The 143,496-nt window shown below is 48.2% G+C and overlaps 2 protein-coding genes across 9 annotated transcripts; one reads left to right on the top strand and one right to left on the bottom strand.

The window, feature by feature from the left end:
- Nucleotides 1–16,862: 16,862 nt before the first annotated feature.
- LRRC32 (leucine rich repeat containing 32) lies at nt 16,863–31,226 on the top strand. The gene is made up of 2 exons (XM_063127884.1): nt 16,863–16,949; nt 28,819–31,226. The coding sequence occupies exons 1-2, from the start codon at nt 16,863–16,865 to the stop codon at nt 30,742–30,744; spliced, it is 2,013 nt and encodes a 670-aa protein (XP_062983954.1). The 3' UTR covers nt 30,745–31,226.
- Nucleotides 31,227–67,650: 36,424 nt separating this feature from the next.
- On the bottom strand, nt 67,651–141,296 carry EMSY (EMSY transcriptional repressor, BRCA2 interacting). Of its 8 annotated transcripts, none has more exons than XM_063127226.1 (22): nt 141,217–141,296; nt 133,755–133,863; nt 131,588–131,687; nt 128,731–128,805; nt 127,035–127,216; nt 125,794–125,946; nt 122,498–122,757; nt 120,513–120,789; nt 115,821–116,090; nt 112,565–112,714; nt 111,441–111,614; nt 109,298–109,333; nt 107,761–107,897; nt 104,962–105,159; nt 102,930–103,122; nt 98,990–99,154; nt 94,597–94,752; nt 86,626–86,685; nt 83,186–83,340; nt 81,342–81,905; nt 72,397–72,912; nt 67,651–69,457 (listed from the first exon to the last, which is right to left on the bottom strand). In XM_063127226.1, exons 2-22 carry the CDS (start codon nt 133,822–133,824, stop codon nt 69,266–69,268), a joined length of 4,083 nt encoding a protein of 1,360 aa, XP_062983296.1. In that variant the 5' UTR covers nt 133,825–133,863; nt 141,217–141,296; the 3' UTR covers nt 67,651–69,265. The 8 variants fall into 8 exon arrangements, with proteins under 8 accessions (XP_062983296.1, XP_062983295.1, XP_062983297.1 ...); XM_063127225.1 differs by having other exon boundaries at nt 67,652–69,457; nt 81,333–81,905; XM_063127227.1 differs by having other exon boundaries at nt 67,652–69,457; nt 81,333–81,905; nt 104,962–105,135.
- Nucleotides 141,297–143,496: the final 2,200 nt, after the last annotated feature.

Genomic DNA, 143,496 nt, shown 5'->3' with positions numbered 1-143,496 from the left:
GATGATCAGGGGTCTGGAAACAAAGCCCTATGAAGAGAGACTGAAAGAACTGGGCCTGTTTAGCCTGGAGAAGAGAAGATTGAGGGGAGACATGAGAGCACTCTTCAAATACTTAAAAGGTTGTCACACAAAGGAGGGCCAGGATCTCTTCTCGATCCTCCCAGAGTGCAGGACACGGAATAACGGGCTCAAGTTACGGGAAGTCAGATTCCAGCTGGACATCAGGAAAAACTTCCTGACTGTTCGAGCAGTACGACAATGGAATCAGTTACGTAGGGAGGTTGTGGGCTCTCTTCCACACTAGAGGCATTCAAGAGGTAGCTGGACAACCATCTGTCAGGGATGCTTTAGGGTGGATTCCTGCATTGAGCAGGGGGTTGGACTCGATGGCCTTGTAGGCCCCTTCCAACTCTGCTATTCTATGATTCTATGACATCTGATACTGAACATCATTGCCTTCAAAGAGAAAGATATTCTAAGAATGAAAGGACGTTCCTGTCCCTTTTCACCACACCAGTGGAGGCTGGTGGCTCCGATGTCAGTGGGGTGGTGAATCCATTCTGGATTTCAATCAGAACCAGTCAAACTCTAAAAGAGCTGTCCAAGGTGTGGAGCACCTTGGTTAGCTCCTTTAGAGTTCTGACTGGTATCAACTGAAACCCGGAGCAGATTCACCATCCCACTGATATCAGAGCCCCCAGCCTCTACTGCACACACACACACACACACACACACCATGCAGAAATGCACATACACACAGTCAGGGAAGAATCCAGGAGACTTGGAGAATCCAGAAATTAATTTTGAACCAGTGGAGGCTGGTGGCTCTGATGTCAGTGGGGCAGTGCTATCCAAGGCTCCTTCCCCCACCCATCTAGCTATGCTGCTTTGGGGTGCGGGGTGGGGGAGGCTGCAGAAGCTTGAGGATCGCTTGTATCCTGTCTCTCCATTCTCCCTCCTTCCTGCCCCTGAAATGCCCCCTTCCCCCCCCCCACTCTGAGGTCACGTTCTCAAGGCTGCCAGCATGGTTCTTTTTGCCCCAGATGCAGAGGGGGGAGGGGGGCCAATCAGATCTCCAATTCCCCCCTTTGAGGTTGGAGCGTTGTCTCCGACCTCAGATTGGGAATCCGAAGAATCCTATAGCCCCTCAGATGTTGTATACGGGCCATAGGATTTCTCCCTTCAACAGCGAAAACCAATTCAATAAGTTACTAGGCCTGATGAAGATAGCTGACATAAATGCCCCATCTTATGCCATTAAATCCCTGGGAGTAGAGGACAGTTTTAACCTGGCGCTGCAACGAAGACCGTGTTGGCGGCAGGTGGGCCTCAGTGGCGAGATCATTCAATAATCGGGGGCCACCACGGAGAAGGCCCCGTCTCTTGGGGGCCACCTTCCAAGCCCACCTTGGAGGAGACACTCGGAGGAAGGGCTCAGATGTAGATTGCAGCATCTGGGTAGGTTCACATCCGGAGAGGTACCGTGACTGCGTCAGAGATTGACACCTCGAGCCGTACACCTTGAGAAATTGATTAGGGTGCTTCTAACACTTCCAAGCTGAAGGCATCGTACAGCTATTCTGCCTTTTCTTCCTTCATGGATTTTCTGCAGTAAGAGAAAAGGCAGAAGCAGCAGTGGAGAAATAGGGGAGAGCTTTAGTGGAAGATGAATTCTAGACCCCCCCCTCTCCCCACCCCCAGTAAAATTCCACGGTTGAGACATTGCGATGGTATGGAGAGAAATAACAAAGACCTCTCATCTGGAAGCACCCTAAATCTTTATAGTTTCACAAGACTCTTTGGTGTTTATTTTTTCCTACAATAGACTAAACTGTTGACTCTTGTGGAATTAATTTCTTCATTTTTTTTTTTTACAAAAAATGACAACAACACAGAGACAGAGAGAGACAGAGAGAGACATTTTGACCCGTTAAATTTCCTTTCTTCCTATGTCGCGTGGGCAAATGCACACACCTTCGTGGCTTTTCCGTCCCACCTTTGGACGTTTGCGCCAGCTCTGAAAAACAGCAGGCTGCCACATTCCGGAAAAAAATGAAAAAGGAAGAAAGAAAACCCCGAATGAGCGAAGCCCACAATGCTGAGAGATGAACGCATCTCGACCTAGACGTGCACATCTGTAGGGCAGGCGAGCCCTGCCTCGCCGACTCGGAGCGGAAAGATTTGCGTCGGGGCAGAACTCTGCGAAAGGGACTTTCAGAGTGGCATGCCTACAGTGCTCGCATGTGTCAGTGCGAGAGAAGAAGTCCACCATCACCCACACAGAGAAACTCCAGGAAAGCAGCCAGAAAAAAAAAGATGCGTTTTTGGAACCCAGCGAGAGCGCAAGAGGAACACGGACACATTTGCAAACCGTTCCTGGAGCATCGATGCTCACGTGCTCTGGGGGGAGCTTGGATTCTCGGATTGAGGTCAGGATGCTTGCTGAAGAATCCGGTCAATCTATGTGGAGTATCTCTGCTCTCACCCACACCCCTCCTTTGGTGACTTAACTTTTCTTCTCTCTCTCTCTCTCTCTGTCTGGCTGTCTGTCTCTGTTTCTGTATCTCTGTCAGCTTGAGCACAGCAGGACGCTGGTGAATTCCACCCCCTGCCCCAGGAAACTCTCTTTCAGCTTTCACTGGTGGAGCATCTCTGAGACAGAAGAGGACAAACCTGAAACCTGCCACCTTTGTCACAGCACTAGGTGGGTACAGGAGGGGATTTATTTTTGAGGGCGCAGGGGTAACGGAGAGGGGAAGGAAATGTAAGCAGATGTTTCTCTGGTTATTATTTTTTAAAGAAGAAGAAAAAAGGCAATCTGTTAGGATTCCTGGACTTGGATTGGGGAGTCTTATAGCACAGAGTAAAAGAAACATCTGCTGTTCCTTCTTTTCCAAAACAAAAGTAAAAATTCCTTGAAGCTAAACTGAAGCGAAATTTGGAAACAACCCCCCACCCCCAATCACCGCCAGTGGAACAGTTAAACACATGCTTAATGCTGCGTTTTTTGTACGCTGCAGCCTTCCCTGGCTGGGGATGATGGGATATGCTGCCCAACACATCTGGAGAATACCTGGCTGGGGAAAGCTGACCTGGAGAGTGGTGTCCAACAGGACTTACTTTGGAGTAAACATGCTTAGGAAATGGGCATGGGTTACAATCCTGTGCACGCTGTTTACCTGGGAGAAATCCTCACTGAAGACAGTGGGACTTGAGTCTGAGTAAATATGCATAAGATGACACCGTCAGGGTTGGCAAATCTGGCCAGATCACATCCCGTGGGATGTGATAGAGAACAGACTAAAATCTAAACCTGATTCCAAACAAAATTGAGTGGAACGTGATTAGAACAACTCAGCTCTTACAGGTAAGTTTTATACAGAAAGCTATTCCACATAGGACATGGCAGGAAACTTGAGTTAGGCTGGGAGCGGATGGGAGTTGTAGTCTGGTGCATCTGGAGAACATCAGCTTGGATTGAACATCAGCTATGTTCTGTGTCTGTGCCTCCAGTATCAGAGGCAGGAAGGCTATATCCATGGGTTGCTGGGGAACATGGGCAGGAGGGTGCTGTTGCACCATGTCCTGCTTGTTGGTCCCTGGCCGATGGCTGGTTGGCCCTTGTGTGAACAGAGTGCTGGACTAAATGGACCCTTGGTCTGATCCAGCAGGGCTCTTCTGATGTTCCTAATGCTATCGAACGGACCACCTCACTTGTTATGCATGTGTCTGGTTATTAAGATTTACCAGAGAGAAACTCTTGAGGTCATTTTTTCCCACAGAGATCTGTTGACTGGGCAGGTAGGAAAGAGATTCGTCCTGGCTCACTCAATCTAGGCTGGTGGCTCTGATGTCAGTGGGGCCGTGAATCCGCTCCAGCTTTCAGTCAGAACTCTACAGGAGCTAGATTTCTGCTTCCTTTAGCATTCTGGCTGGTTCTGACTGCAACTCGGGGTGGATTCACGGCCCCACTGACATGGGAGCTGCCAGAATTTGCATGTCTCATTCCCAAACAGTGGAATGTGTTTCCCCACGAACTATGATTAAATCCATTCATCTGGCTTTTAGAAAAGTTATGAGGGCACGTCTTTGTAATTTAGCATGTCCAATTACCTAGTTTTAATGTTTTACTGTTTTTGACGTTCTTGGTTTTCTTGTTTTCATGTCTTCTGTGTACTGCCTTGATCGCTTTTTAGCAATAGGGGGGAAGTCAGTCTCTAAATGTTAATAATAATAAATAAACAAATATGGCCAAATCTCCAACTTCTGTTATGTCATTATGATCTCATCATGGTAATGTGTGGTGTAGTGGCTGAGGTGTTGGATTGGGAGCCCGGAGATCTGGGTTCTAGTCCCCACTAGGCCATGGAGACCCACTGGGTGACTTTGGGCCAGTCACACTCTCAGCCTGACCTACCTCACAGGGTTGTTGTTGTGAGGATAACATGGGGGGGAGGAGGATTACGTACGCCGCCTTGGGTTCCTTGGAGGAAAAATGGCGGGATATAAATGCAATAATAAAAATAAACGATGCTCTATTCCTCTTGCGCATTTATACCTCATAGGACGTTTGTTGCAGTATTTTGGATAGTGTGGAATAAAAACCCGGAAACAACACTAGGAAAGCGATATATGGACTGTGGGCTATATCTACACTACCGCTTTAGAGAGGTATTGAAGTACACTGATAACTGTGGAGGCACAGGACACATTCCATATACTGCTCCCATGGTGTTATTCCTTGCTTTTTATTCCACATTTGTAACGATTTGACACAAGGGGTAGATCTGGCCAGTGACATTTGTTGCGGTGTTTTGGATAATGTGGAACAAAAAGCAGAAAACAACACTATGATAGCAGGAATGTATAATGTGCCCCAACAGTCATCAATGCACTCGAATACTGCTATAAAGCAGTAGTGTGGATTGATTCTATGTCATATTCTAAATAATAATAATAATAATAATAATAATAATAATAATAATAATAACAACAACAACATTTCTTATCCACCTCTCCATCCTAATCAAGGCGGGGAACAGCAGTAAGTATAAAATACATAAAATATTGATTAAAAACATAGTATACATGATTAAAACTTCCTAAAAAACATACTAAAAACATACTAAATGCATCCTAAAATGTTTCAATGTATACTGGACTCACCTTAAGTGCAAACCTACAGTGTATAAGGTGTGGCGAAGCCCTGAGCTTTGAGCTCTCTGCTGTCTTTTCATCAATTGCATAATGCAAACCCCACTTTTCATTAAGGCTGCACCAATGCTCTATGCACTTAGAAGCATAGAATCATAGAATAGCAGAGTTGGAAGGGGCCTACAAGGCCATCGAGTCCAACCCCCTGCTCAGTGCAGGAATCCACCCTAAAGCTTCCCTTGAACTCAATGGGACTTACTCCCATGTAGACACACAGGGGTTCCCCTTGAATTCAATGGGACTTACTCCTGCGTAGACCCATAAGGGATTGCACTGTAAGTCAATCATGTTTGGTTGATTGTGCAGATGGTTTTTATTGTATCTTATTATACATTTATGATTTTAGAATCATGGTTTTTCAAGCTGCTTATGAGGTGTAACGTGTTTTATACAGCTTGACAGCTGCACTGGGCTCTTTGTAAGGAATAGGCAGGATGTAAATCAAAGATATATCTCTATAGATATAGACAGATATATCAAACAAATAAAATCATGCAATTTCCCAGGGCAGCTCTGGAAATATTGGTAAAAGAGTGATGTGGGACGTTTCTCAATAGGAACATGGGTCATTCAGTGCAATTGATTGGTAGTAGACTGAGAAGAGACCAGTGGAGGCTGGTGGCTCCGATGTCAGTGGGGTGGTGAACCTGCTCCAGGTTTCAGTCAGAACCAGCCAGAACTCTAAAGGTGCTTCTGAACCTTGGGCAGAATAGAGTTCTGTTTGAAACCCAGAGCGGATTCACCACCCCACGGACATTGGAGCTACCGAATTCTGGGCTCCACAATTCAAGAAGGACACAGACAAGCTGGAGCGTGTTCAGAGCCCTATCAACAGAGACTGAAAGAACTGGGCCTGTTTAGCCTGGAGAAGAGAAGATGGAGGGGAGACATGAGAGCACTCTTCAAATGCTTGAAAGGTTGTCACACAGAGGAGGGCCAGGATCTCTTCTCGATCCTCCCAGAGTGCAGGACACGGAATAACGGGCTGAAGTTAAAGGAAGCCAGATTCCGGCTGGACATCAGGAAAAACTTTCTGACTGTTAGAGTAGTATGACAATGGAATCAGTGACCTAGGGAGGTTGTGGGCTCTCCCACACTGGAGGCCTTCAAGAGGCAGCTGGACCACCATCTGTCAGGGATGCTTTAAGGTGGATTCCTGCATTGAGCAGGGGGTTGGACTCGATGGCCTTGTAGGCCCCTTCCAACTCTGCTATTCTATGATTCTATGATTCTATGAAAAGCCCTGTTCATTCATTTCCCTGAACTCACGAGGGCTTAAGGTGGTGAGACAGTCAGGGCTGTGCCCACTGGCTCTGCCTCCTACGTCTTGGGGCACGCTGACATGCCCCCTTCACTTTAGTCCTTGCCATGCTGAATTAGCGAGGCTTGAAAGGGAGTTCTATTCACTCTTATGCTCCTGGTGGTTCCACATAGACCTATTAGAGTCCACCAGGGGAAAAGCCTTCAGCGTGGTATTGGTTACTGTGGGAAGCGCAGGGCCGGCCCTATCATTAGGCATAGTGAGGCAACCACCTCAGGCGGCAGATGCTAGGAGGCAGCAGGAGTAGTGCCCCAGCCATTCCATTCTCTGAGGACGACAAAGCTGTGTGTTCCTAAATCCACTCAACTAGCCTGCTTCCCTCAGGTCTGCTGGAGGACTCCATCCTGTTGCCAGTGTTGATTCAAGGGCCAGTCCAGTTGGGTTCTGTACCTGGAATAGACGGGGCGCCATCTTGTCCTTTGTCTCAGTCAGCACAATGTCTTGGGCTGACCCTGGGGAACTGAGATGTTGGACGAAAGAATGAAAGAAAAACATGTCGCTTTAAAACACACATTTAAAGTAATGTATGTTCAGTCCAGAGTAATTTTGTGTTGCTTGAATTTGGGTGTGTGTGTGTGTGTGTGTGTGTGTTTTATTTTCTGGGGTGAGCAGAAGCCCATGATGCTCACTGCAATGTAGGGTGACCATATGGAAAGGAGGACAGGGCTCCTGCATCTTTAACAGCTGTATAGAAAAAGGAATTTCAGCAGGTGTCATCTGTATGCATGCAGCACCTGGTGAAATTCCCTCTTCATCACAATTATTATTTTTGTGAACCGCCCAGAGAGCTCCAGCTATTGGGCGGTATAGAAATGTAATAAATAAATAAATAAATGAATTATTATTATTATTATTTATTTATATAGCACCATCAACAGTTAAAGCTGCAGGAACTATATTAGAGTAACCAGATATAAAAGAGGGCAGGGCTACTGCAGCTTTAACTGTTGTGAGGAAGAGGGAATTTCACCAGGTGCTGCATGCCTTACAAATGACACCTGCTCTTTTCTATACAACTGATACAGGAGCCTTGTCCTCTTTTCCATGGGGTCACCCTACTACAATGCAACAAAGCCAAAAAACAGGCCGGAAGTTGCAGCACCCAGGAGAACTCTAGCGAGGAATTTCTATGCTACTTATCCAGACTCCACCCTTTCCTACAAAATGGAAGCCTTAAAGGCCTCTGGCCCGTATCCCAGCACAACTCCGTCTCGGCAAGAGCTCGTGTCTGGCATGCTCCTGTCATTGGTGCATCAGCTCCACAGAATGTGGGGCTCTTATAGAAAAGGGTGCTGGTCTGATTAAAGTTGCAGGAGCCTTGCCCTCTTGACCAGATGCCAAAAAGGGCAGGGCTCCTGCAACTTTAACTGTCGTGATGAAGACTTGTGATCCCACCAGGGGCTGCATGCATACAAATGACACCTACTGAAATTCCCTTTTCTACACAACTGTTAAAGATGCAGGAGCCCTGTCGTCCTTTCCATATGGTCACCCTAGGCATGATGGGAGAAATGCCCCATCCAGCCCAGGACACGCACAAACTCTCTTTGTATCTGAAGCTTGTGTATTGTGCAGGTTTCCCTTTCAAGGCTACAGAGAAATGTGTGTGTCAGTAGCTCATCTGTCCTTAGTTATGCATCCCTAAAAAGGGAATATTAATATCTGCAGGGCCGTTGCAGGAATTAGATTCTTACCATCATGCATCCTGTAAATTGTGCTACAAAAAAACAAGTGATAAGTAGGGTATGCTAGTGATTAAACAATTTTTAGTTGATTAACTGTCTGCCTTTAATTGATAAATTAATGGATTACATTTCAATATACTCGAAATATCACTAGGTGAATTGCAGTCTTCACTCAGCAGATTAATCAAGCAAAGCTTTGGTTAATTAATTAGCTGGGCACATTTTAAGTGCTGCTAGTTGAGGGAACGCACTTCCTGACACCCCGAGACTCCTTTGGCTCTGAAGGACAATGCAAACATCTAACGCGCTCTTTCTTTGTAACAACAAGCAGTAGATTTTGTTTATTAAAATATTTCTCATCCCAGATTTCCTTAAAATTCTTAGATGGGGAGACGGGACAGAAAGTTGCCTACACTGAGGGTTTGTTAACATGTATTTAAATGTAATTGATTAATTAATTAATTGAAAGGCAAATGGTTAATTAATTAAAAGGCACAATTATTTAATTGCTTGGCAGCAGTATAGCTATTTTCATATGTTTTCTTCTTATACAGTAAAGCAGTCTTATATGGCAGGGTCCAGAAAAATCCCAAATTCTGTTTTGGGCAGAATTCTAGAACAAACTTCTATATAACATTATTTTATCTTTGTTGTCATTCATTGGCTACTTATGTTGGAATTTATGGCCACAAGTGACTTATAGATATAGGCGACTGTGACGTTACACATCTGTCCATAGTCAGTTTATGGGCCTCAGGTAGGCCGCAAACCTTTTTGCAGCAAATGGTTACTGAGCCTGTTTAAACTGTGGTTATGTAGCTGCCATGGTTTGGAATGGTTCATATGACATGCTAAGTCATGGCTCGCATGACATGCTAAGCCATAATGTTTACCTGAAAACGCTTAACCATCATGGTTTAGTGTGTTGTCTGAACAGGGCCTATGTTTACAACTGTGGCCCCATTCAGAAGACACCTTAACCATGGCTTTAACCATGGTGGTTAAGCCAGAAAGCTGGGCTGTGTTCAGAAGACACCTTAAACCATGGCTTTAACCACGGTGAATAAAGCAAGAAGCGTTATTCACCATGGTTAAAGCCAAGATTTAAGGTGTCTGGGCCCATAGTCTTCTTTTTATAGATCTATGGTTTGCTAAGTACCTAGGCTGAGTAGGTGGATTTGCAGATGTGAGCTGATTGGCTGAGAGGACGAGAAGGAGGGGGAAAGTGGGTGGGTAGTATAAAAAGTGGGTGCTGTGCCTATAGGTGGCAGACAGGGGCCGTTTCTACACCAGCCCGAAAATCAGGGCTGGTCACCGCCGGGTCCCTGTGTGTCCAAATGATGCATAGGGACTCCCAAGAGGAAGGAGGGACGAGAACGGGTTTTCCCAGGGATAAGTACTCCCTGGGAAAATCCAATTCTTCCCGCGGTCTCGGGATCATCCCAAGACTGCAGGAGGTGTGGCTTCCCGTTGGGGTTTCTTCCCTCCTCCCTGCAAGTAGCGAGGATCAGTACAGGGAAGGAACCGGGCCGGGAGGAAGCAGGGGTGGGGTCTTTGTTTTTTAACTTACATTTAGTTGGAGCACATTTTTTTAAAAAAAAAGGCGGACGCAACACCATCCTTCGTCCCGGGATGTCGCATCCACATGTGGACTAAGGCGAGGATCTCGCGATCAGGACAGAGATTTGATGCAATATGGTTTAGAATGGAGACAGGGATTTGTTGAGATTGGGTTTAGATCAGTTAGGATTTTAGGACTAAGAGAGAGAGAGAGCGCCTTTTAAAAGTTACTTGTTCATTATTCAACAACTTATTATTGTAATTAATAAAGCTTTCTTTGTTGATAAAATCCTACGCCTTCTACTCGGGGCTGCGTAAAGGGGAGGTATTAAAGGAAGAATCATAGAATCATAGAATAGCAGAGTTGGAAGGGGCCTACAAGGCCATCGAGTCCAACCCCCTGCTCAATGCAGGAATCCACCCTAAACAGGGTGACCATATGACCGGATTTGCCCGAATTTGTCTGGGTTTTTGATGGCAAATCCGGGAGGGGGAGGGAAAATCCGGATATTTTTTTCCCAAAGAGCAGCTCTAATGGGAATTAACAAAAATGCTTATAACTCCATCATTTTTTTAAGATAAAGACATGAAACTTGGCACAATGGTAGCTCTTAGGAAGGGCTTTAGTCGTACCAAATTTGAAACAGATCCGTTCATCCATTGATTTTTTAGGAATTTTTTTAAAAATTGAGGTTTTAAAATTACTCAGTAGAATGCACTATTGAACAGCGATGAAGTGTGTCCAGCTGAGATCTCCCATGGATGTCACTCTTTCTTACGGGGCACGTTCAGAAGACACCTTAAACCATGGCTTCAACCACGGTGGTTAAGACAGAAAGCCAGGCTATATTCAGAAGACACCTTAAACCATGGCTTTAACCATGGTGAATAAGGCTTTTTGCTTTATTCACTGTGGTTAAAGCCATGGTTTAAGGTGTTTTCTGAACACAGCCCGGCTTTCTGGCTTAACCACCGTGGTTAAAGCCATGGTGTCTTCTGAATGGGGCCACAGTTTTAAACATAGGCCCTGTTCGGACAACACACTAAACCATGATAGTTAAGCGTTTTCAGGTAAACATTATGGCTTAACGTGTCATGTGAACCATTCCAAACTATGGCAGCTACATAACCACGGTTTAAACAGGCACTTAGGGCCTTCCTAGACCTGCCGGCTTACGCCGGCAGGGAGGCAGGGCCGAGGCACGCTAACGTTAGCACGCCTCCCCCACGCTTCCAGACGGCGGAGCCGCAGGGAGGACGCAAGCCCTGCGGCATCCACCATTTTTTTGTTGTTGTTGTTTAAAGGGGCCATGGGTGGCCCGAAGACTCCTGGAAGGTAAGGGTGTTTTTTAAAAAAAAACGGGGGGGGGGCGGGGAAGGATGGCAGGGTGGGTGGCAAGGGGGGCGGCGGGGGGCAGCCTGAGGACGGAGCTGGGGGAAAAGCGCGCCATAATTGACTTAGCTTATGGCGCGCTAGACCAGGCCTGCCGCCGGATTCCCCTGTGCGTCATCTGGACGCACAGCAGGGAAACCGGGTTGGAAGGCGCGCTAAGGCCTGGTCTAGCAAGGCCCTTACTGCAAAAGGGTTTGCGGCCTAACCATGGCTAACCATGAGGCCCATAAACTCACTATGGACAGATGGTTTAAGGTGTCTTCTGAACACAGCCTGGCTTTCTGGCTTAACCACCATGGTTAAAACCATGGTTTAAGGTGTCTTCTGAACAGGGCCAATCTGTTACAGGACTATTTAGAGCAAGGGTGAGTTATGCTCCTCTAGATACGATTGCACTACAACTCCTATCATCTCTTGCCATTGCCGTACTTCCTAGGACTGATAGGAGTTGGAACTACTGCCTATCCCAGCCCGTTGGTATGTAGTCTGTTTTTATGCTTTTAAATTTTGTATATTGGTTTTTAAATGTTCAGTGTTTTTAACCTTAGTAAACCGCCCAGAGAGCTTTGGCTATGGGGCGGTATATAAATGTAAATAATAATAATAATAATAATAATAATAATAATAATAATAATAATAATCAAATAATAATTAACAATAAATAATAATAATAAATGTAAATAATAATAATAATGACAACAATGACGATTTTAACTGGAAAGCTGCAGACCACCGTGCCACCCTCATTGGACAAAGTGGTTTTGTGTACTTAGGGTGACAATTTACGAAACACAGACAGAATGGATTTTACACAATCCGTACATCCTTTCCCTGGGAGTAAGGCCCGTTAAAAACAATGGGACTTACTTTTGAGCTGATATGTATAGGATTGTACTCTTAACTGATTTGTCATGGTTTTTACTTATTTTGCTTGTTTTTGTTTGCCTTTAAAATTGTATTAAAGGGGGATCTGATGCTACAGTTAGCTGTAAATGACCACCTTTTGTTTTGATGATGATGATGATGATGATGATGACAACAGCAAGCATAAAACACATAAAATACTGATGAAAAACATGGTATACACTGTTTAAAAACATCCTAAAAAGCATCCTAAAAACATACTAAAAATATCCTAAAATTCTACTGGATAGACCTGCCGGAAGAGCTCAGTTTTTAATATTGTGTTATTGATGGGCAGTTAACCACCTTGGATCCATTTCTGTTTGTTGGTTTCATTTTTAAGTCAGCATTGCCCTTTATCGATGCATCCCATTATTTTGCCCCACCATCCGTTTTTGCAGGATTTTGAAGCACTGCAAAACCTACAAAACCTGTTCGACCAGACGTAGCAGTGAGATGGGGAGAGGGGCGAATGAGTGTACACGTTCTAAGCAAGGAGAGTGCTCTGTCATACTTTTGCAACAACATCCTGCAAAAGTTATCGCCTCTCTCCAGTCTTGATGTTGAGTGATTTAAGAGCAAGTCGTCCCTCCCCCCGGCCCCCGGCCCCCACCTTACCCTGATCCTTTGAGGTTTCTTGCCATTCATACTTTGGCTGCTTTGAAAAGATCTTGGGGAATGTGTTTAGCAGACACAGAAAACTTAAAGCAAACACGCACACTGACTGATCTCTTCTGAGTCAAACAACAATGCTGATAAGTTAACCGTCCATCCCCCAATAGCATAGTTCCTGATCAGGAAAAATCATTTCTTTCTTTCTTTCTTTCTTTCTTTCTTTCTTTCTTTCTTTCTTTCTTTCATTCATTCATTCATTCATTTATTTATTACATTTTTACACCGCCCAATAGCCGAAGCTCCCTGGGCGGTTCACAAAAATTAAAACCATAATAAAACAACCAACAGGTTAAAAGCACAATTACAAAATACAGTATAAAAAGTACAACCAGGATAAAACTACGCAGCAGAATTGATATAAGATTAAAATACAGAGTTAAAACAGTAAAATTTGAATTTAAGTTAAAATGAAGTGTTAAAATACTGAGAGAATAAAAAGGTCTTCAGCTGGCGACGAAAGGAATACAGTGTAGGCGCCAGGCGGACCTCTCTGGGGGGCTCATTCCACAGCCGGGGTGCCACAGCGGAGAAGGCCCTGCTCCTAGTAGCCACCTGCCTCACTTGCTTTGGCAGGGGCTCACGGAGAAGGACCCCTGAGGATGATCTTAAGGTCCGGGCAGGTATTTATTTATTTATTTATTTATTTATTTATTGCATTTTTATACCGCCCAATAGCCAAAGCTCTTGGGCGAAGGTACATATGGGAGGAGGCGTTCCTTCAAATAACCTGGCCCCAAACCGTTTAAGGCTTTAAATGTCAATACCAGCACTTTGAATCGGGCCCAGACCTGGACTGGCAGCCAATGAAGTTTCTTCCTAGTAGTTGCCAGAAACCTGCCCTTAACCAAAGGCCCTGCTTATTTTGCATAATTCATTTCAGTGATGCTATTAACGGGGTCGGGGTGGGAGCAATGGATTATATGAAGCACCAAGTCCCTGCTCCTTGACCCCCGGAAATCCAGTGTTCAGACCCACTCGGCTTTTCATATTTCATTAGCCACACATGGTTTTGAGGGTCAATATGGCCTAGTGGGTAGAACAAGGGTAGGCATCGGGTGCCTTCCAGATGTTTTGGACTACAGCTCCCATAAACCCCAAACAGCACAGATAATGGTCAAGAATTACCAGCCTATGGGAGGTGTAGTCCAAAATACCTGGTGGGTGTGATATTTTCCTAACCCTAGTAAAGGGAGCAAAGGTAGAGCCATGTGGGTCACATTGAACTCTTGGGTGGAGGACAGGGATGGAATTTGTTAAAAATGCAATAGATACAACCCCCCCCCCCACACACACACACATTTCAAGGTTATTTTAAGAACTAGGTGGAGAAAAGAGAGGGAAAAGCACCGCAAATCAACTGCAGAAAGAGAGACCCACTCTGGTGCTAGTGGAAAAGCATTTATCTTTAATAAACTCTTCTTCAGTACACTCACCGAAGAAGAGTTGATTAAAGAAAAGATTTTTCTCTTTCTGCATTTATTTTAAGAACTACACTTTTCTTTTCTTTTCTTTCTTTTACACAAGATGGAAACGTAGGGTGAAGTTTGCCCTCTAAGGGCAGGCCACGTTTGGTTTCCCCACTCAGAGTGTGAACCTGGCCATACAGCTTGAGATACACAGATGTACATACCAGCAAGCTGAATGCTAGATCTGTAAGGGAACAATCCTCAGGGCCGGTGCTACCGTAGAGGCCACTCAGGCGGCCGCCTAGAGCGCCAAGCTAAGAGGGGCACCGGGCACAGCGCAGCACTCATGCGCGTTGGCTGTGAGCCGGCCTGACCCGAGGATTCAGCTGGGCCTGGGCGGGCGAGATGGCACCCCGCGCCCGCCCAGCTGAAGCAAAGCCAGGGATGCTGGGGTGGGGTGGCTCCACGTTTGGACTTCCGGAACGTGCGTGGAAGAGAGAGAGAGAGAGAGAGAGAGAGAGAGAGAGAGAGAGAGAGAGAGAGAGAGAGAGAGAATGTATGGGTGCATGGGGTGCATGGGGTCTTTGAGACTTTGAGTGAATGCATGTGTTCACGCGTGTGTTTGTTTGGAGTGAGTGATGCTGAGTGTGTGTGTGTGCACGCGCGTGTGAGTTGGGGGGGATGATTTGGAGTTGACATTCCTATTAAATAATGCATTTTAGACCCCTAGACGTTCCTTTCCAATTTGTTTGCTATAATTGGCACGACGCATTTCTTGCACTTGAAAATAAATTTAGCAGTTTCAAGTTTTGTGCTTCTTATTTTTTTTCCAGGAAACATCTGTTCTTAAAAATCAAAGCTGGCATTTTTTGGGGTGTGTGTGTGTGTGTGTGTGTGAAAGTAGCTCACCTTGCCTAGGGCGCAAAATAGTCTGGCACCGGCCCTGACAATCCTTTGCATATTTAGATAGAAAAACACATCCTACAACATGCTGGGAGCCATAGGACTTTTTTCTGTCTGAACATTTATTTTTATTTATTAATTATTTTATTTATTTATTATTGCATTTATATCCCGCCTTTTTTCCTGAAAGGAACCCAAGGCGGCGTGCATAATTCTCCTCCTCTCCACTTTATCTTCACAACCACAACCCTGTGAGGTGGGTTGGGCTGAGAGCCTGTGACTGGCCCAAAGTCACCCAGTGGGGACTAGAACCCGGATCTCCCGACTCCCAGTCTGACACTCTAGCCACTACACCACACTGGCTCTCCGCTGTTTTTCCTCCAAAGAACCCAAGGTGGCATACATAATCCTCCTCCTCTCCATTTCAGCCTCACAACAACAACCCTGTGAGGTAGGTTAAGTCTGTGACTGGCCCAAAGTCACCCAGTGGGTTTCCATGGCCGAGCGGGGACTAGAACCCGGATCTCCTGACTCCCAGTCCGACACTTTAGCCACTACACCACACTGGCATAAGATTGGACCCTAGTTGCTTCTCATGCCAAGATCAGTCGTCAGTTTCACTCAATCTTCCCCAACCTTGCTGATGCTCTCCAGATGTTTTGGACTACCTATTTTTCCTGACCACTGGCTCTGCTGGTTGGGGCTGATGGGAGTTGAAGTCCAAAATATTTGGAAGACACCAAGTTGGGGAGTTCTGGTCCAACCCAATCACTCCCATATCTGGAAGGATATATACCTTTTTAAAAATATATATAGCAGACTTCTGTACATATGCACTTATAATAAACCCTGACATATATTTTTAAGAAGAAGCTGCATAGCTATTCCAGAGATTGGACATATCTTATTTATTTATTTAATAAAACATAATAAAACAACCAACAGGTTAAAAGCACAAATACAAAATACAGTATAAAAAGCACAACCAGGATAAAAACCACGCAGCAAAATTGATATAAAATTAAAATACAGAGTTAAAACAGTAAAATTTAAATTTAAGTTAAAATTAAGTGTTAAAATACTGAGAGAATAAAAAGGTCTTCAGCTGGTGACGAAAGGAGTACAGTGTAAATGCCAGGCGGACCTCTCTGGGGAGCTCATTCCACAGCCGGGGTGCCACAGCAGAGAAGGCCCTGCTCCTAGTAGCCACCTGCCTCACTTCCTTTGGCAGGGGCTCACGGAGAAGGGCCCCTGTAGATGATCTTAAGGTCCGGGCAGGTACATATGGGAGGAGGCGTTCCTTCAAATAACCTGGCCCCAGACCGTTTAGGGCTTTAAATGTCAATACCAGCACTTTGAATCGGGCCCGGACCTGGACTGGCAGCCAATGAAGTTGCAAAAGGACTGGCAAATCTTGCAAAACTGAGCCCATCAGAGCTATCTGGCTTCCTCCCAGGTTGTACTGGACCATGTTGAAAACCTGGAGAGCCATTTCTTCTGTTCCCAGAGCTCAGCCAGGATAGAAAAAAGGCTAATATTTGTCGGCTACAGGCAGGACCATCAAAGCACCTCTGCCTTTCGTAACATGCTACAATTGCCTTCATTTTCGGATTCTCAGTTTAATGAGGTCTGAGTCCAGGACCAGTTTCTGCATTCGGATGTTGAAATTGCAGAATTGTGGAATACGCAGAAGCATGCATTTATACCTACCCAGGGGCCTGTCTCTGAATGCTGCCTGTTGACCCCGTGATGGACTGGTTCGACCTCTTCACTCTGATTCCTTTCTCCCTTCCTGCAGAGCCATGAAATTCCACCTCTTACTCTTCTTGGCGGTGCTGAACGGCGGCATCTCTACCTACCGGCCCATGGAAGTGTCGCCCTGTGAAATGGTAAGAGCTTTGGCGCAGGACAACATTCATTCATTCATTCATCAATCAATCAATCAATCAATCAATCAAGGCAGGCTTGCTGAAAACTCTCCCTGTTTGCTCCTTTTCTGCATTCACCATTGCCTTTTGACAGGTTAGTGCCAGGACCCATCCATCTGGAGGCCCTCTTGAACGGAGGCCTCCAGCTCATTCTCTTGGTCCCACCGCCATGCCATCTTTCAAACTAAAAAGGTAACAACATGCTGGTTTTCTAGGGGCAGGGAGTCTTTCCTTCCTTGTGGGCAGGGGAGCCTCCAACATTACACCACCCATGGTCACCACCTGCACCCAGTCCAGTGCAGTCCAGGAAATGGTCCAGTCCAGGAAAAGCGGCACCCGCTAGATTCTGTGTTGAGCGTATGAACTGGCCTTTCACAGAGCAAGGTCTTCTGCCGTTCCCACCCAGGGACCTCTGATTTTCCTGCCTTCCTCCTGTCTGCCATCATCTCCCAGACTTGGCTCTCCTAAACTACCAACAAATTCATAGAATCATAGAACAGCAGTGTTGGAAGGGGCCTACATGGCCATCGAGTCCAACCCCCTGCTCAATTCAGGAATCTACCCTAAAGCATCCCTGACAGATGGCTGTCCAGCTGCCTCTTGAAGGCCTGTAGTGTGGGAGAGCCCACAACGTCCCTAGGTCACTGGTTTCATTGTCATACTGCTCTAACAGTCAGGAAGTTTTTCCTGATGTCCAGCTGGAATCTGGCTTCCTTTAACTTGAGCCCGTTATTCCGTGTCCTGCACTCTGGGAGGATCGAGAAGAGTTCCTGGCCCTCCTCTGTGTGACAACCTTTCAAGGATTTGAAGAGTGCTATCACATCTCCCCTCAATCTTCTCTTCTCCAAGCTTTAGGCCCCTTGGTGGGTTACCAAGTCTCATTCTGGACTGAGTGACTCTAAACGCCTTTTTGCAGGAATAAACGGAAGGGCGAAAGCCAAGAACCCAGTTTCCTCACTCCCTCTCTTCTTGATTAGGGTGCTCTGGGAGGCCATTGGGAGGTCAGGAGATTCAAGTTTCCTTAAGCTGGGTTGTCTCTGAGCCAGAGAGGCAGCAGCTGTAACATGAAGCAAGGAGGCTTAACCGTCTCCACTAGCTGTTCTTGAAATCCCATCAATGGTCCCCCGTTACCCTTCTTGCGCGGAGGACCGTCCTGGTGGATTGTGGCCCCATGTTGATTAGCGAGCAAATGGGCGCAGAGCATTGTCTTCCGTCAGCCCTGCTTAGCACGCTACCCCTCTCTCTGGCATTCTTGCCTTTTCTTCCCCCACATTTGACAGGGAATCCACATGGTGCCATGGCCAACTGGCCACGTTCCAGTATTTTCCGTCTTCTCCTTTGTTTCTTTCGGAGCAGATTTATAGCAATTTGGGGGAGGAGGAATACAGTATCGGTGCCAATTTATGGACAGGCATCGCCGCCGAGGCTTTTTAAGAGCCATGAATCCACAGCGTCCTGTTTGCGGGTTCGTTGTACTTTTATTTTTATTTATTTATTTATTTAGAATATTTTTATCCCGCACCTCAGCCGAAAAGGCTCTCGGAGCGGCTTACAATTGATCAGTAAAGAAGACAGTCCCTGCCCTTAGGGTTTCATCCTAAAAAAAAAGACATGACACACGAGGAAAAGGGGATGGGGAGGGAAGAGGGAGAATTGTATTGTATTGTTTGTTGGTTTACTTATTTATTTATTTATTTATTTATTACACTTATATACCGCCCCCAGAGCCAGAGCTCTCTGGGTGGTTTACAGAAATTCTAAAATGGAGATAAAAATAAGTATACAAAATTTAAAATTTTAAAACACAGAACATACACACATAAAACATTAAAAACCGTTTTAAAAAATAAACATGTGGGTGATTAAGATGTGCTGCCATATGCCTGGGCAAAGAGGAAAGTCTTAACCTGGCACCGGAAAGATAGCGGCGTTGGCGCCAGGCGAGCCTCATCGGGGAGATCATTCCATAGTCTGGGGGCCACCACCGAAAAGGCCCTGTCCCTCGTTGCCACACTCCGAGCCTCTCTCGGAGTAGGCACCCGGGGGAGGACCTTAGATGTTGAACGTAGTGACCGGGTATATTCACGTTGGGAGAGGCGTTCCGTCAGGCATGGTGGTCCCAAGCCGTGTAAGGCTTTATAGGTCAAAACCAGCACCTTGAATTGGGCTCAGAAGCGGACCAGAGCAGGTGTTATATGGTCGAACCTTCTGGTTCCCGAAATCAATCCGGCCGCTGCATTTTGCACGAGCTGCAGCTTCCGAACCGTCTTCAAAGGCAGCCCTACGCAGAGTGCGTTGCAGTAATCTAACTTGGAGGTTACCAGAGCATGGACGACTGAAGCCAGGTTATCCCTGTGCTGATAGGGGCGTAGCTGGGCCACCAACCGGAGTTTGTTGTATCGTTTCCTGTAGTGGTCTTTCACTATCAAAGAAAGACAATCATGGAAGAAGACGCCAAGAATTTCACAGACAGACACACACACATCAGAACTGAAGCTGATGAAATAAGGGGGCAACTCATCGTTAGTCCTTCAGCTAGTTCTCCATGGCACCTCCATATGAATTCATTTTCCTGCTCCTTGTGGAAAAACAACGCCTCCTCGGCGCTAAAGGGCCTGAGAGTGGAAGCAACTGAGATTTGTGTGTGTGCCTGCTTTCCCAGTCAGCGAGCCAAATCGCTCTTGGATCGGCTGTTTGGACGTGGGCGCTCTCTTGTCTGGCCTGCGAACGACACACCGTTCATCTGGAGACGGACGCACACAGCTTGCATTACTCACAGCCACGAGTGAGCTGGACGTTGCTCAGCCTCTTCGTCTTCCGAACGGCTTCCGCCCACTTTTGCTCGCTCTGAACGGCCCGGCTTTGCAGCGGATGTTTCGGCGAGGATTTTCCCCAAGCACCGTCCTTCTGGTGAACTCTCGCTCGGTTCACAGGGGCAAGGATTCGTGCGGCCCAGTCATGTTCCTCTCTCCTCATCCATTCTAAAAGAACCACTTGGGGAACCCGAGGAGGCTGTTGACAGATTCCAGGGGATGCCGTTCCACCTGGTGAAATTCCCTCTTCATCACAGCAGTTAAAGCTGCAGGAGCCCTGCCCCCTTTTGTATCTGATCACTCTAGTATAACTCCTGTAGCTGTAACTGTTGTGATGAAGAGTGAATTTCACCAGGGCCGGATCTACACTATTGCTTTAAAGTGCTTTATAACAGTTTTATAAACTGTTTCGGCGAGGATTTTCCCCAAGCACCGTCCTACTTGGCTCAGCAATACTACAAATGAGAAGGATCTTGGAATTGTTGTAGATCACAAGCTGAATATGAGCCAACAGTGCGATATGGCTGCAAGAAAGGCAAATGCTATTTGGGGCTGCATTAATAGAAGTATAGCTTCCAAATCACGTGAGGTACTGGTTCCTCTCTATTCGGCCCTGGTTAGGCCTCATCTAGAGTATTGCGTCCAGTTCTGGGCTCCACAATTCAAGAAGGACGCAGACAAGCTGGAGCGTGTTCAGAGGAGGGCAACCAGGATGATCAGGGGTCTGGAAACAAAGCCCTATGAAGAGAGGCTGAAAGAACTGTTTAGCCTGGAGAAGAGAAGATTGAGGGGAGACATGAGAGCACTCTTCAAATACTTAAAAGGTTGTCACACAGAGGAGGGCCAGGATCTCTTCTCGATCCTCCCAGAGTGCAGGACACAGAATAACGGGCCCAAGTTAAAGGAAGCCAGATTCCAGCTGGACATCAGGAAAAACTTCCTGACTGTTAGAGCAGTACGACAATGGAACCAGTTAACTAGGGAGGATGTGCGCTCTCCCACACTAGAGGCCTTCAAGAGGCAGCAGGACAACCATCTGTCAAGTATGCTGTAGGGTGGATTCCTGCAGTGAGCAGGGGGTTGGACTCGATGGCCTTAGGCCCCTTCCAACTCTGCTATTCTATGATTCTATGATTTCTTTGTCAAAGGTGAACGTTTATTGAATACTCTGTCATAAGTATCATAAGCTCCAGCAGAGGCCTAGTGGCTGAGGGGTGCGGCTCTCGGCAGAGAGATTCCTTTTTGCTCCTGCTGCCGTGTTCAACGGTGTTCTCCCAGGGGCAGCAGTTCTTCAGTGCAGTGGCAGAGGCGCTGGAGAGCACCAAAGAACCATTGCCACTGCATCTAGATCCCCCTCTGGATCCCTACTCAATTGCCCGCTTAATTCGGCACTTATTACTCAAGATATTAGGGTGTGCCTGGACACACCAGGCACACCCCTTGCGCATGCCTATGACCATGAGGACTGCAACTAAGCAAGAGCGTCTGCTTACGAATCCCCCCCAAAAAGAAGAGATGCTTTACCCAAATAAGAGGATACCAATTTCCATAAAATTTACACATGCTAATTTATAGGTATAGATGGAAACTTCGAAAGTATTATGATCCGGGTTCTAGTCCCTGCTCAGCCATGGAAGCTTACTGGGTGACTTCGGGCCAGTTACAGTCTCTCAGTCCAACCTACCTCACAGGGTTGTTGTTGTTGTGAGGATACGAAAATGGAGAGGAGGCGGGTTATGCATGCCCCCTTGGGTTTCTTGAAGGAAAAAAATGTAATAAATAAAGAAATAAAATGATGTTTGCCCTGTCCTGGACGGGGTTGCACTCTCCCTAAAGGATCGGGTCCGTAGTTTGGGGGTGCTCTTGGATCCAGAACTGTCACTTGAGACACAGGTGAACTCAGTGGCAAAGAGCACCTTTTATCAGCTTAGGCTGATATACCAGCTGTGCCCTTATCTGGACAGAGATAGCCTAGCTACAGTTATCCATGCTCTGAAAACCTCTCGTTTGGATTACTGCAATGCGTTATATGTGGGGCTGCCTTTGAAAACGGTCCAGAAACTTCAACTGGTACAAAACAGGGCAGTACGGTTACTAACAGGGACTGGCCGGCGAGACCACATCACACCAGTCCTTTTCCAGCTTCATTGGCTGCCGGTCCAGGTCCGGGCCCGATTCAAAGTGCTGGTATTAATATTTAAAGCCCTAAATGGCTTGGGGCCAGGCTATCTGAAGGAACGACTCCTCCCATATGTACCTGCCTGGACCCGAAGGTCATCCTCAGGGGTCCTTCTCCGCGAGCCCCTGCCAAAGGAAGTGAGGCAGGTGGCTACCAGGAGCAGGGCCTTCTCTGCTGTGGCACCCCGGCTGTGGAATGAGCTCCCTAAGGAGGTTCGCTTGGCACCTACATTACATGCTTTTAGAAGCCAGGTGAAGACCTTTTTATTCTCCCAGCATTTTAACAGTCTATAAATAAATTTTAACTTGGCGTTTTAAATTTGTAGTTTTGCATTGCTGCTGTTTTTATCCGGTTGAGCTTTTATACTGTATTTTATAGTATGGTTTTATACTGTTGTTTTATACTTTGAATGGTTTTAATTTTTGTGAACCGCCCAGAGAGCTCCGGCTATTGGGCGGTATAGAAATGTAATAAATCAATAAATCAATCAATAAATAAAAATAAAATAAGCCAGGTGCTCGGAGAAAGTGGGTGATGGTGACGTTGCTGGTTTGCACGTCCCTACTGCCACCAAACCGAAGAACGTGGTGAGTTGAAGAAGAATTAATCCCACTGGTTCTCTTGCCTGTTTCTATGAGAGTCCATCTGAAGACCACATATCCTGTTTCCTTTTGCATTCTTTCTTATTCCTTATGGGAATACCCTGAATAGAGTGGAGCCGCTGAGCCAAAAAGAAAAGGAGCTATATTAGATTCGTAAGAGCCAAAGGGAAGAGGAAGAGAGGCCCAGAAAACGTGGAAGACGTTCAAAGGAATGTCTGGGCAGGAGGAGAATCAAGAGGGTGAAAAAGACCCCCACCCCACCCCCAATGAGGAATGCTGCAGTCTGCAGATGCTTCATTTGGGAATTATTATGGGTCGGGGGCTCATTAAGGCCTCAAATAAGTAGTGCATGCAACAAGGAAAAAACGAGCCCAAAATTCATCATGTTGCTGTGCCGTTCTGCAATCAGCTGGCGTTGATTGATTTAGAACCTTCATCTCTGGGAGTCTTGCATTTCTTGATTCACATAAATTCGGGGGGTGGGGATTTTGTGCCCTCTCCTCTTTCTCTCACAACAGCACTACAAGCCGGGCAGGCTGGCCATGTGTCCTAATTTACCGAGGACCGTCCTCTCTTTGAAGGTGTTCTTTTGTTTGAAGGGCAGTGCCCAATTCTAGTCTGGTTTATAGATAAATCACCCATAGAAAGGACAACAAGCCAGGGCCTCCAAGATGCCTCAAGACGCCAGGGCCTCCAAGATGCCCCAAGACGCCGGGGCCTCCAAGATGCCCCAAGACGCCGGGGCCTCCAAGATGCCTCAAGACGCCAGGGCTTCCAAGATGCCTCAAGACGCCAGGGCCTCCAAGATGCCCCAAGACGCCAGGGCCTCCAAGATGCCTCAAGACGCCAGAGCCTCCAAGATGCCTCAAGACGCCAGGGCCCCCAAGATGCCTCAAGACGCCAGGGCCCCCAAGATGCCTCAAGACGCCGGGGCCTCCAAGATGCCTCAAGACGCCAGGGCCCCCAAGATGCCTCAAGACGCCAGGGCCCCCAAGATGCCTCAAGACGCCAGGGCCTCCAAGATGCCTCAAGACGCCAGGGCCTCCAAGATACCTCAAGACGCCAGGGCCTCCAAGATGCCTCAAGACGCCAGGGCCTCCAAGATGCCTCAAGACGCCAGGGCCTCCAAGATGCCTCAAGACGCCAGGGCTTCCAAGATGCCTCAAGACGCCAGGGCTTCCAAGATGCCTCAAGACGCCAGGGCCCCCAAGATGCCTCAAGACGCCAGGGCCCCCAAGATGCCTCAAGACGCCAGGGCCCCCAAGATGCCTCAAGACGCCAGGGCCTCCAAGATGCCTCAAGACGCCAGGGCCCCCAAGATGCCTCAAGACGCCAGGGCCCCCAAGATGCCTCAAGACGCCAGCGCCCCCAAGATGCCTCAAGACGCCAGGGCCCCCAAGATGCCTCAAGACGCCAGGGCCTCCAAGATGCCTCAAGACGCCAGGGCTTCCAAGATGCCTCAAGATGCCAGGGCCCCCAAGATGCCTCAAGACGCCAGGGCCCCCAAGATGCCCCAAGACGCCGGGGCCTCCAAGATGCCCCAAGACGCCGGGGCCTCCAAGATGCCCCAAGACGCCGGGGCCTCCAAGATGCCCCAAGACTCCGGGGCCTCCAAGATGCCCCAAGACGCCGGGGCCTCCAAGATGCCCCAAGACGCCAGGGCCTCCAAGATGCCACAAGACGCCAGGGCCTCCAAGATGCCTCAAGACGCCAGGGCCTCCAAGATGCCTCAAGGCGCCAGGGCCTCCAAGATTTATTTATTTATTTATTTATTTATTTATTACATTTTTATACCGCCCAATAGCCGAAGCTCTCTGGGCGGTTCACAAAAATTAAAACCATCATAAAACAACCAACAAGTTAAAAATACAAATACAAAATACAATATAAAAAGCACAACCAGGATAAAACCACGCAGCAAAATTGATATAAGGTTAAAATACAGAGTTAAAACAGTATAATTTAAATTTAAGTTAAAATTAAATGTTAAAATACTGAGTGAATAAAAAGGTCTTCAGCTGGCGACGAAAGGAATACAGTGTAGGCGCCAGGCGGACCTCTCTGGGGAGCTCATTCCACAACCGGGGTGCCACAGCGGAGAAAGCCCTCCTCCTAGTAGCCACCTGCCTCACTTCCTTTGGCAGGGGCTCACGGAGAAGGGCCCCTGTAGATGATCTTAAGGTCCGGGTAGGTACATATGGGAGGAGGCGTTCCTTCAAATAACCTGGCCCCAAACCGTTTAGGGCTTTAAATGTCAATACCAGCACTTTGAATCGGGCCCGGACCTGGACTGGCAGCCAGTGAAGTTGTAAAAGGACTGGCGTAATGTGATCTCGCCAGCCAGTCCCTGTTAGTAAACGGGCTGCCCTGTTTTGTACCAGCTGAAGCTTCCGGACCGTTTTCAAAGGCAGCCCCACGTATAACGCATTGCAGTAATCCAAACGAGAGGTTTTCAAAGCATGGATAACTGTAGCTAGGCTATCACTGTCCAGATAAGGGCGCAGTTGGTATATCAGCCTAAGCTGATAAAAGGTGCTCTTTGCCACTGAGTTCACCTGTGCCTCAAGTGACAGTTCTGGATCGAAAAGCACCCCCAAACTATGGACCTGATCCTTTAGGGAGAGTGCAACCCCGTCCAGGACAGGGCAAACATCACCTCGCCGGACAAATGAACCACCCGCTAACAGTACCTCCGTCTTGTCTGGATTGAGTCTCAGTTTGTTAGCCCTCATCCAGTCCATTACCGTGCCCAGGCACTGGTTCAGAACAGCCACTGCCTCACCTAGGTTTGATGAAAAGGAAAGGTAGAGCTGGGTGTCATCCGCATATTGATGACACCTCAGTCCACATCTCCGGATAACCTCCCCCAGTGGCTTCATGTATATGTTAAACAGCATAGGGGATAAAAATAGAGCCCTGCGGAACCCCATGGCTTAGGAGCCACGGCACAGAGCAATAATCCCCCAGCACCACCTTCTGGAATCGGCCATCCAAGTAGGATGCCCCAAGACGCCAGGGCCTCCAAGATGCCTCAAGACGCCAGGGCTTCCAAGATGCCTCAAGACGCCAGGGCTTCCAAGATGCCTCAAGACGCCAGGGCCTCCAAGATGCCCCAAGACGCCAGGGCCTCCAAGATGCCTCAAGACGCCAGGGCTTCCAAGATGCCTCAAGACGCCAGGGCTTCCAAGATGCCCCAAGACGCCAGGGCCTCCAAGATGCCTCAAGGCGCCAGGGCCTCCAAGATGCCTCAAGGCGCCAGGGCCTCCAAGATGCCCCAAGACGCCAGGGCCTCCAAGATGCCCCAAGACGCCGGGGCCTCCAAGATGCCCCAAGACGCCGGGGCCTCCAAGATGCCCCAAGACGCCGGGGCCTCCAAGATGCCCCAAGACGCCGGGGCCTCCAAGATGCCTCAAGACGCCAGGGCTTCCAAGATGCCCCAAGATGCTGGGGCCTCCAAGATGCCCCAAGACGCCAGGGCCTCCAAGATGCCTCAAGACGCCAGGGCCTCCAAGATGCCCCTCTACAGTTACCTGGGCACGGTGGAGGCTGGTGACTCCGAGGTCAGTGGGGTGGTGAACCTGCTCCGGGTTTCAGTCAGAATGCTAAAGGAGCTATGCAAGTTGAAAGCACCTTGGATAGCTCCTTTAAAGTTCTGACTGGTTCTGGCTGAAAACCAAAGCGGATTCACCGCCCCACTGACATTGGAACCACCAGCCTTCGCCATCTGGAGAACAGACTGAGCACGCAAACAGGTCATGTGGTACCTGTCTTCACTGTCATGGGATTCATTCATCACATTTCTATACTGTCCAACTGCCAAAACTCTCTGGGCAGTTTACAAAGATTAAAACCATGAAAATATAAGTATAATCAGATAATATAGAACTCTTCGCATACAAAAATCTAAAACAATTTTGCATAATCAACAATGAAAACCCCAGGATCCGTTAAAAATCTTCTGATATGCTGCCAAATGCCTGGAAGTAGAGGCAAGTCTTCTCCTGGCCCCAGAAAGCTGAGAATGTTGGTGCCAGGCAGACCTCACTGGGGAGAGCGTTCCGTAATCAGGGGGCTACTACCGAGAAGTCCCTCTTCCCTTGATGCCATCCTCCAAACCTACCTCGGAGGTGGACTTAGAGAATGATATCAGATGATGAGCATAGTGTATGGGTAGGTTTATACCAGGGGAGAAGCATTGTTTTTCTATTTGGCTGATACGCCAGCTGCGCCCCTTCCTAGAGTCGGAAGACCTAAAGACGGTCGTGCACACACTGGTAACTTCGAGGCTCGACTTCTGCAATGCGCTCTACATAGGGCTACCTTTGTGCCTAGTCCAGAAACTTCAACCAGTTCAAAATATGGCAGCCAGGTTGGTCACTGGTACACCTAGGGGGGACCACATCACACCAGTCTTAAAATCTCTTCACTGGCTGCCAATTAGTTTCCGGACGAAGTACAAAGTGTTGGTTATCACCTTGAAAGCCCTACATGGCTGGGGTCCAGGCTACATCGCCTTCTCCCATACAATCCGCCCCACACACTCAGGTCCTCTGGGAAGAATTTACTCCAGCCAACAAAAACAAGGCTGACAACTATTACGGAGAGGACCTTTTCCTCCGCCGCTCCCAGATTATGGAATGACCTGCCGGGAGAGATTAGTCAACTTAACTATTTGAAGGAACGCCTCCTCCCATATGTGCCTGCCCGGACCTTAAGATCATCTACAGGGGCCCTTCTCCGTGAGGCCCTGCCAAAGGAAGTGAGGCAGGTGGCTACTAGGAGGAGGGCCTTCTCTGCTGTGGCATCCCGGCTGTGGAACGAGCTCCCCAGAGAGGTCCGCCTGGCGCCTACACTGTACTCTTTTCGTCGCCAACTGAAGACCTTTATATTCTCTCAGTATTTTAACACTTAATTTTAACTTAAATTTAAACTCTGCTGTTTTAATCTCACATTTTAACCTATATCAATTTTTGCGGTGTGGTTTTATCCTGGTCGTGCTTTTTATATTGTATTTTGTATTTGTGTTTTTAAATTGTTGGTTGTTTTATTCTGCTCTTCATGGTTTTAATTTTTGTGAACTGCCCAGAGAGCTTCGGCTATTGGGCGGTATAGAAATGAAAGAAAGAAAGAAAGAAAGACGTAAAGACTGATCTCTTCCGGCAGGCCTACCCAGTTGAATTTTAAGATGCTTTTTTTTTAATGGTGTGCTGCTTTTAATGATGCACTGGTTTTAAATGTTTGAATTAGTTGCATGTATTTTATGGTGTTTTTATTTGTGTTGTACCCCGCCTCGATCCAGAGGGAGAGGCGGGTAACAAATAAATACATTATTATTATTATTATTATTATTATTATTATTATTATTATTTAAATCACAGCAATTATTTCTACATTTTCAGCTATATGTATAAATTAACCTATGCAAATGTTATGCATATCAGTGATTCGTAAGCGGCCACCCTAAACCCAGTTTATGTCAAGGAAGAACCTGGAAGAGTGGAGCGGCTGTGCGCGTTCCTCATGGGTTCACCTCCCCTCATGGGCTGCAGGGACTGTGGGCATCTAAGCTAGCCTCCCCCCCCACCCTAGTTTTCAACTGCTGCTTCCATGGTAGTGGTGGCATGGCTGCAACGAAGACGCTAAAACTCAGCAGTAGAGCATGTGGGTTGCATGCAGGAGGTTCCAGGGTCAGCTTCCTGCTAGCAGCCAGGCTATCTGAAGGAACGCCTCCTCCCATAAATACCTGCCTGGACCCTAAGGTCATCCTCAGGGGTCCTTCTCCGTGAGCCCCTGCCCAAGGAAGTAAGGTTGGTGGCGACCAGGAGCAGGGCCTTCTCTGCTGTGGCACCCCGGCTGTGGAATGAGCTCCCTAAGGAGGTTCGCCTGGCACCTTCACTATAGTCTTTTAGACACCAGGTGAAGACCTTTTTATTCTCCTAGTATTTTAACAGTTTATAAATTGATTTAAACCTTTGCTGTTTTAAATGTGTATTTTGCATTCGTATTTCCGCACGGCTGCTGATTTTATCCTGGTTGTGCTTTGATATTGTATTTTATATTATGGTTTTATGCTGTTGTATTATACTTTGAATGGTTTTTAATTTTGGTGAACCACCCAGGGAGCTTCGGCAATTGGGCGGTATAGAAATGCTATAAATAAATAAATAAATGGCTCTTCTGCAATCAGTCAAATGTCATAACCATGACTCTCTCTCTCCCTCTCTCCTTCCCTTTAGAGGAACATGGAGGCGTTGTGTCACAGCAAAGACCTTCACCAGATACCTCCAGCACTTCATCCAAGCGTAGATAAAATTAACCTTTCCAGAAACAAGCTTCAGAACATCACGGAGCACCCCCTGACCTTCTACACCTCCCTCCGACACTTGGATTTAAGCTCCAACCGTATCGACTTCATCAAGCCCGAGATCTTTGCAGGTATGAGGAGTCTGGAGGAACTCAATTTAGCCAACAACCAACTCTATCGCTTGGCTCAGGAGGACCGGTGGATTGGGCTACTCCCGCGTGTCAGGACACTAGACCTGTCTCGCAACCAACTCTATAACAGGATGGCCGAGCATTTCCTCCACGAAGCGCCATCCCTTCAGTATCTGTCATTGGCAGAGAACAGCATTCTAGAAATATCACGAAGGACATTTCAGGGTTCTCCAGGTCTGGTCGAGGTGAACTTGCACAACAATATGATCATGGAGATAGAGGAAGGAGCCTTTGAGGCTCTGTTGCATCTCTCCACGCTCAATCTCTCCAGGAACTCACTCACTTGCATCGTTGGTTTCAACCTGAAGCAGCTGCAGTTTCTGGACCTCAGCCGAAACAGCATTGAGAGTTTCCATTCCGTTCAAACCAAGGAAGAGTTCAACCTGGTTTGGCTGGACTTGAGTGAGAACAAGATGCTTCGGTTCCCAGTTCTTCCCCAAGTAAACAAGCTAGCCTATTTGAATTTAACGAAGAATATCCTGCAGTTTGTTATGGTGGAATCTCCTAACGCTGATGTGGAATATGGCTGGCAGGATGGACCTCTTAATCTTCTGGGTGAAGATCCAAAAAGCAGTGCAAGTGCTCCCTCCCTGCCTGGGCTGTTCCATCTGGACCTCAGCCATAATGAGATCAAATCCATCCCGAGCGCCTTCTTTGCTTCCATGTCAGCCCTTCAGTTTCTTAACCTCAGCAAAAATTGCCTCCAGACGTTCGCAGCAAGTTCCGAGCTGAAGTCGCTGGCCATTCTCGACATCAGTTCTAACTCTTTGCGGAATCTGGAATTGGATGCAGACGCCCTGGTCAAGTTGCAGGAGTTCTACCTCCAAGACAATCGCCTCCAAGAGCTAAGGTCAGATCTCTTTGCAAGCCTCCCACGTATCTGGCTGCTGAACCTCCGAAGTAACAACCTCAGTCTATGCAGCTCAGGGCTAGCCCGACAGAGGCTTGCGGCTGAGGCAAGCGGCTGCGTCTCCTTCATTGGCCTTCCGGAACTCCGGCATTTGTATCTGTCAGACAACAAGTTGAAGAACCTCCCGATGTACGGTTTCTACAGAACTCAGCTTCTGACCTTGGATCTCTCAATGAACTGGGGGCTTCACGTGGAGGACAAATCGTTCTCGGGTTTAGAACAGTCTCTGGAACATTTGGATCTACATGGCAATGGCATGACGACACTCGACGTCAACTTCCCTCTCTTCTCTCAACTCAAATATCTCAACCTCTCGGACAATCAGCTCAGCTGGTTGCCGGCTTGGTCAGAGGACTGCTGTGCATTGGAAGTTCTGGACCTGCAGAACAACAGCTTCAGCAGTCTGAAAAACAGCAAGATCCCAGCTCTGGAAAACAAATTACGGAACCTATACCTGGCTGGGAACCCCCTCACTTGCTGTGGGAACATGTGGCTCTCTCACATGATCCACAAAGCCACAGTGGAGATCCCCAATTTAGACCGCGTCAGATGCCAGCGGGCCAAGAGTTTTGGATACGGTGAAGAAGAAATGAGTGTTAGCAACATCAAGCCGGAAGACTGCGAGAAAGAGGACCTGAAGAAGATGAGCGTGCTGATTTTGCTAGCAGCGGTTCTGGCTCTCTCTATGATTGTCATCGGACTGGGTGTGTTTTGTTGCTATCGCAGGAACGTTTTTGGACGTCACTATAAGGCATAGACTGTGGGCCTGTTCCTAGGTGCGTTTACATCATTCACCCAGTCGCCACCAGATGACTTACAGCCACTGAAGAGCACTTGAGGTGACATGGACGTCCAGGCTTGTTCACATGTGCAAGTCCTCACTTGATGAGCAAGTTCGTGAGAAAGAACCCCAAGAATTTCGCTCGGGGCTCCTCAGCTTATGAAGATAAACCCAGTAGGGTCTACCCCGGGGTTTCCCAAACCTTTGACAGCTGGGCTGCTGTTGTTGTTTTAGCTGGATTGAAATGGAAGGCACACTGTTCATTTTGACTCAAAACCTACATTTTCCTCAATCAGCTTCCAGAATAGTTGGGGGGGGGCATTTTCCTTGCAACTCCAAGATACCCTAGTTAACATTGCCTTCTGGCTCCCTGTCCTCCAGGATACGCTAGTTAACGTTGCCTCCTGGCTTCCTGTCCTCCAGGATACCCTTGTTAACTTGTCTCCTAGCTCCCTGTCCTCCAGAATACCCTTGTTAACGTTGCCTCCTGGCTCCCTGTCCTCCAGAATACCCTTGCTAACGTTGCCTCCTGGCTTCCTGTCCTCCAGGATATCCTTGTTAACTTGTCTCCTGGCTTCCTGTCCTCCAGGATACCCTTGTTAACTTTTCTCCTGGCTCCCTGTCCTCCAGGATACGCTAGTTAATGTTGTCTCCTGGCTTCCTGTCCTCCAGGATACGCTAGTTAATGTTGCCTCCTGGCTTCCTGTCCTCCAGGATACACTTGTTAACTTGTCTCCTGGCTCCCTGTCCTCCAGGATACCCTTGTTAATGTTACCTCCTGGCTCCCTGTCCTCCAGGATACCCTTGTTAACGTTGCCTCCTGGCTCCCTATCCTCTAGGATAGCCTTGTTAACTTGTCTCCTGGCTTCCTGTCCTCCAGGATACCCTTGTTAACTTGTCTCCTGGCTCCCTGTCCTCCAGGATACCCTTGTTAATGTTACCTCCTGGCTCCCTGTCCTCCAGGATACCCTTGTTAACGTTGCCTCCTGGCTCCCTGTCCTCTAGGATAGCCTTGTTAACTTGTCTCCTGGCTTCCTGTCCTCCAGGATACCCTTGTTAATGTTGCCTCCTGGCTCCCTGTCCTCTAGGATACACTTGTTAACGTTGCCTCCTGGCTTCCTGTCCTCCAGGATAGCCTTCTTAACTTGTCTCCTGGCTTCCTGTCCTCCAGGATACCCTAGTTAACGTTGCCTCCTGGCTTCCTGTCCTCCAGGATACCCTAGTTAACGTTGCCTCCTGGCTTCCTGTCCTCCAGGATACCCTTGTTAACTTGTCTCCTAGCTCCCTGTCCTCCAGAATACCCTTGTTAACGTTGCCTCCTGGCTTCCTGTCCTCCAGGATACCCTTGTTAACTTTTCTCCTGGCTCCCTGTCCTCCAGGATACCCTTCTTAATGTTGACTCCTGGCTTCCTGTCCACCAGGATACCTAGTTAACGTTGCCTTCTGGCTTTCTATCCTCCTCTTTGCCCATTCAGATAGGACTGGGTAGGTGTCTTCTGAGCTATGATTATGCTTCTGTGATTCTCCTGGACCCTGTAATGCAGGCTTTACAGGAAACCCCTGTTCACCGTTATCCCCTTCCTTGAGATGCTGACACTGCCAATATATTGGCAGAGAGGAGGGATCAAGGCTGCATGCCTCGCCTTGCACTAGGGGGTGGGGCTGAAAACCAGCGGGTGCACTGATCAGGCTGGCTTAAGCTTTCCAGGCCCATTACAACCTTGCTCACAATACTCCGGTGTGTCCTCCAGAACAGAGTTGGGGAATCCCCCAGTCTATCCCATAGTGGCCAATCCTCTGGGTAAGAACTCTTGGTAGCTCAGTGGTAGAGCACGTACTTTGCATGCAAAAAGGCCACAGGTTTGATCCCCAGCAGGACTGGAAAACTTCTGCCTGAATCCCCGGAGAGCTGCTGCCAGTCAGTGTCAACAATGCAGGGTTAGATGGGTCAAAGGTCTGAGTTCCTGTGTTCCTCCCCATCTGCTACCCTTGTAAAGCTTCCGCCTGCTAGTCCTGGCACCAAAAATCTTCTAAGTCAGCCTTTCCCGACCTGGCATTCTCCAAATGTTTTGGACTACAATTCCCAGCATTCTTGAACATTGTGTCTGGGGCTGATGGGAGGGGACGCTCCTAGCATGACCAATAAAAAAGCATTGTGGCACCGATCCCATCTTTTGCACTTGAACAAGGGCTTTATGTTTTTCTGGTAGGAAAAGGGATGGATACAGCAGTGGGAAAACGCAGGAGGGTAGCAAAGGGAAGATAATGATGTCTGGATCTCTTGTAAAATCCAATGCAGAACAGTTGCACAACAAAAGCCTCATCTGGAAGCATCTTTGTCGCAGCAAACACAACAAGGAGTCTTCTGGCTAGAGATGGAAGAGAAATACGTTTGGTTTGCAATTGAGGGGTTGGAGGGTGCTGTTACACTCATGTCCTGCTTGTGGCATCCTGCTTAACAGCTGGCTGGCCACTGTGTGAACATTAGGGTGACCCTGTGGAAAGGAGGACCGGGCTCCTGTATCTTTAACAGTTGTATTGAAAGGGGAATTTCAGAAAGTGTCATTTGTATGCATGCAGCCCCTGGTGAAATGCCCTCTTCATCACAACAGTTAAAACTGCAGGAATCCTGCCCTATTAACCAGATACAAAAGAGGGCAGGGCTCTTGCAGCTTTAACTGTTATGATGAAGAGGGAATTTCACCAGGTGCTCCATGCATACAAATGACACCTGTTGAAATGCATTCTATTTATTTATTTATTTTATTATATTTATATACCGCCCCACAGCCGAAGCTCTCTGGGCGGTTTACAACATTAAAAATAGTAAACATTAAAAGTATGCAATTGTTAAAGATACAGGAGCCCTCTCCTGTATAGGTACAGGAGCCCTCTCCTGCAGTTAAGACTGCAGGAGTCCTGCCCTATTGACCAGATACAAAAGAAGGCAGGGCTCTTGCAGCTTTAACTGTTATGATGAAGAGGGGATTTCACCAGGTGCTCCATGCATACAAATGACACCTGCTGAAATGCACTCTATGCAATTGTTAAAGATATAGGAGCCCTCTTCTACTTTTTATATGGTCACCCTAGTGAACAGTGCAGGACTAGATGGAGGGTGACCATATGGAAAGGAGAACAGGGCTCCTGTATCTTTAACAGTTGTACAGGGAATTTCAGCAGCTGTCATTGTTATGCATGCAGCACCTGGTGAAATCCCCTCTTCATCACAACAGTTAAAGCTGCAGGAGCCCTGCCGTCTTTTGTATCTGGTTACTCTAGTATAGCTAGTGCAATTTTAACTGTTGTGATGAAGAGGGAATTTTACCAGGTGCTGCGTGCATACAAATAACACCTGCTGAAATTCCCTTCTCTACACAACTGTTAAAGATACAGGAGCCCGGTCCTCCTTTCCATAGGGTCACCCTAATTTGGTCTGATCCAGCAAACTCTGTGAGGTAAGCGAGGCTGAGAAAAAGTAACTAGCCCAAAGAAACCCGGTTCTACCATGTTCAAATTCAATCTCCCATCCACTCATTTATGGATCAAGCCAACAAAAAGAAATCTTGCATTTTTCTCAGCTGTTCCTTTAAGCAAAGTAAGTTTCTATCCCTTAAGATTACAAAGAGAAATTTGAATGTGTTTGGCAAACGCCTAATGCGGAGCAGATACTATGAAGGAGGCCTGATGCATTACAGGTGGATTTGTGACCTACCTCACAGGGCTGTTGTGAAGGCCAGCACAATAAAGATGGTAACGCACTTTGTCAATGATTAAAATGTGCAGGGTAAATGGGCGGACATTGTGCCATGGTGATGAATCCAGGGCCGTTTTCAAGGGTGCTGAATTTTGAACCACACTGTGTAAAGATTATAGAATCATAGAATAGCAGAGTTGGAAGGTGCCTACAAGGCCATCTAGTCCAACCCCTGCTCAATGCAGGAATAAACCCTAAAGCATCCCTGACAGATGATAGTCCAGCTGCCTCTTGAAGGCCTCTAGTGTGGGAGAGCCCACAACCTCCCTAGGTAACTGATTCCACTGTCGTACTGCTCTAACAGTCAGGAAGTTTTTCCTGATGTCCAGCTGGAATCTGGCTTCCTTTAACTTGAGCCCGTTATTCTGTGTCCTGCACTCTGGGAGGATTGAGAAGAGATCCTGGCCCTCCTCTGTGTGACAACCTTTTAAGGATTTGGGGGAGTGCTCTCATGCCTCCCCTCAATCTTCTCTTCTCCAGGCTAAACATGCCCAGTTCTTTCAGTCTCTCTTCATAGGGCTTTGATGCTTAAAGGAATTTGCTGCAGCCGCCGCCAAACATCAGCCCTTCAAAGTTCCACAGGATCTGAACTAAGCGTTTGTCCAGATGTGCAGCAAAAACAAAGTAATTATCAAGTAATTAGAACTGTCTCTCCAACGAAGCAAAAACGTAGCACGAATGGAGATGCAGAACTTATCTTCCGCCTGTGCCAGAGTCGCGTAATATTTAGGATTGGTGCCCCGCTATTATTTCTCTGCGAACAGGATGCAGACGGATGAGGAAATGGCATATGGTATGAATTGTTCTTTTGGAAACAAGGACAACAGCGGACAAAAATGTTCTTGTTGCAATTAAAGGAAAAACTGCCAGACTGTTTCCGCCTTCTAATAACAACACTTAGCATTTTAGAGTATTCAGAGCACAACACATGCTGTAACTTGATCATTTTTACAACACCCATACAAAACAGGCCAGTATTACTGCCCCCGTTTTGCAGATGAGAGGACTGAGATTTACCTAACATCCCGGCCTAGGGCCTTCACGGCAGAAGAAAGTTTTGAAGATGGGCTTCCTTGTTCATAGCTCACTTGCTTAAAGGCTACAATTCTAAGGGTTCCTCGCCTTTTCGGGCTTCAGAAAATGACTGATGTGGTGGACATAACCCATCATAGGACGCTGATTTCACAGAAGGAAAATTGGTGAAGCTGTGAGATTGGGCCCATTCAGAAGACACCTTAAACCATGGCTTGAACCATGGTGGTTAAGCCAGAAAGCCAGGCTGTGTTCAGGAATCACCTTACACCATGGCTTTAACCACAGTGAATAAAGCAAAAAGCCTTGTTCACCGTGGTTAAAGCCGTGGTTTAAGGTGTCTTCTGAACACAGCTGGCTTTCTGGCTTGTCCACTGTGGTTAAAGCCATGGTTTACGGTGTCTTCTAAACGGGCCATAGATAGCTGAGTACAAGGCACATAAATGCTCCTTTATACCAAAACAAAATAATAGAATCCTTGCACATAGAAAACAAGCATGTTAGAAAGAAGGTTCCGGGTTGTCTCCCTGACATACTAGTTTTCCGTGTGCAGGGAGAGAAGCCTGTATGGAGAAACAACCCATCATATGATTTCCCACCTGCAGTGCTACAACCCTGATGCAGGTTTACGTTGCAATCTTAAACCCATTAAGTCATATTGAACCAAATAAGACTTAAGTTGAAGTAGACCTGTATAGGATTGCGTTTCACAAAGCTGGTTCTTACAGCCTTAAATATCTTGAACCTCCCCTTAATCTACAGTCTTGGGGTTGCGGTGGACAGCTCAATGAACATGTTAACCCAGGCCTAATCTACACCAAGCAGGATATAACACTATGAAAGTGGTATATAAAAAGCAGGAGCCACACCAAGCAGGATATAGTGGTATGAAAATGATACATGGTATGCATCAATGGGCCCCAATAGTTGTCAGTGCACTTCAATACCGCTATAAAGTAGTAGTGTGGCTCCTGCCTCTTATATACTGCTTTCATACCGCTTTCATAGTGCAATATCCTACTTGGTGTGGATCAGGCCCCAGTATGCAGCTGCTGTGAAAAAGGGAAATTCCATGGTAGGCATAATTTTAAAAGGAATTGAAAATAAAACTGTCACTATCATACTGCCCTTACACAACTCTCTGGTGTGAGCACAATTGGAATACTGTGTATCGTTCTAGTCACTGCACCTAAAAAAAAAGGTTATTGTAGAATTGGGAAAAGAGGAGAAAATAGCTACTAAAATTATCAAGGGGGGTGGAACAACTCCCCTCTGAGCAAAGGTTACAACACCTGGGATGGTTTAGCTTAGAGAAAAGGCGAGTGGAGGAGGATTATGTACACCAGCTTGGGTTCCTCGGAGGGGGAAAAGGTGGGATTTAAATGCACGGTGTGGAGAATCATAGAACAGGAGAGTTGGAAGGGGCCTATAAGGCCATTAAGTCCAACCCCCTAGATATCCGTGCACAGGATTTGAGACAAAACCTTTTGATTGATTGATTTACCCATCAGGGTTCACTACAAACTCACAGGGGTTCCATTATGTTCTGAAAGTGGACAGGGAGACATTTTTCTCCCTCTCTCATAATACTAGAACCCAGTGGGGTCATCCCAAGAAGCTGATTGGTGGAAGATTCAGGACAGATGAAAGGAAATACTTCTTCACACAGCGCATGGTTAAACCACGGATTGATGGCCGCCATTTTGAATGGCTTGAAAAGGGGGTTGGATAAATTCCTGGTGGAGAAGGCTATCCATGGCTACTAGCCCTTGTAGCTGTGTGCTTCCTCCAGTAATCAGATGCTGCATGGCTGTGTGCACCAGTTGCTGGGGAACATGGGCGGGAGGGTGCTGCTGTCTTCATGCCCTGCTTGTGTGTTTCATGTCTTGCCAGCATCTCCTCTGGCCGGTGGGGGATAAGGCAACTGCTATGTAAGACACCCTTTGGGACTTTGTCATCAGCTCTTAGATGCTAAAGTCTGATAGATTGCTTGCTGAAACCACCCCGGAGTCAGACAGGAAATCTAAGCATTCCTGGAAGCAGCGATGAGGGCATTGAATAAATTCAAAACAGACGGCGGCAAAGAGTGTGGGTTCCAGCGAGGACCCAGCTGAGTATGTGCAATTCCCCCACCTCCCCCCTGATACAAACCCTGTTGGTGGGCTCCAGGGCAGAAGTTGAATGGGCTGGTTTGAATTGATTTAGATGCCGTGTCGGTTCCAAAGGGATCATACGTTAGGAAAGAAGCAGCTGTGCCTTGAGTGATAGATGTCACTATTTGCCTCACAAGGTTCACAGCCTAAGAGCCGAGCAACACATGAGAACCCCAGATGTGTGCATCTGGATTGGAGCGCCGGTTCCACCACTGCATCCCTGTAGAACAGCCTTCCTCAATCTGGGGCGCTCTAGATGTGTTGGACTACAACTCCCAGAATGCCCCAGCCAGCTGGCTGGGGCATTCTGGGAGATGCAGTCCAACACATCTGGAGCGCCCCAGGTTGAGGAAGGCTGCTGTAGAAGGAGGCGATGAAAAGTGGAGTAGCCATAGGTGCAAGGCAGTGCTGAATCCTTCTCCACACCCATTTTCCCCAACCCAGGGAGAAGGAGTTTGGAGGAAAACAGCTGAAGAAGGAGAGGTCCTTGCCATCTGCCCATGCTTGGCTTAATATCCTTCCCTTCCCTTCACTGCATGAAAAGATTGAATATCCTCCCCTGCCCCCAAATTGAATGCTCCTAACAAATTGGGGTGGGTGGGAACCTGGGTACTTACCTTCCCCTCTCACCCTAAATCCAGTAAAATCAATCATTCTATCAGTTGCTGCTACTGGAATTCGCCAGCAACTCCCATCAGGAATTTTCTTGCAGAAATCGGTATTCCAGCTCCTCTATCTCAAAACACCCACCTCCAGGGCTGGCCCTACCATTAAAGTAGAGTGATGCAGTTGCCTCAGGCAGCAAATTCTGGGAGGTAGCGGTACGATGTTGAAGAGACCTGTGTGCCCACATGGCCTGCGAAGTTAGCTCGCTGTCTTCGGGTGTGGTGGAGGATGCTGTCCCATCACCAATGTCGAAGACGGAGTCATCCACTAGCCTCGTCAGGTTTTGTAGATGGAACGGGGAGGGTGCCATTTTGTTCTTCGCCTCAGGACTGGCTCTGACCACCGTTGTGTAAAATGCAGTGTTGTGGCTGGGGGTTGAGGGAGCAGGTTGACAACAAAGTTGTTTACAACAAATGCACACACTAAGACACAGGGCCAGTGCTACCATAGCGGCCACTCCAGCCGAAGTGGGCTTCCAGCCGAAGTGAAGCCAAGATGCTGGAGTGGGCGGGCGGCTTCGGAATGGCGTGCCCAGAAGTCGCTCTCCCAGAGCAGCTTCCGGCCAGGCGTGCCACCCTGGCTTTGCTTCGGCTGGGTGGGCGCGCAGCTGAAGCGAATCCATAACGTGGGGGGGGGGCTTTGGAACGGCCGCCTGGAAGTCGCTCTCCCAGTGCGGCTTCCGGCCGGGCGCATTGTTCCGAAGCCGCCCACCCCACCCAGCATCCTGGCTTTGCTTCGGCTGGGTGGGCAAGATGGCGCCCTGCACCCAGGTACGCTGGGGTGGGGTGGGGGTTGGGGGTGAAAGCAGCTCACCTGCCTAGGGCGCAAAATAGTCTGGCACCGGCCCTGCTGAGACACACATATTTGGTTATCTAAAGATGAGGGATGAAGTGCAAAGTTGAGCAGGGCTGTCACGGTTTAGAACATGGGAGAACTGTTCAGCGTACGGCTGATTCACCAGCGCTCCCCCACCCGGAACAGGAGAGAGTGAGTCGCACCAGAGCAGGAGGCCTTGCGTGTGACGCGATTATTCGGTATTAATTTTAAGTCAAACACAAATTCCCCCAAGTTTTATATGTCTATGAATCACAGTGAAATGTGTTAAGGAGGATCCCCAGCCCTCTCAGAGGGTTACAACTGCCAGAATTCCTGGGGATTAAAATGCCGTTCCGCAGAAAGAAAATCACATAGCACAGGCCTCTTCAGTTTGTAGTAGTTTAGAAAAGCCAGCGGGAAGGGAGGGGGGCTTGTATTGCGACATAGAAGATTAGCCCAGCAGGGAGAAGGCTAGGCTAGGTTCTATCCCTGACTTGCTAGGTTTCTGCATGCAGGGAGTTTTGCCATGACATGGGGGGAGACTCTCAACCATTCAATCCTCAACCTGTATTCTCAAGTACTATTAGCCTGGAGGAGGAGGTACAACTTTGTTTTCTGAATGTGCCGACTGGCCCTTAGCTATAATCCCTCTCTCAAAATATTAGAATATTAGAAAGATTCATACCCTCATGGAGGATGGATCTGTCAAATCATTCCCTCTATTTCCAACACTCGAGGGTGAGTGTGCCGATGTTTATGTGGCCAAAATGGCACCACCCATGCCCAAAGAGGGAGGTGTTGGCAGGGTTGGGGAAACCTACAACTTGCAGAATTACAAAACTCACAAAAGTTACCCAAAAAATACAATACAAAAGGTGCTGGACCGGTCCCTGGAGGCTGTAATGGGCTGGATGAGGGCTAATAAACTGAAGCTGAATCCTGATAAGATGGAAGCTCTGTGGATTGGTGGTTCCCGAGTCCGGGAATTGGGTGAGCGGCCTGTTCTGGATGGGGTTGCACTCCCTCTGAAGGAGCAGGTGCATAGCTTGGGAGTACTCCTAGACCCATCATTGTCACTGGAGGCCCAGGTGGACTCTGTGGCACGGAGTACTTGGGGTCAGCTTCGGCTGATCCACCAGCTATGGCATTTCCTGCACAGGGACAACCTAGCCACAGTAGTCCATGCTCTGGTAACTTCCCGATTAGACTACTGCAATGCACTCTACATGGGGCTGCCCTTGAAGACGACTCAGAAGTTGCAGCTAGTGCAAAATGCAGCAGCTAGACTACTCACTGGAGCATACTATAAAGACCATATAACACTGGCCTTAAAAGAATTGCATTGGCTGCCTATACACTTCCGGTCGGAATTCAAGGTGCTGGCAATGACATTTAAAGCCCTAAACAGCTGGGGACCTTGATACTTGAGCGAGTGCCTCTCTCCCTATAGATGCCTGCCTGAGATTTGAGATCTGTTGGAGGAGCCCTTTTCCACATCCCACCAGCACAAGACATACATTACAGTGGGACATGAGACGGGGCTTTCTCTGTTGTGGCACCCCGGTTACAGAATACCCTCCCCTTGGAGGCCTGACTGGTGATGATACCGGCTTCATTTCAGCACAAAGTTAAAAGATGGCTCTTTATCAAAGCCTTTGCAGGCAAAATTCTCCTGGTCACACATAGTTTTAATTATTTTGAATTTTTTTAAAAAAATTACTTTTTAAAAAACTTCTACTGGTTTTAATTTGTTAACGATTTAATACGTTTTTAGCTGTGTAAATTATTTATTTTTATATTGTTCTGATTTTATCTGCCTGAGATCCCAACAATAATAGGGTGGGATACGGATGTTTTACTTAATAAATAATAAAATCTAGTGGGGGAGAAAAACGTACAAGGGATGAACTCCAAAACAGCCCGAATGGGGACTGAGGATGCTGAGTGATTGTTGTGGGGGAGGAGGGGAGTGATAGAAAATTGGGGGTGAAGGAAAATGGAATGGTATAGCCTGATGGAGGACATGGCTGGCCATTTGGAGTGATGGACAGGAGCACTCCACGGTACAACATTTTGTTGCAGGCCCTACTTAGCCACAAGTGGCCATGATAGTTCAATTGAACCTGCATCTTCAGAAGGAGCATATCAATGGGGGTGAACATGGCTTTTTTCCCCTCTAGATAAGCTGTAGAAAAACAAAAATATAGCTCTCAAGTTAGGGTGACCATAAGGAAAGGAGGACAGGGCTCCTGCATCTTTAACAGTTGTATATAAAAGGGAATTTCTATACAATTTCCATCATTGGGCAAAAGGCGGGATACTAATAATAATAATAATAATAATAATAATAATAATAATAATAATAATAATTTCAGCAGGTGTCATTTGTATGCATGCAACTCCTGCTGAATTCCCTCCTCATCACAACAGTTAAAGCTGCAGGAGCTATACTAGAGTGGCCAGATACAAGAGGGCAGGGCTCCTGCAGCTTTAACTGTTGTGATGAGGAGGGCATTTCACCAGGTGCTGCATGCCTACAAATGACACCTGCTGAAATTCCCTTTTCTATACAACCCTTAAAGATACAGGAGCCCTGTCCTCTTTTCCATATGGCCACCCTATCTCAAGTAGATTTGAAGGAGACAGAAAACCGTGTAGCAGAATAACAGAGGCAGCGCCTGCCGCTCGCAGATGTGGGTTCATGCAAGCCACCTCAACCTGGTGCTCTCCAAAGGTGTTGGACTGCAACTCCATGTTCCCCAGCCAGGCCAACACCTCTGGAGAGCACCAGGTTGGGGACATCTGCGAACTGCGCACTGGAGACATGGAGGGATTCCCCCTCTCAGCCTGGTACGCAACGTCAGAGAAGCGGTCTGGAAAGACATGAAAGGGAAAGGTGAAGATGAGGCACATGAGACGCACACACACCTGAGTCATCGGCGGTAGGAGGCCTGACAGGAAACGGAACCGTGGGGGCACTCAAGGGGAGGGGAAGCCACATGAAGACCTTTGGTTTCATGAGGAAATGCCAACTAGACCCTTGAAGAAGGAAGCAAAACAGAATTACGGAACCTTCTGAGATGCGTTTGTGCGTGTAGCTTTTATCACTCCACACAGAGGAGAGAAGTAGATATAGGATGTGCCAGTGCAACCGTGTGGGGGCGGCGTGAGGGAATGTCGAACGAGCGAGGTGGAAGCAGCCCAGGAAATCATAGAATCATAGAATAGCAGAGTTGGAAGGGGCCTACAAGGCCATCGAGTCCAACCCCCTGCTCAATGCAGGAATCCACCCTAAAGCATCCCTGACAGATGGTTGTCCAGCTGCCTCTTGAAGGCCTCTAGTGTAGGAGAGCCCACAACCTCCCTAGATAACTGATTCCATTGTCGTACTGCTCTAACAGTCGGGAAGTTTTTCCTGATGTTCAGCTGGAATCCGGCTTCCTTTAACTTGAGCCCGTTATTCCGTGTCCTGCACTCTGGGAGGATCAAGAAGAGATCCTGTCCCTCCTCTGTGTGACAACCTTTTAAGGATTTGAAGAGTGCTATCATGTCTCCCCTCAATCTTCTCTTCTCCAGGCTAAACATGCTCAGTTCTTTCAGTCTCTCTTCATAGGGCTTTGTTTCCAGACCCCTGATCATCCTGGTTGCCCTCCTCTGTTGGTCCCTGAGGTAGGAATCAAAGTGCCCCCCTTGGTAGGGTGACGGAAAGGAGGACAGGTCTCCTGTATCTTTAACAGTTGTATAGAAAGGGGAATTTGTATGCATGCAGCACCTGGTGAAATTCCCTCCTCATCACAACAGTTAGCGCTGCAGGAGCTATACTAGAGTGGCCAGATGCAAAAGAGGGCAGGGCTCCTGCAGCTTTAACTGTGATGAGGGCATTTCACCAGGTGCTGCATGCATACAAATGACATTTGCTGAACTTCCCTTTTCTATAAACTCTTAAAGGTACAGGAGCCCTGTCTTCCTTTCCATAGGTCACCCTACCCTTGTAAGCCTCCTGATTTTATTTTGTTCCCTCTCCTCTACCCAGGGCCAGGCAAAGCTGGTAATAGGCCCGGGTCAGATGGGAAATGTAGGCCTCATTTCAAACTGCTCATTAAGTATTTTTTAATCAGTTCTAAATACATATGATTTATAAACGATTTATAAAAAAGGTAATGGCAAGCACTTTTATTCAAGATGTATATAAGACATCACTTCTTCACTTCTCTGTCTAGCCTCGTGTGGCGCAGAGTGGTAAAGCAGCAGTTACTGCAGCCGAAACTCTCCCCAGGGCCTGAGTTCGATCCCAGCGGAAGCTGGTTCTCAGGCAGCCAGCTCAGGTCGACTCAGCCTTCCATCCTCCCGAGTTCGGTAAATGAGTACCCAGCTAGCTGGGGGAAAGGTAAGCGCGACTGGGGAAGGCAATGGCAAACCATCCCACTACAAAGTCTGCCAAGAAAACTTCAGCAAAAGCAGGCGTCCCTCTAGGAGTCAACAATGACTCAAGTGCTTGCACGAGAGGTTCCTTTCCTTTCCTTTTCTTCACATTCAGAAATGCTTTACGTGCTTTTCTTCGGGCAAATTCATCATCAAGAACAGAAAAATCAAGAAACTTTGCCCAGGGGGACCCGGAGTAGCCCCCCTCAAAATCATAGGCCCATGCCAACTGCCCTCCCCCTCTGCCCAGCCCTGCCTCTACCCCCACCGCCCAGTATTCCCAGTTACGAGTGCTGTTATATACAGGGTTTCAGAGTGGGCGTTGAGGGAAACACACAAGATGTCAAATATAGAACCTGGCAAATTGGTAACATTCATTCAGGACTTTAAAAATCCATCAAGAGACAAGTGTAAAAGTCCCCCTTCAGACTTGACTTTCCCCGGTGACAAAAATTGCATCTCACCAAAATCTCACCCAAATGGAAACGTTAAATTTTGCTGAATGTTACATTTCTCAAAAAAAAGGAGCAATGGATGCGGCTGGTTGCCAACGTATTTCGGCGTCTCTGAATCACCTTGAGCTCACGTCTTCTGTGGGACTGGAATGCACAGGCACGCACACACACCCCATAGGCGATTGAGTAATAGGAACCATACGAGTCTGTCCCATTGGATGTGGGGAGAGGGGACAGTTTCACAAGAAAAGGAAACATCCTGGCAAATGAGAGGTCTGCCTGAACTTCTGAATCGGGAGGCATGCCAGTGTAAACCTTGTTCGCCTGTTTGAACTAGCGGTCTCAGGCGATGCCCTTGCACGTTAATCAACCCAGGAGGGGGGCTGGAACCTTGTTTTGGTCTAGTGCGGAGGCACTCGTTCCTGTGGCTAGCTTGAGTGCAAGTATTTCGGCCTCCAGGGATTTTTTTTAAAAAAGAAAAAGACAAAAGCTGCCCTTAACAGCCCGCAGCAGAGAGGGGGCTGCTGAATCACAACGTGAGCTTCCAGGAAAGTTTACGAGGGCCTTGGGTGTGCACTGCAGCTTGTTTTACGGTTCCATGTCTGTGTTGCAAACAACTGTGGCTTGAACTCAGAGACCTTTCAGCTTTATAAGGAGTAATGGCGTGCAGTGCCGGCTCCAGGTTTCATAGAATCATAGACTAGTGGAGTTGGAAGGGGCCTCTAAGGCCATCAAGTCCAACCCCCTGCTCGATGCAGGAATCCACCTTAAAGCATCCCTGACAGAGGGTTGTCCAGCTGCCTCTTGAAGGTCCCTAGAGTGGGAGAGCCTACCACCTCCCTAGGTAACTGGTTCCACTGTGGTACTGCTCTAACAGTCAGGACGTTTTTCCTGATGTCCAGCCGGAATCTGGCTTCCTGTAACTTGAGCCCGTTATTCCGTGTCCTACATTCTGGGATGAACGAGAAGAGATCCTGGCCCTCCTCTGTGTGATGTCCTTTTAAGTCCTTGAAGTGTGCTATCATGACTCTCCTCAGTCATCCCTTCTCCAAGTTAGACAGGCCCAGTTCTTTCAGTCTCTCTTCATAGGGCTTTGTTTCTAGACCTCTGATCATCCTGGTTGCCCTCCTCTGAACACGCTCCAGCTTGTCTGCGTCCTTCTTGAATTGTGGAGCCCCGAACTGGATGCAGTACTCGAGATGAGGCCTAACCAGTGCTGAATAGAGAGGAACCAGTACCTCATGATATTTGGAAGCTATACTTCTATTAATGCAGACCAAAATAGCATTTACATTTTTTGCAGCCATATCACACTGTTGGCTCATATTCAGCTTGCGATCTACAATTCCAAGATCTTTCTCACTTGTAGTATTGCTGAGCCAAGTATCCTCCATCTTGTAACTGTGCATTTGGTTTCTTTTTTCATAGAATCATAGAATAATAGAGTTGGAAGAGGCCTATAAGGCCATCGAGTCCAACCCCCTGCTCAATGCAGGAATCTACCTTAAAGCATCCCTGACAGATGGTTGTCCAGCTGCCTCTTGAAGGCCTCTAGGGTGGGAGAGCCCACCACCTCCCTAGGTCATCAGTTCCATTGTCTACTTCTCTAACAGTCAGGAAGTTTTTCCTGATGTCCAGCTGGAATCTGGCTTCCTGTAACTTGAGCCCGTTATAGGGCCAGGATCTCTTCTCGATCCTCCCAGAGTGCAGGACACGGAATAATGGGCTCAAGTTAAAGGAAGCCAAATTGCAGCTGGACATCAGGAAAAACTTCCTGACTGTTAGAGCAGTACGACAATGGAACCAGTTACCTAGGGAGGTCGTGGGCTCTTCCACACTTGAGGCCTTCAAGAGGCAGCTGGACAACCATCTGTCAAGGATGCTTTAGGGTGGATTCCTGCATTGAGCAGGGGGTTGGACTCAATGGCCTTGTAGGCCCCTTCCAACTCTGCTATTCTATGATTCCATGATTCTATTCTGTGTCCTGCACTCTAGGTGTAGAAGTTGGCATTTATCCCTATTAAATTTCGTTCCGTGCCTATCAAGATCACTTTGAAGTTTCTGGGGGCCCTTGCAGAAGACACCGTCCATGGGCCCCTTCCTTCAATGAGTCCACCTTCTTCCCACCACTGTCACCAGCTGCTCTCGCTCCTCCTCCTCTTCCTCATCATTACTATCACTTGCTTGCTCACTTTCAAGAGCCAGTGAGCAAGCAAGCAGCAGCATGTAGTGATGGCCACCAATGTGGAGGGCTTTAAAATGGGGTTGGATAAATTCATAGAATCATAGAATCAAAGAGTTGGAAGGGGCCTACAAGGCCATCGAGCCCAACCCCCTGCTCAATGCAAGAATCCACCCTAAAGGAGAAAGCTATCCATGCCTACTAGTCCTGATAAGAACATAAGAAGAGCCATGTTGTGTCAGACAAGGGTCCATCTAGTCCTGCAGTATGTTCACACAGTAGCCAACCAGCTAGTGGTGATGTGCTACCTCCAGTATCAGAGGTACATCAGTTGCTGGGGAACATGAGCAGGAAGGTGCTGTTGTTGCACTCATGTCCTGCTTGTGGGCTTCCTGTGGGCAACTGGTTGGCGACTGTGTGAGCAGAGTTCTGGACTAGATGGACCCTTGGTCTGATCCAGCAGGAATCTTCTTATGGTCTTACCTCCTGCTCCTCCTTCTCACCACCACTGGGCCAGAGCGAGAGCCAGGAGAAGAAGTATATTGTAATGGTGAAGAAGAGCAACTCCAGGTGGTTCTGGTCAGTGGGCCTCTGCTGGGGTCCGGGCTGTCAGCATGCACCCAGTCATGCCTACCTGTGTCACCAGCCTTGCTGTCAAGACATCGAAAGGCCTTCTATATAAAATAGCAATTCCCTGAAGAAGGAATTTTGTTTCCAGTTCTGTTTCATAGACTCATAGAATAGTAGAGTTGGAAGGGGCCTACAAGGCCATCAAATCCAACCCCCTGCTCAATGCAGGAATCCACCTTAAAGCATCCCTGAAAGGTGGCTGTCCAGCTGCCTCTTGAATGCCTCAAGTGCCAGGATCTCTTCTCGATCCTCCCAGAGTGCAGGACACGGAATAATGGGCTCAAGTTACAGGAAGCCAGATTACAGCTGGACATCAGGAAAAACTTCCTGATGGTTAGAGCAGTACGACAGTGGAATCAGTTACCTAGGGAGGTCGTGGGCTCTCCCACACTAGAGGCCTTCAAGAGGCAGCTGAACAACCATCTGTCAGGGATGCTTTAGGGTGGATTCCTGTATTGAGCAGGGGGTTGGACTCGATGGCCTTAGAGGCCCCTTCCAACTCTACTAGTCTATGATTCTATGAAACCTGGAGCCGACACTGCACGCCATTACTCCTTATAAAGCTGAAAGGTCTCTGAGTTCAAGCCACAGTTGCTTGCAACACAGACATGGAACCCTTCCAACTCTACTGTTCCATGATTCTGTGATTCTTCTTGCTCATCCAAAGGAAACTCCATCCTGCATGCCTAACAGCCTCGAACTGGGCCTCAGTCCCACGCAATGGTTGGGCATCTCTCTACCACCATCCAACTTCAACCCCCAAGGGAGAGCGGTAATAATAATCGCGCAGCAGGGCCTTTACGTGGGCCCCTTGCTCTGAAGGTCGGTCCTCAGGAAAAGAATAAAGCAAGGTCAGGAACCGCTGCCAGAGGAAGAGAGAAGGAGAGAGAACATGTGTTCATGTTTTCCCAAGGGGACGCGTGAGTCTGTAGGAAAAGAGTACAAAGCTATCAGTCGGAGTCCCTCCCCTTCTAAAAAGGCTTTCTCCCCGCCACCCCTCCGTGCCGTCAAAGCAAACATTCACGTTCCACGAAGCCTTTCACTTTCCAGTGGCTGCCGCCCGCCACCACTGTGAGTCACGGAGCCCCTCTTCTCCACTGACGAAACTCACTGGAGAGAAAAGGCAAGGGGGGAAGGAGACTCTGGTGCTCACATCCTGGGGGGGCACACATCTGTTTCAAGTAATAGAAACAGATGATGCTCGGGAGCATGACGCATGACTCAGCAGCCTACTCAGCGATGAAGTCGGGGCCGTTCGGAGGGCGTGGAAACGCACCCTCACCCAGGCTCAGGATCCCTGGGCTATGGAGTCACCGCTGGGAAATTGGGATGGGTGGCTAATACAGATGTGCAATGCAGATTGATCCGTTTTGCCTCGTTTTGTTCCTCTATTCATTTTCGGCCAGATGGTGGGGACATTGATGTCCCTCGCGATGTCTCTGGACTTCAACTCCCATCAGCCCCAGCCAACGTAGCCAGCGGCCAGGGGATTTATTTATTTATTTATTTATTTATTACATTTCTAAACCTCTCAATAGCCGGAGCTCTCTGGGCGGTTCACAAAAATTAAAAACATTCAAAGTATAAAACAACAGTATAAAACCATAATATAAAACACAATATAAAAGCTCAACCAGATAAAAAGAGCAGCAATGCAAAATTACAAATTTAAAACACCAAGTTAAAATGTATTTATAGTCTGTTAAAATGCTGGGAGAATAAAAAGGTCTTCACCTGGCGTCTAAAAGCATATAATGTAGGTGCCAAGCGAACCTCCTTAGGGAGCTCATTCCACAGCCGAGGTGCCACAGCAGAGAAGGGCCTGCTCCTAGTAGCCACCTGCCTCACTTCCTTCAGCAGGTACATATGGGAGGAGGCGTTCCTTCAGGTAACCTGGCCCCAAGCCGTTTAGGGATGATGGGAGTTGGAGTCCCAACAACATCTGGAGGGCACCAGGTTGAGAACGGCTGCTCTAGCTTGTGTGACACAGCTGTTGCCCATCGGACAGCCGGTCGTCAGGTCACTGGGCTGGAATGGAAGATTCGGGATCCCTTGGGAAAAGAGCTAAATGTCGGCACGAAAAGCCAGAGGCCTGGAGAAAAGCTGTTTGCCATGGGGCTAATCCCCAGCTTTCTGTCCTCATCCTAAAGTGAAATGTTTCCCTTTCTCCCAGCATATTCTACGCGTGAGAAAGTTCAAAATTGCTGCCCACGCTCCCTTCTAAAAGTCTCCAGTGCCACCAGGTCCCGCCCTTTCTCCAATAGACCCGCCCCCTGAGGCTTGGCTTCTGAGATTCAGGAGATTTGGCAAACCTAATCAGACACCACAAATGGCTTTCCTTATTTCCTTGCCTCACCACAAACATCACATCAGTGCAAACAAGGCTGCCTTGTAATGCAATGCGTCTATTTGGCTTTGAATGAGCTAATTAACAAGCAATCAAGACAGACATCTCAGCAGTCAATGCATCTGCAGAGCAGGAGGAGATTGTGAAACAGGGAATAGAAAGCCCTGTTCGCTTGCTTGCTTGCTTCTGCACTCTGGTAATACCTGCCCAACCTCTACATCAGGGGAGGCCAACCTTTGGCCCGTAGGCCTAATGCCGCCCCCTGCAGGTTGCCCATCCAGACTGTGGAGGCTTGGGCTTCCCCTTCCCACCACCACAAGTCAACCGCCCTTGCCAAGTTCCACCCCGTGGCCTAAGGCTACTTTGAGGCTTGTGGAGAAGGAACCCAGTTGTTATCTCCAACTTGTGACTGGAGATAACAGGGGGATGGGGGGGGGGCTTTTTGCCTGCCTGGCATCCTGGGAAGAAGATGTGAAGCTGGTTCCTGGCAGTCACATCAGGAGGGTGATCCTCTTGACATGGCAACCAGGAACCAAACGGCGTCGGGGGCGTGGCTGGGAGGAAGTCAACCAGCCTCCCCATTGATTATGGTTGCCTGCTCTGGCTCTACATTTACAGAGTAAAAACCTGTTTGAATTTCTGGTTGTTGTGTGTGTGTGTGTGTGTGTGTGTGTGTGTGTGTGTGTGTGTGTGTGAGCTGCCTTCCTCAACCTGGGGCCCTCCTGGTGTGTTGGATTACAATTCCCATCATTCCCAGCCAGCATGGCACACGAAACTTTCTGTAATATGGAATGAAAGCAGATTTTGCCAGCAGGTGTGTCAGGATGCATGACTCACCCTGCATCATGCCATTGACTTCACGATGGATGTGTAACTGGCAGAGGAGGAAAAATTGATGGTGAGGTGGTGAGTAGTTAGCCGAAACAGAGAGCGTAGTTAGTTACTATGAGCCGTCCCCTGGGACTCTCGTTTCTTGCCGGCAATGTATCATTACAACGTTCAAGCGTCAGTTACCGTGGCAAGGATGGCCGTCTCTGCATCTTGTATATGTGTGTTGCGGAAAGGGGTGGTGGTAAATATACAAAATCTACAAGATCTGAGAAAAGCAAACATCTCTCCAAAATAAACACAATAAGCATGGGAAACGGGACATCAGAGAAGGAATTTAGCTTCCCCCTGCTATGTTCGTCATCAGCTTTGAAGTCACAGTTATTCTTGGTCTTAGATTTATGGCCGTGGGTTCCTGAAACTATTTATATGACCTGTTCGGTGGTTTTTTTTTGGTTTTGAATGTATTCTTTTAATGTTTGTTGGACACAGAACCAGGACAGGGAACCCTAAAAGCCGAAGGCGGCATTCAGACGTCACAAATAACCATCGTTTATTGTGAAGAACGCATACCACTGCCTGCAAATAATCATGAATAAGATTAAAATAAGCCGGTGTGGGGCAGTGGCTAAAGTGTTGGACTGGGAGTTGGGAGATCCGGGTTCTAGTCGCCACTCGGCCGTGGAAACCCACTGGGTGACTTTGGGCCAGTCACAGACTCTCAGCCCAACCCGCCTCACAGGGTTGTTGTTGTTGTGAGGATAAAATGGAGAGGAGGAGGATTATGTACACCGCTTTGGGTTCTTTGGAGAAAAAAAAAGTGGGATATAAATGCAATAATACATAAAAATAAATAAAATACCTATTTTAAAATATTTATATCCTGTCTCTTAGAGCATCTCTCCATTAAGGGAAATTGCGCTTTTCATCCGGGGCTGTTGTGCTGCCTGGTTCTTTAGCACAATTGATATGGGCTGCATTACACGGGAGGAGAGGGACAACAAGGTGGAAGTCCCTGCTGTTTCCCAGGGCTTCTTTAAACAGCAGACAAGTCTGAATTGAGGGAGAACCTCCTTCCATGGAATGTGTGCAAACAAGGAGCTGGGGGCGGGGAGTCTTGATGTGTCGACTGCTGTAAGTCTGCAACCCTCGGCTCACTTACTTCTGAGTAGACACATGTGGAACGACTAGCACAACCTATATGAAAGAAGGGGAAATAATTAAAAAGAATCACATTAGATTTAGCACAGCTACGATCCAACATAATGAAGGGTCTTGTTCTTGTGGTCTTCTACATCCCCGTGCAACAGTACCCCATGCACCCATGTTCCCCAGCAACTGGTGTATATAGGCTTACTGCTGCTGAATACTGGGAGGGGACAGGACACATAACCATCAGGGCTAGTAGCCATGGACAGCCTTCTCCTCCAGGAATTTATCCAACCCCCTTTTAAAGCCATCCAAATTGGAGGTCATCACTACATCTTGAGGTAGTGAGTTCCATAGTTTAACTATGCATTGTATGAAGAAGTGCTTCCTTTTATCTGTCCTGAATCTCCCACCCATCAGCTTCATGGGATGACCCCGGCTTCTAGTATTTTGAGAGAGGGAGAAAAATGTCTCCCTGTCCACATTCTCCACACCATGCATCATTTTGTACACTTCTATCATGTCTCCCCTCAGCCTCCTCTTCTCCAAGCTAAACAATGCCAGCTGTTGTATCCTTCCCTCATAGAGAAGATTATTATTATTATTATTATTATTATTATTATTATTATTATTATTAATTTATATAGCACCATCAATGTACATGGTGCTGTACAGAGTAAAACAGTAAATAGCAAGACCCTGCCGCATAGGCTTACAATCTAATAAAATCATAGTAAAACAATAAGGAGGGGAAGAGAATGCAAACAGGTACAGGGTAGGGTAAGCAGGCACAGGGTAGGGTAAAACTAACAGTAGAAAGTAACAGTAGAAGTCTGCACAACATCAAGTTTTAAAAGCTTTAGGAAAAAGAAAAGTTTTTAGCTGAGCTTTAAAAGCTGCGGTTGAACTTGTAGTTCTCAAATGTTCTGGAAGAGCGTTCCAGGCGTAAGGGGCAGCAGACGAAAATGGACGAAGCCGAGCAAGGGAAGTAGAGGCCCTTGGGCAGGCGAGAAACATGGCATCAGAGGAGCGAAGAGCACGAGCGGGGCAATAGTGTGAGATGAGAGAGGAGAGATAGGAAGGAGCTAGACCGTGAAAAGCTTTGAAGGTTAACAGGAGAAGTTTATATTGGATTCTGAAGTGAATTGGAAGCCAATGAAGAGATTTCAGAAGCGGAGTAACATGGTCGGAGCGGCGAGCCAAGAAGATGATCTTTGCGGCAGAGTGGTGAACAGAAACCAACGGACTGATGTGAGAAGATGCTCCAGCCCCTTAATCATTTTAGTTGCCCTTTTGTGCACTTGTTCCAGCTCTATAATATCCAGTATTCTAAGTGTGGTCGCAACATAGATTTGTATAACGCTGGGGTGACCGTATGAAAAGGAGGACAGGACTCCTGTATCTTTAACAGTTGTATTAAAAAGGGAATTTCAGCAGGTGTCATTTGTATATATGGAGAACCTGGTGAAATCCCCTCTTCATCACAACAGTTAAAGTTGCAGGTGCCCTGCCCTCTTTTAAATCTGGTCACTCTAGTATAGCTCCTGCACCTTTAACTGTGGTGATGAAGAGGGAATTTCACCAGGTTCCCCATACATACAAATGACACCTGCTGAAATTCCCTTTTCAATACAACAGTTAAAGATACAGGAGCCCTGTCCTCCTTTTCATAAGGTCACCCTAATAAAGGCAGTAAGATACTGGCAGTTTACATTCCTATACCACCCAATAGCTGAAGCTCTCTTTGGATTTAGCCTAAGATTCAAAATGCCTGGAATGGAGTGTCCTGGGAAAGGGCATGGGTGGATAGCTGAAACCCTGAACAAAAGCACATCAGACGGCAACATATATAGCAGCACCCACCATCTGGAAAGAACTCCTTTGTGTAGTTTGGGAGGCAGAAAACGTGGCATCTTTTAAACGCTTCCTGAAAACACACATGTTCACTCAGCCTTTCACAGAGGTGTCAGCAAATTAATTAATTTTACTGTTTCTTGATTATTATTTTTTACTGCAGTGGGAAGTGTTTTTAAGGTTGTACTTCAATGCTGTGCATTAATATTGTGTTTTTAATGCTGTATTTTAATATTCTGAACCTCTGAGAGATGTTAATTTATTAAGCGGCATATAAATGTCACAAATAAAAATTTTAAAAAACCAAACAAATCAATAAACATTTTGTTGAGTGCATCTCAGAGCAGCAGTAGAGGCTGGTGACTCTGATGTCAGTAGGGCAGTGAATCCAAACTGGTCAGAACTCTAAAGGAGCTATCCAAGGTAGGGTGACCATATGAAAAGGAGGACAGGGTTCCTGTATCTTTAACAGTTGCATTGCAAAGGGAATTTCAGCAGGTGTCATTGTTATGCATGCAGCACCTGGTGAAATTCCCTCTTCATCACAACCGTTAAAGCTGCAGGAGTCCTGCCTAGCGTAACCAGATACAAAAGAGGGCAGGGATTCTGCAGCTTTAACGGTTGTGATGAAGACAGAATGTCACCAGGTGCTGCATGCATACAAAGGACACCTAATGAAATTCCCTTTCCTATACAGGAGCTCTGTCCTCCTTTCCATATGGTAGGGTGACCATATGAAAAGGAGGACAGGGCTCCTGTATCTTTAATAGTTGTATTGATCAAGGAAATTTCAGCAGGTGTCATTTGTATATATGGGGAACCTGGTGAAATTCCCTCTTCATCACAACCGTCAAAGCTGCAGGTGCCCTGCCCTCTTTTAAATCTGGTCATTCTAGTATAGCTCCTGCAGCTTTAACGGTTGTGATGAAGAGGGAATTTCACCAGGTGCGACATGCTTATACCGTATTTCTTCGATTCTAAGATGCACTTTCCCCCCGTATAAACATCTCTAAAAACGGGGTGCGTCTTAGAATCGCGGGTGCGATTATTATTCTTAGAATCAAAGCTTTTTTTCTGTTGGTGGTACTGAAATTAGTGTGCGTCTTACAATCGATGGCGCCTTACAATCGAAGAAATACGGTAAAAGACACCTGCTGAAATTCCCTTTTCTATGCAACAGTTAAAGTTACAGGAGTCCTGTCCTCCTTTCCATAGGGTCACCCTAATCCAAGGGTTTCAGACAGGAGATTTTCCCAGCCGCGCCTGGAGATGCCAAAGACTGAACCTGCTACTTTCGTGCATGCAAACCCCTGCGCACGTGCACGCCTCCCCAGGCTGTGTGTCCGTACTGTTTCACGGTGTCACATATTCAGCGTTGGCTGGATCTGCACATGTGCTCGTTGCTGACAATGTGCCTCCCCTTCCTTAGTTGGCTGTAACAAGGTTAGTGGGGCTGTTTTCGCTTTAAACCTCATCTGAAGCTTATGGGCCTCCAAGCCTATAAGAGCAACCAAACCATCCAGCAGAGTTGTTGAGACTCCATATAAATGCAAACCATTTGTTTCAGGCATGGCAGCCTCCCTTTTCATGATCCGCTTGCCTGCCTGCCTCTCTTGCAAACGCCTCTCGCTTTCATTGCCAGCTTAGGTAAGTGAGCTTTTGATACAGCGTATCCCTGCTAAGATTTCTGCAAAAGGGCCCATTATGATAGGGTGACCATATGACGGGATTTGCCTGGATTTGTCCGGGTTTTCAATGGCAAATCCGGGAGGGGAAATCCGGATTTCCCTCCCCCCCCCCCCCCAAAGAGCAGCTCTAATGGAAATTAACAAAAATGCTTATAACTCCGTCATTTTTAAAGATAAAGACATGAAACTTGGCACAATGGTAGCTCTTAGGAAGGGCTTTAGTCATACCAAATTTGAAACAAATCCGTTCATCCATTGATTTTTTAGGATTTTTTAAAAAATTGAGGTTTTAAAATTATTATTTTTAAAACTGTCATTTTTAAAGATAAAGAGCTGAAAGTTGGCACCATGATAGCTTTTAGAAAGAGCTTTAGCCATACCAAATTTGAAACAGATCTGGGGCCAGTAGCAAACCCTGTTAACAACAGCAGCAGCAGCTTGCAATGAGTGAAGATACAGTCAGAAAAGATATTTGAGGGAAGGGGAGAATGTAACACACAGAGTATAGCAAAAGCTTCAAAGTACAGCAAAACCTACAAAAGTAGGAGTGAGTGAGGTTAATTTCAGATACACTGAATCTCTCACTTGTTTTTTATTTCAGTGATTTTAACATTAAGATGTTATGTAGAACAGATTTGTCTTAAATGTGTGCTGTAAAATCAGACATGTGACCAAGGCTATGTTCGGGTGGGCACGCCCCCTTGGTACTGGACACGCCCCCTTGGGGCGACCATGTTGTCCTCCTTTTTGGTTTCCAAAATATGGTCACCCTACATTATCTGTATCAAAATATCTGTATCAAAAAGCCTACATTCCTCCACCCCTGCCGAGTTATTTTAAGCCCCCCTTTAAAAAACAACCCCCCACCCAAGAAGCATGACTTAAGTCACTCTTTCCAAGCAGATCGGCCCACGCAAAAGGCTTCCAGATACAAAAGTTTCACAACACGGCCCTATTTTGGCAACAGATCCCCCCCCCCCCCTAAAGATATATGATCGGGCTTGAAAACTCAAACTTTCGAAAGGCAAGAAATAGTAGACAGGCATCCTCCCCCACCCAATATATAAATGAGCCGAGGCTGCAACCTGGTTAGGTGGGAGGAGGCAGCCAAATGCAGGGCATCACTGCTTCAGGGACCCGCTTCGTGCTTGGTTTTGCTTTACTGATTAACAGCCAGACGGAGCCACTTTGAAGACAGGAAAGCGCGGAATGCTTTCTTAACCTTTTCCTCCCATGCATTTGACTCAATGTAAATACAGCCCCACTCCAAGGGGATTAAGACCGGGGTCCAGATGCTATTCCAGTCTTTCCCCCGGCAAAGCTCATAGCAACTGGGAAGGAGATATTTATTATTATTTATTACATTTATATCCTGCCTTTTTTCCCTCCTTAATGAACCCAAGGCAGTGTACACAATCCTCCTCTCTATTTTATCCTCACAACAACAACCCTGCGAGGTAGGTCGGGATGAGAGTCTATGACTGGTCTGAAGTCTCCCAGTGGGTTTCCGTGGCTGAGTGGCGACTAAAACTTCCTGACAGAGCAGTACGACAATGGAGCCAGTTACCTAGGGAGGTGGTGGGCTCTCCCACACTAGAGGCCTTCAAGAGGCAGCTGGACAACCATCTGTCAGGGATGCTTTAGGGTAGATTCCTGCATTGAGCAGGGGTTGGACTCGATGGCCTTGTAGGCCCCTTCCAACTCTGCTATTCTATGATTCTACACTTTGGCTGAGGAGTGGGATAATGCAGAGTGCAGGACATAGACTAATGGGCTCAAGTTACAGAAAGTCAGATTCCGGCTGGACATCAGGAAAAACGTCTTGAGTGTTAAAGCAGTACGACAATGGAACCCATTACCTAGGGAGGTTGTGGGCATTCAAGGGGCAACTGGACAGCCATCTGTCAGGGATGCTTTAGGGTGGATTCCTGCACTGAGGAGGGGGTTGGACTCGATGGCCTTATAGGCCCCTTCAGCTCTACTATTCTATGATCTGGCAAGTTCTGCCAGCATATTGGTCAAACTCAGAATCCCTGTCTTCCAAGTGCAGTGTCCGTATGTATCCCAAGCGACTTGTTGGGCCCCATGTTAAGATGGGAGTTTTGGAACACCTAGGCAGGTGGCTACCAGGAGCAGGGCCTTCTCTGCTGTGGCTCCCCGGCTGTGGAACGAGCTCCCCAGAGAGGTCCACCTGGCGCCTACACTGTACTCTTTTCGTCGCCAGCTGAAGACCTTTTTATTCTCTCAGTATTTTAACACTTAATTTTAACTTCAATTTAAATGTTACTGTTTCAACTCTGTATTTTAATCTTATATCAATTTTGCTGCATGGTTTTATCCTGGTTGTGCTTTTTATACTGTATTTTGTATTTGTGCTTTTAACCTGTCAGTTGTTTTATTATGGTTTTAATTTTTGTGAACCGCCCAGGGAGCGTCGGCTATTGGGCGGTATAAAAATGTAATAAATAAATAAATAAATGAATGAATAAATACACAAATAACTGTTGAATAACTTAAGAAAAGAGATGAGAAGACGGAGGGGAGACATAACACTCTTCAAGTCCTTGAAAGGTTGTCGCACACAGAGTGCAGGACACGGAATAACGTGGAGTATTGCAAGGTGTCCAAACGGTGATTAAAAAAAAAAAAATCAGTGATACATAGTCAAAAAGCGCAAGATGTAGAGCGGAACTGAAAGTCTGGTGAACTTTCACGTTACCTGCCAAGGTGACTGAGGAAAAGCCAGCGGGGGAAGTGGAATCAACCCACGCAGTGAGGCAGATATTGCCACCGCAGTGAAGCGGCGTTACAGCGCGTACAGAGGAAATCACACCGCCTGCTATAATTAGACCCTGCAGACGGGATGCGCTTCTTAAATTAGCAACGTACGGTTGAAGTACTTCTGGCGAAAACAGTGTTGGATTTCCCCTCCAACGGGTCTGACGGTTCCACTTCATAGAAAAAACTCTCTGTGGCTAGAGTTTCCACCTTAAGAACATCAGAGGAGTCTTACTGGATCAAGCCAATTGTCCATCTAGCCCAGCCTTCCTCAACCTGGGGCGCTCCAGATGTGTTGGACTGCATCTCCCAGAATGCCCCAGCCAGCTGGCTGGGGCATTCTGGGAGTTGTAGTCCAACACATCTGGAGCGCCCCAGGTTGAGGAAGGCTGATCTAGCCCAAATAATGACGTTGTTCAGATGACATGCTAAGCCAAGGTTAGGCTGCTAACCCTTTTGCAGCAAAGGGTTGGTGAGCGTGTTTAAACCATGGTTATGTAGCCACCACGCTAAGCCATGGTTCACACTTAACACTAAGCCATAATGTTGAGCTCGAAACACTCACCACCTTGGTTCAACGTGTCATCTGAACAGGGTCGTTCTGTTCACACGGTGGCCAATCAGCTGCCTGTGGGAAACCCACAAGCAGGACATGACCCTCCTGCCCATGTTCCCCAGCAACTGCTGTACATAGGTATATTGCTTCAGATACTGGAGGTAGCATTTAGCCCTCAGGACTAGCCACTGATAGCATTATCTGCCCTGAATTCGTCCAATTCCCCTTTAAAGCCATCCAAATTGGCGGCCATCACCACATCTTGTGGTAGTGAGTTCCATAGTTTAACTATGCACTGTGTGAAGCAGGGCTTCCTTTTACCTGTCCCAAGTTTCCCACCAATGAGCCCCATGGGATGGCTCCAGGTTCTAGTATTATGAAAAAGAAAATTGTCTCCCTATCCACATTCTCCGCACCATGCTTAATTTTGTGCAGTTCTATCAGGTCTCCTCTTAGCCTCCTTTTTTCTAAGCTAAACAATCCCAGCTGTTGTAACCTTTCCTCATTGGGGAGATGCTCTGGCCCTTTGATCATTTCAGTTGCCCTTTTTCCAACTCTACAATACCCTTTTTTTTAGACGTGGTGACCAGAATTGTACACAGTATTCTAAGTGTGGTCGCATCATAGATTTGTATAAGGGGAGTTTATTCCCAATTCCTTTCCTCATTATGCCTACCCAGGGCCAGTGCTACCATAGAGGCCACTCAGGCGGCCGCCTAGAGCACCAAGCTAAGAGGGGCACTGGGCACAGTGCAGCACTCGCACGCGTTGGCTGTGAGCCGGCCCGGCCCGAGGATTCAGCTGGGCCTGGGCGGGCGAGATGGCGCCCCGTGCCCGCCCAGCCGAAGTGAAGCCAGGGACGCTGGGGTGGGGGGGTGGTGGCTCCACATTCAGACTTCCGGAACACGCCCGGAAGAAAGAAAGAGAGAGAGAGAATGTCTGGGTGAATGGGGTGCAGGGGGTCTTTGAGTGAATGCATGTGTTCATGCGTGTGTTTGTTTGGAGTGAGTGATGCTGAGTGTGTGTGTGTGCGTGCGCGTGTGAGTTGGGGGAGATGATTTGGAGATGACATTCCTATTAAATAATGCATTTTAGACCCCTAGACGTTCCTTTCCAATTTGTTTGCTATAATTGGCATGACGTATTTCTTGCACTTGAAAATAAATTTAGCAGTTTCAAGTTTTGTGCTTCTTATTTTTTCCAGGAAACATCTGTTCTTAAAAATCAAAGTTGGCATTTTTGGGGGGTACAAACGAAGTAGCTCACCTTGCCTAGGGTGCAAAATAGTCTGGCACCGGCCCTGTGCCTACCATGGAATTTGCCTTTTTCACAGCAGCCGCACACTGAGCTGACATTTTCATCGAGCTGTCCACCACAACCCCAATTCTAGAAGGCTGGGCTGGAGGATTATTGCTCTGTGCCATGGCACCTAGGCCATGGGGTTCCACAGGACTCTTATTTTATTCCCTGTGCTGTTCAACATCTACATGAAACCGCTGAGAGAGGTCATCCAGAGATGTGGGCTGAGCTGTCGTCAATGACACCCAGTTCTACCTCTCCTTTTTCATCAAACCCAGATGAGGCAGTGGCTGTTCTGAATCAGTGCCTGAGCAAGGTAATGGACTGGATGTGGGCCAATGAAATGAGACTCAATCCAGACAAGACAGAGGTAGTTAGTGGGTGATTTGTCTATCTGGCTAGGTGATGTTTACCCTGTTCTGGAAGTGGTTACACTCCTCCTAAAAGATTGGGCTCATAGTTTGGAGTGCTTTTGGATCCAGAACTGTCACTTGAGGCGCAGGTGGATTCGGTGGCAAGAAGCACCTTTAATCATCTGGATTACTTCAATGTGTTATATGTGGTGGGGCTGCCTTTGAAAATGGTCGGAAACTTCAGCTGGTTCAAAACCAGGTGGTAAGATTGTTAACTGGTCTGGCCAATACTTTCCCAGCTTCTCTGGCTACCAGTCCAGGTCTGGGCCCAATTCAAAGTGCTGGTATAAACATTTAAAGCCCTAAAAGGCTTGGGGTCAGGTTACCTGAAGGAACACCTTCTCCCATATGTACCTGCCCGGACCCTAAGTTCATCAATGCAATTCCTGCATTGAGCAGGGGGTTGGACTCGATGGCCTTGTAGGCCCCTTCCAACCCTGCTATTCTATGATTCTATCTTCACGGGGTCTTTCCTGTGAGCCCCTGCCAAAGGAAGTGAAGCAGGTGGCTACCAGGAGGAGGGCCTTCTCTGCTATGGCACCCTGGCTGTGGAATGAGCTCCCTAGAGAGGCTTACCTGCCACCTACATTGTACTCTTTCGGTGCCAGGTGAAGACGTTTTTATTTTCCCAGCATTTTAACATTTTATCATCCTAGTCTTTTAACTTTGCTGTTTGAAATCTGTATTTTAAATCTCTGCATTGTGGGTTGGTTTTATTTTGGTTGTACTTTTATATTGCGGTTCTATATTGTGATTTAAGTTTTGTATATAAGTTGTACTTTATGTTTTTAATTTTTGTGAACCACCCAAAGCGCTTTGGCTATAGGGTGATAAACAAACAAACAAATAAATACTACTTTCTCTTGAGGTGTGCCAGAGCATTAGGGTGACCAACTGTCCGGATTTCCCCAGATTTGTCCGGGGTTTTATTCTATACTGGGTGTTGGGGGTGGATTTTCTGTCATTTTCTTTAACGTCCAGGAATGACATGCTTTCCCCTTTAAGTCTGTCATAAGCATGGGGTGGGGGAAGAAAGGAATTACAACCTTTCCATAGGTGTGTCATTTCCCCCCCCCCCCACATTGCTCCAATCAGGGCCTTAAAGGGGAAAGTGGGCCATTCCCAGTCATTACAGAAAAGGCCCCGATTGGAGCAGGGGGTGGGGCGGGAATGTCAAGTGTTCCCCTCTGCTGCAATTGGGGTGCTTTCTCACTGCCCCAGCACGGCCCCAATTGGGACCTTTAAGGCCCCAATTGGAGCAGTGTGGGGCGGAATCAAGCACAGGAAGGGAAAGCAGCCATTAGTGTGGAGGGGCGGTGAAGTGCTTTCTGGAGACCCCAGAAAGCAAGCTTTCCTGCCCCCACAATGTGTCCTCTTTTTATGTTTCCTGAATATAGTCACCCTACTTAAACAGGACACAAATGGAAGTTTGGTGTGCATGTGGGGACATTTCATAATACTTTTTTTACAGCCAACACAGCTGCTGTTCCTTAAGATAAAGCTGCCTCTTTTCATCCCTCCCCCCCCTCTCTCCACACACCATCCAGGTTTATCCTTTGCAAGGTTGAATAGGGGGGGTTGTGTGGGGGAGGGGCTGCCCGTCTTCTGTTTTTCTGGTGAAATGTTGCAATTGGGGACAGACCAAATGCAACAGTCTGCCCTGCAGTCAAAGTTCTAGGTTGAGGAGGGAATTCATTGTTTGTTTTGATTCAAAAATCCGGTAGGGAACTTGGGAGGTAAAATCTCCTCAGTTCCTCCCTAGAGCAGGGATGGGGAACCTCTCGCCTTTGGGTTTAATTTCGCCCGCCATGTTCCCTCATCTGGCCCACAAAGCCTCCTCGGATTCCTCTGGGAGGTGGAGCTTGGGGGATTTGACCAGGTTAAGCCCATGCAGAGCAAAGCCAGTCCACAAATGAAGACTGAAGGGGTGGTGGTCATGCGGCCTGGAGGGGGGGGCATTATGCAGCTTGGAGGAGGGGTATTATGCAGCCCAGAGGGGGTGTCTTGTAGCCCTGGGGGGGTGTCATGTGCCTCCCCATGCCAAAACTGTTCCCCATCCTTACTCCAGAGAAAAAAGGAATGTCATAATCAACAAGAGAACTTAAGACCTAATGACGTTATCACAGCACAGATCTCCCCAGCCTGGTGTCCTCCAGATGTGTTGGGACTGTAACTTCCAGCATCCCCCAGCCAGTCATGCTGGCTGAGGAATGATGGGAGTTAGGGGGGATTTAACACGTGTTAGGGGGTCTAACACATGGCTTGGGACCACAATACCTGACGGAACGCCTCTCCTGACATGAACCTACCCATACACTGCGCTCAACATCTAAGGTCCTCCTCCGAGTGCCTACTCCGAGGGAAGCTCGGAGGATGGCAACAAGGGAGAGGGCCTTTTCGGTGGTGCCCCCCCCCCCCCCGATTGTGGAATGATCTCCCTGATGAGGCTTGCCTGGCGCCAACATTGTTATCTTTCAGGCGCCAGGTCAAGACTTTCCTCTTCTCCAAGGCATTGAACGGCATTGAACGCTAAGTTTGTTTTTTAATGGACCCCAGGATTGTTGCTTAAATGGCTGCTGCTGTTTTTATACTGTTTTCATGTCTCTGATGGCTTTTAAATTTTGTATACTTTTAATGTTTACTGTTTTTAGCTTTTGTGAACTGCCCAGAGAGCTTCAGCTGTGGGGCGGTATATAAATGTAATAAAATTAGGGTGACCATATGAAAAGGAGGACAGGGCTCCTGTGTCATCAACAGTTGCATAGAAAAGGGAATTTCAGCAGGTGTCATTTGTATATATGGAGAACCTGGTGAAATTCCCCCTTCATCACAACAGTTAAAGCTGCAGGTGCCCTGCCCTCTTTTAAATCTGGTCACTCTAGTATAGCTCCTGCAGCTTTAACTGTTGTGATGAAGAGGAAATTTCACCAGGTTCTCCATATATACAAAGGACACCTGCTGAAATTCCCTTTTCAATACAACTGTTAAAGATACAGGAGCCCTGTCCTCCTTTTCATAGGGTCACCCTAATAAATAAATAAATAAATAAATAAATAAATAAATAAATCCAGAAGGCACTAGGTTTGGGTAAGGCTGTTACAACCTAAGTTTCAGCGGAAAGAAGCTTCGCTCTGCAGATGCAGGAAGTATTATCACCCCCTTGACAAGTACGGGTGCAGAGAATATTTGGAGGGGATCGAATAAAAGGGCACAAAGAGATCCCAAGGGCAGCAGTTGGTCTGCCATATTTCTACGTGGAGCCGAAATGTATACAAGATACATGTCCCTCTGTTCTTAATTTGGTCTGCATTTGGCTCAGCCTAGACACGTGGCAGATCCGACACGGCTTTATATTCTAGGGCTCTTTGGGCCTCTCGGTTCTCAGTGGTTGAGCGCCGCCTTTGCATGGAGAAACTTCCAATCTCCAGCTAAAAGATCGTCTTGAAATCTCATCCAAAACCTCAGGTGGTAATTTGTCACAGGAAAGAAGAGCAGGTCAGATGCAGTGGTTTAGAGCAACACAGCAAAATGGGGAAGGCATATAAAAGCAGCCATTAAATATAACATTTATTTAGAATCTACATGAAAGGGAATTTAAACACTCCCTTACCTGAATTATCCAGAGAGGTTTGAGAGAGGAAACGGGGCACCTTCTCTCTTTCCTGTGAGTGTGTGTGTCCACACAGATGCACAACTCTGCAAACCACCTAGAAATCTACAGCATGGCAGTATAAAAACGTGTGTGTGTGTGTGTGTGTGTAATTACATAAATAAACCCTGGGAGGTTTTTAGGATTGAGGCAAGGTTAAAAGCCCTCCTTCCCACAAACCATTAGATAATGTTCATGCTATCGAAGATCCTTTGAACCAGAGACTGAACCTGGGTCCACAAGTGAATGGAAAAATATGCTTTCACATGGGGGCTATGTTCCCATTGTATGACAGTTTGGCGGCCTGGAGCCATTTGCATCCAGACAACATCTGGAGTATTAATTTGCACCCAGGCTGAATAGCAGCCGACAGAGAACTGTACTCTGCACTATAACCAGACATCATCTGGAGTACTAATACCCAGTTCGGGGTATTACACATTTGAGGATATAGGACTCAAATATAAACCTGTATATGGGGCATAGAGCTGTACGTGCTGGCCCTCCCCTCCCTGTTAGGCTGAGCGTCAAGTTCTGAAGGGCGGTTCTGCACACATTCACTTGGACGTTAGCAGAACTCTCCGCAAGATCAGGGACCATACTCTGTCAGGGTCACTGATCATAAGAACCTCAGAAGAGCCCTGCTGGATCAGTTCGAGGGTCCATCTAGTCCAGCACTCTGTTCACACAGTGGCCAAGCAGCTGTCGGCCAGGGACCAACAAGCAGGACATGGGTGCAACAGCACCCTCCCACCCATGTTCCCCAGCAACTGGTGCACACAGGCTTACGGCCTCAGATGGTGGAGGTAGCACATAACCATCAGGGCTAGTAGCCATGGATAGCCTTCTCCTCCAGGAATTTATCCAACCCCCTTTGAAAGCCATCCAAATTGGTGGCCATCACCACATCTTGTGGTCGTGGTTTTCATAATTTGCAATGTGTGAAGATTGTGTGTGTGTGTGGCTGGGGTGTGTGTTCTAATGTGTTCAAGCAAACAGAAGAGAACTCCTCTCCAGACCTCCATGCTCAGGAATATAGGAGACGGAGGAGGGTCAGGATGGGGAGAGGACGGCATGCGTTGAGAAATGGGGATGGACATGAAAGGGAATCCCCGACGTGAATATACCCAGTCATTACGTTCAACATCTAAGGTCCTACTCCAAGAGTGGCTCAGAGTGTGGCAACGAAGGACAGAGCCTTTTTGGTGGTGGCCCCCAGACTATGGAATGATCTCCCTGACAAGGCTCGCCTGGCGCCAATGCTGCTATCTTTCCGGCGCCAGGTTAAGACTTTCCTCTTTGCCCAAGCATATGGCAGCACATCTTAATCACCCACGTTTGTTTTTATTTTATTTTTTAACAGTTTTTAATGCTTTATGTGTGTATGTTCTGCATTTTAAATTTTTAAATTTTGTATACTTGTTTTTATCTGAGTTTTAGAATTTCTGTAAACCGCCCAGAAAGCTCTGGCTATGGGGGCGGTATAGAAGTGTAATAAATAAATAAATAAATAAATAAATAAATAAATAAATAAATAAATAAATAAAATCGCTCCTTACCCACGTTTATATACACTGATCAGGATAACACCTGAACAGGACTGTTGGCCAGGGCTATGGAACCACTTTCAGTCCGAGGGCGGCATTCCATTTCAGAGAAGCTGTCGGGGGGGGGGGGGCATTCCAGTGGTGGGTGGAGCCAAAATACCAGCATAGTCTCTCTTTAAGTTCTGACTGTTCTAACTACACCTTAGGAGAGGCATTTCAAACCTTTTGGAAGGGGGAATAGCTACACAAAAGCCAGGAAACCACTAAATGATCAGGGGGGGGGGAGAGGGAGAGGGCAGGGCAAAATACAAAGCCCAGGAGGGCTAGATTTGAACCCAGGCCTGAGATTTTGCACCCCTACGAACAAATCGGAACAGATTCATAGAATCATAGAATAGCAGAGTTGGAAGGGGCCTACAAGGCCATCGAGTCCAACCCCCTGCTCAATTCAGAGGAGGGCAAGGAAGATGGTCGGGGATACGGAATGCAAGACTCACCTAGATTGCCTACAAAGACCCCTTCCAATTCTATGGAAGTGTGAAGGATGCTATGAAGTCAATTCACACTTGACTCCCGTCTCTGCTGCTATTATCCCCCAGAGCAGCGCACGCTTGGTGAATCCTGGGCCTGGGTCTGCATTCATCATCACCACGCGGTGTTCCATTTCCTGGGAACTAAAGGCCTTTGGGCTTGAACCTTAGCTTCTGACCCAAATTCCCAGCTAATAGACAAAATTTGCTACTGGACGGTCAAAACAGGGAAAAAATAAAATAAACATATGACATCGTCTAGGAAAATATGGGAGTTATGTGGACTTTTTGCACCCTGTCGGCTGCATCTTTTTCACCCATTTTCCTTGCAAAACAACAGCCACACACCATGATACCAGGGGAAAGGCTCTGTGCAATTCAAAAGCTTGCACCTGAAGATGTAAATTGTCCAGACATTTTGAAGCCATGGGGGGAAAAACATTTTCAGAAAAAAAATTGGTAATTTAGAAATGGGGAAACAATCAATACTTGTTTTTAAAGCATTCTTTAGACGTGTGAAGTGTCCTCCAGCCAGTGATGAGAAATGATGGCCACTGAAGTTCAAAATATCTGTAGGGTACAAGTCGAGGAAGGCCGCTGTAGGAAAATAAAGCCGCCTTTATGCTCCTAAAGTTATATTGTGTATAACATGGTTTGCTCATAAAATTATCATTATACTTGAAAACTTTAAAGAGTGAACTCAGTGAATTTGTAATTATTAACTGAATAAATTATACTTCTAAAATGTAATATACCAAACATGATTAATTTCATGAGCAAGCCAAGAACAAAACTCCAACTGCCAAGAACATGCATTTATTTTTAATACGACGATAGCCTGGAGAAGAGAAGACGGAGGGGAGACATGATAGCACTCTTCAAATACTTAAAAGGTTGTCACACAGAGGAGGGCCAGGATCTCTTCTCCATCCTCCCAGAGTGCAGGACCCGGAATAATGGGCTCAAGTTACAGGAAGCCAGATTCCGGCTGGACAGCAGGAAAAACTTCCTGTTAGAGCAGTATGACAATGGAATGTTACCTAGGGAGGTGGTGGGCTCTCCCACACCAGAGGCCTTCAAGAGAACCGCCCAGAGAGCTTCGGCTATTGGGCGGTATAAAAATGTAATAAATAAATAAATAAATAAATAAATAAATAAATAAATAAAAGAGGCAGCTGGACAACCATCTGTCAGGGATGCTTTAGGGTGGATTCCTGCATGGAGCAGGGGGTTGGACTCGATGGCCTTGTAGGCCCCTTCCAACTCTGCTATTCTATGATTCTATGATTTGGTGACTCACATGCAGTGAAACTGAGCATGACTTGAGAGCATCCCAAAATGTCTATCAGTAAAAGATACACTGGATCAATAATTTTAATAAGAAATGGAAGATCCAGGAAAAATAAAAGGAAGGACTTCCTTCACACGGCGCAGAGTTAAATTATGGAACTCACTACCACAAGATGTAGTGATGGCCACCCATTTGGATATCTTGAAAAGAGGGTTGGATCCTTCGTGGAATGCGACTCAAGCTAACTTATGTCGCATTCATTTCCATGGGCCTACTCTACATAGGACTAATCACTGTTTCCTAGATCCCTCAGAGCTACCAACTGAAGCCAGAAGCAAAATGGTAGGCTCAGCAGGCATTGAAGTCAAGTACCCGCTGCACATCATGAAACATACCCTTGAGAAATCAACTGCAAATCACCCAGAGATCTACCAATAGACCTCAATGTTAGTCCTGATGGAACAGATGGAAAGTGTAATAATGGCAATCTCGATCCCACCCAACTTGATGGGAGTCGCCACCCAAGCTAGAGTTGGACCGGGATCGTTAGCATGGAAGAGAAAACGATATTGGATTCGCACGGCTCTACCAATTCGAAGGGGACTTGACATGGAATGTAAGACATCCATAGAGCAGGCCATGGCTTCTACCGGGCGTCTGAAGAGGCACTGCAGCTTCAAATAGACACAACGCACACAGAGCGCAGCGCGGGCCACTGAAGAGACCCTCTTCGGTCTGGATTGTCGCAACAGGAAAAGAACAGCAGAAGGAGGGGGAAAAAAAGTCTGTAAGACTTTTATAAAGAAGTCAACAGCCAACAGAAGCGAAAGAATGGCCAACAGCGCCATCTGTAGGCTAGCCAAGTGTTACACACGATACTTAAAAAGGACAACCGAGTATTTTCGGTTTCATACTTCAGCCCCGGGGCGCTTTCTCTGTAGTGGTCATTTAATTACAAAACACTAAAAGCACAATTTAGAAAATTTCGACACAAATTGTATTAGAGCTTTCGGAGAATTTCTACTTAAAGTAGTATTTCAGCACCAAAAAAAAAAAAAAACACGGAACAAAACAGGCAGTTCAACTGATATGTGTATATACAGGATACATCAAAACTCTTAAAATGCTTATTTATAATGAAATCTATACAAAAAAGTTAAAAACTTGTTCCTATTTACAGTTTTCTTTCTTTTTTATATATATATATAAAAAAGCAATGTCTTTATTACCAAGATGTACAAGAGATCGTTTCTTTTTAAAAAAAATCTGGCTCTGTTTGCTTATTCATTTGTGCAAACCCAAAGAGTTTGAGAAGGGTCACCTCAAAATACAAAGCAAAACTGACAGAGATTTAAAGTTTTTAAAGTCCCTCGGTCATAATCAAAGTTGCTTCAAACCGCCGAATGTCACAACCTGACACCTGAGTTCGTAAACTCGGGTTTTCAATGCCCTCAATCTGAACCACTTGTTTTCAGCCGAGATCCAATTCCTCCCATCCTGCAGCTTAAAGTTTAAACCGTTTTGTTTAGGTAAGTGGAGCCGAAGGTTACTGGGCCTGTTTAACAGGTCCAGAAGTGTGAGCTGGGCCTCTCTCCCTTTAGGTCTTCATATTTAAATAAATAAAAAAAAAATCTCAGTCAACGTTGGGACTTACGTAGTCATTTTCTTGTGTGTATGGCGGAAAGCAAGAGAAATCTTTCTTGAGGTCTGGATAAGAGCATTTCCTCACAGTGTTTCCCTCCCCATGATTCTGAGTCTTGTGGATAATCCCAATTTGGTATTGTGTGTGGTTGGTTTGTTTTCAAAGGCCAATATTTTTTTTTAAACTTGCTTAAAACCAAAAACGGTGTTATCAGTGCAGGAAAGCCCTATAACACCCCTCTAAACACAGAATTTCTGAGGTGCTTTCCCAGTACTGAAAAGACAGGGTGGGTTTTTCCTCCCCCTCAAAGAGACTTAAGACGCTCTTTTTTAAAAAAAATCAAAAGCGTCTCCTTGCGAGGGAGATTCGCTTCACCGCAAACACGCAGAGACGTGTCTTGGCGATTCGGGGTCTTGTGTGTCTTGCGTTTTCACACACCGAGAAAGGTGCAGCAGCCAGTCCAGAATCTCGTAGCAAACAAAACTTCAATACACCTTTCTGTAAATAATAATAATAATAATAATAAAAAAACCCAGTCGCCGCATTTTCTTAGTCTTCTGCGCTTAAAGAAAATACATTCTGCCGTCGTAAGCTTACTCCAGCGCAGCGGCGTTGCCGCCTCCCTCGGAAACCGTTTCGCGATCCTGCCGCGCCAATACTGTCCCCCCCGTTGACGCACCGACACTCGGCAGGTCCAAACACCTCCGACAGGCAAAGTGCTGCTAAGGGATAATACAAGGGCCGTCTTGGATCCCAACGGCCCAGATGTTTGTTGTGGACGCTTGGAAAGGGCGCCGCGGCACCCCGGAGGCGCTAAGATTGTTCGGAGCTCTGCGTCGGGCTGGGCTCCATCCCTTCCTCGTTGCTGCTGTCCATGTCCTGCTCCATCACCGTCTCCTCGTCGTCGAGGCGCTGGCTGGTGAAGTTGTTGAGCTCCAGGAGGCCGCTGGGCTCCACCACCACGTTGGAGGTGGAGTGGCACGCGACGGAGTACTGCGGGATCGTCTGCAGGAAGAGGAAGAGCGCCGTGAGCGACTGGAGGCCAGCCACAAGCACAGGGGAGGCGTTTTCCTTGGCAGATCAACAGCCCTCTAGGAAACCGAGGGTGAGCAGTGCGCCACCCACGAGACACAGGCGGCCCGCGCCCACCCCACCAAAAACAAAAGGCAAGTGTGTCCGTAGCAGCTACGGAGCTCCCAATCTGCCAAATTTAGCTTGTTTGCAAGCTAAATGTGGCTCTTCGGGTGTTTTCTAGCAGCTGTGGAGTGCCAAAGCCGGCTAAATTTAGCTTGCAAACAAGCTAAATGTAACCATTGTAGTTCGTACGACGGAGTGACAAAAATCTCCAGAAGTCGCCCACTCCTGTATTAAAGACAGCATCATAGAATAGTAGAGTTGGAAGGGGCCTACAAGGCCATCGAGTCCAACCCCCTGCTCAATGCAGGAATCCACCCTAAAGCATCCCTGACAGATGGCAGTCCAGCTGCCTCTTGAAGGCCTCTAGGGTGGGAGAGCCCACAACCTCCCTAGGTAACTGGTTCCATTGTCGTACTGCTCTAACAGTCAGGAAGTTTTTCCTGATATCCAGCCGGAATCTGGCTTCCTGTAACTTCAGCCCATTATTCCGTGTCCTGCACTCTGGGATGATCGAGAAGAGATCCTGGCCCTCCTCTGTGTGACAACCTTTTAAGTATTTGAAGAGTTAGGGTTGCATCAGTTCAGGGCACACAGGAGAAAGCTGGCATAGCCGAACAGCTACAAGACTAACGGCTCCCAGTGGCTTTGGTGCTTTGACCACGTAGCTGTTGTTCCATGGTTCCGAGGTAGTCTCTCATCTCACCTGCTTAGCAGTCTAAACTTGTGCCACAGGCTTAGAAGATCTTCAAGGGGTGAACTGGGACCCATAGGTCATGCTGCCATTTTGATTGTGAGTAGGATGGGCTCCAGTCTTCTGGGTACATGGGGCTCTTGGGAAGAGATTTCCTGTGCAGTGGAAGACGCACTGTAGTGTGTGGAACTGGTAAGAATTTATGGTATCTTGTAGGTGCAACTACTCCTGTATGTGTGTGTTGTGTGACAACTGCGAGTCACGGAATATGTTCTTGGAAATGGAGGGAGGCTGCCATGAACAAGTCGGTCAAGTGCTGGAAGAAGCACATAGCTTAACCTAGCAGGGAGACCTCCATCTGGGTGTTACTGGTATCAGTGGCAGACCTGGTTCCATTGGGAAAAATGAGAACGGTGATATGATCAGGTCCAAAACTAAGGAAGAGGTCATTGGCATCCTGAGGGTTATAAAAGGCCAGGGTTCCATCAGCTTGAGAGAGAGATCCTAGGACAACCTTCCTCAACCTGGGGTGCTCCAGATGTGTTGGACTACAACTCCCAGAATGCCCCAGCCAGCTGGGAGATGCAGTCCAACACATCTGGAGCGCCCCAGGTTGAAGAAGGCTGTACTAGGAGAATGAGAAACCCACCACACATGCTTAGGCTGGCTTCATCCACCAACCTTCCATTTAGGTGGAACCTTTGATAGACTGTAAGATTGAGAAAACCCTTAGTTTTACTACGTTATCAATATGCTTGCTACTGTCTTCATTGAACTTTTAGTGATTATAACTTGTGTTCTAGCCTTGTTGGTCCCTGGCCGATGGCTGGTTGGCCCCTGTGTGAACAGAGTGCTGGATTAGATGGACCCTCGGTCTGATCCAGCATCAGGGCTCTTCTTGTGTCTTTATGTGTGTATTTAGGAATGTTTGTGACCTGCCTCATCTTCGCTAAAGCTTGTTATTCCCTTCCATTGTTTGAGCAATAAAAATTGAATACTTTGATGCCATATTTACTGGAGTATTGCGTCCAATTCTGGGCTCCACAATTCAAGAAGGACACAGACAAGCTGGAGCGTGTTCAGAGCCCTATCAACAGAGACTGAATGAACTGGGCCTGTTTAGCCTGGAGAAGAGAAGATGGAGGGGAGACATGATAGCACTCTTCAAATACTTAAAAGGTTGTCACACAGAGGAGGGCCAGGATCTCTTCTCGATCCTCCCACAGTGCAGGACACGGAATAACGGGGTCAAGTTACAGGAAGCCAGATTCCAGCTGGACATCAGGAAAAGCATCCTGACTGTTAGAGCAGTACAACAATGGAATCAGTGACCTAGGGAGGTGGTGGGCTCTTCTCCCACACTAGAGGCCTTCAAGAGGCAGCTGGACAACCCTCTGTCAGGGATGCTTTAGGGTGGATTCCTGCACTGAGCAGGGGGTTGGACTCGATGGCCTTGTAGGCCCCTTCCAACTCTGCTATTCTATGATTCTATTTGAGTTGTCTGCCTTGAGGGAACTTTCAGGGACCACTACCCAGGTACTTTAATTCTGGAAGCCTAAATTGCTTGGTGAAGATTTGCAAATCCAGCCCTGGGTGCAATCTGCCCTTTAAAGCCATTGTATTCTCTCTTGATCTGGTGAATCTCAGATACACCCGTTCAAGTCTGGGGAACGAGGTCGTCACACAGAGGGAGCAGCCGTTTCTCGTCTCACCTGCGTTGCAGGCCGAGGTTCCAGGCGATCCCAGCTCTTGACCACCGGTCTAGACCATTCCCAGGACAATGATTTCTACACGGCCAGGTGAAGCAACTATAGCTGAGGTGAAGAACCAATGTCCCACCTGGGGTCTCAATATGGGAACTGGGTACAACAGCAGTGACATCAGGGACAGCCTATCTCCTGAGCCTGGAGAAAGGTGTGTGTGGGGGGGAGGGGGGGACTTTTTCACATGCACATAACTTTCCAAGGCTTACCTTCGAAGGATAGGGACAGGAGAAGGAAGGATGGAGCAGAGGCAAGGACATGGGCCAGCCAAAATGCCCAGAACCACATCCCCCCCCCCCGCCCACCTGCGGCCTCTTGAACGCACGGCCAAAGAGTCCTTTTGCCTGATTTACCTGGATCAAGATCTCCGCGGGAATCTCCTCCGATTTCTTTGGGGCAATGTTCTGGATGCGAATGAACTGGCTGGCTGCAGGCGGAACCACCACGGCCTGCTTCCGCTCCTGTAACGGCGCCCCGATGCCCGCGGGGCTAGAAGTGGCGTCCAAGCGTTTCGGCTGCTGGAGGACGGATGCCGCCACGGCCGGCCCAACCGTGGCGACCCTCAGCACGGAGGCCGGCGCCGATTCCGCTTCGCTCGGCAGGTGAGCGGGGGGAGAAGCCTTGCTGGTTGGCAGGTCCACTAGCATACGGTCTACGCCCGAGTCAATCTGAGCTTCCATCATGGACATTTTCAAAATGTCCGCTACCGCTGTCTTCGCACACCCCTGGGCGGGAAATAGGTTCGGGAGCGGGGGCGTCAGTTTGGGCACCGCACTGACACTGGCCACCTTGGACACGGTGGGCGGCTGATGCCCTTCAAAAGTTATCTTTGTAACAGAGGATCCTTGGGTTATTATGGGCTGGTGCACCTGAAAATCAAATTTGGGTTGTGCATGTTACAGGCAGGTTGGTTTGGCTTAGTTTTGTCGGTTACAAAAAAAATATAAATAGGTCATGCTACTTTGATCTAAACAACGACAGAAAAATATACACCAGCAACACTTTCTACAGGGGAAGAGATTTGGAAACTCGGGAGGTTTTTAAACACAGATCAGCAGCCAAGGGGGGGGGGGGGGGCAAGTAATACAGACACAGGCCAAGGTAGGCTTTCCAGACTGCTAGAAGTCCATTTTGGCAATTATATCATCACAGCAACCCCGTTTTCCTTTGGGATTTACACTCCCCAAAGTACGGCCCCAGGTCCTTTTCCTTTGCGAAAAGTTCACAGCGCCTAAGGACAAAAACTTTTTAAAGTGTGTAGGGGTGGTCAATCTGCACTTTTTTAAAATTTTGTTTTTCCTTTCCTTTTGCTATTTCATTTTCCTTCATTCCTGCACGGTTTGGGCCCTCTCAAGGAAAATGAGATTGCTCTTCTACGACAAAGAGTTACTAAAGCCAAGGGTGACGTAAACTACAAAGGAAGACGTACAATGGAGGTCCTTAGACTGCCGCCGGGCGCTGGTCTTTATTTTCCATAGAAATTAAAAAAAGGTATTTACGGGGACGGAAATCAATAACTTTACACCTAAAAATAGAACAAACAAAAGAAAAAGAAAGAAAAAGGGGGAAAAAGTTAGGAATCAGTCCATGCCATGGCAGTCGCAAAGATCTGTATTTAGAAACAGCCCGAAACTAACAGATGTATGAATTTGGCAAAGAGCACCTTTTATCAGCTTAGGTTGATATACCAACTACGCCCTTATCCAACTAGGACGGAGATAGCCTAGCTACAGTGATCCATGCTCTGATAACCTCTCGTTTGGATTACTGCAATGCGTTATACGTGGGGCTGCCTTTGAAAACGGTCCGGAAGCTTCAGCTGGTACAAAACAGGGCATAATAAAAATTACAAAATAAAATTACTTTATTAGAATGTAAGCCTATGCGGCAGGGTCTTGCTATTTACTGTTTTACTCTGTACAGCACCATGTACATTGATGGTGCTATATAAATACATAATAATAATAATAATAATAATAATAATAATAATAATAATAATAATGGGCAGCCCGTTTACTAACGGGGACTGGCCGGCGAGATCACATCACACCAGTCCTTTTACAACTTCATTGGCTGCCAGTCCAGGTCCGGGCCCGATTCAAAGTGCTGGTATTGACATTTAAAGCCCTAAACGGTTTGGGGCCAGGTTATTTGAAGGAACGCCTCCTCCCATATGTACCTGCCCGGACCTTAAGATCATCTACAGGGGCCCTTCTCCATGAGCCCCTGCCAAAGGAAGTGAGGCAGATGGCTACTAGGAGGAGGGCTTTCTCTGCTGTGGCACCCTGGCTGTGGAATTAGCTCCCCAGAGAGGTCCGCCTGGCGCCTACACTGTACTCCTTTCGTCGCCAGCTGAAGACCTTTTTATTCTCTCCGTATTTTAACACTTAATTTTAACTTAAATTCAAATTTTACTGTTCTAACTCTGTATTTTAATATTACATCAATTTTTGCTGCGTGGTTTTATCCTGGTTGTGCTTTTTATGCTGTACTTTGTATTTGTGTTTTTAAACTGTTGGTTGTTTTATTATGGTTTTAATTTTTGTGAACCGCCCAGAGAGCTTCGGCTATTGGGGCGGTGTAAAAATGTAATAAATAAATAAATTTGATGGAGCTTCTTTCCCCACAGCTTGAGGAATGACAAACGTCGCTCCTTTTTTTTTGCACCCAGTGGCTGCTCTATCAGTGCAATTCAGCTGGCATAGCTCAGTGCCTAGAAGACGGAGGCTACAAATCACCAAGTCCCTGGTTCGAATTCTGCCTCTGCTATGCATTCTCCCCGCAGCCTCAGGCAAGCTGCTCCCTGCAATATTCATTCTTGTTTATTTATTTAATAGATTTCTACGATGCTTGCCATACACGGCTTGGGACCACAACACCTGACGCAACGCTTCTCCCGACATGAACCTACCCGTACACTGCGCTCAGGTCCTCCTCCGAGTGCCTACTCCGAGGGAAGCTTGGAGGATGGCAACAAGGGAGAGGGCCTTCTCGGTGGTGGCCCCCAGACTGTGGAATGATCTCCCTGACGAGGCTCGGCTGGCGCCAACATTGTTATCTTTTCAGCGCCAGGTCTAGACTTTTCTCTTCTCCCAGGCATTTAATGGCATTTAACAACGCTAAGTTTGTTTTTTAACGGACCCCCAGAACTGTTGTTTTTCAATGGACACCGTTGTTTTTATACTGTTGTTTTTACATTTTTAAATTTTGTATACTTTTTAGTGTTTACTGCTTTTAACTTTTGTGAACCGCCCAGAGAGCTTCGGCTATGGGGCGGTGTATAAATGTAACAAATAAATAAATAAATCTTGTGGAATCGGCTTTTTTGGTTTATGGTCCTTGTGCACCCGATCCTTTCTGTGCACTTTCAGGAGAGGAGCAGGGGCAAGCTGGCGATGCGGAGGGGATGCCAGCGGCTGTGGGGCGCTTGCGGGCCCTGTAGCAAGCTCTGCAGGGTCTGCCACAACCAGGCGGACAATCCATCAGGAGCAGCAGCAGCAAGGCCACAAGTGCCTGTTGCTTCTAGAGCCCCGTAAGTCACAGAATCATAGAACAGCAGAGTTGGAAGGGGCCTATAAGGCCATCGAGTCCAACCCCCCTGCTCAAGTCCCTCCCTCCCTGGCAAGGCATGCTGGTAGTTGTAGGGTTTTTCTGCATTGATGCAAGCGTTCTGCGTGATGTGGTGGCTGCTCTGCAAAATGGCCGCCAAAGCCTCGGGGTCCCGAGGCCGAATCGTGCACAGCCCTAGAAATAACAGTCAGAAACGCATTGGAGAAGAAAACCTGGCTGCCACACACACACACACACACACACACACACACACACACACACAAAAAGCTGTATACAAGGAGAACTGTATACAACCACGGACATATTAGGAAAGAGGTGCATGAAAATCCTAAGGAATTTTTACGTGAACTTAAAAAACAAAAACTCCTGAGTTGGAGGTACTGCGTTGCAGTGGTTCCGCTCCTACTTGGATGGCCGATTCCAGAAGGTGGTGCTGGGGGATTATTGCTCTGTGCCGTGGCACCTAAGCCACGGGGTTCCGCAGGGCTCTATCTTATCCCCTATGCTGTTTAACATATACATGAAGCCGCTGGGGGAGGTTATCCGGAGATGTGGACTGAGGTGTCATCAATATGCGGATGATACCCAGCTCTACCTTTCCTTTTCATCAAACCCAGGTGAGGCAGTGGCTGTTCTGAACCAGTGCCTGGGCACAGTAATGGACTGGATGAGGGCTAACAAACTGAGACTCAATCCAGACAAGACGGAGGTACTGTTTGTGGGTAGTTCATTTGTCCGGCGAGGTTTGCCCTGTCCTGGACGGGGTTACACTCTCCCTAAAGGATCGGGTCCGTAGTTTGGGGGTGCTCTTGGATCCAGAACTGTCACTTGAGGCACAGGTGAACTCAGTGGCAAAGAGCACCTTTTATCAGCTTAGGCTGATATACCAACTGCGCCCTTATCTGGACGGAGATAGCCTAGCTACAGTGATCCATGCTCTGATAACCTCTCGTTTGGATTACTGCAATGCGTTATACGTGGAGCTGCCTTTGAAAACGGTCCGGAAACTTCAACTGGTACAAAACAGGGCAGCCCGTTTACTAACAGGGACTGGCCAGCGAGACCACATCACGCCAGTCCTTTTCCAGCTTCATTGGCTACCAGGAGCAGGGCCTTCTCTGCTGTGGCACCCCGGCTGTGGAACCCTATGGAGGTTCGCTTGGCACCTACATTATATGCCTTTAGACACCAGGTGAAGACCTTTTTATTCTCCCAGCATTTTAACAGTCTATAAATAAATTTTAACTTGATGTTTTAAATTTGTAATTTTGCATTGCTGCTCCTCTGATGCCATGTTTCTCGCCTGCCCAAGGGTCTCTACTTCCCTTGCTCGGCTTCGTCCATTTTCTTCTGCTGCCCCTTATGCCTGGAACACTCTTCCAGAACATTTGAGAACTACAAGTTCAACCACAGCTTTTAAAGCTCAGCTAAAAACTTTTCTTTTTCCTAAAGCTTTTAAAACTTGATTTTGTTCTGACTTTATACTGTTAGTTTTACCCTACCCAGTGCCTGTTTACCCTACCCTGTGCCTGTTTGCATTCTCTTCCCCTCCTTATTGTTTTATTATGATTTTATTAGAATGTAAGCCTATGCAGCAGGGACTTGCTATTTACTGTTTTACTCTGTATAGCACCATGTACATTGATGGTGCTATATAAATAAATAATAATAATAATATTGTATTTTATATTATGGCTTTATACTGTTGTTTTATACTTTGAATGCTTTTAATTTTTGTGAACCGCCCAGAGAGCTCCGGCTATTGGGCGGAATAGAAATGTAATAAATAAATAAATAAATAAATAAATAAGTTCGAGATGAGCCAAAACTCAATTCTGGGGAAGTTCTCAACTTTCAAGATGAACAGTACTTAAGACTGGGGGAAAATGGACAATCTGAAAACGGAAAGATTTGCCCATCCCTCGGCAGGACGCACGACTCTGAACAAGTCCACAATGAACAGTCAGCTACAGAGATAAAAGCACAGGAGGGTGGAAAGAAGAAAACACGCGGCCAGGGAAGGAAAATCTGATCAATCTGTGACTACTCAATTTTAATCCCTTTCCCCCCTCAAAAACAGACCATCAGAACCTGCTTCAGTTGGACCCTCCCCCACAGGGCTAACATCTTCATCCTGTGCGGAAGAAGAAGGAGCTGTTGGTCTGCCCCTCAATTGGGAGATGAGAGGACGGAGCAGGGCCTTCCCACCAGCCTAAACAGTCTCCTTAATTTCTTTTTATTTTCTCCCTCTTCCCTCTCCATCCACTTTTCCTTGTGTGTCACGTCTTTTTTTTTAAGAATGTAAGCCTGAGGGTAGGGACTGTCTTCTTTATTGATACACTGTAAGCCGCTCCGAGAGCCTTTTGGCTGAGGTGTGGGATAAAAATACTCCAAATAAATAAATAAATACTTTCAATTACAGGAACTGCACGATCGCTCCTCACCCCATTACACCGGTGGCAGCTGAACCCAGGAGATCCAGCGTAAGTTGTTGATCCTGGGTTAATGCTACCCAGCAGGGGTAGCCCTGGGAAAGCAAGCAGACTAGAATTCCTTGTGGTATGATCACCCAGGTTCAAACCTGACTGGGAAAGCAGTCACTTCCCAGTGACCCTGCCAGTTGCGCTAAGATTTCCCCCCCAAAGCTCAAGCAGTCCAGGTGCTTCTGCCTTCAGAGGCTTCACTGGGTGGCAACTGGAGAGATGGGGATCCCTTCCTTCCCCCCCCCCCCCCAAAAAAAAAAGACACTCCGCTGGCTTCTACTTTGCTTGCCTTCCAAAACCGGCTAAAAAGAAGCCCATCTGAGCTTTCAACGAGTGATTCTTTTCCTGGGTTGCCTCTTCTACTTCTGCTGTTACGGTTTTGATCATTTGCCGTTTTGTTATCATTTGAGGGAACCGAGCGCTTTAAAAGCTTTTTGAAATTTCCTTTTTGGTCACTTTTAGGCTTTGGGTTAAAAAGGCAGGTAACAAAAGCTTTAAAATAAAGCAAAACCCTGGGAGCTGGGGCACCCACATCAGGGCCTGCTCCAGTTGGCCCCTTTTCCCGCAGGGCTAACTGACATCATGACCCTGTGAGGAAGAAGAAGGAGGTGTTGGTCTGCCCCTCCTTTAGGAGATGCGAGGGTGAGGGGAGAGCAGGGCCTTCCCACCGGCCCTGCTGAATCCGTCTCCTTAATTTCTTTTCCCCCTCTTCCCTCCCCATCCCTTTTCCTTGTATGCCGTGTCTTTTTTAGAACGTGAGCCTGAGGGCAGGGACTGTCTTTTTTACGGATTGATTGTAAGCCGCTTCGGCAACCTCTTTGGCTGCGGTGTGGGATAAAAATACTTTGTCCCTGTGGTGACAAAGCAGTCGAAACACTAGACCATGTTTTTCTCCAATGTAGCTTCCACAGGGAGGAGAGAAATAGATTTCTTGGCCCTCTTATGAGAAAATGCCCTGGAAGGACACCCAAGCAGTATTTGGAATATTTTCTGGCAGGTACAAACAAGTTAACAACAGAGTTAGAGGCTAAGTTCCTCTTCTCCATACAAAGGTCTCGCAAATCGGTTTCATCTTAATTAGAACTTCTATCCCATGCTGCTGTTGCTTATCTTTTGTACCAGGTGTTCTAACTATGCCTATATGCTTTAAATGCATGTATGTTTTAAATAACTCTTTTAGCCTGTTCGTATAATGAACAAATGACTGTGATTTTATGGTTTTAAATTAATGACTGTGGGTATTGTTTCTATTGGGTCTGTGAACGCATAATAAAATGTATGTATGTATGTATGTACTATAAATAAATAAATTAATTAAATGGCGGCTTTCCCCCATTCTTTTGGAACATACCAATCAGGGAAACGGGAGGGGGGATTCTAAGCGATCCTGACAGCCGAAGTGTTTCCACGCAGACACCCTCATCCCCCACGAAAAATGGCCCACATTTTTATGACCCGTGAAAGAAGAGCGGGATGTTTTGCTGAGCCTTAGGACAACATACGTTTGAACGGAGCAAGGGCTCCAGTCTCAGCTCCACCCACGGAACCTCTGCCACGCAAAGGGCTCCGGCGACCCCTTCTTCTCTAGACTGAACAGCAACAGGGGCTCTGGCACTGTTCCCACTCGGGGGCCCCCGAGCGGCTTCTTCTCAATCCAGACAAGACTGAGATGCTGCTGGTGGGTGGTTCCTCTGATCGGATGGGGGGCGTTCAACCGGTTCTGGATGGGGTTGCACTCCCCCTGAAGGAGCAGGTGCGTAGCTTGGGGGTTCTCCTAGAACCATCTCTGTCACTTGAAGCTCAGGTGGCCTCGGAGTGCTTTCTACCAACTCCGGTTGGTGGCCCAGCTACGCCCCTATCTGGACAGGGATAACCTAGCTTCAGTTGTCCATACTTTGGTAACTTCCAAAATAGATTACTGCAATACTCTCTACATGGGGCAGCCTTTGAAGACGGTCCGGAAGCTGCAGCTTGTGCAAAATGAGGCGGCCAGATTGATAGCTGGAACAGGGAGGTTTGAGCATATAACACCAATTCTGGCCCACTTGCATTGGCTGCCTATATGTTTCCGAGCCCAATTCATGGTGCTGGTTTTAACCTATAAAGCCCTACATGGCTTGGGACCGCAATACCTGATGGAACGCTTCTCCCGACATGAACCTACCCGGACACTGCGCTCAGCATCTAAGGTCCTCCTCCGAGTGCCTACTCCGAGGGAAGCTCAGAGGATGGCAATAAGGGAGAGGGCCTTCTCGGTGGTGGCCCCCCGACTGTGGAATGATCTCCCCGATGAGGCTCGCCTGGCGCCAACATTGTTATCTTTTCGGCACCAGGTCAAGACTTCTCTTAGAATCATAGAATAGCAGAGTTGGAAGGGGCCTACAAGGCCATCGAGTCCAACCCCCTGCTCAGTGCAGGAATCCACCCTAAAGCTTCCCTGACAGATGGTTGTCCAGCTGCCTCTTGAAGGCCTCTAGTGTGGGAGAGCCCACAACCTCCCTAGGTAACTGATTCCATTGTCGCACTGCTCTAACGGTCAGAAAGTTTTTCCTGACGTCCAGCTGGAATCTGGCATTTTAACAGGCATTTTAACAGCATTTAACAACGTTAAGTTTGTTTTTAATAGACCCCAGAATTGTTGTTTTTAAATGGATACTGTTGTTTTTATACTGGTTTTTTATGTTTTTGATGGTTTTTAAATTTTGTATACTTTTTAATGTTTACCATTTTTAACTGTTGTAAACCGCCCAGAGAGCTTCGGCTGTGGGGCGGTATATAAATGTAACAAAATAAATAAATAAATTCTCCTTCGAAACAGAAGTGGCGGTTTGGCTCCCGATTCACATTGAGCACAGAACGGTTGAGGCTGGAGAACAGAACCTCGGCGGCTGCTCCCATCAAGAGAAGGGGGTGAAAGAGCTCTCGGCCCACATCTCAGGCCACGAGGATGCGGCTGAAGTGCCGAAGGGCGGAAGGGAGGCAGCCTTCGGGAACCGGGGGCAGAGCAGAGCAGAGCCCAGTGGGAAAGCCCCCGAAGTCGGGCAAGGATTCCACCTCCCTCACTTTGCCCCTGCCAGGGATCAACTTCCTAACAGGCAGGCGGACAGACGTGTCAAGGGGTCAACGTGGCAACGGGAGAAGACAAGGCCAGCCCCATCAAAAGCGGCTGCCTTCCCCCCTTCCTCGGGGCTGCCACGGTTTGGGCCGTTCACCCCCCCCCCCCGAGGGTCCTTTACCTGGCTTACCGGGGGCTTCTCGGAAGCGGCGGGGAGCTGCATTTGACCCTGGGACTGGACGTAGATCTTCTGGGCCGTGGGCGCCTGCTGCAGCTTGGGCAGCTGCTGCGTGGTCTTGACCGCCAGCACTTGGACCACCGTCTGCTGGGGCTGGGCCACCAAGGTGGGCAGCTGCCTCTCGCGGGCCAGGGCGGCGGCGGCGGCGTGGTGGGCGGCCTGCTGGGCGTCCAGTTTGGGCTGCGCCGGGTCCGGCGTTGGCGGCGGCTGCAGCGGGGCCAGGTTCTGGTGCCGGATCGACAGCTGGGGCATCTGGGGCAGCTTGTGGGGCAGCTGGTCCGCCTGGAGGTGGATGGTTTGCTTCTGCTTGGCCTGGAAGCACTGCAGGGTCTTGACCTGCAGCTGGGCCTGCTCCGGGTGAGGCTGGCTCAGCTTCTGCTGCTTCTGCACCTGCGTCAAGGCGGAGCGGTAGAAGAGCCCCGTCTGGGGGTCCAGAGTGTCCATCTCTTCCACCTCGCCCTCCTCCGTGCCGAGCTGCTCGCTGTGTTTGGTGAAGGCCGTGTGGCTACTCAGCGCCTTGATGGGACGTGGAGAGAGAGAGAGAGAGAGAGAGAGAGAGAGAGAGAGAGACGGGTCAGCCACGGCAAAATCAGACCTCCAAAGCAAATACGAGAGCCGGAAGGACGTACGGCAGTCTTCCCAAACTTGGCGCCCTCCCGAGGTCTTGGGACTGGAATTCCCAACATCCCTGGAACGGACATTCGTGAGGGATGATGGGAGTTGCAGTTCCACACCTCCGGCAGGCGACAGGATGAGGAAGACTGGGTTAGAATGTCAGGAAGGCGAGACCGAACAGCAGACTGGCCGGGCTTTTCTCGATAATGTCAAGGACAGCTTCCAGCTATACCATTCATATTTTTTCCTCTGTAGTACCATATCAAAGCTGGGAGCCCGTATTGCAGCGGTCCAGGAGACGGACCTTTTGCTGCCATCCTCTTTTCCTCCAGGACAGAGGGTGAATGGATTAGCCCATCCAGCTGCCTGGAATAAGCATCATCGCAGAAAAGGGTGGCTGGGTGCGGCCACAAGGACAGCCACGTGATCTTTCCAGTCAACCAGAAAGTCCTACGGAGAATGAACCCGAACGTCTCTGAAAAGGTGGAGGGATAAACTGTGCGCTAAATATGGAGGGAAGAAATCACGAGTCTAGAGGCTGAGAGTGGAGAGAAACAGCAAGATAATGAGTGGAAGAGAAAGAGCAAGGCTAAGAGAGAGGGAGGGAGGGGGAGGGAGGGGGAGGGGGGAGGGAGGAAAAGAGAGGGGGAGGGAGGAGGGAGGGAGGGGGAGGGAGGGGGGAGGGAGAGAGGGGAAGGAGAAAGAGAGAGGGAGGGAGGGGGAGGGAGGGGGAGAAGGAGGGGGAGGAGGGAGGGAGGAAGAGAGAGGGGGAGGGAGGAGGGAGGGAGAGAGGGGGGACGGAGAGAGGGGAAGGAGAAAGAGAGAGGGAGGGGAGGGGGGGAGGGGAGGGGGAGAGAAGGCTAGAGCTCAGTTAGGAAGGAAAAATAGCTAGGAAAGAACATGGGGGAGAGAAATAGTGAGCCCAAGCAACATTGCTAGAAAGTTCTATTTTCATATATAGACATTATGTATTCCTTGCCATGGATACATACAAATCCAGGTATACATATTTAAAATCAGGAGTTTTTAAGAGCTTTGTAGGTGCCCACGGGGAGGGGGGAGGGGCATGTTGGGGACCCCAGTTCTAGCACGGCCTTCCCAGAGAGGTAAACCTCAGAGAACCAATCCCCACCCCCACCCCCAGGAACGCAAAGGCTCTTCGGAGAAGACGGCGGGCCAACCTGCTGCATGATGTGCGTGATGGCGCCTGTGGAGGACGCCGGGATGGACTTCACCACGACGGACGTCTGCGTCGCCGTCTGCGACTGGGCCACGTGCTGCAGCAGAGTGCGCTGGGGCTGGGCGGACGGCTGGTGGGGCTGGGACCGATGGCTCACTGCGGGAGGGAAGCGGGAGGTCAGCGGAGAGCCACACGGCGCAAAGCCCGCCTGAACGCCCACGAAGCAAAGTCAACGTGCGGGAAACAATAGAGAAGCAATGAGAAGCCGGGCGGGATCAGAGCGAGGGCCCGTCTACTCCCGCACTCTGTTCACACAGGGGCCAACCGGCTGTCGACAAGCAGGACGTGGTGCAACAGCCACCTCCCGCCCATGTTCCCCAGCAACTGCTGCACCCAGGCTTACTGCCTCGAATACTGGAGGCAGCACCTAGTCATCAGGGCTAGCAGCCGTGGATAGCCTTCTCCTCCAGGAATTCATTCAACCCCCTTTTAAAGCCATCCAAATCGGTGCCCGTCACCACACCTTGTGGCAGTGAGTTCCACAGTTTAACTCTGTGCCTTGTGAAGAAGTCCTTCCTTCGATCTGTGCTGAATCTCCCACCCAGCAGCTTCATGGGGCGACCCCACTGGGTTGTAGTAGTCTGAGAAAAATGTCTCGCTATCCACATTCTCATGCTAGTTACAACAGAGCGTAGCTGTGACTTGGGGAGGGAGAAGAAAAGTGTCGTATGAAGCGACATGTTCTAGAATGCACTTTGTGTTTGCAAAACGCCCGGCATTACATAGCGCAGGGGGAAGGTTCGTATCCAGCAAGGACCCCGGCAACTTTCTCTGCATGCGTCCGGCGCTCTCCCCTCCGTGTACGAGATTCCTATCAGTGAGTTCCAGGGAATTTGGGGTGGAGGAGAAGAGAGAGACCGAAGGCTGGCTTTGCCCTTATTACAAGAGCAACCTCCCAAGTTCAGTGCTGCAATTTCATCCTGTCGACATGAAGGACCCGCCTCTCTGGGCTGCCCCCCTCACTCCTTTGGGGAAAACGAGTCAAAGGCTGCACTTAGCTGCTCTGCCTTGTAAATTAAGCTAGCTCCATTTTCAATAATAATAATAATAATAATTTATTTCTTACCCGCCTCTCCCTCTGGATCGAGGCGGGGAACAACGTTTAATACCAAAATACCATATAAATCAAATGCATAAAACTGATTAAAAACATATTAAAACCGATACAATATAATAATCGGACATCTTAAAATTCATCTGGGTAGGTCTGCCGCAAAAGGCTAGTCTTTACAGCTGCCTTAAACTCGGAGAGAGTATTAAGCCGATGAATCACTCCCGGCAGGCCATTCCACAGTCTGGGAGCAGCAGAAGAGAAGGTCCTCTGCAGACTCAGGGACATTTAAAATTAGGGCTGTGCACGGACCCCCCCGCTCCGCACCTTATCCGCAAATTCTGGATCGGGTCCGCTCTGCCCCTGTCGATCCGCCTATGGGCCGCTCCGTTGCAGAGCTCCGGATCCAAATTGGAGCTCCGCAGTGGCAGTGACAGGTAAGGCCCTCTCCCTCCTCCCCCCCTTACCTGCATCCGTCGCATTCCAGCAGCGGCTTCACCTGAGCCCGAGCACTCAAACCAGAAGACCAGGCCTGGTCTTCTGGTTTGAATCCTTGGTGAAGCTGCTGCCAGAACACAACAGATGCAGGTAAGACCCTTCCCCCCTGCCCCCTTACCTGGTTCAGCCGCCGTCACCACACGGACTGTGGCAGCACCAGGTAAGCCCCCACTTACCTTTTTTTTCAGAGCTCTGGATTGAGGCGAAGGATCCGCTTGGTCTCGATCCTCTTCGCCTCGATCCGCAGCTTCCCCGACCCGCTTCGTCTCCGCCTTTGTCGGAGGCGAATCAGGTCGCCTTGCTATTGCTTCTACACTCCGAAGCGAAACGGAGCACAGCCCTATTTAAAATGCCCGTCCTCCACGCTGCAAGCGGACTTAGCCATCTTCAGCAGTCACCTGTCGTTTGAAAAGCTGCAGAACAAAAAATGCACGCCCATGGCCTCCAGCCAACACGTGCTTAGAGAATCCTCGCCCTGGCTAAAGAGGCCTTCTTTTGGTTTGTCTTGATAACTGTCCGCACAACAGCTGCCACACGAGTGAAACTTTGTTCTGGGGTAGAAGGCAAACAGCTTTCAGAGTTCATTATAGCTAACTGAGCAGCGCTCGAGTGCGCTCAAACCTGTGGCCTGGGCCACGCGGGATGTTCCTAGCACCAAGAAACCCCAAAGGACCCTGGCGTTGACTGTGAAGACATACACTCATTAGATCCTTTATCAAACTGTAATTTTCTCTGGAGATGCCACTGAGCAAAAAAGAAAAGGAAAAGGTAACATTGCAAGCAGTCCTAAATCATCAAGAGCACTCTGGGAAACCCTGCAGGCTCATCAAAATCTGGCGGGAATTTGCTGCGAATTTGTTTTCTCAGGCAAACTTCCAAAGAACACCCCAAGATTAGGGGCAGGTTCACACAGGAGCTCCTGAAAAAGCCGCCAGGTGGCCGGAAGCCTCGAGGTGACCGTGGCGGCTATCGGTTCTGACAGCTGCTCTCGCCACGGGAGAAAGCCTTCCACGTACGCTTTGCTGCCACTGCTCCCTTTCTTGTCCACAAGTACAGAGAAACAAGCAACGGCAGCGACTTCCTAGTTCTTTCTGCTCCCACGGGAAGGCTGAAATATACAAAATGATGCATGGGGCGGAGAATATGGATAGGGAGACATTTTTCTCCCTCTCTCAAAATACTAGAACCCAATGGGGTCATCCCCTGAAGCTGACTGATGGCAGATCCAGGGCAAATAAAAGGAAGGACTTCTTCACACAGCGCAGAGTTAAATTATGGAACTCACTACCACAAGGTGTAGTGATGGCCACCAATTTGGATGGCTTTAAAAGGGGGTTGGATGAATTCTGGAAGTGAAGGCTACTGGCCTTGATGGCTATGTGCTACCTCCAGTATTCGAGGCAGTAAGCCTGGGTGCACCAGTTGCTGGGGAACATGGGTGGGAGGGTGCTCTTAAACAATGTCCTGCTTTGTTGGTCCCTGGCCGACGGCTGTTTGGCCACTGTGTGAACAGAGTGCTGGACTAGATGGACCCTCGGTCTGATCCAGCATCTGGGCACTTCTTACGTTCTTAAGTCCTCATGGGTGACGGTAGCAGCTGTCAGAATCAACAGCCAATGCAATCAACCAGATCCTTCAGATCACACAGAGGTTCGTCGATGAGTGACCTGTCCCCGATGCACAAACGGTAACCATGTATCGATCCCACAGGTAACGTAATTCATTCCGGAACTGGCCTCCATCAGCGCTCCGGGAAAAAAGTGTTCCACCAGGGCAGCTCCAATATGCTCCACGCCCTTTAAAAATGGCCTTTTAGAAACAAAACATCTAACCTATGCGGTTTTGGAGATATTCTTCCGAATGTGAAGGAATACAGTGCTGTCTTCCTGAGTCTGCAGATAGACAAAAATGTTAGGAGCTAAGGGAAGAGTTCTTGCTTATCTCCAGCCGGCATTAGCTCTAGAGCAGCCTTCCTCAACCTGGGGCGCTTCAGATGTGTTGGACTACAACTCCCAGAATGCCCCAGCCAGTCCAACACATCTGGAGCGCCCCAGGTTGAGGAAGGCTGCTCTAGAGCAAAACCAAGAATTTCCTCAGATCCCCTGGCCAGGCCCTCGCACCTTCTGGTTCCCCATGTACGTACAAAAAGGCAAAGAGACATACGGCTTGAACTTCATACAGGAGAAAAAAAAACTTTTAAAAGTTTTAAGATTTGCCTTCCTGGATGAGGCCTAGCTCAGCATGCTTCCTTCCCAGCCGCCAACCGGGTACCCTAGGGAGCTCAAGGAGTTCCTTAGACAGAGGACAGGGGGAGAGGCTGTTTAACCCTTGCTGTTCTCCTCGTCACCCTTTTCAAGTCGCTATCAGCCCTGTCCGGTCACTGAAGTCACTGGAAGGCATGCTCCTGGTGGTTATTATTATTATTATTTTTATTATGTATTTATATAGCACCATCAATGTACATGGTGCTGTACAGAGTAAAACAGTAAATAGCAAGACTCTGCCGCATAGGCTTACAATCTAATAAAATCATAGTAAAACAATAAGGAGGGGAAGAGAATGCCAACAGGTACAGGGAAGGGTAAGCAGGCACAGGGTAGGGAAAAACTAACAGTAGAAAGTAACAGTAGAAGTCTGCACAACATCAAGTTTTAAAAGCTTTAGGAAAAAGAAAAGTTTTTAGTTGAGCTTTAAAAGCTGTGGTTGAACTTGTAGTTCTCAAATGTTCTGGAAGAGCGTTCCAGGCGTAAGGGGCAGCAGACGAAAATGGACGAAGCCGAGCAAGGGAAGTAGAGGCCCTTGGGCAGGCGAGAAACATGGCATCAGAGGAGCGAAGAGCACGAGCGGGGCAATAGTGTGAGATGAGAGAGGAGAGATAGGAAGGAGCTAGACCGTGAAAAGCTTTGAAGGTTAACAGGAGAAGTTTATATTGGATTCTGAAGTGAATTGGAAGCCAATGAAGAGATTTCAGAAGCGGAGTAACATGGTCGGAGCGGCGTGCTAAGAAGATGATCTTTGCGGCAGAGTGGTGAACAGAAACCAACGGGCTGATGTGAGAAGAAGGAAGGCCAGAGAGAAGAAGGTTGCAGTAGTCCAACCGTGAAATAACCAGTGCATGAACAAGCGTCTTGGCAGAAGAGACAGACAAAAATGATCGAATCCTGGCAATATTATACAGGAAAAATCGACAAGATTTAGCTACTGCCTCAATATGAGGAATAAAGGAGAGCGAGGAGTCGAAGATAAAGCCAAGGCTACGAGCTTCCTTGACCGGAGTAAGCGTAACATCATTGACAGTAAGAGAGAATGAGAGATGAGGAGAAGGTTTAGGAGGAAAAACAAGCAATTCAGTCTTTGCCATGTTAAGCTTCAAGCGACGATGAAGCAGCCAAGCTGAGATATCTGAAAGACATGCCGAGATACGATCGTGAACATCAGGAGAAAGTTCCGGAGATGACAGATATAGTTGTGTATCATCGGCGTACAGATGATATTGGAGGCCATGAGATTGAATAAGCTTGCCCAAGGGCAACATGTATAAGGAAAACAACAACGGGCCAAGCACCGAGCCTTGCGGAACCCCTACTGAAAGGGGAAAGGAGGAAGACGAGCTGCCATTAGTCAACACGCTGAAAGAGCGACCCGCTAGATAGGAGGCAAACCAGTTATAGACAGAGCCACAAAATCCAAGGTCATGAAGGGAATCTAAGAGAAGATCATGATCAACCGTGTCAAAGGCTGCAGTTAGATCAAGGAGAATAAGAACGGAATAATGGCCTTTAGACTTGGCAGTAAGGAGATCATTGGTGATCTTAGTAAGGGCTGTTTCGGTGGAATGCAGAGGACGGAATCCAGATTGAAATGGATCCAAAGCAGAGTTACTAGAAAGAAAGTCAAGACAGCGAGAGTAGACCGCACGCTCCAGGATCTTTGAAACAAACGGCAACAAAGAGACAGGTCGGTAGTTAGACAGAGATAGCCTATCAAGAGTAGGTTTCTTGAGAATGGGAGAGACTGTAGCATGTTTAAAAGCAGAAGGAAATGAACCAGAGGACAGAGAAAGATTAATAATATGTAGCAAGGAAGGGAGGATAGCAGGAATAAGATTAATAAAGACGCGAGAAGGAATCGGATCACGAGAACAAGTGGAAGGCTTCGAAGAGCGCATGTGGTTCCATGTGGACCTTTGGCCAACCATATATATATAATTTATTTACAATATTTATATACCGTATCTAAAATAGATTCCGGACCGGTGCACATAGGAATAAAACGGTAAAAAGAAAGAAGGTTAAAAAACAGCAAATTAACATGGTTCAGTTTAAAGCAAAGGACCAATGAAAACAGTGGCTGGTCCGTTGAGGAATGCTTCTTGGAAAAGAGTTGTTTTCAGGAGGCGCTGAAAGCAGCACTGTGCTGGCACCTGCTTGGCCTCCAGGGGCAGGGAGTTCCAAAGAGAAGGAGCCACCACCCTAAAGGCTCTTAGAATCACAGAATCACAGAGTTGGAAGGGACCTACAAGGCCATCGAGTCCAACCCCCTGCTCAGTGCAGGAATCCACCTTAAAGCATCCCTGACGGGTGGTTGTCCAGCTGGCTCTTGAAGGCCTCGTGTGGGAGAGCCAACGACCTACATAGAAAACTAGTTCCATTGTCGTACTGCTCTAACAGTCAGGAAGTTTTTCCTGATGTCCAGCTGGAATCTGGCTTCCTGTAACTTGAGCCCGTTATTCCGTGTCCTGCACTCTGGGAGGATCGAGAAGAGATCCTGGCCCTCCTCTGTGTGACAACCTTTTAAGTATTTGAAGAGTGCTCTCATGTCTCCCCTCCATCTTCTCTTCTCCAGGCTAAACATGCCCAGTTCCTTCAGTCTCTCTTCATAGGGCTTTGTTTCCAGACCCCTGATCATCCTGGTTGCCCCCCTCTGAACACTTGCAGGGAGTTGTTCCGACATAGGAGAACAAATGCAAAAACGTGGTTCCCCACCAGCAATCAGAAGTGGTACAGTCCCCCCCTTCCAATTTCTGGCCTGTGCCCACGTCATTCTGCACCCCATACAGATCCATCATAGGGGAGTGGCATCCCAACTGCTTTTAAGTTAGCCATGTGGTGCACGATGAAGTATTTCCTTTCGTCGGCGCTGAACAGCCGAGCCCTGGCAGCATGAGAAAATCCCAGCCTTGATCCATTATTTCCACACTTTTCATAATGGGATGTCTGTATTTAAAGGGCACAGTGGATGAATGTGCAAGGGGGTTGTCCCACGGAGCACGCCGCTTCCGGTGTGGCTTCCTGGCACAGCCTTTGGCATACACAAAGGTTGTGGCTCGCCACTTCCTGACGCCGCCCGTGTTTCGCTGGTTTTCCAGGAGGTGGAAAACTGCAATCGGCGAACACACCGGAGAGCGGGTGAGCCGGGCCAACCACACGCCAAAGGAATGGCAACCGGCCAAGTTGTAACCACATTTCCACCGCAGCAATACAGTCAGGCCCTCCCCATTGAAGCCGGGCAAAGAGCAAAGCAAAAAGATGACGCGCAAATGAAAACCTAGAGGCGGGAAAGGGCAAAAGACACATTTGGGCAAAGGACGAAACGGACGTAAAAACGAAAACAGGGCTCATGCTGGTTTTAGAACGGCTAGAAAGAATTCTGCTGAAAGGGTCGGATTGAGGAGGATTGCTCAATGGCAAACGCGCCTGCATCCAGAACGCCCCCGGCTCAATCTCGTCCCCAGTAAAAAAAGATCTCAGACAACAATGCTGAGAAGAACCGCTGCCCAAGACTGTACATGACTAGGAGGAGCCGCCCGTGGCCTGATTTAGCAGAAGAGAGTCTCATGTCTCTGTAGCTTCTACAAACTCCAGTTGGTGGCCCAGCTACGCCCCTATCTGGACAGGGATAACCTGGCTTCAGTTGTCCATGCTCTGGTAACCTCCAAGTTAGATTACTGCAATGCGCTCTACGTAGGGCTGCCTTTGAAGACGGTTCGGAAGCTGCAGCTCGTGCAAAATGCAGCGGCCAGATTGATTTCGGGAACCAGAAGGTTCGACCATATAACACCTGCTCTGGTCCGCTTGCACTGGCTGCCTGTATGTTTCCAAGCCCAATTCAAGGTGCTGGTTTTAACCTATAAAGCCTTACATGGCTTGGGACCACAATACCTGACGGAACGCCTCTCCCGACATGAATATACCCGTACACTATGTTCAACATCTAAGGTCCTCCTCCGGGTGCCTACTCCGAGAGAGGCTCGGAGTGTGGCAACGAGGGACAGGGCCTTTTCGGTGGTGGTCCCCAGACTATGGAATGATCTCCCTGACGAGGCTCGCCTGGCCCCAACGCTATCTTTCCAGCGACAGGTTAAGACTTTCCTCTTTGCCCAGGCATATGGCGGCACATCTTAATCACCCACATGTTTAGTTTTTTTAATGCTTTAGGTGTGTATGTTCTATGTTTTAGAATTTTAAATTTTGTATACTTGTTTTTATCTCAATTTTAGAATTTCTGTAAACCGCCCAGAGAGCCCTGGCTATGGGAGCGGTATGTAAGTGCAATAAATAAATAAATAAATAAATAAATAAATAAATAAATATAACCATCAGCACACAGAACAATTCAATCTTTACCTAGAGCTTTTATGAATAGGGCCAACGGCAACTGCTTTAAAATGAGTTGCCCGGGTTCTAGACACCATTGGGGTGTCTAGAACCCAGTTGGTATAGGTTCTGAAGTTAAACAAGACCAAATTCACATGAGTCAGACCACTGGTCCATCTGGTTCAGTATTGCCTACGCCAGACTTCCGCCAACCTGCTCCCTTCCAGATGTTTTGGACTACAATTCCCAGAATTCCTGACCACTGGCCTCTCTGGCTGGGGCTGATGGGACTTGAAGGCCAAAACATCTACAGGGTTGTTAGCAGAACCACCTCCATTTTTAACAGGAAACTGTATAGTATCCATTGCACACCAAGCAAAATGTCATAATGCCCTGTATGAGAATGTCTCCTTGTGTGCGTCCTTGCATCCTTGATTACTAATATAAACAAGAGTCCTGGCTCCAGCTGTCTGTGTCGAAGTTAACTCTCTGTAACTTACTGTCAGGCCAAAGGTATTGTTTACAGGACTGTTTAGCATAATTAGCTATGCCTCAGTGTTATGTTCTGATTGGTTAATGCTGCTACTGGGCCCTGCCCCTTGAAAGCTTTAATACTGTACCATATTCCCTATGTCTTTTGTCTGATTGCTCCCTTTGAAGAGACCAGGCCTTGATTACTAATCAAGAAAGCGCTTTTGAACCCTCTGTCGTTGGAATGGTGGAGTCGTGCTTAAGGGCTGTTTGGATCTCGTCCTTGGGTGAAAAGAACATTGATCTAACAGGGTGGCAGGTTGGGGCAAGCTCATCTACGTCCTCTCTTGGGTCCTTAGATGTTGCTGGACTACAACTTGCATAGTCCCTAACCACTCCTGACTAAGGTTGACAGGACCTAAAGTCTGGGGACTCATGGCTGGAAGCTCCTGGTTTACACTGACTAGTAGTGGCTCTCCGGGGTTTAAAGCAGGAGTATTTCCCAGCCATCAGTGGAAGTGGTAGAGATTGGTGGCCGTCACTACATCCCGTGGTAGTGAAATCCATAATTTAACTCTGTGCTATGTAGTATTTCTGACAAGAGAGAGGGCCTTCTCTGTGGTGGCCCCCCAACTGTGGAACAATCTCCCTGTCGAGGCCCGCCTGGCGCCGACATTGTCATCTTTTCGGCGTCAGGTCAAGACTTTTCTCTTCTCCCAGGCCTTTAGCAATATGTAACGCCCCGGGGACCCTGGGTCTGTTTTTTGGCTCATTGTTTTTAAAGTTGTTATACTGGTTTTAAGAATATGTGCATTTTGCTTGTTTTTGTGGTTTTTCAATTTTTGTATATTGTTTTTAAGTGTTTTTAACCTTATGTGAACCACCCAGAGGGCGTAAGCTATGGGGCTGTATACAAATGCAATAAATAATAATAATGATAATGATAATATCTGTCCTGAATCTCCCACCAATCAGCTTCATCGGATGACCCCATTGGGTTCTAGAATTTTGAGAGAAAAATGTCTCCCAATCCACATTCTTCACATCATGCATAATTCTATACACTTCTATCATGTCTCCCCTTAGCCATTGAAACCCAAGGGCCATTATCACATCCTGGGGCAGCCAACGCTATAAATTTGTTCTGCGCAGTGCAATGAAAGGAACAAAAAAAACTACTCTACGTTCCATTCATAGTTTTATAAGCCTCTTCTGATGTCCTCCATCCCTTCAGCCCTGTTTCCTCTCTCTCACTCTCTCTCTCTCTCTCTCTCTCCTTTTCTGGATTTTCATCAGGAATCAGTCCATGCCATGGCAGTTGCAAAGACCTATATTTAGAAAGAGCCCGAAACTAACAGATGTACGAATTTGGCAAAGAGCACCTTTTATCAGCATAGGTTGATATACCAACTACGCCCTTATCTGGACGGAGATAGCCTAGCTACAGTGATCCATGCTCCGATAACCTCTCGTTTGGATCACTGCAATGCGTTATACGTGGGGCTGCCTTTGAAAACGGTCCGGAAGCTTCAGCTGGTACAAAACAGGGCAGCACGTTTACTAACAGGGACTGGCCGGCGAGATCACATCACGCCAGTCCTTTTACAACTTCATTGGCTGCCAGTCCAGGTCCGGGCCCGATTCAAAGTGCTGGTATTGACATTCAAAGCCCTAAACGCTTTGGGGCCAGGTTATTTGAAGGAACGCCTCCTCCCATATGTACCTGCCCGAACCCTAAGATCATCCACAGGGGCCCTTCTCCGTGAGCCCCGGCCAAAGGAAGTGAGGCAGGTGGCTACCAGGAGGAGGGCTTCCTCTGCTGTGGCACCCCGGCTGTGGAACGAGCTCCCCAGAGAGGTCCGCCTGGCACCTACACTGTACTCCTTTCGTCGTCAGCTGAAGACCTTTTTATTCTCTCAGTATTTTAACTTAAATTTAAATGTTACTGTTCTAACTCTGTATTTTAATCTGATATCGATTTTGCTGCATGGTTTTATCCTGGTTGTGCTTTTTATACTGTATTTTGTATTTGTGTTTTTCATAGAATCATAGAATTGCAGAGTTGGAAGGGGCCTGCAAGGCCATCGAGTCCAACCCCTTGCTCAATGCAGGAATCCACCCTAAAGCATCCCTGACAGATGGTTGTCCAGCTGCCTCTAGGGTGGGAGAGCCCACAACCTCCCTAAGTAACTGATTCCATTGTCGCACTGCTCTAACAGTCAGGAAGTTTTTCCTGATGTCCATCTGGAATCTGGCTTCCTTTAACTTGAGCCCGTTATTTTAACCTGTTGGTTGTTTTTTTTATTATTATTATTATTATTATTATTTATATAGCACCATCAATGTACATGGTGCTGTACAGAGTAAAACAGTAAATAGCAAGACCCTGCCGCATAGGCTTACATTCTAATAAAGTAATTTTATTACGTAATTTTTATTATGTAATTATATTATGGTTTTAATTTTTGTGAATCCGCCCAGAGAGCTCCGGCTATTGGGCGGTATAAAAATGCAATCAATCAATCACTCAATCAAGGAGGACGGCAAACGAACACAGGTCTCTTCTCTTAGAGGTTGGGTTAGCTGCCCTGGAAGCTGTCAATATTTGAAACGTTTAGGGATGAGAAGAATCAGAAGTGTAAGCACATCCAGGCGCGCAGATTCTTTACCTCTTCCGTTCGCTTGGCCCTGAAATCTCTGCCAAGCGCACACCTGCCCGTGTCCCGTGAGACTTACCAGTGGTGATATATTCTGCAACTAGCTCCGACTCCACCACGGCAATCGAAGGGCTTTCTGGGGAATGCCGCTTCTCCTGGGCCATCTGGATTGGGACGGCCATTTGGCTCAGGTCTATTGTCGGTTGCCTCGGCTTGGATTCCAATTTCTCCTTCACTGTTCCAGAGAAAGGGGAAGAGAACAGGTACGGGAGGAGGAGATGGCGGCGTTTTGTTTTGTTTTAAGGACTCAGAATCACACAACCAGAGGGGATCTTAAAAGGGACTTAGTCCAAGCCATGCAGGGAACCCAGGGCGACAGAACTCCTAACAGGTGACCAGCCGGCCTCTGCTGAAAAACCTCTAACGAAGCAGAACTTAAGAAACACCCTGCTGGATCACGCCGAGGGACCACCTAGTCCAGCACTCTGTTCACACAGGGGCCAACCAGCCATCGGCCAGGGATGAACAAGCAGGACATGGTGCAACAGCACCCTCCCACCCATGTTCTCCAGCAACTGGTGCACACAGGCTTACTGCCTCTGACAGTGGAGGTAGCACATAGCCATCAGGTCTAGAATCATAGAATAGTAGAGTTGGAAGAGGCCTAAAAGGACATTGAGTCCAACCCCCTGCTCAATGCAGGGATCCACCCTACAGCATACTTGACAGATGGCTGTCCAGCTGCCTCTTGAAGGCCTCTAGTGTGGGAGAGCTCACAACCTCCCTAGGTAACTGATTCCATTGTCGTACTGCTCTAACAGTCAGGAAGTTTTTCCTGATGTCCAGCTGGAATCTGGCTTCCTTTAACTTGAGCCCGTTATTCCGTGTCCTGGACTCTGGGAGGATCGAGAAGAGATCCTGGCCCTCCTCTGGGTGACAACCTTTTAAGTATTTGAAGAGTGCTATCATGTCTCCCCCCAATCTTCTCTTCTCCAGGCTAAACATGCCCAGTTCTTTCAGTCTCTCTTCATAGGGCTTTGTTTCCAGACCCCTGATCATCCTGGTTGCCCTCCTCTGAACACGCTCCAGCTTGTCTGCATCCTTCTTGAAGTGTGGTGCCCAGAACTAGTAGCCCTGGATAGCCTTTGCCTCCAGGAATTTATCCAACCCTCTTTCAAAGCCATCCAAATTGGTGGCCATCAGTACATCTTGTGGAAGTGAGTTCCATAGTTTGACTCTGTGCTGTCCTGAATCTCCCACCATTCAGCTTCATTTCGCAAGAGGGCGAAAAATGTCTCCTATCCACACCATGCGTCGTTTTGCACCCCTCTATCACGCTTCCCCTGACTCTTCTTTTCTCCAAGCCAAACAATCCCAGCTGTCGGAACCTTCCCTCATAGGGGAGATGCTCCAGAACAGCCTTCCTCAACCTGGGGCGCTCCAGATGTGTTGGACTGCATCTCCCAGAATGCCCCAGCCAGCTGGGGCATTCTGGGAGTTGTAGTCCAACACATCTGGAGCGCCCCAGGTTGAGGAAGGCTGCTCCAGACCCAGCAGAGTCCATCGCCTTCTAAGGCAGACGAGTCTGTTCCACCTTTGAACAGCTCACACCCAGCGGCGTAGGGCTAAATTTGGAAACGCAGGCGCTCAACATTACAGTCCCCACAAACACGCCCCCGAGGAGAGTCCAAAATTGCAGGCAGTTGTGTCGATCCATACCAACATAGCTCCGGCTGTTGGGCGGTATAGAAACAGACTTTTATACTCCTTATTGTTTTATTATGATTTTATTAGAATGTAAGCCTATGCGGCAGGGTCTTGTTATTTATTGTTTTACTCTGTACAGCACCATGTACATTGATGGTGCTATATAAATAAATAAATAAATAAATAAATAAATAAATAAAAAATAAATAAACAAACAAACCAGTTCTAGCAGCTTTCATCTCCACCAGCAAAGCTAATGGGATTTAGCTGCCAATTCAAGATGAAGCCACACCAAAAATATTTTACATTTCAGAAAGGAACAATATATTGTTGCTAAGGAAATTCATCCCCCCCCACACAATAGAAGCCAGATTCCAGCTGGACATCAGGAAAAACTTCCTGACTGTTAGAGAAGTACGACAATGGAGCCAGTTACCTAGGGAGGTTGTGGCCTCTCCCACCCTAGAGGCCTTCAAGAGGCAGCTGGACAACCATCTGTCAGGGATGCTTTAGGGTGGATTCCTGCATTGAGCAGGGCGTTGGACTTGATGGCCTTGTAGGCCCCTTCCAACTCTGCTATTTTATGATTCTATGAAACACACACCCAGCTACTGGGCAGATAACAGCTAAGCTCAGAGGGAACAGAGAATTTCGAGAGGGCCGGAAGATGACGTCAGCGCCGGCACTACATCCTGGCTCCACAACACTCCTGCTCACACTGTCAGGAAGTTGTTCCAAATGTTAGGTGAAATCCCCTTCCTTGTAATTTCCACCCATCGTTTCGGGTCCTACCCTTTAGACAACGGGTTTCTCCCATCTACATCCCACAGCCCTTTCACATATTTAAAGATGGCTATCTTTCAGTATGTGAATATTTTGCAGTAATCCAAATGATAACCTCTCGTTTGGATTACTGCAATGCGTTATACGTGGGGCTGCCTTTGAAAACAGTCCGGAAACTTCAGCTGGTACAAAACAGGGCAGCCCGTTTACTAACAGGGACTGGCCGGCGAGACCACATCACGCCAGTCCTTTTCCAGCTTCATTGACTGCCAGTCCAGGTCCGGGCCCGATTCAAAGTGCTGGTATTAACATTTAGAGCCCTAAACGGTTTGGGGCCAGGCTATCTGAAGGAACGCCTCCTCCCGTATGCACCTGCCCAGACCCTAAGGTCATCCTCAGGGGTCCTTCTCCGTGAGCCCCTGCCAAAGGAAGTGAGGCAGGTGGCTACCAGGAGGAGGGCCTTCTCTGCTGTGCCCCCCCCCCCAGCTGTGGAATGAGCTCCTTAAGGAGGTTCGCTTGGCACCTACGTTATATGCTTTTAGACACCAGGTGAAGACCTTTTTATTCTCCCAGCATTTTAAAAGTCTATAAATAAATTTTAACTTGGTGTTTTAAAATTGTAATTTTGAATTGCCGCTGTTTTTATCTGGTTGAGCTTTTATATTGTATTTTATAGTATGGTTTTATACTGTTGTTTTATACTTTGAATGTTTTTAATTTTTGTGAACCGCCCAGAGAGCTCCGGCTATTGGGCGGCATAAAAATGTAATAAATAAATAAATAAATCATACCGACTCTTCATCATCTCTTCTCCAGGCTAAATGTACCCCAATTTGACACAGGATTCAAGTCAAGTGTACAGCACCTCAGCGCCGTGTGCAAGGAACGTAAGGGGGGGTGGGCGTTTGCAGCATACCTGGGCAGGACCTAAAGGCTGATGAGCCTAGCTATGACAACACCGTCACAAGCAAGGCTGGCACAAATTTAGGGCACAAGCATTCTGCTTGAATAAATAAATAAAGCATAACCCAGAGGACCTTCTCTTCTGCTGCTCCCAGACTGTGGAATGGCCTGCTGGGATAGATTCGCCAACTTAACAGTCTTCCCAAATTTAAGAAAGCCATAAAGACTGATCTCTTCCAGAAGGCCTACCCAGTCGAATTGTAGGAGGTCAGCAGTAAGCCTGTGTGCACCGGTTGCTGGGGAACATGGGCGAAAGGGTGCTGTTGCACCATGTCCTGCTGTGTTGGTCCCTGGCCGATGGCTGCTTGGCCACTGTGTGAACAGAGTGCTGGACTAGATGGACCCTTGGTCTGATCCAGCATCAGGGTGCTTCCTATGTCCTTATTTATTTATTTATTTATTACATTTCTATACCGCCCAATAGCCGGAGCTCTCTGGGCGGTTCACAAAAATTAAAAACATTCGAAGTATAAAACAACAGTATAAAACCATAATATAAAATACAATATCAAAGCTCAACCAGATAAAAACAGCAGCAATGCAAAATTACAAATTTAAAACACCACGTTAAAATTTATTTAAATAATGTCTGTTAAGATAAGGACATAAGGACATTTAAATAATGTCCTTATGTCTGTTATTTTAATAATGTATTGGCTTTATATGTTTTTAATCAGTTTTATGTATTTTATAGTATTTTTGTATTCAGCATTGTTCCCCGCCTCGATCCAGAGGGAGAGACGAGTAAGAAATAAATACATCATCATCATCATTATCTGTCCCCATCCATGCTTTTTCCTCCTCATAAAATAACTGACAAAGAGGATTCTCTTAGACAACTTTACAAAAAGCTCTGATTCGCTTGCCTCCAGTCCTAACGAGAACTTAATTTGGAGGTGCAATGCCCAATAACATTCAAAGCCCATCTGGATGATTTCTGCTACCGAACTATAAAGATAGGTTGACACGAGGCAGGTAAGAGGGGAATTCGTTGATGCTTGAGGTATAAAACGGCCCACCTGTCGTCTGCTGGAGCTCCAATAAGGCTTTGATGGTGGAAGTCGCTGACTGGGATTCACTGGAGACATCCTGGTAGATTATGGTTGGGCTGGAGTCCACGGCAATCTCGTGCTCAGACCAATCCTGGCTTCGGGATGCGATGACATGGACCACGGGCTGGGAATCTGAAGGGACAGGAGAGGATGGTATCACCAGTAGGGGTGTGCACGGACCCCCCACTCCGCTTCACTTTAAGATCCGCCATTTTCGGATCGGCCCGCTCCGCCCCGCCCCCACTCCGCCTGTGCCCACTCTGCTCCGCTCGGAGCTACGGATCCGGATCGGAGCTCCGGTCCCCCCCCATAGGGGGGGTTACCGGGCCCTGCCGCCATCGCCACCCATGCGGCGACGGCGGCAGAGCCCGGTAAGGAGGAGGGGGGCCTTACCTGCCTCCGTCCGCGGTCCGTCGCTGTCTTCAATTGAGCCCGTGGTTCCACCAGGAAGTCTGGGCCGCAAGTGCGGCCCAGACTTCCTGCTGGAACCACGGGCTCAATTGGAGACGCTGACGGACCGCGGACGGAGGCAGGTAAGGGAGAGGAGGGCGGGGGGCGTTACCGGGCCCTGCTGCTGTCGCCGCATGGGCGACAGCGACAGCGTCAGGGCCCGGTAAACCCCACTTACCTTTCCGGCGGAGCTCCGGATCGAGGCGAAGGATCCGCCTTCACCTCGATCCTCTTCGCCACGCTCCGCCGGCCCCCCAATCCTCTTCGCCTCCGCCTTAAGGGCAGGCGAAGCCCCCCGCTCCGCTACTGCTTCTCCGGTCCGATTAGAAGCAGTGCACATCCCTAATCGCCAGTCAATCTACCGTATCTCTTCCATTGTAAGACACCATCGATTGTAAGATGCACACTGATTTCAGTACCACCAACAGGGAAAAAACAACAACCCTAAGACACACCCGCGATTCTAAGACGCACCCCGTTTTTAGAGATGTTTATACGGAGGGAAAAGTGCGTCTTAGAATCGAATAAATAGGGTAAATGACTCTCTCTGCTAATCAACAAGGCCCACTACGCAACTAGGAAACTATTCATGTTCCATTCATTTGTGCTTCTGGACCGCCCGATAACAAAAGTTCTCTGGGCGTTTTAAAACGATTGAAGTACGTTAAAAATACAATATTGTAGCGTAATATTATTATTATTATTATTATTATTATTATTATTTATTTATTTATATAGCACCATCAATGTACATGGTGCTGTACAGAGTAAAACAGTAAATAGCAAGACCCTGCCGCATAGGCTTACAATCTAATAAAATCATAGTAAAACAATAAGGAGGGGAAGAGAATGCAAACAGGTACAGGGTAGGGTAAGCAGGCACAGGGTAGGGAAAAACTAACAGTAGAAAGTAACAGTAGAAGTCTGCACAACATCAAGTTTTAAAAGCTTTAGGAAAAAGAAAAGTTTTTAGTTGAGCTTTAAAAGCTGCGGTTGAACTTGTAGTTCTCAAATGTTCTGGAAGAGCGTTCCAGGCGTAAGGGGCAGCAGAAGGAAATGGACGGAGCCGAGCAAGGGAAGTAGAGGCCCTTGGGCAGGCGAGAAACATGGCATCAGAGGAGCGAAGAGCACGAGCGGGGCAATAGTGTGAGATGAGAGAGGAGAGATAGGAAGGAGCTAGACCGTGAAAAGCTTTGAAGGTTAACAGGAGAAGTTTATATTGGATTCTGAAGTGAATTGGAAGCCAATGAAGAGATTTCAGAAGCGGAGTAACATGGTCGGAGCGGCGAGCCAAAAAGATGATATAAAAAATCATTTACATACAACGCACGCATATTTATACACACACAAATTATATGTATGGCTTTAAAACGGGGTTGGATCAATTCCTGGAGGAGAAGGCTTTCCATGGCTACTAATCCCGATGGCTCTGGGCTACCTCCAGTATCAGAGGCAGTAAGCCTATATACGCCAGCTGCTGGGGAACATGGGTGGGAGGGTGCTGTTCAACTTATGTCCTGCTTGTGGGTTTCCCGTGGGCAGCTGGTTGGCCACTGTGTGAACGGAGTGCTGGACTACATAGAGCCTTGGTTTGATCCACCAGGGCTCTTCTGATGTTCTTAAGGAAGTCAGTGCCATCACGTAAACCAATGGTGAGGAACCATTTTTGGCCAAATTGGCCCTGGGCCAGGACTTTGGGGGTCAGTACTAGCATGCAACACGCCCCCACACACATTTTCACATAAACACCCCATCCTCACACATGCATAAACACATATAAGCAGTTCAGTTTGAAAAAGAATGTTTTTCCTTCCCAGCACTGAGATGGGCTCCCTTTCTCAGCGCTAGGGCAGGGGAAAGGTCTTCTCTCCAATCTGCAGCACATCAAAGATGAGCCTTTTCCCCTCTCACAGTGCTGGGGCAGGAAGAAAAGTCGGGGCCTGAGGAAGAAACTGGGCAGCCTGAAAGGAACCACCCCACCCCATCAAATGGCTGAAATGTGAAAAATCAAATGATGGGGTGGGTGGGTTTTGGATTCACACAAATCTGCATTTGAGCACTTGAGCATGTACAAAAGTTGGGGAAATTGTGAAAAAAAAATCCCCCAAAACTGTGTTCCTGCATGTGTTTGCATTTGCATGTTTTGTGAACAGAAATTCTCCAGTATCAGAGGCAGTAAGCCTATGTACACCAGTTGCTGGGGAACATGGGTAGGAGGGTGATGCTGGGCCCGTGTCCTGCTTCATGGGTCCCTGGTCGACAGCTTCTTGGCCATGGTGCGAACAGAGTCCTGGACTAGATGGACCCTTGGTTCGATTCAGCTTCAAGGCTCTTCTTAGGGTCTTATGTTTTCATACAGGCCGAGGCTGAGTCATTAGAGATGAACTGCGCATGGATTTATTTATTTATTTGTTACATTTCTATACCGCCCAATAGCCGGAGCTCTCTGGGCGGTTCACAAACTAGCCAGCCGTCTGCTGGTGCCATGGCCACACCTTAGAATCATAGAATAGCAGAGTTGGAAGGGGCCTACGAGGCCATCGGGTCCAACCCCCGGCTCAATGCAGGAATCTACCCTAAAGCATCCCTGACAGATGGTTGTCCAGCTGCCTCTTGAAGGCCTCTAGTGTGGGAGAGCCCACCACCTCCCTAGGTAACTGATTCCATTGTCGTACTGCTCTAACAGTCAGGAAGTTTTTCCTGATGTCAAGCTGGAATCTGGTTTCCTTTAACTTGAGCCCATTATCATAGAATCATAGAATCATAGAATAGCAGAGTTGGAAGGGGCCTACGAGGCCATCGAGTCCAACCCCCTGCTCAATGCAGGAATCCACCCTAAAGCATCCCTGACAGACATCCCTTATCTGTGTCGTCTCAGCGCTTAATTCCGTTCATCGGCCCCCAGCCAAGAGCTGCCTGACCGAGCCCGGCAGAACAGGCGGGCTGCGTGGCATTCATGCGGCAGCTCCTCCTCCTGGAGGGTGCCAGCAGCGAAGTACCAGCAGGGATGGGAAACCTCTGGCCCCTCCAGATGGTCCCGGACTACAGCTCCAATCTCTCCAACCCATTGGGCCTGCTGGATGAGACCCAAGAGAGTTGGAGTCCAACGTCTGGAGAACCAGAGGTTGTCTACCCTGTTTGAAAAGCAATCAGAGAAAAAGACACACCGCTCGCTATTTCTGTTTAAATGCAACGCCGGAAACAAACGGCAGCCACTTGGTGTGAATTTTTTCCTTTGCCTTGCCGGTAAACAGAGACGACGAGGCCACCGTTCTCCGGGCGACGGCGTCATGAAGCAGCCAAGATGAGGAGCCTTGAGCCGCACACGCGTAGCCCAGTTCAACCTACTCCCAGGAGCCAGAGCCCGCCTTCCTTTCAGCCCCCTCAAGTCCCACAATCCATCCCTGGAAAGAGCCAGCCCACCCCGTCTCTCCCAAGGGAAATCGAAGCGTTTCACCTTGGGATCCCTGGGAGGATTCCGTCGAGGAGGAGCTGCTGTCCGTGTAGGGCTCTTCTTTCACCTCCGGCAGCAACGCGTTCCCGGTCTCCACCACGCGGGAGGCCTGCTGCAACGTCTCCGTCACCAGCTGCCTCGTCTGCTCGCTCACAACGGTTGCCTGGAAGGTCACCGGCTTTGGCTTGATGAGGACCTATAAGAAAAAGCAAGCGAAGGAAGAGGAGTCTCGCTTCAGAGCAGTGTTTCCCAAAGGGGGCGGTACTGCCCCCTTGGGGGCAGTGGGATTGCATAGGGGGGGGGCGTTAAGAGGCAAGGGGGCAGCAGGGAGGCACTAAGAGGCAAAGGGGCAGCAGGGGGGCGCTTGAGGTGGTCTTTTCCGAGAAGCACCTCTCCAGAAGGTCTTAAAACCCAGGGACATTTTTATAGGAGAAGGTAGTTTGGTCCCAAGCCATATAGGGGAATATAGGGGAAGAATCCACACATGTATTAATACCGTTTAAGAAGAGTCCTTTTAACGGTGAATTGAAATGTTTCAAAAGCACCAAAACATTAATGAAGAGACATACCCTGCTTGGTGTGCCCCGCCACGCTGGCTGCAAAACAGAGGTGTTCGCTCTCTTTTCCCTCCCTCCCTCCCTCGGCAAGCCTGCGGTGAGTGCTTCAGATTTTGAATAAATATTCAATTCACTGTTACTGTTTTGAATTTTATTGTTATCTTCCTTAGTGGGTCATTGAAAACCGCTATTCTGAATAATGGTTTTTATAGTGTAGGGTAGGGGGCACTGGGCATGATTAGAGCTCGGCTTGATCAGACTTTCAAAGGGCCATCTGGTCCAGCATCCGCGCCCCACCCTCCGCCCCGGAGTGGCCAACTAGACGCTTCTTGGAAGCCCCAAACAGACCCCCCTTCGCTCTTGCCCTCCGACAGCTGGTAAACTGGGAGGCACATCGCCTCTGAACCTGACAGCCCATTCCAGGAATTTGTTTAGCCCCCTTTTAAAGATATCTAAGCTAGCGGCCATCGCAAGGTCCTCTGGCATGGAAGATTTGTGCGCCAGTAGCCAACTTCTCTTTGCCTGCCAAACGTCTTCCCCTTCTGAGCAAAAGAATAGGAAAGGGCAGGCCAACCTAGCTTCCCTCGGCAGGGAGTCCCACAGCACAGAATAATCGGGATTAAGACCATCTAGGAATTTCCCAAGCTGTGTTATACCTGGAAATGTTTGAAGGGGGCGAACGAACCCACCCACCCCACTCAAATTCTAGTTCAAGGAGATGTTACAAGGGGTAAAATTCAATTTTTCTCCCCACAAAACTGCGCTGCCTCCGTTTTGTTCATCAAGTAGCGGTGAGCGACCGATTCCAAAGCACTGCGTTTACAGGAATGCGTTGTATTTATACTGGCGATTTCATTGCAATTTTGGTATGGGTAACCCTTTAATAAAGCCTCGTGTGGCGCAGAGCGGTAAAGCAGCAGTTTCTGCAGCTGAAACTCTCCCAACGGCCTGAGTTCGATCCCAGCAGAAGCTGGTTCTCAGGCAGCCGGCTCAGGTCGACTCAGCCTTCCATCCTCCCGAGGTCGGTAAAATGAGTACCCAGCTAGCTGGGGGAAAGGCAATCACGGCCGGGGAAGGCAACGGCAAACCACCCCGCTACAAGGCCTGCCAAGAAAACGTCAGCGAAAGCTGGCATCCCTCCAAGAGTCAGTAATGACTCAGTGCTTGCACGAGAGGTTCCTTTCCTTTTCCAATCCTTTTAATAAATAAATAAATATGGTGCAATGCTGTTTTGTATATATTTTCTTCCTAAGGGATGTACCGATAAACCTGTTTAAGGAGAACAAATTTTGAAATTTAAGATTTGAAATTCCATCGCCATCTCGCACTGCCCTCGAGCAAAAGATATAAATACCAGAAAGAGTTTCCCAATTGAATCCTTGATCTTCCACAAAATATTCAAATTGGGGGTGGGTGGGTGTAACATTTCCCCTCTTCCCCTGCCCGAGGACGCCCCCGAAGAAAGTCCTTAAACACACCTGCGTTTTTCCTTGCTGCCCATACACAATTTTGGTGGGGATGATTTTGGTGGCTGGCTGGACGGCAGAACCGATTCCTTTTGGCTGCGTGACGATCATTTTGGTAATGGGCCTGGTGGCTGTGATAATGGCTGGTTTTGCTCCCGCTGGCACGGCTTGGATCGTTTTCTCCCCCTGAGGATAAGGTTTGTAGAGTACCTTTTAATGACAAGCCTCAGTCTCAAATCCAAGACCAGATAAAACACACACAAAATCTATGCATCATGTAGCATGGCTCGCTCGCTCGAGTTATCTGAAATCATCTACTTTTTTTTTTTTACGTGCATAAGTCTGGACTCCCTACCACAATGTGGTGAGGAGGACAATCGCTCAGGTTACTCCAAAAGAGAAGAGCCATACACTATTCGCCATTTTAAAAAGAGTTAATTATTAAAGAGCAATTGTCTCATGAGCCCCCAACAAGTAACAGGGAACAACTGGAAAAGTGGACTTTTAGAACGGCGGTTGGGCTACTGATTTGTGAGTTCATTTTCATGGTTGACCTGTATGGCCCTTCTGCTTTGGACTGGATCTTCCCCAATCCTGGGATAAAACACATACCACCCCCTCCCCAAACGGTCACCAGAAGGGTGTCCGAGGAAACATCTCGCCCCTAGGAAATGGCAGATTTAGCTTGACCTCAAAAGGAGATAAACCACAGGAGCGAAAAAGAGGAATAGTCTAGTAAAGAACCGGCCAACCCAGGAGCGCAAGAGAAACCGAGCAAATTTGGATTCAACAGGTTTCTAGGAAAATGTATCCATTCCCATCCATCTGGGCCCCTGAATCAAGCATCACCATCACGCTTTGCTCCTCCTCCCTCCCAAATCTCTTTCCTTGAGTCTCATGACTTTTTCAGATTCCAACCCTGAGGGCCTGGACCGCCTAACACTCAGGTCCTCTGGGAAGAATTTACTCCAGTCAGCCAAAACTAGGCTGCCTACCATCACCCAGAGGACCTTCTTAGAGGGCTTAAAACTCAGTCATGTGAGTCCCTGCTTTTCCTGGGCGATAGGGGGAGTTAACCCATTGTGGGATGCCTTCCTCACACCAACCTGGAGAACCGGCAGGCCTACCCAGTCGAATCTTAAGATGACTGGCTGTTATTTTAATAATGTATTAGTTTTATATGTTTTAACCTGTTTTATGTATTTTATAATATTTTGTATTCTATGTTGTTCCCTGCCTCGATCCAGAGGGAGAGGTGGGTAAGAAATAAATAGATAATTACTATTATTTAAGTGGAGATGGCCCAGATTGAGCCTAGGACTTTCTGCACGTGCAACAGGTACTCAGTCCTCACGCGGCGGCCATCATACCTTCCCTCCCTCCCCACGACCTGCCTGGGCTTCTGCTTCCATTTAAGAACCCAAGGCTGGCTCTAGATCAGGGATGCTAAACCGCTTTCATCAGCCCAAGGGCCCAAATCTGTTTCAGAGAAGCTTTTGGGGGGCCGCATCCCATTGGTGGGCTGGGCCGAAGGCAAAAACAGGCGGGGCCAAAATGCCGGTTTCTTTTAGCTTACAGCTCTTACTGCCAGGAACTAAGGGGCTGCCTAAATGTCGCCTTCGCCCCGCGGTGGCTGCGAATCGGTGCTGCGTCTGTTATATGACGCGGCCAAAGATTCGCATCCAGCGCGGGGCAAATAGACGAAGCCGCGAACTGGAGGAGACGGGGGCTTACCCCGACTTTTCCCGCCGGAGTGGCGTCAGCACGCCTCTTCCGCCCGTCTGTCCTCGCTCTAGCAACACGCTGGGGGCGTTCCCGGGCAGAAGGGGGCGTCGCCGGGGACCGAGCAAGGGGCGGGCCTGGCGAGCCAAACGGCCGCCAGAACAGGACAGCACTGCCTCCTGCATTTGGATTACCTGCTGCCACCACGCGGGAGTGCCGCCATCAAAGCAGCGCTGCGAAGTCAGGTTCTAAATCTCAGGAGGGGCATTTCCACCGTTTAGAAGAGGGAGGAAATACACAGAAGCTGGAAAACCACCAAACAACTGATTTTTTGGGGGTTGGGGGATAAGGGGTTGTTGCCAACTTTTACTAACAGGGACTGGCCAATGAAATCACACCACGCCAGTCCTTTTCCAGCTTCATTGGCTGCCAGTCCAGGTCCGGGCCCGATTCAAAGTGCTGGTATTAACATTTAAAGCCCTAAACGGCTTGGGGCCAGGCTATTTGAAGGAACGCCTCCTCCCATATGTACCTGCCCGGACCCTAAGGTCATCCTCAGGGGTCCTTCTCCGCAAGTCCCTGCCAAAGAAAGTGAGGCAGGTGGCTACCAGGAGCAGGGCCTTCTTTGCTGTGGCACCCTGGCTGTGAAAAGAGCTCCCTAAGGAGTTTCGCCTGGCACCTACACTATATTCTTTCAGACGCCTTTTTATTCTCTCCGCATTTTAACAGTATATTAACTTAATTTAAACTTTGCTGCTTTAAATGGGTATTTTAAATCTGTATTAAATTCTGCATCGCTGCCCAGTTTTATCCTGGTTGTGTTCTTATATTGTATTTCATATTACGCTTTTATACTGTTCATTTTATATTTTGAATGGTTTCCATGGTTTTATTTTTTGTAAACCGCCCAGACAGCTTTGATGATGGGGCGGTATAAAAACGCAATAAATAAATAAACAAACACCAGAAGGCTGGGTTGGGGCTGCCAGTGGATCTTGGCGCCCCGGCCTGAGGTTTTACACCTCTGCTCTAGAAGTACCACTCTCCCTTTCAGGTGCACAAAAGTACCAAACGCGCACACTCACTTACCCCCGCGTTCAGCAACGTCGTGACCACGTTTTTGCCTGGAAGACCTTGAATGGTGGTGCCTTTCCCCGTCGTCTTTTGCACGACTATCACGTTGGGCTTGGACGTCACGGGGATCGTCGTGATTTTGGTTGTCGTTCCTGGGGGGGGGAGAGCGGGGGGGATTGGAAAGGAACCTTCATTAGAAGGAGCCACAAGGCGCCGCTTCAGCTAAATTTCCCCCCGTGGGGTTTGCATTTTACAATGGTGCCGTCCTGGCACAATGTAAGGGGCACCATGTCTAAGAGAATCATAGAATAGCAGAGTCGGAAGGGGCCTACAAGGCCATCGAGTCCAACCCCCTGCTCAATGCAGGAATCCACCCTAAAGCATCCCTGGCAGAGGGTTGTCCAGCTGCCTCTTGAAGGCCTGTAGTGTGGGAGAGCCCACCACCTCCCTAGGGAACTGATTCCATTGTCGCACTGCTCTAACAGTCAGGAAGTTTTTCCTGATATCCAGCTGGAATCTGGCTTCCTTTAACTTGAGCCCGTTCTTCCGTGTCCTGCACTCTGGGAGGATCGAGAAGAGATCCTGGCCCTCCTCTGTGTGTCAACCTTTTAAGTCTTTGAAGAGTGCTCTCATGCCTCCCCTCAATCTTCTCTTCTCCAGGCTAAACCTGCCCAGTTCTTTCAGTCTCTCCTCACAGGGCTTTGTTTCCAGACCTCTGATCATCCTGGTTGCCCTCCTCTGAACACGCTCCAGCTTGTCTGCGTCCTTCTTGAATTGTGGAGCCCAGAACTGGACGCAATACTCTAGATGAGGCCTAACCAGGGCCGAATAGAGAGGAACCAGTACCTCACGTGATTTGGAAGCTATACTTCTATTAATGCAGCCCAAAATAGCATTGGCCTTTCTTGCAGCCATATCGCACTGTTGGCTCATATTCAGCTTGCGATCTACAACAATTCCAAGATCCTTCTCGTTTGTAGTATTGCTGAGCCAAGTATCCCCCATCTTGTAACTGTGCCTTTGGTTTCTATTTCCTTAATGAAGAACTTGGCATTTATCCCTATTAAAGTTCAGAACACTGACCGCCCCCTGCCCCCCCTCTCTACAGCTCTCTTTTCCTGGTGTGGGTAGCAACACACAACTGGCAGCTCAGAGACACATCCCCATCCTTTGCAATGGAGGGAGCCAAGTTGCATGAGAACGCCTCTGGCGCAAGGAGGTCACGGTGCGCACATCAAAGCGCATCAAGACTCAGGCTGGGGGGGGGGGGATTCTGCTAGATTTTGGGCGCAGCCTCAAATCACAGCAGGCTTAACTGTAACCAGGAAAAATAAGTGACTAAATGAATCAACGTTCAGCCTAAAGTGGTTCCATTTCTCTCCTGTCGGGCGAGATCCAAGTTAAAAACGGAAACCCCAGGTGGCTTGAGACGAGGCACTGGAGAAACACTGGAAAAATAGCAGGCTAGGGGAGGGAGAGAGGGGGGTTGTTTCTGCGACACCCATGGGAGAATTCATACGCAAGTTCCAAGAGCAGTGCAAGTTTTGGATACCTTTTTGTTGGAAGTAGGTCTTCATCAAGGAGTTACCTTTAAAAAAAAGAAGAAGTGAAAATAAAATAGCTTAGTCTACAAACAGTGGTTCAGAAAATTGCCAGCTGGCGGGGTGAGGGGGGGCGGTGTCTTTACAAAGCAATAAGACATGGCACGTCACAGATCCCCTGTTCATTTCCATTTTTAACCGTAAAAAAAATGGCTTTAACGCCCGTTCAGTGCGTGTGTTAATATGGCATCATAGCAAAGACTTTTTCGCACAATGCTTCTGTAGGGAGACCCTATGGAAAGGAGGATAGGGCTCCTGTATCTTTAATGGTTGCCTAGAAAAGGGGATTTCAGCAGGTGTCCTTTGTATGCATGCAGCACCTGGTGACATTCCCTCTTCATCACAACAGTTAAAGCCGCAGGAGCCCTGCCATAGAGTGACCAGATACAAAAGAGGTGGCTCTCGTAGAGCGGCACTCGCTCCTTTCGCCGCTCTTGCCAGGGAACTCTGTGGCCAGTCGGAAAAGTCCACTCGGCGCAACGGGGAAAACTCCACGGAGCCTGCCACACGACGGTTGCGCAGGAACTCTCCTCTCCGCAGTGTGGAGTGTTCTCCAAAAAACCTCCACCGCTGCATGGAGTTTTCCCGCCAGACAACACATTTCTCAACAGTGGTGTATAAAAACTCCACCGTGGAGTTCTAAAATCACTGTTGAGAAACGTTTTGTCCGAACTGAGCCTTGGTGTGCAATCCTATGCATGTTTGGACAGAAAAAGCATCTTAGAACTCCCAGCACAGCCAACACGTTTTCTGACTTCAACATGGACTGGAACGCACCCTTAGCCACTGGAATACAGCATAATCATCTCCCCAACCGCTTTCTGAGCTCCTGTTGTACTCCTGCCCCACCAATCCTGGATATACACGTACTCCTTTTTCAAACGATTGCTGGTGCCAAGAGCAGACGCCACCCCTACAATGCAGGCATGGGACCAGCGGCTCATGCGGAGGCCCCAGTAACTCCATCCTCCCTCTTAGCAACCGCGTCCTTTGAAAGGTGAGGAGTCGTGCCTACCTTTACTTTAAAATCACTACACTGGCTGCCAATAAGTTCCCAGGCAAAGTATAAAGTGTTTGTTATCACCTTTAAAGCCCTACATGGTTTGGGTCCAGGTTAATTGTGGGATTGCCTTCCCCCCGTTCAATCCACCTCGCACACTCAGGTCCTCTGGGAAGAATTTAGTTCAGCCAGCAAAAACTAGATTCATAGAATCATAGAATAGTAGAGTCGGAAGGGGCCTACAAGGCCATCGAGTCCAACCCCTGCTCAATGCAGGAATCTACCCTAAAGCATCCCTGACAGATGGTGGTCCAGCTGCCTCTTGAAGGCCTCTAGTGTGGGAGAGCCCACAACCTCCCTAGGGAACTGGTTCCATTGTCGTACTGCTCTAACAGTCAGGAAGTTTTTCCTGATGTCCAGCCGGAATCTGGCTTCCGGTAACTGGAGCCCGTTAACAACCGTTACCCAGAGGACCTTCTCTTCTGCTGCTCCCAGACTGTGGAATGGCCTGCCGGAAGAGATCCGCCAACTCAATAGTCTTTCTGAATATAAATTTATTTATTTATTTATTTATTTTATTGCACTTATATACCGCTCCCATAGCCAGGGCTCTCTGGGCGGTTTACAGAAATTCTAAAATTAAGATAAAAACGAGTATACAAAAGTTAAAATTCTAAAACACAGAACATACACCCATGAAGCATTAAAAACCGTTAAAAAACTAAACATGTGGGTGATTAAGACGTGCCGCCATATGCCCTGGGCAAAGAGGAAAGTCTTAACCTGGCGCCGGAAAGATAGCAGTGTTGGCGCCAGGCGAGCCTCGTCAGGGAGATCGTTCCATAGTCTGGGGGCCACCACCGAAAAGGCCTTGTCCCTTGTTGCCACACTCCGAGCAGTAATGACTTATCCCTTCCAGCAGGTCTACCCAGTCGAATTCTAAGATGACTGGTTGTTATTTTAATGTATTAGTTTTATATGTTTTAATCAGTTTTATGTATTTTATAATACTTTTGTATTCTATGTTGTTCCCTGCCTCGATCTGGAGGGAGAGGCGGGTAAGAAATAAATGTATTATTATTATTATTACCTACCGGACACAATGTTGCTGCTGATGATCTTGCCCCCAAGGGTGGCAAGCGATTTGGGGACGACTGTGATGATGCTGCCGCTGGTGGTTTTCACGTAGGTGGCGGCGCCTGGAGTGCCGGTCATGCGCGTCCCTATGGACGGGCTTACCGTTGGACGAGTGTACGTCGCTTGAGTCCCTGATGCGGGGGAGAGGGCGAAAGGAAGAGAGAGGTCAGACATTGGCGGAGCTAAGCACTGACCACCAATGGGAGATGCACATCAACGTGCACGTTCTCAAGCTAGTAACTGTGAATGCCGAGAGCGGGTAAGCCTAGCGCCTGGGCTGGGCCGCAGCAGGACTGCCGGCAAGATATCACACGACTGAACGCTGCTGCGTGCGCACACGAAGTCCCTGCCCGTAGAAAATCAGCACGTCGAGGAGAAGATATCGGGGTACTGAATAATTTTCTAGAGTGTGTGCTGACTGCAAATAGCTGGAAGCACACTGGTTACTAGCTCTTAGAGTCTTACTTGAGGAATAAATCGAATACTCACTTCACTTTGTCAGTAAGAAACTTTACTGACAAAATTTTTCCTTTACATATGGTCATAGAGATTTACAGCATACTTCACCAACAAAGATGACGACAATAACTTGACAACCTGATAACTTGACAATAACCTGACAACCTGACAACAAGATGCCTTTAAACATGGACATCTTAAATACATTTTCCTCTTGGCTCAATTAATCAATTGTCTCTATTCCAGGTCTTGCACGTAGACCAAACTGCCAGGCTCCGGTCTGGACACCTGCTGGCATTCCAGAGACAATTCTGCCAAGCACATTTAACTCCATAATGTCCTTTCTTTCTTCTGTGGATAAAAAATATCCCAACAGAAGATTGAAGTGTGAACCGTTCTCTCTGACAGGCTCGTTTTGCATGGTGCCAATCAAATCCACCCTTTCTCACATACTTTCATATTTCAAATCCGTTAGAGAATGCCGCAAGAGGGTCGGAAGAGAACTACCCCCGCGTTCCGTAACCTTCGCTACGCAGCGTGCGTGTCCCCAGGCTTGTTTCCTGGGCAAATAACACCCCCCACCCTACCTCCCAAGCGTCGAGGGAGGGGGGAACCTACTTACCAGCAGGGGCCGTGACCAGCTTGGTGGTCATGATGGTCCCATTACTGCTCACCACCATGATGGGGGAATTGCTACTGCTGGGCAAGGTGGCCGTGACCGGCTTGGGCAGGATCTTGCTGGGCTGAACTTGCTGAGTGATGATTTTGACACCTAGGAAAGAGGGGGGGGGGACACACCATGGTTGGGAGATGGACACGAAAAGCAAGGATTGAAAGGAAAGGGCGGCAAGAAGACAGAGATACACACACACACACACTGACATCTTAACACACAGGTAGCTGGACAGGCTTTGCTCTCGGGGAGGGCCACGGTGGAGCTCAGCGGGACAATAAAATTAAAGTTGCACTGCAGAAGAACTAACTAACTAGGAGCAGGGCCTTCTCTGCTGTGGCACCCCGGCTGTGGAACGAGCTCCCCAGAGAGGCCCGCCTGGCGCCTACACTGTACTTCTTCTGTCGCCAGCTGAAGACCTTTTTATTCTCTCAGTATCTTAACGCCTAATTTAACTTACATTTAAATTTTGCTACTTTAATTCTGTATTTTAACCTACCGTATTTCTTCGATTCTAAGATGCACTTTTTTCCCCATATAAACATCTCTAAAAACGGGGTGCGTCTTAGACTTGTGGGTGCGACTATTATTCTTAGAATCACCATTGGCCATGGAAGTCCAAGAATTATGGCAACAGGAAAAGGTCACAAACATCAGTCACTGGCGTCACATTAAAAAACTATACAGAAAACCTTCAGAAACTGGGCCTGCCAAAATACAGCCACACCAACATCCAGAAAGCAGTCAAAGGAGGTGCCCCTGCCAAAGGAAGTGAGGCAGGCGGCTACCAGGAGGAGGGCCTTCTCTGCTGTGGCACCCCGGCTGTGGAATGAGCCCCACAGAGAGGTTCGCTTGGCGCTTACAGTGTATTACTTCTGTCGCCAGCTGAAGACCTTTTTATTTTCTCAGTATTTTAACACTTAATTTAACTTAAATTTAAACTTTGCTGTTTTAATTCCATATTATAACCTACCGTATTTCTTTGACTGTAAGACGCCATCGATTGTAAGGCGCACACTAATTTCAGTAACACCAACAGGGGAAAAAACACACACCCTAAGACACACCCACGATTCTAAGACACACCCCATTTTTAGAGATTTTATATGGGGGGAAAAGTGCGTCTTAGAATCGAAGAAATAGGGTATATCAATTTTTGCTGTGTGGTTTTAATCCTAGTTGTGCTTTTTATATTGTCTTTTGTATTCGTGTTTTTACATTGCTGGTTGTTTTTATGCTCTTCATGGTTTTAATTTTTGCGAACTGCCCAGAGAGCTTCGGCTATTGGGCGGTATAAAAATGTAATAAATAAATAAATACTTAAAACATGCTCAGTTCCTGAATCTGCAAAAGACAGCAAGACTTGGCAAAGCCCGTCATGTCCATCTAGAAAAACCGCCATGAACAAGAAAGAGATGATTGATGATGATATTTTCATTTCTATGTTGCCCAATAGCTACGGCTCCCTAGATGGTGCACAACAATTCACAAAAAAAATAGAAACTACAACATTATAACATTACATAGAATCATAGAATAGCAGAGTTGGAAGGGGCCTACAAGGCCATCCAGTCCAACCCCCTGCTCAATGCAGGAATCCACCCTAAAGCATCCCTGACAGATGGTTGTCCAGCTGCCTCTTGAAGGCCTCTAGTGTGGAAGAGAGCCCACAACCTCCCTAGATAACTGATTCCATTGTCATACTGCTCTAACAGTCAGGAAGTTTTTTCCTGATGTCCAGCTGGAACCTGGCTTCCTTTAACTTGAGCCCGTTCTTCCGTGTCCTGCACTCTGGGAGGATCGAGAAGAGATCCTGGCCCTCCTCTGTGTGACAACCTTTTAAGTATTTGAGGAGTGCTCTCATGTCTCCCCTCAATCTCCTCTTCTCCAGGCTAAACATGCCCAGTTCTTTCAGTCTCTCTTCATAGGGCTTTGTTTCCAGACCCCTGATCACCCTCGTTGCCCTCCTCTGAACACGCTCCAGCTTGTCTGCGTCCTTCTTGAATTGTGGAGCCCAGAACTGGACGCAATACTCTAGAGGAGGCCTAACCAGGGCCGAATAGAGAGAAACCATGACAGCTTCCATTCCTAAACAGAGCCCCGCAAACCTCCACCCATGAACCAAATGCCCTGCAAGAGGAGCCCCCCCCCCCCCCCCCAGCCGCCATCGGGAAGGATGCGCACATATGGACATCTCAAAATAAGACACCTGTGGGCACATATGGTTCTAAAAAACGGGGAGGGGGCATCTTTGAAATCTTAAACTCAGACTTGCTGGGAACGAAGAAAAACCGGCATTCCTCTGCGTCTTTCTACTAGTATTCAGCAGAACACTGCCTTAGAACGTGGAGGTTCCTTTTTGCTGTGGTGGTTAATAGACATGAAGGAAGGAGGGGGAGGGGGGGCAAAGCCCCCTTTTAAAGCCATCAAAGCTGGTGGCTAGCACAACGGCCCATGGCAGCTAACTGGGTATGTTGCACATCAGATGGGGAAGGACCTTTGTCTTCATAACAACGTAAGAAGAGCCCTGCTGGATCAGACCGAGGGTCCATCTGGTCAAGCGCTCTGTTCACACAGTGGCCGACCAGCTGTCAACCAGGGACCAACAAAGCAGGGCATGAATGCAACAGCACCCTCCCACCCATGTTCCCCAGCAACTGGTGCACCCAGGCTTAGTGCCTGGGATACTGGAGGTAGCACACAACCATCAGGGCTGGTAGCCATGGATAGCCTTCTCCTCCAGGAATTGATCCAACCCCTCTTTTAAAGCCATCCAAATGGGTGGCCATCACTGCATCTTGTGGTAGAGAGTTCCATAGTTTAACTATGTCCTGTGTGAAGAAGGACTTCCTTTTATTTGTCCTCAATCTCCCACCAATCAGTTTCATGGGATGAATGACCCCATTGGGTTCTAGTATTTTGAGAGAGGGAGAAAAATGTCTCCCTGTCCACATTCTCCACACCATGCATAATTTCGTCCACCTCTATCACGTCTCCTCTTAGCCTCCTTTTTTTCCAAGCTAAACCACCTCAGCTGTTGTAACCTTCCCTCCTAGGGGAGATGCTCCAGCCTCTTGATCATCTTGGCTGCCCTATTCCCAGCTCAGCCTTCCCTAAATCTGACCTCCGTACCCCACCTTCACCCCCATTGCCACTCCCGAGTTCAGCATTTAGGGAGCAGCCAGCACCACCCGTTCAGCTGTACCCGATTCCTGTTTGATCTGGATGGTGGGCTTGATGCCGGGCGGCAGGGGAGATGGCTGCGAGGGTGCCGCCGGCGGCTGGGAGACGGGCAAAGCCTGGGCGAGTTGCTGTTGCGTCTGCTGCTGGGCTTGCTGCAGCTGCGGTTTGGGGGACGGCTGCTGCGGCTGCTGCTGCTTGGGGAACTGGGCCAGGATCTGGGCCGGCGTCCCCACCAGGCTCTTGGGCGAAGGCAGCCTGGCCGACGCGACTTTAATGGCTGATGTGCAGACACCTGAAAGAGAGACGGCAGGCAGAGGTGAGCGCTGGTCCCAATCCAGACCCCTTCCGTCGGCAACCCCACCCCTTACTTCACACGATCCAGGGTCACGTCCTCTCCATCGGGGGAAGGACGGTCCCTGTTAACCGGTGGGCCACCAGTACCGTATTTCTTCAATTCTAAGACGCACTTTTCCCCCTAAATAAATAGCTCCAAAAATGGAGTGCGTCTTAGACTCAATGGCGTCTTAGAATCGAAGCAATACGGTAAGAGGAAAAGAGGAAGCTCCTGCAGCAGCCTCGAGCCATGCGAGCGAGGGGGACCTGGTTGGGTAAGCGCCTGGTTTTTTGTTAGGCAAATTTATTCGTAAGTCCCATCGATTTCCATGGGACTTACTCGCGTGTCGTCGTCCCCTGGTGCACAGACAAGTAAAGAGCGGGACTGGAGAGTTAAGTTTACTCTTTGTTTCAACGCCCCCCCTTCTTCCCGTGCAAACGGCAGTTTCTTCTCTCACAGAGGGAAAAAAGAAAAGGACACAACCATTAGAAGAAAGCCCGGAGGGGGAGGGAGGAGGTTGGCTGGGCGGTGAGGGAAGTATTTCTTTGATTCTAAGATGCCCCTTTTTTCCCAAATAAACATCTCTGAAAATGGGGTGCGTCTTAGAATCGATGGCGTCTTACAATCGAAGAAATACGGTAAGTATCCAGTATGATACTTCTCCTGTTGACCTTCAAAGCTTTTCACGGTCTAGCTCCTGCCTATCTCTCCTCTCTCATCTCACACTATTGCCCCGCTCGTGCTCTTCGCTCCTCTGATGCCATGCTTCTCGCCTGCCCAAGGGTCTCTACTTCCCTTGCTCGGCTTCGCCCATTTTCCTCTGCTGCCCCTCATGCCTGGAATGCTCTTCCAGAACACCTGAGAACTACCAACTCAATCACAGCTTTTAAAACACAGCTAAAAACTTTTCTTTTCCCTATAGCTTTTAAACTTTGAGTTTGTTCTGACAAGGGTTAGCTTCACCCTTCCCGGTGCCTGTTTACACTTCCCTGTCCCTGTTTGCATTCTCTTTCCCTCCTTATTGTTTACTACAACTTTATTAGATTGTAAGCCTATGCGGCAGGGTCTTGCTATTTACTGTGTTATCTGTACAGCACCATGTACATCGATGGTGCTATATAAATAAATAATAATAATAATAATAATGACAGCCAAGACTGGTTGCTGCGGAGTCTTGCAAAGAACTCTGGGCAGCCGGGAAGCCCTTTCAGCCCATGGGAAGGATTCAGTTTGGGAGAAGCTCCTGGTGGAGGGGGGGGGGAGATGCACATTCCAGTGGTGGGTGAAGCCAAAGGCAAACGGGAGTAGAGAGAAGCCGAAAGGGGCGAGGTCACGATACCAGCCTATAAGTTTCCAAGCCCAATTCAAGGTGCTGGTTTTAACCTATAAAGCCCTACGTGGCTTGGGACCACAATACCTGACGGAACGCCTCTCCCAACGTGAATATACCCGGTCACTACATTCAACATCTAAGGTCCTCCTCCGGGTGCCTACTCCGAGAGAGGCTCGGAGTGTGGCAACGAGGACAGGGCCTTTTCGGTGGTGGCCCCCAGACTATGGAACGATCTCCCTGACGAGGCTCGCCTGGCGCCAACGCTGCTATCTTTCCGGTGCCAGGTTAAGACTTTCCTCTTTGCCCAGGGCATATGGCGGCACGTCTTAATCACCCACATGTTTATTTTTTTAAACGGTTTTTAATGTTTTATGTGTGTATGTTCTGTGTTTTTAAATTTTAAATTTTGTATACTTATTTTTATCTCCATTTTAGAATTTCTGTAAACCACCCAGAGAGCTCTGGCTCTGGGGGCGGTATATAAGTGTAATAAATAAATAAATAAATAAATAAAGTTATGTTATTTATGTTTCAGGCGCCAGGTCAAGACTTTTCTCTTCTCCCAGGCATTTAACAACGCTACGTTTGTTTTTTAACGGACCCCAGAACTGTTCTTTTTAAATGGATACTGTTGTTTTTATACTGTTTGTTTTTATGTTTCTGATGGTTTTTAAATTTTGTATGGTTTTTAACGCTTACTGTTTTTAACCGTTGTAAACTGCCCAGAGAGCTTCGGCTACGGGGCGGTATAAAAATGTAATAAATAAATAAATAAATAAATAAATATTTTCGCTCAACGCTCTTACCGCCAGGAACTCTGGTTGCACCTCTATACTGCAGCTGTAAGCCATTATATTTTATATTGTCTTCTACGCTGAACTTTGCAGTTTTAATTCTTGTGAGCCGCCCAGAGAGCTTTGGCGATTGGGCGGTATAGAAATGTAAGAAATAAATGTGACTATGCCTAAGGAGAGAGGATGTGGCCATCTGGGCAACCCTGGAGGGGCGGATGGCCGGCTGGGGCTCCGGAGCCAGAGTTCAACCCCCCCTGCTGTACTAGTTGGACTGTGTCTGATCCCACAAGGAGATCCCAGAGATACACTCATAAGAACATAAGAAAAGCCTTAATGCAGGATCAGACCCATCTAGCCCAGCACTCTGTTCACACAGTGGCCAGCCAGCTGTCGAACCACAAATAGGACACGGTGCAACAGCACCCTCCCACCCATGTTCCCCAGCAACTGGTGCACACAGGCTTATTGCCTCTAGGATTGAATCCTTGATCTATTTCTTACCCACCTTTCTCTGGACCCTACACAGACCCTATACACCACTAATACCTATGTACTGTACGCAAAGCACGTTGAACAGTTGAAATGTACTGTATAATTGTTTACTTAAATATTACCAACACCAGCCCCTATGATGGCTTGCTGCTAATTGTGACGCAGATCAGAATCAGAATACGTTGATTAGGCAACCCATGTAGGTTTTAGCCACAGTTATGTGACACAGATCCATAACAGAAGACGTGTCCTGCTGGGTCAGCCCAAGGGTATTTGTCCATTTGGCCCAGAATGGCCTACTCTGGCTGGCAGCAGCAGCAACGCTTTAGGCTTTCATGCAGAGAGAGGGGCTTTGGGATCATCTCTTGTTTGGGTGAGAACAAAAAAAAAAGGGGGTGTGGGAAGAGCGCGAGAGGGCACCGAAACGGCAAACACGGTTTGGTGCGCAGGTGTAAAGCGATGCATGTCGGGGTGGAATATCCGAATTCACAAATGCACAGGTGCGGTCTGTGGTGGCAGGGACTGGCTGGGGCAGGGGTCTGGCGGCGGAGGGCTTGGTGGAAATGCCGGCCCAGTGGGTGGCGGCGACGAAAAGGGGAAAAATTCCATGCTGGCCACCATGTGAACAGAATACTGGACTAGATGGACCCTTGGTCTGATCCAGCAGGGCACTTCTGATGTTCTTACACTATCCTTTCCGACGGAGGTGCTGGAGTTCTCATCTGGTACCTTCTGCCTGCAAAGCATGCGCTCTACCACTGAGCCATGGTCCTTCCCTGACGTCTATAATAATAATAATAATAATAATAATAATAATAATAATAATAATAATAATAATTTCTTACCCGCCTCTCCCTTTGGATCGAGGCGGGGAACAACATTAGAACAGGAATCAACACATCTTAAAAATTCTTGGTTTTACATTGATCTGGATAGGCCTGCCGGAAAAGGCTAGTTTTTAAAGCTGCCTTAAAATCACACAGAGAGTTAATTTTACGAATCTCCTCCGGCAGGCCGTTCCACAATCTGGGGGCAACAGAAGAAAAGGTCCTCTGGGAAACTGATGTCAGCCTAGTTTTAGCTGACTGAAGTAAGTTCACCCCAGAGGACCTGAGTGTGCCGGGCAGACTGTATGGGAGAAGGCGATCCCGCAGGTAACCTGGACCCAAACCATTTAGGGCTTTAAAGGTAATGACCAACACTTTGTACTTTGCCCGGAAACTAATTGGCAGCCAGTGGAGTGATTTTAATGTTGGTGTAATGTGGTCACCCCTAGGTGTACCGGTGACCCACCTGGCTGCCATATTTTGAACTAGTTGATGTTTCCGAACTAGGTACAACGGTAGCCCTATGTAGAGCGCATTGCAGAAGTCAAGCCTTGAGGTTACCAGTGCCTGCACTACTGTCTTTAGGTCTTCCAACTCTAGAAAAGGTCACAACTGGCGTATCAGCCGAAGCTGATAGTAGGCACTCCTGGCCGTCGCAGCCATCTGGGCTGTCATTTGGAGCGACGGATCCAGGAGCACCCCCAAACTGCGAATGCAGTCTTTCAGGGGGAGCGTAGCCCCATCCAGAAGTGGCTGACACACCTCCAGACCTAGGTCAGAGCCCTTAACAGCAATCACCTCTGTCTTGTCTGGATTCAGCTTCAGTTTGTTTTCCCTCATCCAGCCCATTACTGCCTCCAAGCATTCATTCAGAGGAGACACACTATCCTTAGCTGACGCTGCTATTGAAGGCATAGAGAAATATACATCTCACCCTGGGCTACTGTTGACATAACCACAGACGGCGTCGAGGACACGACAGTGGTCACAGCAACTGTGCTGGCGGCGGCGGTGGGAGTGGGGCAGCCCCCGGTAGCGGCGCTGGTGCTAACCAGAGAGGACTGGGAAGCCGTTATAACCACTGGTTGCTTCTGGGTGGTCGAGGCGATGACGGACGTCGGGACGAGCTTGGTGACGGCTGCGTAGTTGTGGGACTTTGAGAGGATGTTGGGGACAAAGGTGGAGCTGGGCGACGTGGTTACTATGATCACCTGAGAAAGGACGACGACAAAAAAAAGGTTTTTATTCTCGGTCACACCTTAGGTTGGTTTTTGTAACAGCCCAAAGCGCTCGCAACTCCTTGTGGTGGTTCCCAGAGGACTGCTCCAGGGCGGACCAAACACAGCCACCCATCCGGAGTGAGGGCAATGCTGATCAAGGAACCGTCGCCCTCATTCTGAACTGGCTTGTGGCATCAATCCGAGCAGCTAAGCAGCAGCATGATTTCATCACATTCTCGGCTGATATGCGACGGCCTGGGGGATGGCCCATTCATGGCTGTGCAGGCTGAGGAGGGCACAGGATGGGGGAAGGCTGGAATACATGACTGACCTACGGGTCGCACATAGTGAGCTCCAGGTCTCTGCAGCCCTCATCCAGCCCTCTAGCATCACTGCTCCTTCAGTCTTGGACGAGAGCAGGTTGAGAGATGTTTGTATTGCTTCCTTATTTGCAAATATGAAACAAAGGGTCCCAGGCAGTTTCCGGAGGGCTACTCCAAAATGGACCAACCACGGCCACTCATCTGGAGTGAGGGCAATGCTGATCCAGGAACCATTGCCCTCGTTCTGAATTGGCTTGGACAAGAGCAGGTTGAGAGATGTTTGTATTGCTTCCTTATTTGCAAATATGAAACAAAGGGTCCCGGGCAGTTTCCGGAGGGCTATTCCAAAATGGACCAACCACAGCCACCCATCTGGAGTGAGGGCAATGCTGATCCAGGAACCATTGCCCTCGTTCTGAATTGGCTTGGACAAGAGCAGGTTGAGAGATGTTTGTATTGCTTCCTTATTTGCAAATATGAAACAAGGGGTCCCAGGGCAGTTGCACTCCTCATCTTGCTGGCAAATGAGATTACCTGATGGAGGAGGGCCCAGGCTGCTGGGAAATTTGGTTGCATGACAGGTTGTATTCCTGTCACCGGGCAAGCACTCGTCTTCAAATTTTAGACCACAACTCAGAGCTAGGCTACGACACAAACTCCATAATCATCTATTTTAAAAGGCTTTTTGTTATTGTTGAGGCGAGAAAGCAGAAGCAGAAAGACACATTCAGATTTTAAAAAGCAGGAAACGGTAAACCATTTAGGAACACCTCTCGTGCAAGCACTGAGTCATTACTGACTCTTGGAGGGGCGCCAGCTTTTGCTGACGTTTTCTTGGCAGGCCTTATAGCGGGGTGGTTTGCCGTTGCCTTCCCTGACCGTTATTACCTTTCCCCCAGCTAGCTGGGTACTCATTTTACCGACCTCGGGAGGATGGAAGGCTGAGTTGACCCGAGCCGCCTGCCTGAAACCAGCTTCCGCTGGGATCGAACTCAGGCCGTGGGGAGAGTTTCGGCTGCAGAAACTGCTTGCTTTACCGCTCTCCATATTGTAGGTTGTGGTCAAAAGTGTGTCCTGCTCTGTAGACTAGGGCGGGGTCAACGGTTTGGCCCAACCGGGGGCAAAACCGCCGCCCCTCTTTTCACATGTCCAGACCGCACAGTACCGGGGAGCCAAACTTACTGGAGCTTCTCACAGCTGGGAAAATCAAAATGGCAGCCACCAGCCCATGGGAGCTGCAGGTGGCTCTGCCAAGCTACCTGCCGACAATCCCCCCCCAAATCCCCCCTCCCTCAATTTCATGGCTGCAAAAAGAGTGTGGGGGGGAGTTCAGCCTGAAGAGCGCCCGGCCTCGCCCAGGGACCCCTGCTCCTCACCTTCTGGGTGGCGGTGTTGGTGGTCTGCGTGGAGGGCTTGGTGAAGGTGATCTTCACGGGGGACATGTGGGGCGGCAGGGAGTTGGCGATGCTCTGCATGATGCTGCTCATCTTGGGGCTGCCGCTGACTGGCACCGTGATGGTCTTGGTGACCGGCGCGGCGGCCTTCGGCACCTCCTTCAGCAGGACGGGGGAGGAGCTGGAGGAGTTGGTGCGGCGCCGTTTGCGGGGCTTCTCGTCGTCGTCCGAGCAGCTCACACCTGCAACGAGACACACACAGGACGCTGTTCTATACCTGCACTCCCCCCTCCCCTGCTGGGGAGAACGCAGAAATGCTACCTGCAGGTCATCCATTCCCACCGCCAGCAGGATGAACCAGGATCGCAGCTGAAGTTTAACTAGTTTCTCTTATAATACATAGAATCATAGACTAGTAGGGTTGGAAGGGGCCTACAAGGCCATCGAGTCCAACCCTCTGCTCAATGAAGGAATCCACCCTAAAGCAGCCCTGACAGATGGTTGCCCAGCTGCCTCTTGAAGTCCTCTCGTGTGGGAGAGCCCACAACCTCCCTAGGTAACTGGTTCCATTGTAGTACTGCTCTAACAGTCAGGACGTTTTTCCTGATGTCCAGCTGGAATCTGGCTTCCTTTAACTTGAGCCCGTTCTTCCGTGTCCTGCACTCTGGGAGGATCGAGAAGAGATCCTGGCCCTCCTCTGTGTGACAACCTTTCAAGTATTTGAAGAGTGCTCTCAATGTCTCCCCTCAATCTTCTCTTTTCCAGGCTAAACATGCCCAGTTCTTTCAGTCTCTCTTCATAGGGCTTTGTTTCCAGACCCCTGATCATCCTGCTTGCCCTCCTCTGAACACGCTCCAGCTTGTCTGCGTCCTTCTTGAATTGTGGAGCCCAGAACTGGACGCAATACTCAAGATGAGGCCTAACCAGGGCCAAATAGAGAGGAACCAGGACCTCACGGGATTTGGAAGCTATATTTCTATTAATCCAACCCAAAACAGCATTTGCTTTTTTTGCAGCTACATCACACTGCTGGCTCATATTCAGCTTACCCAAGAAAAAGAAATTGCTCTACCTCAGGGGTCCCCAAACTATTTATTACATATTTATACTGGCCAACAGCCCAGGCTCTCTGGGCACTTTACAATTAAAATCATAACATCTCCGTGAGCCCCTGCCAAAGGAAGTGAGGCAGATGGCTACCAGGAGGAGGGCCTTCTCTGCTGTGGCACCCTGGCTGTGGAACGAGCTCCCTAAGGAGGTTCGCTTGGCACCTACATTATATGCCTTTAGACGCCAGGTGAAGACCTTTTTATTCTCCCAGCATTTTAACAGTCTATAAATAAATTTTAACTTGGTGTTTTAAATTTGTAATTCTACATTGGTGCTATTTTTATCTGGTTGAGCTTTTATATTGTATTTTAGATTATGGTTTTATACTGTTGTTTTATACTTGGAATGTTTTTAATTTTTGTGAACCACCCAGAGAGCTCCGGCTATTGGGTGGTATAGAAATGTAATAAATAAATAAATAAATAAACAAACAACATAGAAAAATCAAGATTTAAAAATGTAATATAAAACTAGAATAAGTTATAGTCCAGGGAAAGCTTGTCTAAAAAGGCATGTTTTTAGGAGGCGTTTGAAACTTTTTGAAACTCTGAATTTTGGAGGCACTCCCACAAAATGGCTGCCACGGTAAGCATCCTAAGCCCTGAACACTCATTTCCCAGAAGGTAAACGGGGGGGGGGGGGGGAAGTAACTTGTCCATGAACGCATGTAAAAGCAGAGGTGGGCCCTGAGATCCAGAATGCAATTCCATTTTGAACCCGAATAAAGATGGCGTGGGAAGGGTTAGAGTTAGTCTTAAGAAATAAAATTAAAAATCAGGAGGCGCAGGGGGCCTAGCAGGCCTCAAGGGGGGAGTCCGTGGGCACACTGTTGTCCACGGGAACCACGCCGGTGACCTCAGCGCGACCTACTTTCTAGTGGATTGTTTTCCTAACGGCCCAAATTCTCCCATCCATCTCGAATAATCGTTCCATTGATTCATGTATTTTTGTACAGCCCACCCGGCAATATTTATTTATTTATTTATTTCATTTCTATTCCTCCCAATAGCCGAAGCTCTCTGGGCGGTTCACAAAAATTAAAACCATGAAGAGCATAATAAAACAAGGAAAGGAAAGGAACCTGTCGTGCAAGCAACGAGTCATTACTGACTCTTGGAGGGACGCCAGCTTTCGCTGACGTTTTCTTGGCAGGCCTTATAGCGGGGTGGTTTGCCGTTGCCTTCCCTGGCTGTGATTCCCTTTCCCCCAGCTAACTGGGTACTCATTTTACCGACCTCGGGAGGATGGAAGGCTGAGTCGACCCAAGCCGGCTGCCTGGAACCAGCTTCCGCTGGGATCGAACTCAGGCCGTGGGGAGAGTTTCAGCTGCAGAAACTGCTGCTTTACCGCTCTGCGCCACACGAGGCAAACCAACCATTTAAAAACACAAATACAAAATACAATATAAAAAGCAGGGGGGGGGGGAGACTTGCTTTTTATATTGTAAAAATATTGCTTACATTATATCATAGAATCATAGAATAGCAGAGTTGGAAGGGGCCTACAAGGCCATCGAGTCCAACCCCCTGCTCAATGCAGGAATATTGCCTTGCTTACAATATAAAAAGTAAGGGGGACTTTCAAAAGGCGTTTGCAGGAGAACCAGGGGGGGGGGGGGGGGAGTGCAGCGTGGAGTCTGCTGTTCCATGCCCAAAATCCCACCAGCCACGCCCAAGCCCGAGGCCACCAGTGAGGGAGGAAGCAGCAGCCAGGCACCTCTCCACCGTGCCTGGGTCCAGCTCCAGCTGAGAGCCCCCTCCCTCCTGCTACCAACTGTCTCTGGAGAGGCCACCAGTGAGGGAGGAAGCAGCAGCCAGGCACCTCTCCACCGTGCCTGGGTCCAGCTCCAGCTGAGAGCCCCCTCCCTCATGCTGTCAACTGCAACTGCTGAACTTTACAACTAAGATTATAGTGCCTGAATTTGCTTTCCTTTTCCCCCTCCTCCTCCTCCTCCCTCCCAATCCCCTTTCCTTTTGTGTCATGTCTTTTAGATTGTAAGCCTGTGGGCAGGGACTGTCAAGAAATACTTTTGTAAGCCGCCGTGAGAGCCTTTTTTGGCTGAATGGCGGCATAAAAATCCTTAAATAAATAAATAAATAAATACTTCTGAAGGAGCCCTTCAGGGCCTCCTCATTCCCCCACCCCCACCCCACCAAGACGTCACTTACTTTTGACGTAAACGGCACTTCCGCTCGGCAGGACGACAACATTGGAAGCTGGACTAGCGGGTCTGGGGGACTTCACAGTCGCGACACTGCCACTAGGTACCGGGGTGGACGTTGGGGTGGAGGTGGTGCTCGTGAAGGAATAGCAAACCACCACTGGAGAGGAAGAGAAGAGGACACGCGCTGGGGAAACTGAACGACGGCCCCTTACGGCCTAAATGCGGCTGGGACTGCTTCCGAGCACACAGTGCTTTGAACACACCGAGACCCATCAAAACGAAGGGGCCCGTCCATTCATTCAAAACTAGGGTGCCGAATACACCTCCATGGGATGAAAAGCGAAACGCGGGACGCTCCTGTGGAAATCTAAACGGGCTCCGCTATGGATTCCACGTACGCTTCGCCAGCTGCAGTTTGTGCTGTTGCTCCAGACCGCGAGCGACCCAAACTCTCACGTTACAAGGAGTGAGGGGAAGGAAGGGAGGCATGAAATGCTGGCCAGAGAGAGCCGTCTGTGAAGGGCTTCAGCCTGTGGCAGCCTTGGGTAGGGTGACCGTATGGAAAAGGAGGACCGGGCTCCTGTATCTTTAACAGTTGTACAGAAAAGGGAATTTCAGCAGGCGTCATTTGTAGGCATGCAGCCCCTGGTGAAATTCCCTCTTCAACACAGCAGTTAAAGCTGCAGGAGCCCTGCCCTCTTTTGTATCTGGGCTCCTGCAGCTTAGACTGTTGTGATGAAGAGGGAATATCACCAAGGGCTGCATGCCTACAAATGACACCTGCTGAAATTCCTTTTTCTGTACAACTGTTAAAGACACAGGAGCCCAGTCCTCCTTTTCCATAGGATCACCCTAGCCTTGGGCACCAGTTCCTTGTCAAGGCCCACAGCTCAAGCCTGCCCTGGGGTTCCTTTAAGAAAGTGTCTGGGTGCCGCCATCTTGTTCCCCCACAATGCCCTGGAGTGACACAATGTTGGGGGCGTTGTGCGAAATTAAAATGGTGTTTCCTGGGTTCAGCGCTGCTGGCTAAGACAGAAGGGCCTCCTTCAAACTGGCCTTGGGACAGTTCTGGGTGAAATTGGGACCGCGGGGGAGGGGGGAAACTGCTTGAAATGAAAGGAGTCCATTTCACCTCAGCCACCTTTGACTGGTGTTCCCAAACATGAAACCGTTGGGCAGTGTTGAAAGACATTACAACCATTTTGCCCCCACTCCCCATATCCCGAAGAGAAAAAGGCGACATACCCTCACCTTCTTTGCTTCCCGTTTCAGCAGGGGATGGGAGCGATGCGTTATGCTGGAGAGCCGCGTTGGCCACAGCGTTGGCCGTGACGGTAAAAGCCGTTTGGGGAACCAGCCGCGGCATGAGAGGGACCAGGCGGCGGCCTTCGATGGACCATTCGGAAGAGCTGTTGGGCCCAGACATGCTAAAGAGAAAGACACAGTCCTGTAAGGGGAAGCGCTCCGTTCAGTCACGCCCGAAGCGAAATTTGCCTTCGCGACTCGTAAAGCACTTCCAGGCAACGACTGGTACCTGCCTGAACCTAGTTTCAAATCAATAGGGATGGGCAAACTCTCCTGAGTCCTGTACGCGCTCTGCTCGATGGACTCTTGCCGGTTGCCAGACCCCGGCGTGCGTGTGGGGTGAGCTGCCAGACAGTCCGCAGGCCCCCAGTGAGAGTTTGCCTCTTTTCTTTTCTGGTCCATGAGCTACGATTTGGGGAAATTCGCAGTTGGGAATATTGATGGAAACTGCGATTTGCACAAAATCGCAGACATAAATAGCACAATTTACGTAAAAATGCAGGCTTAAAGGAGCACCTGTGCCTGCAATTTTGCGCTATTCACAGCTGCAATTTTGCACAAATTGCGGATCTGCAAAAATTTCCAACCGCAAATTTGCGCAAATTGAGATATAATAGTAATAATAATAATAATAATAATAATAATAATAATAATAATAATAATATTTATTACCTGCCTCTCCCTCTGGATTGAGGCAGGGAACAGCACCAAACACAATACATAAAATCAGTTAAATTAGATTTGTGTGCGCGCACACACGCGCACGCGCACACACATACACACACACACAAAGAGCAGGAAACCATGAGCCTGTCCGACTCGGTATGTGCCGACTCAAGACAGCACAAGGCTCCACAAGCTGGTGCCCAGGCAGCCAAACTAGACTGGCCAAGCTCCACTCCCAAACTGGATTCCTCTGACATCCCTACATGTAACCATTGGGGAGGTGGGGCAGAGTTCACTGGGCAGAGTTCGGGCTTTCCGTTCACGAGGTCCCAGGATGATCAGAGGTCTGGAAACAAAGCCCTATGAGGAGAGACTGAAAGAACTGGGCATGTTTAGCCTGGAGAAGAGAAGATGGAGGGGAGACATGAGAGCACTCTTCAAATACTTAAAAGGTTGTCACCCAGAGGAGGGCCAGGATCTCTTCTCCATCCTCCCAGAGTGCAGGACACGGAATAACGGGCTCAAGTGAAAGGAAGCCAGATTCCAGCTGGACATCAGGAAAAACTTCCTGACTGTTAGAGCAGTACGACAATGGAATCAGTTGCCTGGTGAGGTTGTGGGCTCTCCCACACTAGAGGCCTTCAAGAGGCAGCTGGACAACCATCTGTCAGGGATGCTTTAGGATGGATTCCTGCGTTGAGCAGGGGGTTGGACTCGATGGCCTTGTAGGCCCCTTCCAACTCTGCTATTCTATGATTCTATGAATTCCCGGCTTCTCCCGTCGAAAAGGATCTCTAGTGACGAAGTGTCCAACAGAGCTTAGTCAGCCACTGCTTCTCAAAGCAGACCAGCCTCCCCCCAACCTGGTGCCTCGCAAATGGGTCAGGACTACAAGCCCTGTCATCCCCAGTCGGTGATGCTCCTTGGTGCGAGACATGGTCCACGGATTTCAACAGTGCCCCCAACTTACTTGTGCGCAATAGTCGTCAGCCGTTCATCGTTGACTGCCCTCCGGACTTCGGCCCGGTGTCTTTCAGTGGAAATGCTGTTGGAAGATGTTGTTGGGAGTGTTACACAGAGAAGACTGAACATCTAGAAGCAAGACTCAGCTTCGAGTTCACCCAAAGCTTGGGACTGCAATACCTGATGGAACGCCTCTCCCGACATGAACCTACCCGTACACTGCGCTCAACGTCTAAGGTCCTCCTCCGAGTGCCTACTCCGAGGGAAGCTCGGAGGATGGCAACAAGGGAGAGGGCCTTTTCAGTGGTGGCCCCCGACTGTGGAATGATCTCCCCAATGAGGCTCGCCTGGCGCCAACATTGTTATCTTTTAGGCGCCAGGCTTCTCCCAGGCAGTTAACACCATTTAACAACGTTAAGTTTGTTTTTTAACGGACTCCAGAACTGTTGTTTTTAAATGGATACTGTTGTTTTTATACTGTTGTTTTTAAATTTTGTATACTTTTAACGTTTACTGTTTTTAACTGTGGTAAACCGCCCAGAGAGCTTTGGCTACAGGGCCAAAAGGCGCTCTGCTTACCAATAAATACATTCACAACCAAAGATGACACTAAGGTCATCTTCATAGGCTCTCTTCTAAGGGCTCCTGCCAAATGAGGTCAAGTGGGTGGCAACAGGGAGATCATCTTCTCAGCGATCAAGCCCTGTCTTTTAAATTCTTGCCCCATGGAAACTTGCCTGGCACCTATACGGTGAACTTCTTTTATTTTCCCAGTCCCTGAATTTGCATTGGTTTTGTGTTGCATTATCTGCTATATTGTTTTATTGCAGTAGTGATACCCCACCCCGTATTTTTATGAGGTTATTTTAACTTAATCTGAAGGGCAGGATATAAATCTAATTAAAATAAATACAAGTTTACATAGCACCTAGAGCATTCCGGGGGGGGGGGGGGAATTTTAGGGTTCCAGGGGGGGAATTGGGACCACTATTCAGCAAAGTATGATGTCCTGTAGATTATGTCTTCCTACTACACGTTATTAAAAACGTCCCAGAAAAGTGTCCTGTTGTCTGCAAAAGCCAGGCCTTTGCTCTCTTTTCTCTCTCTCCCTCCCTCGCAATCCTAGAAGTTTCAAGCTTCCCATTTAAAGGGGCAACGCAAAGCACGGGAGCTGAGAATGTAAAAGGGGCCATGCTTTGCGTTGCCCCTTTAAATGGGTCTAATATAGAAAAAAATTAAAAGATTTTCAATATTATACGCATATTATTTGGAATGCACCTTTTGAGTTAGACTATCTTGGGAAGGGGGGGAATTATATTCTGAACAATGGTGAAAGGGGGGAATGGAGCAAAAAAGGTTGAGAACCACTGACCTAGAGAACTTGGGCACTGTACCAATAAACTGGGGGTGGTGAAAGTAAGGAAGAACGGGGCCTTTTGAGTGGTGGTAACGATTCCTTCAAATTCTTATCAGCCACCTTCCACTGGAACTCTCAATCAGTTAATGAAAAAAAAATCTCCCCAACTTCTTGCTATTGGGGACTTGTTTGGTTTTGCTGCTGGTTGTTGCAGCTGGTAATGTTGTGTCAATTGTAGGGATGTGCTCCGCTTCTCTTCGGTTCAGAGAAGCAGGAGCAAGGCGGCCTAATTCGCCTCCGGAAAAGGCGGAGGCGAAGAGAGTCAGGGGGGCTGCAGATCGAGGCGAAGAGGATTGCCTCAATCCGGAGCTTCGCCTGCAGGTAAGTGGGGGGGGGGGAGGGGGACTAATCTGACGCTGCCGGTGCCGCTATCCATGCGGCGGCGGCGGCAGCGCCAGGTAAGGGAGCAGGGACACTTACCTTCCTCCGTTGCGGGCTTCAATTGAGGCCCTGGTTGAAGCCAGAAGTGAAGGCCAAGGCCTCTTCCGGCTTCAACCGGGGCCTCAATTGAAGCCCGTGACGGAGAAAGGCAAGAGGGCAGGGGCGGGGGCCTGGCCTACCTGGTGCCGCCATCCATGCGGTGGCGGCGGCAGCGCCAGGTAAGGGAGCAGAGAGGAGGGACGCTTACCTTCCTCCGTCGCGGGCTTCAATTGAGGCCCCGGTTGAAGCCGGAAGTGAAGGCCGAGACCTCTTCCGGCTTCAACCGGGCCCTCAATTGAAGCCCACGACGGAGGAAGGTAAGGGGGCGGGGTAGGTGGGTGATGGCTTATCTTGCGCCGCCGCCGTCCATATAGTGATGGCGGCAAAGCCGGATCTCGCTCTGCAGAGCGGAGCGGGAGACGGGCAGAGCGGCGCGAAGAGGATCGGGCCATGAAGCGGATTTTCCGGATCGGGCCATGAAGCGGATTGGGGGGGCCGTGCACACCCCTAGTAAATTGTTTTAGTTGTTACCTAAATGATTACAATCCGCCCTGCACACTCAGGACCTCTGGGAAGAATCCACTTCAGCTAGCAAAAACTAGATTAACAACAGTTACCAAGGGGACCTTCTCTTCTGCTGCTCCCAGACTGTGGAACGGCCTGCCAGAGGAGACTCATCAACTTAACAGTCTACTAACATTCAAGAAAGCAATAAGGACTGATGTCTTCCAGCAGGCCTATCCAGTGGAATTCTAAGATGTTTTTAAAATGTTTTTAAGGATGTTTTTAACAATGTATATTATGTTTTAATTGAGTATTATGTATTTCATTGTTGTTCCCCGTTTCGATCAGAATGGAGAGGCAGGTAAGAAATATTATTATTATTATTATTATTATTACTACTACTTTCACTGTTACTAGTTTTAAGTGCTTGAGGTTTCGTACGATTCCGTCTCATTGCAAACTGCCTTTTCGTGATGGAGTTGACAGGGCATCAGTCTGAGCGATACAATTAAGTGTGATTCACCTAAGCACTTTGGAGAGTTCTCCAAGGAGGTCTTTCTTCTCCTTCGTGAGATCCCCCTGTGCTCGCAAAGCGCTGATAACGCCAGCGTACGCCTCCAGTTCTGTAAAATGGGGGGGGGGGGAGCGGGGGGAGGAGAGAGAGAGAGGGGGGGGAAATGAAATTAAGAAAACATCACAGAAAAAAATAAAAGGGAGACTAAAGTAAGTCTTCCCCAACCTGGCACTCTCCAGATGTGTTGGAATGTAACTCCTATCACCCCCAGTGCAATGGGACTTACTCCTGTATAATACCCCCCCAACTGTCAGACCATGGATCCACCAAGACTGGCATTCTCTATCTGACTACCTGCCTCTCTTTAGAGATTCCAGCAGAGAGGAGCCTCTTCTCATCCTTTTAACTGGCGATGCTGGGGTTTGAACCCAGGACACCTCTACCTTGCAAGGCACCGGGTGGTCCATCACAGAGCTATGGCCGTCCCCTAGTGATATTTACAAATAAGGAACAGAGGCTAAGGCATAAAAAATTGGCCCCAAAAGCAAGCTCCAGACTGAGTGGAGTTCTAAACTTCACTCTGAAGGAACGCCTCCTCCCATATGTACCCGCCCGGACCCTAAGGTCATCCTCAGGGGTCCTTCTCCGCGAGCCCCTGCCAAAGGAAGTGAGGCAGGCGGCTACCAGGAGGAGGGCCTTCTCTGCTGTGGCACCCCGGCTGTGGAATGAACTCCCTAAGGAGGTTCGCCTGGCACCTACATTATATGCTTTTAGACGCCAGGGGAAGACCTTTTTATTCTCCCAGCATTTTAACAGCCTATCAATAAATTTTAACTTGGTGTTTTACATTTGTAATTTTGCATTGCTGCTGTTTTTATCTGGTTGAGCTTTTATATCGTATTTTATAGTATGGTTTTATACTGTTGCTTTACACTTTGAATGGTTTTAATTTTTGTGAACCGCCCAGAGAGCTCCGGCTATTGGGCGGTACAGAAATGTAATAATAAATAAATAAACCCAGAGCCAGATCTCACGTGAACTCAACACTTTTATAGCACACGAGTGGGATCTGCAACAAAAGGTTGTCGCGTGGAATGCTGCAGTTTTAGTGTTCCCGTCAACCAGTTATGCCTCCTTTCAGGATGCTTCTCCCTATTTCCCCTCCCATCTGGCTTTCCGTTCTCTTCCCCTGTCTTCCATTGAGTCAGTAAGTGCTCTATGGGCACTGAGCACACTCAGAACTCACCGGACCATTTGCAGGTGAGTGGGGGGGGGCTAAAGCTTTATTGTAGTCCTGCAATCCTCAGGGTTCCTCGGGGCTTGCCAAAACCTCCCTCCTGTGTGGTGGGGAGGTCATTTTGACTACATAATGAATGGCACTCACCTCTGAACATCAGAAATAGAGTGACACAGAATTAAACGCTAAGCAGCAATGCAGGCTTTCCAGAAAAGTTTCTGGAAAAGTTTCCCCTGCCAAAGTGACGTATGCTCACGCAAAGGGAGATTTCCCCTCCCCACCTCCCCTCTGCAACTCCCTAAATATACTCTGGAGGGTCCCCTGACCCTCCAGAGAAGGCGGGGGGCGCAGGGGGAGTTTGATCTTCCAGAAGTGCCAATTCCCCTGGCAGATGGACACAGCTAGACACAACCCATTGTCTTTAACATATTACAATAAGAGAACCAGTGTGGTGTAGTGGCTAAGGTGTTGGACTGCGAGTCAGGAGATCCGGGTTCTAGTCTCCACTCGGCCACGGAAACCCACTGGGTGACTTTGGGCCAGTCACAGACTCTCAGCCCAGCCTACCTCACAGGGTTGTTGTTGTGAGGGTAACATGGAGAGGAGGAAGAGGATTATATATGCCACCTTGGGTTCCTTAGAGGGAAAAAGGTGGGATATAAACATAACAAACATAATAATAAATAATAAGTGAGGGTGTTGGGGGCTCATGGCTGACCAACACTGCCTCAACCAGCCATGGAAAAAGTCCCCCGGTGACTGGTGGTCCCAGGGCTTGGTACTCACATGTTTTGCTGGCCCTCTAGCATTAAACTGGCCGGTGACTTAACACAGACGACCCACCTTGAAGACCCCAGATCTTGGACATATACATGCCAGAGACAGTCCACGCGAAGACAACCCGAGACTCTGAGTAAAAGGGGGGGCCCTGCAGCGTACCCAGTTTGCGAAGGATCCTTTTGCATTCATCCCTGCTGAGATCCAGAAGGGTCGGCCACACCACAGGCATCGTCTCTCCGTCGGTCCGCTCCCGCGGAGCTCAGCCACCCTGCAAGACGCAAGACAAACACAGAGAGCGTCAACGACGACGCCACCCACAGCAGGCACATCCAGACACTGAGCACCGCCAAAGCAACACCAGCCACCTGCACCGCTCCGGGCAAGCCAGAGCAATAGGGGAGTTCAAAGAAGTTAAGTCGGAGAAACCCCAGGTGTAGGCCGAGAAAGGAGACCGTTCTACCCGCCCTGCTTTCTCCACCGGCATGCTGGGAGCAGAAGAATCATAGAATCATAGAATCGCAGAGTTGGAAGGGGCCTACAAGGCCATCGAGTCCAACCCCTCCTGCTCAATGCAGGAATCCACCCTAAAGCTTCCCTGACAGATGGTTGTCCAGCTGGTCATTTTAGGGTGACCATATGCTATGGGGTTTTGTGACTGTTAACGTTATCTGCTGCATAGAATCATAAAATCATAGAATAGCAGAGTTGGAAGGGGCCTACAAGGCCATCGAGTCCAACCCCCTGCTCAATGCAGGAATCCACCCTAAAGCATCCCTGACAGATGGTTGTCCAGCTGCCTCTTGAATGCCCCTAGTGTGGGAGAGCCCACAACCTCCCTAGGTAACTGATTCCATTGTCGTACTGCTCTAACAGTCAGGAAGTTTTTCCTGATGTCCAGCTGGAATCTGGCTTCCTTTAACTTGAGCCCGTTATTCCGTGTCCTGCACTCTGGGAGGATCGAGAAGAGATCCTAGCCCTCCTCTGTGTGATAACCTTTGAAGTATTTGAAGAGTGCTCTCATGTCTCCTCTCAATCTTCTCTTCTCTAGGCTAAATATGCCCAGTTCTTTCAGTCTCTCCTCCTAGGGCTTTGTTTCCAGACCCTCCTCTGGACACACTCCAGCTTGTCTGCGTCCTTCTTGAATTGTGGAACCCAGAACTGGACGCAATACTCTAGATGAGGCCTAACCAGGGCCGAATAGAGAGGAACCAGTACCTCACGTGATTTGGAAGCTATACTTCTATTAATGCAGCCCAAAGATCTGAGCCCCTAGATCACGGTGGGCAACTAGTGGCCATCCAGATGTTTTGGCCTTCAGCTTTTTTATCAGCCATAGCCAACAGTCAATTCTATGATGATGGAATTGTGGAGTTGGAAGGGAACACGAAGAGCATCTAGTCCAACCCTCTGCAAAGTGCAGGAAAATCAATTAAACCATCCCTGCGAGGTGGCTGTCCACAAGCTCCATAGGTAGATTTTTCCACTGTTGTACAGATCTTACCATCAGGAGGTTTTCCCTCATATTTAATCAAAATCCAGGTAGCCAAAACATCAGGATGGCCACAAGTTGCCCACCCTTTCCCTAGAGTGTGAATTGAATTTAGCAGAAGTATTTCACTTGCATTTAATAACAAACCTGAAAAATACCCCAAGTTATTTTTTTTTTGCCCCAATACATTTGACCTGAAATATTTGAGGGGCGAAATTAAAGCATGTGTTGTGTGATTTAAATGTTATATTATGTGGAATGTTTTATTGGAATACTTGTAAAATTGTTAACACAATAGCATGTATTTCCTTTACATTGTTTAATGTAAAACACCCCACAATGAAACAAAGATGCTGAAAACTGCTGACACACCCATTGGGAGTCTTTCTCAACCTGGTGCCCTCCAGATGTCTTAGACTACAACACCCAGCAGTCAGCATGGATGGATGGGGATGTTGGGAGCTGTAGTCCAATACATCTGGAGGGCACCAGGTTGGGGAAAGCTGCAAGAATTAATTTTAGCAATCCAAAGGACTGTGCAATCATATGCCAACAACCACACATCTGCTTCAACACAGTTCAATTCTCTTCCACTAAAGTTGCTGGGACACCTTCGATTTTGCGATCGCTACTTAATTAATTCCGTTTCACACTAATGACATATATGCACGCTAGGGATAATCACCTGAAAACAGAATAACTTTGGCAGAAGCCTCTAGAAAGTTGTGGGACTCGTGAAAAGCAGATGGTTAATAAATGGAATGGAAATTTATAATACCACCCTGGATAAGAAAACGAAAGATGTAAGAAGGAAAATTCTGTAACGGACCAAGCGTGGGGAGGGATTTGGAATAAGCATTCATGTGTGTAGTTTTTAAGAACATAAAAATATAAGAAGAGCCCTGCTGGATCGGACCAAGGGTCCATCTAGTCCAGCACTCTGTTCACACAGTGGTCAACCAGCCATCGGCCAGGGATGAACAAGCAGGACATGGTGCAACAGCACCCTCCCACCCATGTTCCCCAACATCTGGTGCACACAGGCTTACAGCCTCGAATACTGGAAGAAGCACATAGCCATCAGGAGTAGTAGCCATTGATAGCCTTCTCCTCCAGCAATTTATCCACCCCTCTTTTAAAGCCAACCAAATTGGTGGTCATCATAAATCTTGTGGTAGTGAGTTCCATAATTTAACTCTGCGCCGTGTGAAAAAGTCCTTATATTTGTCCTGGATCTCCCACCCATCAGCTTCATGGGATGACTCCAAGTTCTAGTGTTTTGAGAGAGGGAAATAAGTGTCTCCCTGTCCACATTCTCCGCACCATGCATAATTTTGCACACCTCTATCATGTCTCCCCTCAGCCTTCTTTTTTCCAAGCTAAACAATCCCAGCTGATGCAACCTTCCCTCATAGGGGAGGGAATTTCTTTGAATTCAATGTATTTTGATTTTGAAGACCCAATTAACCCGACAGCAAATCTAGTAAGCTCTCTCCTCAATAACTAGGTTTGTGGTTAGCATAACCCTGTATTGCATCCGAGAGCTATACAAACCGCACACCCACACGCAAACGCGACTCATTTTGCAACCCAGCGGCAAAATCATGAAGTTCCGCTTGCCCGGTCTGATCGCAATTAAGATGTACAACACCACTGACATTTTCATCTTTCCCACTGCCAGAATACACACATACACATACACACACACACACACACACACACACCACCACCAGTCAAAAGATGATTCGACATGGGCAAGGGCACACTCTTGCAATGCCGCGGAGTCCGGAATTGCAAGCACAAGGCCCACAGGGCACGGAGAAGCGTATCGGATTTGGCACCGCCAAACGGTAATTGCAGCAAATCAAAGGGCCGGGAAATTCCCGGCGCCAAACTAGCTTGTCAACCAACTAAAGGCTTTTTTTGGGTTTGTTTCCTTCGAAACGATTGGCTGCATTTTAACCCGTTAAGCGTTGGAACGTAAACACATCTGCCCGTCATCAAAATCTTCCTTTTGACACGCGGAAGGGAAAGACAAAAGGCTATTCATACAGAAAAGGGAACGTTCATCTTTACGATTTGCTTTTTCAGTGTCCTATTACGGCCGACAAGCCAGAGGCAAAAAGAGAGAGCCAAAAATAAAAGAAGCACGTGCCCTTAATTTGGAGCCTCACCGATTTGAGTCTGTCCCCTCTATACACCAATGAAGGTGCAAACTGATGTACATTTAGACAGAAAAAAGTCCTGCAACTATCAGCATTCCCCAATGCTAAGTTGTAGGACATTTTTCTGTCTAAACATGCATAGGACTGTGCCCTTAGTCAACTAACATTAGTCAATTGTATATGTCAACAAGGCATACTCATAGAATCATAGAATAGTAGAGTTGGAAGGGGCCTACAAGGCCATCAAGTCCAACCCCCTAGATATCCATGTACAGGATTTGAGACAAAAACTATTGATTGATTGATTTACCCATCAGGGTTCACTACAAACTCACAGGGGTTCCAGTATGTTCTGAACAGATCCGAGGAAACAACTATTCTGGGGTCTGTCAAAAAAAAACTCAGCATATGCTGTTAAATTCCTGGGAGAAAAGTCTTGATCTGGCACCGAAAAGATAACAATGTTGGTGCCAGGCGAGCCTCGTCGGGGAGAGCGTTCCAGAATTGGATAAATAAATAAGAGAATACACCAGAGAGTTAGGTCCCTCAGACATCATCTAGTCCAACCCCCTGCTCATTGCTGGTTCTGTGATGTAGGTTGCAGTTACAGAATCCCTGACAAGTACACCTCCAGCCTCTTAATGCCTCTAGTGAAGGAGACGCCATTACCTCCAGAGGCTGCCTGCTCTGCTGTCGAACAGCTCTCATACTTAGGAAGTTTAATCAGAATCTGCTTCCTTGTAACTTCCACCAACGAAGAGAAGCATCCGCAAATGGTGTGGGCATTTCTTAGCTGGAGGTATCCTTCATGCTACAGACGGACCGCTTGCAGGGATAAGTTTATAATCTGAGTTTTTGTGTCCATCCAAACCCAGTTTACCGGTGGCAGTCTGGTGCAGGAGGGGGGAAGAGAAGGGGATTGTTTATGGTCTTTGCCCAGCCCGATCCATTGCACGCTTTACATCAAGTTCAACAGGACTTACTCCCAAGTAAGCAAGTGCAGGACTGCGGACTGTATTGGGGCAAGTGGATTCAAACTGGGCTGCCTTACAAGACTGAAATACTACCGAGAGTTGTAGGACTTTTTTCTATCTAAACATGCATAGGACTGTGCCCTTAGTCAACTAACATTAGTCAACTGTATATGTCAACAAGGCATACTCCGAGATATACTACACAGAATCATAGAACCATAGAATAGCAGAGTTGGAAGGGACCTAAAAGGCCATCGAGTCCAACCCCCTACTCAATGCAAGAATCCACCCTAAAGCATACCTGACAGATAGTTGTCCAGTTGCCTCTTGAATGCCTCTAGTGTAGGAGAACCCACAACCTCCCTAGGTAACTGGTTCCATTGTCATACTGCTCTAACAGTCAGGAAGTTTTTCCTGATGTCCAGCCGGAATCTGGCTTCCTGTCACTTAAGCCCATTATTCCGTGTCCTGCACTCTGGGAGGATCGAGAAGAGATCCTGGCCCTCCTCTGTGTGACAACCCTTTAAGTATTTGAAGAGTGCTATCCAGTCTCCCCTCAATCTTCTCTTCTCCAGGCTCAACATGCCCAGTTCTTTCAGTCTCTCTTCATAGGGCTTTGTTTCCAGACCCCTGATCATCCTAGCTGCCCTCCTCTGAACACGCTCCAGCTTGTCTGCATCCTTCTTGAAGTGTGGAGCCCAGAACTGGACGCAATTCTCTAGAAGAGGCCTAACCAGGGCCGAATAGAGAGGAACCAGTACCTCACGTGATTTTGAAGCTATACTTCTATAAATGCAGCCCAAAATAGCATTGGCCTTTTTTTGCAGCCATATCGCACTGTCGGCTCATATTCAGCTTGTGATCTACAACAAATCTCACAACGGCTGGAGAAGGGACAAAAATAGAGGGAAGTCTTCCCGCCGCGTATTATTCAGGACGGTGACGGAGGTAAGGACTGATGGGCCACTCCACAGCCAACAAAAGCAGAGCACTGATGAAGGCCGGAAAAGGGATGGGGGGGGGAGGAGGGGGCATGCAGGAAAGGGGGGCATGCAGGAATCTCCACCTGGCAACGCACATACATGGGGAACGCAGGGGGGGTGTGAAGAGAAAAAGCAGCACATCAGTCAATGAATAGGGAAGAGGCACAGAATGAGAAGAATAGTGGTTTTGTTTCCCTGCCACTTAATATTTGAAAGGGGGGGGGGGTGTTGAGAAGCGCATTATCGGAAATATAGGGGGAGCAAGCATATAAAGTAGCAGCAACTAATTAATCGTTGGGAGTGTGGGTAGAATGAAGAAAAGGCTACAGATATTTCTTTCTCCACCCCACCTCCCCAAATCTGTGAAAGGGGCAGGGAGAGAAAGGCATGTAAAGAAGCAATAGCCAAAAATCCATCATGGGGGTATGTCTTAATGACTAAGAGAATAGTTATAGGTTTTTCTCCACTATATATATCAAGGGCCATATGAAGGAGTAGAAGCCAAAGGGGCATATAAAGGAGAAGATCCCAAAGGGGCATATAAAGGAGTAGACGCCAAAGGGGCATAGAAAGGAGTAGAAGGCAAAGGGGCATATAAAGGAGTAGAAGGCAAAGGGGCATATAAAGGAGTAGAAGCCAAAGGGGCATATGAAGGAGTAGAAGCCAAAGGGGCATATAAAGGAGAAGATCCCAAAGGGGCATATAAAGGAGAAGATCCCAAAGGGGCATAGAAAGGAGTAGACGCCAAAGAGGCATAGAAAGGAGTAGAAGGCAAAGGGGCATATAAAGGAGTAGAAGGCAAAGGGGCATATGAAGGAGTAGAAGCCAAAGGGGCATATAAAGGAGAAGATCCCAAAGGGGCATATAAAGGAGTAGACGCCAAAGAGGCATAGAAAGGAGTAGAAGGCAAAGGGGCATATAAAGGAGTAGAAGGCAAAGGGGCATATGAAGGAGTAGAAGCCAAAGGGGCATATAAAGGAGAAGATCCCAAAGGGGCATATAAAGGAGTAGACGCCAAAGAGGCATAGAAAGGAGTAGAAGGCAAAGGGGCATATAAAGGAGTAGAAGCCAAAGGGGCATATAAAGGAGTAGAAGGCAAAGGGGCATATAAAGGAGTAGAAGCCAAAGGGGCATATAAAGGAGAAGATCCCAAAGGGGCATATAAAGGAGTAGACGCCAAAGAGGCATAGAAAGGAGTAGAAGGCAAAGGGGCATATAAAGGAGTAGAAGCCAACCAATCAATTTGGGAGGGGGGGAGAAAAGGGAAGAGAAATTATTTCTTTCTTCTCTCCTCCAATCCTAATTGGGGGGGGGAGAAAGAGACATTGGGGGGAGCGTAAAGTCGGGCATATAAAGAAGCAGCCACCAATATGTGTGTATTGTGTGTGTGTTGTTGCTGTTGTAGAAACAGGCACCAATTACTTCTCCCCCCCTCAAAATACATAAGAGGAGGAGAGGGGGGCAGGCAGGCTGGCATGTAAAGCACAGCAGCCACCGTTCAAAACCCCCATCAAAAATATGTGGGGGGGGTGCAGAGAGAGAAAGAAAAGGGGGGGCAGTTATTTCTCTCTGTCCTCCCCTCCCCAAGGGGGGGGGAGATAATTAAATCAAAGGGGAGGGAAAAGTGGAAGGCAGACAGCCTTGTTTTTTTGGGGGGAGGGATTGCAAGGGTAATTGTTTCTCTCCTTTGTGCCCCCCTCCCCAAATAAAATCGGTTAAAAGATGGGGAGGGGGCAGAGAGAGAGAGAGAGAGAGAGAGAGAGAGAGAGGGAGAGCAGGCAGGGGAGGCAGCAGCAAGGAGGAATAACGGGGCTGGGGGGGGGGAGAAGGTATTTATTTATCTCCCCCCCTCCAAGACAGATGGGGTGGGGGTGGGGTGGGGGGTCTCCCCCCCTCAGACCCATCAAAAGAGGAGGAGGAGGAGGAGGGTTTTCTTCCTCACCCCCTTCTTTTTCTTCTCCCCCCCCCCACCCCGGTGGCACTGGGGGCCCCAACCGACCCGGGACCCACCTGCCAATCCGCCCCCGGAGTCACCATCGATGCCCCCGCACCGTCGCCGACGCGCAGGCCGAGCGCCGCGGGCACCTTCGGGTTTGTTTGGCGGCGCTGGCGCCAGCTGAAGGGAGCCAAGATGGCAGCCAGGAGAAGGAGGGGGGAAAGCGCGCCGCACGCATGCGCGGGGCGAGCCCGCGGCACTCTGGGGGATGTAGTTCTGCCACGTCTTTCTCTCCCTCTCTCTCTCTCACACACACACACACACTCTCTCTCTTAAAAACTCCCCCTACGCTCCCGCCCACGGCATTGTGGGTAGCGGGAGGAGAGAGAGAGAGGGCTGCGAACCCGAAGAGGTACGAAAGCATTCAAGCACGGCACACGACCGGCTCCCAAGCGCAATCCCTAGACTCCGCTAAGGCACAGGATGAAGGCAGTGGAGGCTGGTGGCTCCGATTGCGGTGGGGCTGCGCATCCATTCCGGGGCCAGATCTACACTAAGTAGGATATAACACTTTGAAAACGTTTTGAAGACTGTATAGGGAGTGTGTCCTGGGCCCCAACAGTTACTACTGTTATAAACCGTTTTAAACCAGGGCCGGATCTACACTACTGCTTTAAAGTACATTGTACTTTACATTGTACAATATAAAGTACATATACATTGATGGTGCTATATAAATAAATAATAATAATAAAGAGCTTTATAACAGTTTTATAGCGCTTTAAAGCAGTAGTGTAGTGTAGATCCTGCCCGGGTTTCAGTCAGAACCAGCCAAAACTCTAAAGGAGACATCCCATCTGTTGGATAGGGTGACCATATGAAAAGGAGGACCGTGCTCCTGTATCTTTAACAGTTGCATAGAAAAGGGGATTTCAGCAGGTCTCATTTGTATGCATGCAGCCCCTGGTGGGATTCCCTCTTCATCACAACAGTTAAAGGTGCAGGAGCTATACTAGAATGACCAGATTAAAAAGAGGGCAGGGCACCTGCAGCTTTAACTGGTGGGATGAAGAGGGAATTTCACCAGGTTCTCCAAATATACAAATGACATCTGCTGAAATTCTATGCAACTGTTAAAGATACTGGAGCCCTGTCCTCCTTTTCATATGATCACCCTAGTGTTGGACCTATCTCCAGTATCAGAGACAGTAAGCCTGCGTGCACCAGTTGCTGAGGAACATGGGCGGGAGGGTGCTGTTGCACCATATCCTGCTTCTGGGTCCCTGGCCGACGGCTGGTTGGCCCCTGTGTGAACAGAGTGCTGGACTAGATGGACCCACTTTGGCCTGATCCAGCAGGGCTCTTCTGATGTCCTTAAGATTAAAGATGGCGAACTTGTGAAAACAGACTATGTCCTCTAACTACAGAGATGGCACCAGCCCCTCCAGAGCTAAACACATTTAGGTATTTGAACAACAGCAAGAGTGGTTGATGCACCTACAGTAGGGTGACCATATGAAAAAGAGGACAGGGCTCTTGTATCTTTAAGAGTTGCAAAGAAAAGTGAATTTCAGCAGGTGTCATTGGTATGCCTGCAGCACCTGATGAAATGCCCTCTTCATCACAACAGTTCAACCTGCAGGAGCCCTGCCCTCTTGACCTAGAATCATAGAATAGCAGAGTTAAAAGGGGCCTACAAGAGAAGAGATCCTGGCCCTCCTCTGTGTGACAACCTTTTAAGGATTCGAAGAGTGCTCTCATGTCTCCTCTCAACCTTCTCTTCTCCAGGCTAAACATGCCCAGTTCTTTCAGTCTCTCTTGATACAAAAGAGGGCAGGGCTCCTGCAGATTGAACTGTTGTGATGAAGAGGGGAATTTCACCAGGTTCTGCATGCGTACAAATGACACCTGCTGAAATTCCCTTTTCTATGCAGCTGTTAATGATACAGGAGCCCTGTCCTCCTTTCCATAGGGTCACCTACCTATAGAAAACATGGACTCTAGATCACGCTAGAGCAGGGATGTGTGTGGAACATCAGGCCAAGCTGCTAATTCTGGCCCCTTCCTCCCCTGACCACCCATCTCTACTTGGTTTCACAGCGTCTGCACCTCCTTGTGCCATTCTGAAAGGTGGCAAGGTTTCCCCTAAGGCTCCATTACTGGCAGGAAGAGCTTTAAGCCAAAATTTGCTCATATTTTGGCCACGCCCCCTTTGCCTTGGCCACACCCACAAGTGGAATGTTCCCCCACGCTCACCCCCACCCTGCCGCCCTGTAACTTTTCCAAAACCGAACTCAATCCACAGGCTGAAGGCTCAACACCCTGACACGCCAATGAAAACCATCCTAGAAAAC

The sequence above is a fragment of the Elgaria multicarinata genome, chromosome 5 (genome assembly GCF_023053635.1).
Source record: "Elgaria multicarinata webbii isolate HBS135686 ecotype San Diego chromosome 5, rElgMul1.1.pri, whole genome shotgun sequence".
Lineage (NCBI taxonomy): Eukaryota > Metazoa > Chordata > Lepidosauria > Squamata > Anguidae > Elgaria > Elgaria multicarinata.
The sequence above is the reverse complement of the archived record's forward strand: the minus strand, read 5'-3'. Positions and strand labels throughout refer to the sequence as shown.

Coding starts and splice junctions, on each gene's coding strand:
- LRRC32 (XM_063127884.1), top strand. CDS start 16,863: ATGAAATTCCACCTCTTACTCTTCTTGGCGGTGCTGAACGGCGGCATC. Junction 16,950..28,818: donor AAGTGTCGCCCTGTGAAATG/GTAAGAGCTTTG, acceptor CCTTCCCTTTAG/AGGAACATGGAGGCGTTGTG.
- EMSY (XM_063127225.1), bottom strand. CDS start 133,824: ATGCCTGTGGTGTGGCCGACCCTTCTGGATCTCAGCAGGGATGAATGC. Junction 131,688..133,754: donor AAGGATCCTTCGCAAACTGG/GTACGCTGCAGG, acceptor CCCATTTTACAG/AACTGGAGGCGTACGCTGGC. Junction 112,715..115,820: donor CCAGATCAAACAGGAATCGG/GTACAGCTGAAC, acceptor CCTCTTTCCTAG/GTGTCAAAATCATCACTCAG.